Source organism: Vulpes lagopus, chromosome 20 (genome assembly GCF_018345385.1).
Source record: "Vulpes lagopus strain Blue_001 chromosome 20, ASM1834538v1, whole genome shotgun sequence".
Classification (NCBI taxonomy): domain Eukaryota; kingdom Metazoa; phylum Chordata; class Mammalia; order Carnivora; family Canidae; genus Vulpes; species Vulpes lagopus.
This window is the reverse complement of record NC_054843.1, coordinates 12,079,839-12,212,248: the sequence shown is the minus strand read 5'-3', so window position 1 is coordinate 12,212,248 and position 132,410 is coordinate 12,079,839. Positions and strand designations below refer to the sequence as shown.

General features: G+C 46.0%; 2 protein-coding genes across 3 annotated transcripts; one reads left to right on the top strand and one right to left on the bottom strand.

Annotated features, from left to right (window-relative positions):
- Nucleotides 1–19,626: 19,626 nt before the first annotated feature.
- Nucleotides 19,627–43,890, top strand: LOC121479591 (melanocortin 2 receptor accessory protein). Its single transcript, XM_041735304.1, has 3 exons — nucleotides 19,627–19,917; nucleotides 40,940–41,039; nucleotides 43,321–43,890. The coding sequence occupies exons 1-3, from the start codon at nucleotides 19,812–19,814 to the stop codon at nucleotides 43,448–43,450; spliced, it is 336 nt and encodes a 111-aa protein (XP_041591238.1). The 5' UTR covers nucleotides 19,627–19,811; the 3' UTR covers nucleotides 43,451–43,890.
- Nucleotides 43,891–45,391: 1,501 nt separating this feature from the next.
- Nucleotides 45,392–115,787, bottom strand: URB1 (URB1 ribosome biogenesis homolog). 2 transcript variants are annotated; one of them, XM_041735093.1, is made up of 39 exons: nucleotides 115,547–115,787; nucleotides 113,318–113,457; nucleotides 111,925–112,076; nucleotides 110,628–110,760; nucleotides 104,941–105,037; nucleotides 102,521–102,606; nucleotides 100,775–100,900; nucleotides 98,322–98,446; nucleotides 94,195–94,390; nucleotides 92,592–92,729; nucleotides 90,186–90,359; nucleotides 89,397–89,526; nucleotides 88,670–88,786; nucleotides 87,456–87,568; nucleotides 85,762–85,881; nucleotides 84,232–84,348; nucleotides 83,131–83,269; nucleotides 82,169–82,339; nucleotides 80,962–81,155; nucleotides 78,810–79,049; nucleotides 77,929–78,108; nucleotides 75,686–76,541; nucleotides 74,424–74,625; nucleotides 73,535–73,721; nucleotides 71,440–71,498; nucleotides 69,640–69,833; nucleotides 68,314–68,424; nucleotides 67,820–67,883; nucleotides 64,382–64,553; nucleotides 63,834–63,936; nucleotides 54,969–55,129; nucleotides 54,261–54,372; nucleotides 52,737–52,843; nucleotides 51,868–52,011; nucleotides 50,364–50,473; nucleotides 49,780–49,977; nucleotides 48,394–48,635; nucleotides 47,395–47,994; nucleotides 45,392–46,185 (listed from the first exon to the last, which is right to left on the bottom strand). In XM_041735093.1, the coding sequence occupies exons 1-39, from the start codon at nucleotides 115,686–115,688 to the stop codon at nucleotides 46,004–46,006; spliced, it is 6,834 nt and encodes a 2,277-aa protein (XP_041591027.1). In that variant the 5' UTR covers nucleotides 115,689–115,787; the 3' UTR covers nucleotides 45,392–46,003. The 2 variants fall into 2 exon arrangements, with proteins under 2 accessions (XP_041591027.1, XP_041591028.1); XM_041735094.1 differs by lacking the exon at nucleotides 115,547–115,787 and adding an exon at nucleotides 115,049–115,211.
- Nucleotides 115,788–132,410: the final 16,623 nt, after the last annotated feature.

Sequence of the window (132,410 nt, the reverse complement as noted above, 5' to 3'; positions counted from 1 at the left end):
ATTAAATAAATAAAATCTTAAAAAAAAAAATGAATAGGCCGCCCCATGCACCACCCAGAGAAGAGGATTTAGGAACACACCTGCTCTCTACAGCCTCCGGGCAACAGCTCCCCAATTGTGAGCGTGCCTAAGAGTCACCTGCAAGCTGGGTGAAACAGATTTCTGGGCCCTGTCTTCACAGATCTAGTTCAGTGGGTCGGGTGGGCTACGAAGCGGTAACCGTGAAGCAAACTGGAAAAGCTATTTGCCTTCCCTGAGTTAAATGGGTCAGTACTGAGCCCGGGTTGTCAGGAGGACCAAGTGGATAGGATGTGCTTGAAAATAGTTTAACTGCAATGTACCGTGTCCATGTTAATTAGTCTCCAATCCGAGGAAAATTGCCTTCCCTCCTACTTTTTTTTGGTGTTCAAGCAAGCCTGACCTTCCTGAAAAAAAAAAAAAAAAAAAAAAAAGCCTGACCTCCCTGGACTGTTGTTCTCAAGCACAAGAGTATCTCTATACAACATTGATAGAACCCACATCTGTTCTTTGAGCAGGTGGGCAGTAACCTCTGAATTCAAAGGGGTGATCTCCTTGCCTCAGACTGCAGGTTCTTATCATCAACACCTGAATTCCGTGGTGGGATATCACAGTAAAGAAGGAATGCAAAGGTGCTGCTTGATTAGTTTCTCACCCATGCACTTTTGCCTTGGTAGGTCCATTCCCCTATTAATAATAATTATTATTATACGAATTACATTTTACAACTGTAATGCTATAAAGATGAATATATAAATATTGCAGACTAAAACATTTTCTTGGGACACCTGGGTGGCTCAGTGAGCAGTTTAGCGCCACCTTCGGCCCAGGGCGTGATCCTAGAGACCAGGGATCGAGTCTCACGTCGGGCTCCCTGCATGGAGCCTGCTTCTCCCTGTGCCTGTGTCTCTGCCTCTCTCTCTCTCTCTCTCTCTCTCTCTCTGTCTCTCATGAACAAATAAAATATTTTTAAAAATATATTAAAAAAAACATTTTCGTTGACCTTGAAGTTCCTTTTTTTTCCTTCTGATTTTAAAAGAAATTAAAACATCCTCATGGGGCTGTAAAAATATCACAGGCCCCAGGCACTGTACCTAATGGAGAAGTCGGCCCCAATGCAAAATGAATCCCTCTGTAATCACAAGTATGTTTGTATTATGAATATGAAATATATAGATCCCCCACAAAACCATATTTTATGTGGGACAAATGCTTGAGTAAGATGACCTTGGACTCAGTGGTGGCAGGTGCTTCCTGAACAACCATTCCAACCCCTTCCTCTTAGTTATACAGCTGGGAGATTTGCACAAGGTTGAGTTCAACCCTCATGTCCGCTAACATCACTCTCAATTCCAGAAATGGATCCCCAGAAGCTTAACCCAATTAGGTAACCCATCTCTCTTCCACTGTCACTGTGCAGTGAAGGCCCCACCCAAGACTTGAGTCAATCAGCACACTGTGCTCTCTTGGTGATAAGAATTGGTCAGTTGAGGGCAGCCCCGGTGGCGCAGCAGTTTAGCGCCTGCCTTTGGCCCAGGGCATGATCCTGGAGACCCTGGATTGAGTCCCATGTCAGGCTCCCTGCATGGGGCCTGCTTCTCCCTGTGCCTGTGTCTCTGCCTCTCTCTCTCTCTCTCTGTGTCTCTGTGAATAAATAAATAAAATCTTAAAAAAAAAAAAAAAAGAATTGGTCGGTTGAACAACTGCACCTAAGTTGCCAGGTTTTGTCCAGTCAGAGCAAATCTCAGGACTCTTGTTCAGTGGTTGAAGGAAGAGATGTCCTCTTTGCTCCCTGGGTATGAACAAGGAAACACATGCCTAGATTGCTTCAAGCAGCCATCCTGAAAACCCGGGGAAAGGCTGAACGAAAGAATCACAGAGTAACTGAGCATCCAACCTCTGGACTCTTTCAGGTACATGAACCAACAAATCCTCTTTATTGTGAAAGAGAGTTTAGACTGCTTTGTATTATCTAGCAACTGAAAGTGTCTGTAATGATCTGATACAGTATGTTAAAATTGAGATTTTGACTGGGACTCCCGGGTGAAGCAAAAATGACATACCACAATGTGCATGAGACAGATGGCCGCCCTCCCCTGGGGAGATGTCCAGAGTGGATGTTGGAGAATTAATTCCCTCCTGTCCTTAAACCTCCTCCCACATTTTGGCAATGTGAAGGACTGGAGAAAATGGCAGCCAAGATGACTTCGTAACAGTCAGGTTGTTGAGCTGTTTTAGTAGCATAACAAAGATGAGCCAGATAGGAACTTTGCTGGTTCAACCTTCCCACCTAGAATCTTAAATTCTGCCCAAGGTAACCTGGAAGGGTGAAGACTCTCCAGCAGTGAGCATCCAAGTATGGAAAGGCCTCTGGAGAACCAACCCAAGGGGAGATCTCCCTGGGTCATGGGTGGGCAGCTGGCGGTGGGAGTGCAGGGAGTTTCTGAGGGGCCAGGGGAGAGTTGGCTCTAACCATGCCAGGCCAGAGAGTGCAAAACCAGATTATGATAGAACCAATTAAAGCAAAAACTGTTTAGTCCCCTTTGTTCCCCATTTCAGCCTAGGAATGGAAATAGCAAGGAACGGATAAGGTGAGAAAGAAAGTAGAGCCAGCCATACACCCTTCCCGCACTAGAGGAAGGTGTCCACCTATGTGTTCCACCTGGGGAAGGAGGATTATAATTTTTATCCTGGAGAGAAGACTGAAGTGGTGATTAATATCTTGGACTGGATACTATCATTCTGCAACTGAAGTAGCTTCATAACTATTTACTCCCTAGAGAAGACACTCAAATTGCAATAATATAAGGAGGGTTTCTTTACAAAGTGTCAAACAAGAAAGGTATAGCCAGCATGTGGGAGAGATCCTCAAGGGATCGGGAACCCATGTTAACAGCCTTGACCCACAAGGACATGGGGAAGGCATTTTCCCAAAGCAAAGAGAGCTGTGAAGAGCTTACCACCTTGGGAGGATCACCTTTCCTTCAAGGGATCATCCAGCTGAGTTGACCTCACAAGGAGAGTGGCTGGAGATTAAATTCCTTGACCTTGTTCTCACCCTTTCCTCCAGTCTCCTGCTGGCCCATTGCCCAAGTTCAACCAGAATCCATAGGGCACATAGCATATTGATGTGGTCCATTACAAGTCTAGTTGGTGAGTGGACCTGGAAGGACAAATGGAGGGAACCCCACACACAGACTGCCCTTGTCGTCACCCAGGAGCAAAAGGAAGGCTATGCTAACCAAATGAGTGTTAAAGTCATAGTAGGAAGCAACATTAAAAATAAGATTCCATTTTGATTCCATCCTTCTATCCTTCTTGCTCAACATATCCGTCACTCAGACTACCTGATTCAACTCTCATTTCTGGCTGGGTTCAAAAGACTTTGTATTATTAACAAACAAATTCTAGTCTAATAAATATCTATGGCTAGCACCAGTAGAAAGAGAGACAAAGCAAGAAAATGTAACTAGGGGAGAGAAGGAACAAAAAAAAAAAAAGGAGAAGAAACAAATGAGACCTTCATAATTTTGCTGAAGAATTTATGCCTTTTGAAAAGTACACTAGCAATTGAGGAAAATCAGAAATTAATGGCTGCTGATTACAATCATGGACTACATTTAAATTGCTAGACTTCCTTACCCCTACACAAGAATGACAATGAGGAGTGATTGCAAGTCCCTGGAGTCAGTCAGCTGGCCCGGTTAGTATGTAGAGAGCTGGCTGCAGCTGCATTTGAGAACCACTTGGTCCAACTCTTACTGGGAGAGATACTGGGAACCAAATGGCATCCATAGCTGCATTCTCTGACCAGCTGGCACCAAGAGAATGCCATGCTGGGCATTCAGCCCCCAGGGACCTTCTGGCACAATCAGAGCCCTCCTCAGGGATAAAATGTGCTTTGGGAAAAGTTTGGTTAGATATTTCTATGTGTGCTTCAGAGGTGAAGCTCCAGGAATATGTTTCACCTTCTTAAAAATCCTCACAGACAGGATGTTCTTTAAATAGTTCTGTTTCCCTCTCCCTATTTAATGTGTGGAATCATGCTTTTCTGGTCTTTAACAGAGATATTTAATTCTCATGCAAGTTAAAAAAGAATAAGGAGAAAAACATGATTTTCAGTAAATTCATAATATATTTGAGCTGGGAAAGAATCCCAGAGATGCTTAATCTACACGTCTCACTCCACGAATAGAAAGGCTGAGGTCCAGTGTGGTTCAGGAGTCATGGATCTAACTCACAGAGATTAGTGGACATCTGGGCTGTTATATGTGCAGTACCCTTCCTCTTCCTAGGAAAACCACTCCACTCCCTCCCTCATTCCAACAATGTGGCTGCAGTGGGGCTTCACATCGTGAAGGTCTTACCTAAGGTGGGCCCCATCCCAGACCACCACCTTCCTGGCCACAGAGATTGGTTCTAGGTGAGCAGGTGTCAGAACTAGAGCCAGTCTGAGTCCATCCCTGGAACTTTTCATGCCAAAGTTGGGAGGGAGAGTCTTCTGCTCACCCATTCCTCTTGAGTCATGATCCCAAAGTTGTCATCAACCATGCCTCCAGCTATGTGGAACATCCTGGCGTGACATGACCCTCAGCGAGAAACAAAATATGAGGTGCAGATTAAGAGTAACAGCAGCATCCCCATTCTCACCGGTCTCCATCCAGTTCTGTGGGTACCCCTCATAGCATGTTCCCATTAAGACCTGCTGGTGTTTAAGCTAGTTAGAGTCAAGTTTCTGTCACTTACTACCAAGAGTCCTGACTAATACACAGATTTCAGTCTAGAGCCTAGGTCTCTGGACCCCAAGTACAGTAGTCACACCACTACACCAAATTATTGAAATATAATACCATATATTTATGGGACTCCTAAGTGGCTCAGTGGTGGAGTGTTTGCCTTTAGCTCAAGGTGTGATCCCCAGTCCTGGGATTGAGTCCCACACTGGCCTCCCTACAGGGAGCCTGCTTCTCCCCCTGCCTATGTCGGCCTCTCTCCGTGTGTCTCTCATGAATAAAAAAGAAGAAATCTTAAAAAAAAAAAAAGAAATATAATACCATATATTTAATACTGCCTTGTAGTTTTCAAAATACAGTCTTTCAAGGGGCCTAATTCTGGAGAATTACAATATCATGTAAGAGAAGAATGCATTTCCAGTATAAAATTCTGAAGTCAGCCTTTCACATTCTTTCCAAGCATTCCTTTGTTTCCTCTGTTCTTTCCATTTTTAAAAATTATATAGCCAGAGGAAGGTCTCAGGGAATAAAAATCTTTAATGCCTATTCTAAACACCCATAAATCTATCTTTTAACTAAGAGGAAGTTCTCTAAACTCAACACAGACTGATCAAAAAGTAAAAACTGTAGCTCCTGATTCTGGAATAATACTAAAGAGACCCTAAGTATCAAAGATGCAAATAATGTATCTTTAGAGAGATTTGAGACAATATCACATCCACAGTAGAAGAAGTGGAAGAAAAAATTTAAGAAAATTCACAGAGAGTAGAATAGAATAATTTGAGAATAAATATAAAAGATGGGGAAAAGATCAAACACATAAGCAATCAGTCCAGGAGGTCCAACATCTGACTAATAGCCAGATCAAGTACACAGGGAAGACAAAATAAAGAACAAATAGTCGGGATGCCTGGGTGGCTCAGCGGTTGAGTGTCTGCCTTCGGCTCAGGGTGTGATCCTGGAGTTCCAGGATCGAGTCCCACATCGGGCTCTCTGAGAGGAGCCTGTCTCTCCCTCTGCCCATGTCTCTGCCTCTCTCTCTCTGTGTGTGTGTCTCTCATGAATAAATAAATAAAATCTTAAAAAAAAAGAAGAACAAATAATCAAACAAATAATATAATATCATTTATTAGAGTGAGGGCATTTGGGTGGCTCAGTCAGTTAAACATTTGACTCTATCTCAGCTCAGGTCTTGATTTCAGGGTCATGAGTTCAAGCCCCATGCTAGGGTGGAGCCTACTAAAATAAAATAAAATAAAATAAAATAAAATAAAATAAAATAGTAAAATAAAATAAAATAAAATAACCAACTGCTCAGCCCAAGAAATGAAAAAATCTCACACCAAGACTTATCATAGTGAAATAAGAGAACTCCAACTCTCCAGAGAAGATTCCAAAGTTTCAAAAAGAGAAAAAAATTGCAAGAATCAGAGTGACATTACATGTCTCATTAGAAACTCAACTTCAGAAGCTAGAAAGTTCACAATTTAGAGGGCAAATAAGTTTCAGTCAAGAATTACATACCCATTCAAATCATGATCCAGCGACAGTTGACATTTTCAGATATAACTGAATGTAGAAAATACATCTTCACCATATCCTTTCTTATTAAAAAATGTGCTGCAACAAGAAATGTGAGATGTGAAGCCTCACTAAAAGAAAAGCAAATATTTAACATATGAAAAGATTCTCTGCCACGTTTATTTTTAAACTACACTGAAAACCAATAGCTCCCTTACTGGTTTGATAAAATTTAGAAGTTTGACAACATAATTTCTGGTTTAGGACAGATAGTTTGATACATTGCTGGTAGAAATACAAGTTATTATAACCTCTATGGAAAGGAATTTGACCATATCTAACACAATTACATTAGTGTGTAGCCTTCAACAGTACTCACTTTCGGGAAGTATTCACTTTCGGGAATAGATTCCAAGAATATGATAAAAACATGAACACAAGGCATTGCAGCACTATTTGCAATAGAAAAACTGAAAACAACCCAAACATCCACCAACTGGGACCTGGATGAATAAGCTGTACTATATCCATACAATAGCAGCATTAGGTATTTGTGGAAAAAAAAAAATCTCTCCATGCCAGTGGGAGATCTCCAGAATAAGTTAAGTAAAAAAGCAAGATGTATTAAAAAAAAAAAAAAAAGAAGAAGAAGAAATGTGGTTATTTTACAACTAAAAATGGGGGAAGAGAAAGACTGAATACTTATATTTTAAAAATAGAAGGATAAACCAAAAACTTTTAGAAAGTGCTCACTTGGATGAAAGTCATAGGAAGGGAAGGCAGGAATAGAAGCTAGAATTCTACAAATATACCTTATTTTGTGTATTTGACTTTGGAATCATGTGAATATTTTACATAATTATGAAACTGAATTTTTAAAAAAGCAATCTCTAAAAATTGAAATATTCAATATATTTAGTGAATGGCAAACTGCATAGGGAAGAACTGTTTCAAATGAGTTTAAAACGTGATTTTGACTATACATATTTGATAGGAGATACTCAAATAATTAAAAAATTGCCCCCTTCATAAAATGTCTCAAATTGTTTTCAGTAATCATGTTGTTCCTATTGTTGATACTGAAATTATGATAACAATCATAATCCTATTTATGTGTATATCGCATATTGAATAATTATGTTAGTATTGTTGGAATAGGATTTTAAGTTTTGAAGAAAAGGGATACAGCTAAGAAAAATAAGGTTAAGTGAAACTCTACGGTTGTAATTTTGAATTAGATTTATTTGTATGAACTTATGATGTTTTATCTTAAAAAATAAATATATCCTAGCTCCCTACATTGAATAGGTCTGAACATGTAACCAACCCAACAATAATAAGCACCCTTAGTGCCCAGATTATGATAACTAAACACCATTTCCCATTAAAAGAAAGCAGGAGTCCTTGGGAGAAATAGCTGAATTCATGGTCTGGGGTAAGAAATGTACAAAATGAGCCTGGACCATCTTGTCATTCCAGAAACCAAGGAGGTTATAAAAATCAAGGCAAAGCAAACTACTAATGTTACCAACCTGAAGCAGCTCTCATTGTTCAAATATGTAATTTGTGCATCACTAATGGTAATAACTATATGGATTGGAACACATCAAAAAGATTTAATTGCATGAGCTCATAATGACTTTTAAAACAATCCTCTCACTGTTCACTGGGAGGAGCTAGAAAACCCAATCATTACTTTGAAAACTGGCAATTAAACAAACAAGTAAATCAAACATTTATCCCACCTTGGAACACCTGAGGGTTCAGTTGGTTAAGTATTGGACTCTTGATTTTGGCTCCAGTCATCATCTCAGGGTCATCATCTCAGGATTGTGAGATCGAGCCCCATGTGGGGCTCCACGTAGGGCATAGAGCCTGTGTAATATTCTCTCTCTCCCTTTGCCACTCCCCACCCTTCTAGTGGTCTCTTTCTCTTTCAAAAAACATACAATCAAACATTTATCCCACCTCGATATGAATTGTTCCTCAGACAACCAAATAGTTCATGAAGGAAGGTTTTCTTTTTTGTTTGTTTTTAAAGGACAGTAACTAATAATGAAGAAGGGATGATAGAAGAAGGGGATCACTATTTTTACAATGCTTAATGCATTAAAGAATTGCAGCAAGAATGATCACTGGCTGGTAGTATCACAAAAAAGAGACAACCAGACATTATGTGTCTCTTGAGGGAAGGACACCACACCACCTATGAGGTACTCTCGCCAAAAAAATCAAACCAAAGCCTCTAGATCTAATTTCACTTTCCAGGAAATACAGGGAATGAAGAACATGACTAACTCCACCATGGCATCCAACTGGCAAGGTCTTCAGGGCAAATAATCCATTTCCTCAACAAATAAATTGCAAGTTCAAAAAAAAGAGAGTGGGAGGAGGGAGAAAAAACTGTAAATTTAACTAGACTTCAGAGCCATAGCAACCAACTGCAACATATGCACCTTATTTATTTGCTCCTGATTTGGGCAAATTAAAGAAATTATGAGACAAACTGGGAAAATTTGAACGTCAACTGGATATTTGATGCACTTAGACAATTATTATTCAATTATAAGTTGGATAATAGTATTATGGTTTTATTTTTTTAAAGAATCCTCTTTGAGAGATACAGATCAAAATATTTACAGATGAAATGATATATTTAGAATTTGCTTTGCAGTAGCCCAGAATAGAGGGGAGTGGACGGGAGTACAGATAAAACTAAATTAGCTGCAACTTGATCATTGTTGAGGCTGAGTGACGGGTACATGAAGTTTCATTATGCTATTTTTGCTGCTTTTGCAAATGTTTGAAATTGCCTTTGATAAAAAAAAAAAATTCTAGTCATGCAAAGTTTGCGATTTCTGCTATAGCCCAATGCTTGTTTCATATTAAAATGTTAACTCTTGGAGCAGTCCGGGTGGTTCAGCGGTTTAGTGCCTGCCTTCAGCCTGGGGCATGACCCTGGAGTCCCAGGATTGAGTCCCACATCAGGCTCCCTGCATGGAGCTTGCTTCTCCCTCTGCCTGTGTCTCTGCTTCTCTCCCCCTTGCTCTTTCTGTGTCTCTCATGAATAAATAAATAAATAAAATATTTTTTAAAATAATAAATAAAATAAAATGTTAACTCTTTACCCAAAATCATTGTTATATTCCTATGCCTAAGTGTAACTGTTTACCAAAAATCTTTGAAGAAAATGGGCACTCTACAGAAAAATGCTGTGTTTACTTTAAGGCTTTGTATGCCTACAACATAACATTGTCTGCTTACATGTGGAAGGCTGAATAATAGCTCCCCAAGATATCCATATCTTAATTCTGAAACCTGTGAATATTAGTTTTCATGGCAGAGGGGACTCTACAGATGTGACTAAATTAAGGACTTTGAGATGTGGAGATTATCCTGGACTATCTGGGTGGGCCAAATGTAATCCTAAATATCTTTCTAAGAAAGTGGAAGAGAGGGGGCACCTGGGTGGCTCAGTGGTTCAACATCTGCCTTTGGCTCAGGTCATGATCCCAGGGTCATGGGATCGAGTCCTGTATTGGGTTCCCCATAGGGAGCCTGCTTCTCCCTCTGCTTATGTCTCTGCCTCTCTCTCTCTGTCTCTTATGAACAAATAAATAAAATCTTAAAAAAATAAAAAAAATAAATGTTAATCCTCCCTTTCTAGGCGTCTTCCTTTTACCTTCTCCTCTTCCCTTAACATGTAGTCACAATGACAGCTAATGAGCATGTACATTTCCTATAAAAGAAAACACCGTCAAAAAAACAACTTCACCTTCAAGCTTCAGGTTATAAATTAGAGCGAGAAGAAAAACAATGCCAACAGATAAGGTCTTTGAGGTATTTGCTAATAGAAATATGTTATTACTATGTCAGAGAGTGACCTTGATGGGAGTGTTAGTTCTTACTAATGTCAAAGGGGGAAAACATTGTTTTATTCTGGTTTTCTCCCAGGGTACTTTCATGAGTATTTTAAAGTCAAGATTAATGCCAGACCAAGAAATTCATTTTAATAATCAGTATTTTGTCAGGGAAAAGTGAAAAGTCCAAACTAATGGGATTAAATTATGTTCAATTTCAAGAGGGAGGAAGGAAGGAAGGAAGGAAGGAAGGAAGGAAGGAAGGAAGGAAGGAAGGAAGGAAGGGAGGGAGGGAGGGAGGGAGGGAGGGAGGAAGGAAAGAAAGAAAGAAAGAAAGAAAGAAAGAAAGAAAGAAAGAAAGAAAGAAAGAAAGAAAGAAGAAAAGAAGGGAGGAAGGAAGGAAAGAGGGAAGGAAGGGAGGGAGGAAGGAAGGAAAGAGGGAAGGAAGGGAGGAAGGAAGGTGCAAAGACTTATTTTATGTGTCTTCTTGACTGGATCACAGGAGGCCTAGATAACTGATTAAACACTATTTTTGGGTGTGTCTGTGTGCTTCCAGAAAAGATTAGCATTTGAATCAGTGGATTCAAATCCTACATAGGAGGATTGTATGTAGATGGTGGACGGTTTCAATCTACTGAGGGCCTGAGAGAACAAAAAGCTTGCATTCATTCATTCCCTATCCAGCCGGTGAACTGGGACATGGATCTCCTGCATGGCTCTCAGACCTTCAGTCTGACTCTAGAATCTATACCAGCAGCTCACTGGCTCTCAGGCTTTTGAACGACACCACTGGCTTTTCCAGACCTCCAGTTTGCACACGATGATATATATTATTGGGATCTATCTATATGGGATCCATCTATCTATCCACCTATCTATCTCTCCTAAATCTCCATATACATCTCCTATTAGCTCTGTTTCTGTAGAGAATCCTGAAGGAAATAAATAATCCAGAAAGAAAGAAAGAAAAGAAAAAGGTACATTTTTTCTTGATTTGATTTTCCTTGAATTGATTTTCCTAAAATCAATACCTTGATTTTTTTTTAATTAATTTATTTATGATAGTCACAGAGAGAGAGAGGCAGAGACACAGGCAGAGGGAGAAGCAGGCTCCATGCAGCGGGAGCCCGACGTGGGATTCGACCCCTGGTCTCCAGGATCGTGCCCTGGGCCAAAGGCAGGTGCCAAACCGCTGCACCACCCAGGTATCCCTCAATACCTTGATTTTAAAAAGGCTACATAAAGATGTGAAAATCCTCCCCTAAACCCCAACCAACCTCTTAATTTCAATCCATAGATATTCTTATACAAATCTGTTGACCTTTAGGAAAGTCTATAAACTTCTGAAGGCCTTGTCCCAGCCTCACTTCCCAGACGGTGGTGGACCCAGGGAAGAGACTAGGTTCCAGATCATCCAACAGGTGGGCTCAGCAGAGTTGTGGGGTACTGTCAAGCAGAACTCTGTAACACCTTACTGACAAACTGGACTCATGAAGAATTCCCTTAAAATGGAAGTGTAAATTCTGATAGTTTACGGATATAATTCTTCAGAAATAGGCAATTGAATTAAGTACTTTTTGGTCTTGTTTTGGAAACAGCTGTTTTAAAACAGCATTTATTTTGTTTACAGATCAGATAAAATTTACATACCATGAAAAGCACAAATCTTTTTGTTTGTTTTTGCCTTTTTTTTTTTAGAGAGAGAGAGCTGTGGGGGAGGAGCAGAAAGAGAAGGAGATAGAGAATCTTAAGCAGTGTCCATGCCCAGCACAGATCTGCATGCAAGGCTCCATCTCATGACCCCGAGATCATGACCTGACCCCAAACCAAGAGTTGGATGCTTAACTGACTGAGCCACCCAGCCACCCCTGGAAAGCACAAATCTTAAGTATACAATTCAATGAGTTTTGAAAAATGTACATACGTATGTAATTCACATCTGTGTTGAAAAAAAAAAAAAGAAAAAGAAAAAGAAAACACCATCAAAAAAAAAAAAAAAAAAGAAAACACCATCATCCCCAGAAAGTTCCCTTTGGTCTCTCCCCAGTCTCTCCACAACTGCCACACCCAGAGGCAACCAATTAAAAAAATGTTTTTTTGCATGGTTTTGCCCTTTCCAGCATCACACCTGTGGAATAGTACTCTATCAGGCTGTATGTGCCCGGTGTCTTCCTTTCAAAGTATTTGTACCATCTTGCATCCCCAGGAGCAATATTTGAGATTTCCAGTTGTTCTAACTTACCACTGTCAGTATTTTTTTTTTTAAGATTCATTCATTTATTTGATCAAGAGAAAGAGCGGGGACAGGCGAGGGAGAGAATCTCAAGCAGAGTCCTCGATGAGCACAGAGAGAGCCTGAGGGGGCTCAACCCTGAGATCATGACCTGAGCCGAAATCATGAGCTGGGCATCCAACCAACTGAGCCACCCAGGCACCCCAGCACTGTCATTTTTTTTTTTAATTTTACCATTCTGTTTTATAGAGAGATATCTCCTGGTTTTATTTGCATTTCCCTGATGACTAATGATGTTAAACATTTTTTTAAATGTGTATATTAGCTACTTTGTGTACCTTTCTTTGCGAAGTATCTGTTCAAGTCTATTACCATCTTTTAAATTGGGTTGGCTTGGGATCCCTGGGTGGCACAGCAGTTTGGGGCCTGCCTTTGGCCCAGGGTGTGATCCTGGAGACCCGGGATCGAATCCCACATCAGGCTCCCGGTGCATGGAGCCTGCTTCTCTCTCTTCCTATGTCTCTGCCCCTCTCTCTCTCTCTGTGTGTGTGACTATCATAAATAAATAAAAATTAAAAAAATAAATTGGGTTGGCTTTTTTATTATTGGGTTATATATTCTGTATAAAAATTCTTTATTGGGTCCATAATTTGTGTTTTCTTACAGTACCTGGCTTGCCAATTTGTTTTCTTAATGGTTTCTTCTGTTAAGCAGAATTTTAAGATTTTAGCAAAACACTATGTATCATTATGCCCATTTCTATTTTTTTTTTAAATTGCTGAGATTCTAATTGGGATTGCATCGAATCTATAAATCAATCTGGGATCAACTGATATCTTAATAATACTGAATTTGTATTGTTTCACCCATAAGCACGATTTTTCTCCCTAAGGTTTAGGTCTTATTTAATTTCTCTCAGTAATATTTTGCATTTTTTAGTCTTGCACAGCTTTTGCTAATTTTATCCCTATGTCTTTATGAGCCATTTTTTTTTACACTGGCAGTAAACATTTTTAATAGTATCTAAAAGTATAAATTATATTTGAAAGATGTGTATTCGGGGATCCCTGGGTGGCGCAGCAGTTTAGCGCCCTGCCTTTGGCCCAGGGCGCGATCCTGGAGACCCGGGATCGAATCCCACGTTGGGCTCCCGGTGCATGGAGCCTGCTTCTCCCTCTGCCTATGTCTCTGCCTCTCTCTCTCTCTCACTGTGTGCCTATCATAAATAAATAAAAAAAAAAAGAAAGATGTGTATTCTGCAGCTGTTGGGTGTAGTGTTCTATGCAGTTAGGTTGAGACGATTGATAATTATATTAGTTTGCTGGGGTTGTCATAACAAAATACCAAACCATGAGTAGGTTAAGGAAGGGAAATTAATTTTCTCCCAATGGTGGAGGCTTGAAGTCTGAGATCAAGATGTCAGCAGGGTTGGTTTCATTCTGAGCCCCCTCTCCTTGGCTTGCAGATAGCCACCTTTCACTGTATATTCACATGGCCTTCCCTCTGTGTGTGTCCATGTCCTAATCTCCTCTTTTCAGTAGAGCATGCCACTCCTGACCTTGGGGTTGTGAGTTCAAGTCCAACACTGGGGCAGAGCTTATTTAAAAAACAAAACAAAACGAAAAATGAATTTAAAATACTATTAAAAGAAGGTCCATGGCATGCAGCACCCAAATGTGGGCCTTCTGCCAAAGAAGCAAGTGGGAGAAATTTAGGAGTTGAGGAATGAAGATTAAAGAGTATGAGGAAGTACCTATCCCCCTACAAAATAAGGACACCAGCATATTGGATTAGGGCGTGCCCTCACAGCCTTATCTTAATTTAAGTACCACTTGAAAGACCCTTTCCCCCAATAGAGTCACATTCTGAGGTACTGGAGGTTAGGACCTCAACGTATAAACTGGGAGGGTACACAAATGAGCCCGTAACAATAGTGTTCTTTATGTATTCTACATCCTTTTGGGTTTTTTGTCTAGTTATTCTTTTTTTTTTAAGATTGTATTTATTTATTCATGAGAGACACAGAGAGAGAGGCAGAGACATAGGCAGGGGGAGAAGTAGGCTCCCTGCAGGGAGCCCGATCTGGGACCCGATCCTGGGATCATGAGCTGAGCCAAAGGCAGACATCAACCACTGAGCTACCCAGGCATCCCTTGTCTAATTATTCTATCAAAGATTGACCTCCCAGTGTTTAAAACCCAGCTTTGCAGATTTTCCTCTCTCCTGTTAATACCTTATGTTTTTGTCTCATGTATTTTGTGTTCTCTCATTAAACACATGCAGATTTTTCACTTTTATGCTGTCTTTGAGTTAAATTTTATCCCTGCCTAGTAGGATATGCTTAGATGTGATTTTCATTCTATTTATTTCCTTTGGGGTTTGCCAAGCATCTTAGATCCCCAAGTTTATGTTTTTCACCCAATTTAGGGAATGTTCAGCCATTATTCCTTAAAAAAAATTTTTTTCTACCCCATCCTCTCTTTCCTGCCCTTTGGAATATCACTTATACATATGCAAGGCTGCTTTATCTGTTCCATATATCACAGAATCTGTCCATTTTCTAAATCTTTCTCATGGTTTCTTAGATTGAATAAGTTCCTTTTTATTTTTTTTAAGATTTTCTTTCTTTCTTTCTTTCTTTCTTTCTTTCTTTCTTTCTTTCTTTCTTTCTTCTTTCTTTCTTTATTATTTATTTATTTATGAGAGATACGAGAGAGAGGCAGAGACACAGGCAGAGGGAGAAGCAGGCTCCCTGTGAGGAGCCCGATTTGGGTCTTGACCCCAGGACCCTGGGGGGATCAGGACCTGAGCCAAAGGTAGACACTCAACCACTGAGCCACCCAGGTGTCCCTGGATAAGTTCTAATTATTGCTCCTCATGTTCCCCAACCATACCTACTATCATCTTCATTACTGTGTTAAGCCCATCCCGTGAAGTTTTCATTATAGATTCTATACTTTTCGAGTCTGGATTTTCCTTTTTTTTTTTTTTTTTGATCATTGTTTTTAGGTTTCCTTTCTTTGCTCAGATTCCCCCATTTGTTCATTAACTTTGGTCATGTTTCCTGTTTAGGTCTTTGGTGGACGTATTTATAATAGTTGCTTTAAGGTCCTTGTCTGCTAATTCCAATATCTAGACGACCTTGGAGTTGGTTTCAATTGACTTCATTTTCTCCACACCAGAAGTCACAGCTTTCCTGTGTCTTTGTCATTCCAGAGGGTTGTTTTGTTTGTTTACGATATTCTGAACACTGTGGATGACGAATCTTTTCCAGATTTTGTCATTGTTATCTGTGGGCCAGTTAGTGTGATGCATGCCACTCCACAATTACTAAGAACCATTTGAATGGGCTCTGATTTCATAATTTTATAGGCCAAGGACCCAGATTCATTGGCAATTACATTATTCTTTGCAGCCTTAAGATTTCTGGTTTTTAGAAATAAGCTTGGTTTGTCTCACCTATTAGTATGATTGGTGCTGTCAACAAATACTGATATTACAGCTACTGTGTAAAGTGTGGTCTTCATCTTCAAAAACTTTTAAGAGTAGCAAGGGAAGTTAGGATGTGTACACAAGTGAATGTTAAAATGCGGTAGACATTACTAGAATAGCTAAGCATGACAGATTGACAATAACAAAGGTTGGTGAAGAGAGAGAGCAACTGAAACGTTCATATTTTATCAATGACACTTTTCTGTGGAACAAGTCACCCCAAAATTAGTGGTTTAGAGGAAAAATAATTCATGTGGCTCAAAAATCTCACAATTCTGAAAATCAGTTCAGTAAAGTGAAAATTAGATTTTTGCTATGCTCACTCATGGGTCTCCAGTTAGCAGCCAGCCAGCTAGGGTGCTCTGCTCTGAGGGGGGATAGTTGGCTGTTGACTGGGCAATAGGTCTCTGATTATCCAGCTTGCTCTGGGTACTCTTGCTTGCTCTTATTCACACAGGGACTGGGCAGGGGTACAGGAGCACAGACACATGGAAAGGTTTGGCTAGTACCTTTTTAATTTTTATTTATTTTTTATTCTTTATTTTTTTAAAGATTTTATTTATTTATTCATGAGAAACACAGAGAGAGAGAGAGACAGAGAGACAGAGAGACAGAGGCAGAAGCAGGCTCCATGCAGGGAGCCTGACATGGGACTTGATCCCGGGTCTCCAGGATCACTCCCTGGGCCAAAGGCAGGTGCTTAACTGCTGAGCCACCCAGGGATTCCCTATTTTTATTTATTTTATTTTTATTTATTTATGATAGTCACACACAGAGAGAGAGAGAGAGGGGCAGAGACACAGGCAGAGAGAGAAGCAGGCTCCATGCACCGGGAGCCCGACGTGGGATTCGATCCCGGGTCTCCAGGATCGCGCCCTGGGCCAAAGGCAGGCGCTAAACCGCTGCGCCACCCAGGGATCCCTATTTTTATTTTTTTTAAGTAGGTTCCATGCACAGTGTGGAGTCTAAAGCGGGGCTTGAACTCATGCCCCTGAGATCAAGACTGGTCTGCAGCACAACAGAGACATGTGCTTTTCCTGTGTATACACGGAAAAGAACTGTAGCCATTCTTGCAATATGCCATACATATAGTACTTTGTGGGAGTGTAAATTGGCACTGATGCTTTTGAAGACGATTTAGTTGTATCTAGTAAAGCTATCTATCAATTCTATTGCTGATATATACTCAAGAGAAATTAGTGCTTATGTCTACCAAATACATGGAAAAAAGTGTTCAGGAGCACCTGGGAGGCTCAGTCATTTGGGCAGCTGCCTTTGGCTTAGGTCATGATCCTGGAGTCCTGAGATCAAGCCCTGCATCAGGCTCCCTGCTTCTCCTTCTCCCTCTGCCTTCTGCTCTGCCTGCTTACTTTCTCTCTGTCAAATCAATAGATAAAATCTTTAATATAAAAAGGAAAGAAAGAAGAAAGAAAGAAAGAAAGAAAGAAAGAAAGAAAGAAAATGTCCATAACCCATTTATTCATAATTACCAAACCCAGAAAATAATGCAAATGTTCATCAATAGAAAAATGGAGAAATGCATTATGGAACATTTATATAATGGAACACCATATGGAAAATAAAAGAACAAAGACTGGTACATGCAGCAATCTGGTGAATAAAGAACCAGACACAAAAGGATACATATTGTGTTGTATGATTAGATTAGATTAGATTAGATTAGATTAGATTAGATTAGTTGAGGTTTGAAACTGGGCAAAACTGATCTGTGATGATAGAAGCCGGAATAGTGGTTTCCTTGCTGTGTGTGTTGGGGGGGAGGAGGGTGGAGGTAGTTACCTGGCAGGAAGGAATGTGAGAGAACCTTGACACTCGAGTGTTCTCTATCTTGATGTGAGTGATCATTGTGTGTATGTGTGTGAGGGTGTGTGTATGTGATAGTCATCAAGCTATATCTGTAAAATTTAGACATTTAATTTATTGTCAATTATACCTACATTTAAAAATACTTTTAAAAAAGATTTTATTTATTTTTTTTTAATTTTTTTTTTATTATTTATTATTTATTATAGTCACAGAGAGAGAGAGAGAGAGAGAGAGGCAGAGACACAGGCAGAGGGAGAAGCAGGCTCCATGCACCGGGAGCCCGACGTGGGATTCGATCCGGGGTCTCCGGGATCGCGCCCTGGGCCAAAGGCAGGCACCAAACCGCTGCGCCACCCAGGGATCCCAAAAGATTTTATTTTTTAAAAGCCATCTCTACACCCAATGTGGGGCTTAAACTCACGACCCTGAGATCAAGAGTCATGTGTTCCTCCTACTGAGCCAGTCAGGCGCCCTTAAAAGAATTTTTTTAAGGGGTGATGGTGATGACAAATACATGTAATTGGAGTAAAGAGGAGAGGAGGGCACTGGGGCCTGGCAGGACTAGAAGTTGTTTTGGGCCAACGGGAACTTCATCTTGAAGGAGCCAAGAAGGAGGAGGGTTTGGGGATTGGTAGAGTGAGAGGCAAGCTCTCCAACCTGACTCGACTACTCTCACACTCTGCATCCACTCCACCTGCCAGTCTTGCACATCCTCTTGACCCCAATGTTCCAAATTTCTAAGTTGAGAATGAGGAAAGGAAAAATTATAGTGACAGGAACAGATAATACATTAAATTGCTTAAAAGTATCAAAACACGGGGACACCTGGGTGGCTCAGTGGTTGAGCATCTGCCTTCGGCTCAGGTCATGATCCCGGGGTTCTGGGATCGAGTCCTGTATCGGGCTCCCTGCAGGGAGCCTGCTTCTCCCTCTGCCTATGTCTGTTTGTCTCTCATGAGTAAATAAAATATTTTTAAATAAAAGGCTCAAAACACGTACAGCCCAAATTAAGGAAGAGCTAGTAGAACAATTGTTTCTGTTCAACCCATTCTTCAAAGTCAGACACATCAAACCTAGTCCCAGCAAAAGCTTTAGTATCATGCTGGGGACACAGGAAGTCCTCAGCAAATGCGGATGGGGACATGCACCCTATCAATGCCCAGCTTTACTCTGCAGTGTAGACGTGAGTTAACATTACTAGTTGGTATATTGGAGGGAAAGGCCCCACCCTTCTGGGAATTTTGACTTCCTTACTGATGACTCTCAGAGGCTAACTCCTAGGGCTCCTCTCACATTGAGTCCTGCTCATTCCAAATATTTGGAATATTTCTCTCGATTGCACCCAAGGTTCTTAAAAAAAAATGAATGGATAACTTAGAGTCATTCCCTACTGAAACCTCAAAGAAGCCTTGTCACACGTGTCATCAGCCAAAGGCTGGGTGAACTCTCAGCCCTATTGCCTAAGAGCCGGATCTGTGTGGGATTCCGGCCCAGGCAAACAGTCTTTTCACTAGGGACAAAATGCAGCTGATTGCTTCGTTCCTGGGGGGCTTAGATAAAAGCCAGGAGGTGTTCTCAGTTGGGCCAAGTGGGTACTCTTGGTTTAATTAACTGGCTATGTGTACATGAGAGAGGCTAAGTTCAGGGCTGACATCACTCAATTTCTGCGCTCAGATATTAAATCTAAGGCAGTGATTCGCTGGTTGCTCAATAGCCCCAAGAACCGCCTTCATGTAAGTCAAGGGCACTGCCAGCCTTTTGCTGTGGTTTTATTAAATTTTTAAATCATAAAGCAAGCAGCGAGTGTCCTTCCAGTCCTATTAGGCATCTTGTTTTTCAAGGGGTCCAGGTACCCTTTTTCAGGGCAACCCAGAGCTTTTGCTGGTAACCTCAGTCTCCTGCCTTGTAGCTCTGTTTATTTTGGACTTCTATCAAGGAGGGACAGGGTGGAAAGTTCTACGCGGGGGCTGAGATGTCAGGCACAGCCCCCTGGCCTTTCTCCCAGCCAAACAGCTCGGAGAAGTGGGCAGGCCTTGAGCTCGGAGACCCACAGACACACTTGGATGACTTTACAGAAATCCTGTTGGCCAAGCTCTCCCAGGACTCCGACCAGCTCCGGATGCAGACATGGCCAACGAGACCAACGCCTCCACCCTGTACGACAGCTACGAGTACTACCTGGACTACTTGGACCTCATTCCCGTGGATGAGAGGAAGCTGAAAGCCAACAAATGTGAGTTCTGAACCGGGGAGGCCAGCCAGGCAGAGGCTGGGGGTTGGCCCAAAAGACTTTCTCCACTCACCTCCAACAGAGGTCAAAGAGGAGCTCAAACATGACCCTCTACTTGGAGATAGAAGACAACAACCCAGTGGTATCTGGTATTAGGCTTGAATTAGGCTTGAATCTAACCCCCTAAGACCCTCAGCCACTTTGGGGAGCAGAAATGCCTTTAAGGCCGATTTCTTTGATTGCATTTGATTTGTCTGGGGTTCCAATAAGCACGGTGAATTTCTTCGAATGGTCGATTTTGCATTCTCTCTTGCTCTGTGCAGATTCGGGAGAGGTCATCGTGTCCACCCCTAAGATAAATGACTTACTAATTTCTGTTAAAATACCAGCCTATTTAATTTTTTTTGTATTTTTTTGTTGGAGTTCGATTTGCCTACCTATAGTATAACACCCAATGCCCATCCCGTCAAATGCCCCCCTCAGTCACCCAGTCACCCCATCCCCCTGCCCACCTCCCCTTCCACTACCCCTTGTTCTTTTCCCAGAGTTAAGTGTCTCTCATGTTTTGTCACCCTGATTTTTCCCACTCATTTTCTCTCCTTTCTTCTATAATCCCTTTCACTATTTTTTATATTCCCCATATGAGTGAAACCATATAATGTTTGTCCTCTGATTGACTTACTTCACTCAGCATAATACCCTCCAATTCCGTCCACGATGAAGCAAATGGTGGGTATTCTTCGTTTCTAATGGCTGAGCAATATTCCATTGTATCCATAGACCACAGCTTCTTTATCCATTCATCTGTCAGTGGACACCGAGGCTCCTTCCACAGTTTGGCTATTGTGGACATTGCTGCTATAAACATCGGGGTGCAGGTGTTCCGCCGTTTCACTGCATCGTTATCTTTGGGGTAAATCCCCCGCAGTGCAATTGCCGGGTCGTAGGGTAGCTCTATTTTTAATTCTTTGAGGAGCCTCCACACCGTTTTCCAGAGTGGCTGCACCAGTTCACATTCCCACCAACAGTGCAAGAGGGTTCCCCTTTCTCCACATCCTCTCCAACATTTGTGGTTTCCTGCCTTGTTAATTTTCCCCATTCCCATTGGTGTGAGGTGGGATCTCATTGTGGTTTTGATTTGTATTTCCCTGATGGCCAGTGATGCGGAGCATTTTCTCATGTGCTTGTTGGCCATGTGTAGGTCTTCTTTTTTTTTTTAATTTTTTTATTTATGATAGTCACAGAGAGACAGAGAGAGAGAGAGAGGCAGAGACACAGGCAGAGAGAGAGAAGCAGGCTCCATGCACCGGGAGCCCGACGTGGGATTCGATCCCGGGTCTCCAGGATCACGCCCTGGGCCAAAGGCAGGCGCCAAACCGCTGCGCCACCCAGGGATCCCTGTGTAGGTCTTCTTTTGTGAAATTTGCTGTTCATATCTTTTGCCCATTTCATGATTGGATTGTTGGTTTCTTTGCTGTTGAGTTTAATAAGTTCTTTATAGATCTTGGATACTAGCCCTTTATCAGATAGGTCATTTGCAAATATCTTCTCCCATTCTGTAGGTTGTCTTTTAGTTTTGTTGACTGTTTCCTTTGCTGTATTGAAGCTTTTAATCTTGATGAAGTCCTAGTTCATTTTTGCTTTTGTTTTTCTTGTCTTCATAGATGTATCTTGTAAGAAGTTGCTTTGGCCAAGTTAAAAAAGGGTGTTGCCTGTGTTCTCCTCTAGGATTTTGATGGATTCTTGTCTCACATTTAGGTCTTTCATCCATTTTGTGTCTGGTGTAAGAGAATGGTCTAGTTCATTCTTCTGCACGTGGTTGTCCAATTTTCCTACCACCATTTATTGAAGAGACTGTCCTTTTTCCAGTGGATATTCTTTCCTGCTTTGTCAAATATTAGTTGACCATAGAGTTGAGGGCCCATTTCTAGGTTCTCTATTCTGTTCCATTGATCTATGTGCCTGTTTTTGTGCCAGTACCACACTGTCTTGATGACCACAGCTTTATAGTACAGCTTGAAATCCAGCATTGTGATGCCGCCGGCTTTGGTTTTCTTTTTCAGAGAAAGAGAACTCTGGCTCTTCCACCCCTGGCTATTCAGGGTCTTTTCTGATTCCACACAAATCTTAAGATGATTTGTTCCAACTCCCTGAAGAAAGTCCATGGTATTTTGATAAGGATTGCATTAAATGTGTAAATTGTCCTGGGTAGCACTGACATTTTCACAATATTAATTCTTCCCATCCATAAGCATGGAATGTTTTTCCATCTCTTTGTGTCTTCCTCAATTTCTTTTAGACGTGTTCTGTAGTTTTTAGGGTATAGATCCTTTACGTCTTTGGTTAGGTTTATTCCTAGGTATCTTATGCTTTTGGGTGCAATTATAAATGGGATTGACTCCTTAATTTCTTTTTCTTCAGTCTCATTGTTAGTGTATAGAAATGCCACTGATTTCTGGGCATTGGTTTTGTATCCTGCCTCACTGCCAAATTGCTCTATGAGTTCTAGCAATCTTGGGGTGGAATCTTTTGGGTTTTCTAAGTACAGTATCATGTCATCTGTGAAGAGGGAGAGTTTGACTTCTTCTTTGCCAATTTGAATGCTTTTTATTTCTTTTTTTAAAGATTTTATTTATTTATTCATGAGACACACACACATACACACAGAGAGAGAGCGAGAGAGAGAGAGAGGTAGAGAGACACAGGCAGAGGGAGAAGCAGGCTCCATGCAGGGAGCCAGATGTGGGACTCGATCCCAGGTCTCCAGGATCACACCCTGGACTGAAGGCAGTGCTAAACCGCTGAGCCACCCAGGCTGCCCGCCTTTATTTCTTTTTGTTGCCTGATTGCTGAGGCTATGACTTCCAGTACTATGTTGAATAGCAGTGGTGAGAGTGGACATCCCTGTCGTGTTCCTTATCTTAGGGGAAAGGCTCCCAGTGTTTCCCCATTGAGAATGATATTTGCTGTGAGCTTTTCATAGATGGCTTTTAAGATGCTGAGGAATGTTCCCTCTATCCCTACACTCTGAAGAGTTTTAATCAGGAATGGATGCTGCATTTTGTCAAATGCTTTCTCTGCATCTATAGATAGGATCATATGGTTCTTGTCTTTTCTCTTGTTGATGTGATCTATCATGTTGATTGTTTTACGAGTGTTGAACCAACCTTGCATCCCAGGGATAAATCCCACTTGATCATGGTGAATAATCTTCTTAATGTACTGCTGGATCCTATTGGCTAGTATCTGGTTGAGAATTTTTGCATCTGTGTTCATCACGGATATTGGTCAGTAATTCTCCTTTTTGGTGGGGTCTTTGTCTGGTTTTGGAATTAAGGCGATTCCAGCCTTGTAAAATGAGTTTGGAAGTATCCCATCCCTTTCTATCTTTCGGAACAGCTTTAGAAGAATAGGTATTGTTTCTTCTTTAAACGTTTCATAGAATTCCCCTGGGAAGCCATCAGTCCCTGAACTTTTTTTGTCTTGGGAGGTGTTTGATGACTGCTTCAATTTCCTCCCTGGTTATTGGCCTGTTCAGGTTTTCTATTTCTTCCCGTTCCAGTTTTGGTAATTTGTGGTTTTCCAGAAATGCATCCATTTCTTCTAGATTGCCTAAATTATTGGCATATAGATGCTCATAATACGTTTTTAAAATCGTTTGTATTCCTTGGTATTGGTTGTGATCTCTCCTTTTTCACTCGTGATTTTATTAATTTTAGTTTTTTCTCTTTTGTTTTTAATAAGGCTGGCCAATGGTTTATCTATCTTATTAATTCTTTCAAAGAACCAACTCCTGGTTGTGTTGATCTGTTCTACAGTTCTTCTGGCCTATATTTCATTGAGGTTGCTTGAATCTTTATTAACTCTCTTCTCCTGCTTGGTGTAGTTTTATTTGCTGTTCTTTCTCCAGTTCCTTTAGGTGCAAGGTTATCTTGTGTATTTAGGTTTTTTCCAATTTTTTGAGGGATGCTTGTATTGCGATGTATTTCCCTCTTAGGACAGCTTTTGCTGTATCCCAAAGATTTTGAATGGTTGTATCTTCATTAGTTTCCATGAATCTTTTTAATTCTTCTCTAATTTCCTAGTTGACCCTTTCATGTTTTAGCAGGATGTTCTTTAACCTCCATGTGTTTGAGTTTCTTCCAAATTTCTTCTTGCGATTGAGTTCAAGTTTCAAAGCATTATGATCTGGAAATATGCAGGGGACAATCCCAATCTTTTGGTATCAGTTGAGACCCGATTTGTGACCCAGTATGTGGTCTATTCTGGAGAAAGTTCCATGTGCACTTGAGAAGAACATGTATTCAGTTGTGTTCAGATGTAAAGTACGTATCTGTGAAATCCATCTGGTCCAGTGTATCATTTAAAGCTCTTGTTTCTTTGGAGATGTTGTGCTTAGAATATCTGTCATTTGCAGAAAGCGCCGTGTTGAAGTCTCCCAGTATTAGTGTATTATTATTTAAGTATGTCTTTACTTTGGTTATTAATTGATTGATATACTTGGCAGCTCCCACATTAGGGGCATAAATATTCATGATTGTTAGGTCCTCCTGTTCGATAGCTCCTTTAAGTATGATATACTGTCCCTCTTCATCTCTTACTACAGTCTTTGGGATAAACTTTAATTTATCTGATATGAGGATTGCTACCCCAGCTTTCTTTTGAGGATCATTTGAATGGTAAATCGTTCTCCAACCTTTCATTTTCAGGCTGCAGGTGTCCTTAGGTCTAAAATGAGTCTCTTGTAGACAGCAAATATATGGGTCTTGCTTTTTTATCCATTCTTTTAAGTTTTATACCTTTATTTTACTTTTTTTAAAAATTACCTTTAATCAGTGATTAGTTCTCATCCACATTAACAGTCTGTAGATTTTTTAAAGTGATGACAGGTACGTAGGTAACCAGTGTGTAGAGCTTGTTTGGTGAATCTTCATCCTCGTTACATTTTCTGGACTACCACACATGGATACAGTATGGAATATTCCTTATTCCTTTGGCCCAGAGCTTTGTTGAGCCTGTTGTCAATGCACACCTCTGGAGTTCCCATCTCCTTCTTGGAAAATTTCTGGATTTCTTTGAGTGCCCGAGGGGCACACTTCTTGAAACCCACTCCATGGATATGTTTGTGAATGTTGATGGTATATTCTCTGGTCACTACCTCATTGATTGCAGAATGGCCCTTCTTCTTGCCACCCTTCTTTGCCAGGCCCTAGTTGGAAAAGAAGGGCGTGAGGTATTGTGGGAGAGGGAAAGCGGCATCCTACCAGCCTATTTTAATCTTCCTGGTCCCAGGAAGGACCAGCAGAACAAACCAACATCTTGGTTTCTCTGAGTCTTTCATCTCTCTCTCTGAGTCTTTCTCTCTCTGGTTAAGTTGGTGCTCTGTGAACAATCTTCTCTGATTATACCAGCTCCTCCATCAGGATGACAAGTTAGCTGAGGAAATGAGTATGAAAAACAAAACAGAAGAAAAACAAAGTCCCCAGTACAGGGGATGCATCCTCTGCCAGCCCCACGTCTCCTTGGGGATTTCATGCCCTCCAATCACAAAATCTGTCAAAAAGTAATTGTAGTCATGAAAAGAAAAAGGATGCTTTTTATAGGAAAAGCAAGAGAACCTGTTTACACACCAGCTCAAAACTGAAATCTAGGGACACCTGGATGGTTTAGTGGTTGAGTGTCTGCCTTCAGCTCAGGTCATGATCCTGGGGTCCTGGGATTGAATTCCGTATTGGGCTTCCTGCGGGGAGCCTGCTTCTCCCTCTGCCTGTGTCTCTGCCTCTCTCAGTGTGTCCCTCATGAATAAATAAATAAAATCTTAAAAAGGAAAAAATGAGAAATCTGAAATCTATTTGGATGTTATTGCTAATAAAAGGCTGATCCCTGGCAGAGCCTTGGAGGAAGTCATCTAGAATGTCTTGTGAAAAAGTGTTCCTATTTCCAGTTTCCCTTACAACCTCCAGAAGCCTAGGTACCCATCCATGTTTGCTGAGGGCTTACTGTGTCCCCAGCATAACCCTGAAGCTTTTGGGGGGAATGATAGATTTGGTGTGTGTTTTCCAATGCAAGGTATATACTCATGAAATTAAAATGCAGATTTTGGCACATACAGCTCACAATAAGGAGGACATACAGTGATAGGGAGAAAGTGGCAGGGCTGAAATAAAAGCCCACTCATATGTATCAACAGAAGTTCAGAACTTCAGGATACATTTTCATCTGGAAAAAAATATAGATTTGGTTTTTTCCTTTTTTTCCCATTGTTTTGTTTTCAAAATGTAGATTTGTATTCAGGAAAATCTTTTTTTTTTTTGTAAAGATTTTGTTTATTTATTCATGAGGCCAAATATTTATTTGATTTTATTTATGTATTTGACAAATGAGGTTAAATAAGAAACTCCTCCTCAAACTCCCAAATGCAATATAGACCATCTCCATGAGGAAACGGTTTCAGGGGAAGCCCAGTTGCTGGATTTCCCCTGCCACCCTAGATGTTAGGAGTCTTTGACACCCACAAAGAGAGGTACTCCTTCTGGCTTTCTTTATTCCTGTTCTATCTCAGTCTTTATGTGTTATCTGAATTTAATTTCCATTTTTTTCTAAAAAAGAAGTTTGGGGCCAGACAAAAATGCTCTCCCAGGATGTTTATGTCCTGGATGGGTCGTTGCCTAGCTTGTTCTAGGCGATCAGCTGGGAGGCAGTGGCACACAGATGGAAGGAGCCTTCCAAGCAACAGAACACCAAGGACAAAGGCTCTGAGGCAGGGGAATGAATGCCCACTGTATCCCAGGGATGAAAAGAGAGTGCAGTGACTAGTTCCTTGCATTTTGGAAACTACCTTGGAAACATCTTTTATCCCCCTTGAAATGGAAACCACTTCATAATTTCATAAGTCAGTGCAATCCCTCAACCAACAAGAAAAATGATCAGTAGAAATATGAACAAATGATACAAAAAGACAGTCACAGAAAAAGAAACTCAAATAGCCAATGAATAGGAGAAAATGCTCAACTCCACAAGTACTCAGGGAAGTGCACTGGGGAAGGACACGGAGATACCATTTCACACTCATTCGATCGGCAGATACTAGAACATTGATATTCAGAGTGTCCAGGTAGGAAGCAGAGAAATTAGTATTGCCTTATGCTGCTGAAGGAAAGCATCCAAGGAAGATGCCATGAAAGCTTATGTCAACAAAGTAGAAGATCTAAAGAAAAAATATGGAATATAACGGCTGGATTTGGCTGCCAGCAGTGCATTTCGTCTAAACTAATCTAATGCCTTGTTTTTCTAATACTGTGGATGACATGAAATCATGCAAATAGCCCGTTAACCTAGGTCCTGAAGACCATGCAGGACATGGCTCCAACAGAGTAGGGGTTGCCATGGTTACTGACCTGCACTGAGTAGTTTTTATCCAGAAATCAATTAAAGTTGCATTTGTTACTTTAAAAAAAAATGAATAAAAACCCAATGAAAATTGGGTTCACCATTTTGGAGATGGAATTGCCAAGGACCAGAAAAGTCAAAGATAGGGGCATCTGGGTGATTCAGTGGTTGAGTATTTGCCTTCAGCTAAGGTCGTGATCCCAGGGTCCCAGGATTGAGTCCCACATTGGGCTCCCTGCATGGAACCTGCTTCTCCCTCTGCCTATGTCTCTGCCTCTCTCTCTGTGTGTCTCTCATGAATAAAAGACTTAAATCTTAAAAAGAAAAGAAAAGTTGAAGATGCTCACAAGGCATAAACCAGGCATAAACCAGGTATCCCTGTCCCAGGCGCCCCGAGGGAACACTTGTATGCAGCCACAAGGATACATGTATTTCCGTGTTCACTGCAGCACTGTTTGTGATAGTCAGAAATTGGAAATGACATCGTATCCATCAACAGGGGGAGGGATAAATAAGTTATGATCACATTACTATCACCGGCAATATAGAAGTGGTTATAATGCATGAGCCAGATTTGCATGTGCCAATATGAGCAGATTGCTTAAGTATCATGAAGGTAAAAAGCCATGGGCAAAATGATACATCCTACAGAATTAACTTATGTTAATTATTAATGATCCTATTGATTATAATGACATCTCCTTAAATTAAAATGACTTTGTTATAATTAATCGTGTAATTAATTTATATTAGTTTGTAAACACAAAACACACATGTTCTTTGCTATGGGGGTGCATACTCCTAGGAAGACGTAATTGCATTACATCAATTTTAGGATTGTGGTTTCCCCTGAAGGGGAAGGGCAGTGGCCTGGGGGGGAGGGGGGTTCCAACCTTATCTGTAATCATTTAATATCCTTTTTTATTTTTTAAAAGATTTTATTTATTTATTCATGAGAGACACAGAGTGAGAAGTAGAGACACAGGCAGAGAGAGAAGCAGGTTCCATGCAGGGAGCCCAACGTGGGACTCGATCCTGGGTCTCCAGGATCACACCCTAGGCTAAAGGCAGCACTAAACCACTGAGCCATCCAGGGATCCCTAATATCCTTTTTTTAAAAAAGGATCTAAAGCAAGTATTTGGTGCATAAATACTCTGTATTTTTCTATATATTTGGAGCACTTTATACTTCAAATTTAAAACACATATGTATTTATTTTAGAGATACAGCACATGTGTGAGTTGAGAGAGGGGCAGAGGGAGAGGAGAGAGAGAGAGAGAACCTCAAGCAGACTCCCCCCTCCCCTCCCCAGCACAGAACCCAACAAGGGGCTCAATCCCAGGACCCTGAGATCATGACCTGAGCCAAAGCCAAGAGTCAGCCACTTAACCGACTGAACCACCCAGGCGCCCCTAAAAAATATATTTTTAAAGGTTAACATGCTTTTAGTAAAAGATTCAGACAGTAAATTACTTCACTCTACTGTTCAGAAAAAAAATCAGTGTTAGCATTTTGATGCCTGGCTCACCAGGGTTTCTCTGTGTCTTACACCCCTATGTACACGGGCACACACCGCTGTGCACGTATACACAAATGGACTCCTACTCTTCACGCTGTCTGTAATAACTCCTGAGGGGAAACCGAGAACTCCCTTGAGTTACCTCCCTCCTCTTTGGCCCCGTCTGTGACTGCGTCAGGCAGGGCCCAGCTGGTGGCAAAGTGGCCATTCTCTCTAGTGGATGGACGAGCTCAGCTTGAGGGTGGGGGTGAGGATCCTGAGCCTGCTGGAGGTTGATGACAATAACTCCATGCTCTGGACAGTCTGGCAGGATTGTAAACAGTTACTTCATTTTGACAAGGACCTTTTTTTTTTTCTAATTGTGAGAAATGTATATATTTTGTTACATCAGCCTGAACTAAGACAGCACCTCACATAAGTGGAATCATACGGTATTTGTCCTCTTGTGACTAACTTATTTCACTTAGTCTTCAATGCGACAAGGATTTGATTTTCATTCGTCTCAACAAGGCCCACTTCCGCACCATTCCAGAAACACACCAGACCTGTCTTACCTTCTTGCTTTTTGCTCATGATTCATTCAACAATCAAAATTTTGTAACTATCCATGATAGGCCAGGCAGCTAGAAGGAGGCACCAATGCAAAAAGGCTAAATCCCTGCCCCTGACTTTTCTCAAGAATGATTTTATTACCATTATTACCTATTTTATGATGGCGTGTTTCCAAGTGGGTTACAGACATCAGGACATCCCTCCACCAAACTTAGGAAAATAGTATCAAGTAAGAACACGCCACTATATCTAAACATTTCAATAATGATGTCTCGGTGTCATCTAATATTCAGTCTATATCAGACTTTCCTCATTTCCCTAAAAGATGCTTACGAGCCACTTTGTCTGCTCTGTGTTGATGTGCTACATCGGGTGACATCCCTGCAGCTGGCTTTTGTCTAGAACGGGCCCTTTTTGCAGGAGACACGGACTCAAGGAAGAGAGAGAGAGAGAGAGAGAGCGGGCCACTCTTTTTGTCCTCAACTGTCCAGCCAGATGGCAGATGTGGATCATGAATAAGCTGCTCGGCAATCAAGGGTGTTGTGCTGGACATTTGCAGAAGTTGCCAGCAGAGCACAGAGAGGGAAGTCGTAAGGAAGGCTCCACGGGAAAGGTGGGCTAGGCTGAGTCAGCTGACCCACAGGGTCTGTGGCAGGCCCACAGAGGACCGGCTCTCGGTGGGGAGAACAGTCACCCGGTGCTTCCAGGAAGCATGACAAGGAGGGTGTTTTGGGGAAGAGTGACACGGGGCGGGGGGTGGGCAGACCCTTCCAGATCAGCCACAGAAGATTCACAGAAGCTGCGGGGAGTCATTTAAAGTTATAAGTGGAGAAGAGACAAGGTCCAATTTGCTTGCTAAAAATATCCCCCTGGCGAATATAGGAATTTGAGGTTTCGGTGGGTGGTGGGTGACACTTAGGCAGGAAACAGCCACACACTGGGCCTGGAAGCATAAAGTGCAAAAGATCTCTACCCTCAGGAGTCGGCAGTCTAGGAAGGGGTGTTATGGTGTTGCAGCCACGGGGAATGAAAGTGGTGGGGGGTATCCTGGGGCCCCGAGAAGCCAAGGGACTTCCTCAAGGTCACCCAGCAAAATATTTGCAGAGCTGGGACTTCAGTTCTAGGCTCCGATCCCTTAGGACTGTTCCCAGGACACTTGACATGATTAGTGGGCAGCCTCTCTCTCACCAGATGGTAGGAAGCAGGAGAGCAGGGGCCCGTCCGGGTCTTGACCGCTCTATCCCCAGCCCCTGACTGCGCCTGGCACGCGTCGGGCACAGGCTCTGCAGAATGAAGAAATAAGCTAAAGCGAAGGAAGCAGCTCTTGTGCGCGCTAATTTTCATGATGGATATCTGTCGTCAGTTATCAGTGTGTTGCCCTCTAAATACGCTCTGTGATCAACGATGGAATTCCTTGAAAGTGAGCCGGGAGTTAAGGGGCCCTGGTTGGGGGGTGCCTCCTGTGGCAGGAGGGCTGGGGGTTGGCGGTGGGGGTGTGAGGACATGTGGTGTAATCAGCCCCAGTCACTGGCCCAGACACAGTCCCTTCCCGTGGCAATAACCTCCCTGCAGCCATCTCGACCTGGAAACCGAGGCCTCTGGGCAATCCGTGGCCGGTGGGGGCAGGAGTCCCAAGGCTGACAGGGGGACTCCACTACCCGTTGTGGGTCATTTGTACCCCACCGGAACTCTGGAGGGCTGTCTGTGGTTTGTCCAGCAGCTCCAGACCAGCTCAGGCCTGGCTGATCCAGCCAACATCTCCCCCATCCAGTGGCCAAACCACCTCTCCATTGAAGTCTGAACCTCTCCCAACTGTGTCCTTCCTTGGTGTTATGCGCTGGGCTGTGGCCCCCACCCAATTCCTATGGTGAAGTGTTCACCTCCCACTCTTAAGAGTGTGACAATATTTGGAGAAGGAGTGGGGGTATCTTCAAAGAGGTGATGAAGTTCTATTGTCTAAGGGTGAGTCCTAATCCAATATGACCAGCGTCCTTATAAGATGAAATCAGGGCCCAGACACCCACACAGGGAAGGCCACGTGAGGACACGGGGAGAAGACGGCCATCCACCAGCTGAGGAGAGAAGCCTCAGGAAGAGTCAACCCTGTGGACACTTTGGTCTTGGACTTCAGAATTGTGAGAAAATCCATTTCTGTTCCTTGAGCCGCCATCTTAGTCTGTTCAGGCTGATATAACAAAACGCTGTAGGCTGGGTGGCTTCTAAACAACAAAACAGGTACTTCTCACAGTTCTGCAGGCCGGGGAGTCCCACGTGAAGGCCCCAGCAATGGTTGTGTTTGACTGAGGGACCTTTTTCCCTGGCCCCCCGCTGGCGTCCTCTGGCTGAGTCCTCTCAGGATGGAGGGGGTGAGGCAATCTCTCTGGAACCTCTTGTAGAAAGGCACTAATCTCACTCATGGGGGCTCCACCCTTATGACATAAGCACCCCCAGAGCCCCCACTGCCAGTGGGCATGAGGACCTGACATAAGAATTTAAGGGAATGGGGGCGGCTGGGTGGCTCAGTTGGTTAGGCCGCCGGCTCAGGTCGCCATCCCAGGGTCCTGGGCTCAAGCCCCACATTGGGCTTTGTGCTCTGGGAGGGGGAGCCTGCTCCCTCTGCTGCTCCCCCTGCTTGTCCTCTTCCTCTCTGTCAAATAAATAAATAAAATCTTTAAAAAAAAAATTAAGGGAATGCAATGTTCTGGCCTTAATACAACCTGAGCAAAGGAACACACCTGGGGCCCCTCCCTCAGCCCCAGGGGCACCTTGGAGACTTACTTATATCTTATAGATACTCTTTTATCCCAGTTAATAATGTTTTATATCAGACTTCCCATTTGTCCTTCTGTGGGGTTTCTACCCCCTGCTGGGGCCTAAGCTGCCTCCGTGTCCCCTCCAGTCTTCATCTGCATAATTGCAGGGAACTGCTGCATTGAAAGCAGGCTCCTGGAGCGCAGTCAGGAAGCTGCTTTAATTTTTTTCTGGGCCGCAAACCTACTTAGTGGTGCCGGCTCTTCCCCTGCCCCTGGGGACAATCTGGAGCAGACCTCATGCTCACTCTTAAATTAAAAAAAAAAAAAAAAAAAAATCTACCAATCAGTCTAGTTAGCAAAGCGAATGTCTAATCCTATAAAATAAATTTCAAAAGAGTTTAAAAACGAGCCACCTTCAAACTTCATTCAAAGTGAGAACTTCCTGGGGCTCCTGCGTGGCTCAGTGGTTGAGCGTCTGCCTTCAGTTCAGGGTGTGATCCCGGGGTCCTGGGATCGAGTCCCACATCCGGCTCCTTGCAGGGAGCCTGCTTCCCCCTCTGCCTGTGTCTCTGCCTCTCTCTCTGTGTCTCTCATGAGTAAAGAAATAAAATCTTAAAAGAGAGAGAGAGAGAGAGAGAGAAAACCCAAAGGAGAACTTCCTCTTTCCCTGGCTCAGGGCAGGGGTGCCTCTTCCTTTTTTGCTCTGCTGGCAACTTTCTCCTGGCCACCTGCCCCATCCTGGTTTGTGACACATCTTCGCTGGGGCACAAGGGATGGAATGAAGTGAAGGGCAGAAAGGACAGCGGGGTTTGGCAGTGAGGCAGCTCAGATTTTTTTTTTTTTTTTAAGATTTTATTTATTCATGAGAGACACACAGAGAGAGGCAGAGACACAGGCAGAGGAGGAAGAAGGCTCCCTGCAGGGAGCCCCACCGGGACTTGATCCAGGGTCTCTAGGATCAGGCCCTGGGCTGAAGGCAGCACCAAACCCCTGAGCCACCGGGGCTGCCCCAGCAGCTGAAGACCCCAGCACTGTGAGCCCGCGGTGTCCCCCCAAGGGGCCTGCTCTGCTACCCTGTTCCTGTCAGCTTTGCTTCCCTTCCTCACATCAGCACGGTGCAGGGGGGTGGGGTGGTCCTCTGCATGTTCCCTGGGACGACAGTCACCAGCTCTGGTGACCGGTGTGGGGAAGGTGACTTTCCTCCGCAGCTGTTATTACTTCTTGGTTAAACTCTTGCACTGGCCTCTTCTTGGCTCCCCTGCCCCCCAGTCACGCTGGGGACTGGCCCTGGTCTGGGGGGTGTGGTGTCCCCTGCCTGGAGCAGCAAGTCAGCCTGGCTCCTCCTCTCCTGGCGGGAGCTTTGTGAGATCCCCCACCAGGGGCCATGCTCTCTCTTGCTGGCCTTGTGACCATTTGATCCTCAGGATTCTGTGCTCTGAGGCCAACCTCTACCTGGACTGTTTGGCTAGAGGCCCACCTCCCCTCCAGGCCGTGCTCAAGCATGCGTCCCTTTAGGCCAGCTCCAGGCCGGCTCTGAGCCCACACCCTCCAGGGACACAGCTCTGTCCCTTGTCATCTCAGCAGAAGGGTGGTTCCTTCTACTCTCCTGATTGCTGAATCTTTCACTTCCCAGATTTTCTCAAGCACACATCACATTCCAGTCCACCATGTCCCATTAAGTGCAAAGGACACCTGCAGAGTGCCCTGGAGTGGCACTACTGCTCCTACAGGGTGCGGGGCCATGGGGGAACTCTCTGCTGTCTCTAAAGAAAATCCCTTTGAGGTAAGGATCCCAAAACTAGATTTTAAGCAGCCAACACCTATGCTAGTCTATTCGGGCTGCTGTAACAAAATATTATAGACTGGGAGCTTTGACAACGGCCATTCATTTCTCACAGTTCTAGAGGCTGGAAGTCCAAGATCAAGGTGGCAGCAGATTTGCTGTCTGGTGAGGACTTGCTTCCTGGCTTGTAGACAGCTAGTTTCTTACTGTGGGCTCACATGGCCTTTCTTCCATGCCTGTGAATGGAGAGAGCCTGGGGGGAGATGCAGCAGAGAGGTTGGGGGGGTGGGATGGGGGAGAGGGAGAAAGTCTTCCTTTCCTTCTAAGGACACTAATCTCATCATGGGGCCCCACCCTCATGATCCCTTCTAAACCTAATGACCTCTCACAGGCCCCACTTCCAAATACCATCAGTCTGGAGATTAGGGCTTCCACACTGGGAGGTGGGGGGGCATAGTCAATCCACAGCCCCGCCTTTCTACAGAGCCCACTATGACCACACTGTCTCCCCTAAATATTGCAAACAAGAGCTGGCTGCCTATGCTGTTTTGTACTTTGCTCTTATCGACTCAACAATGTTTTGTATCCTAGTGGGGTTAAATATTCTTTCACAAAGATTTTGCAAACAACTGCATGGTGTCCTAGAAATTTGTATTTTTGAACACAGAGAATGATTGTCGGATTTTGCCAGTACCAGCAGTGGACTTGGGGAGAAGAACAACTTCTGTTGTGTGTCAAGTAAAGATGATCTGGCCTACTTTTGTCCGCAGTATTTGAACCCAAAGAAGTTTACTAAATAATCAACAACAGCAAACCGCCCCAACATGCAGAAACAGAAATCTCCATCATCCACACTCTGGGCTACTGTTATCACTGTGTCATTTTTGTTTTCTGTAATGATCAGCCAAAGGCAGTGTCAGGCGGTCTCAGGGAAGCTCTGTTGTTACTTGGCTTTGAAGGTCGGTAAGGTAAGCATGAGGCCAGGTGAGGATGGACAGAGGTCACATGCAGAAAAGCAGGGGAGCTTCATTGCTGACAAATGTACCTCTCTCTCCTCACCAGTTCCTCTGAATTGGATCTCCGACTCGGTCAAACAGATCAGAGAGCTTCACCTCTCAGTTCTGTGCAGAGGTACATACCAAAGGCAGAGTGATGCTGGGCATGGAGCCATGAGCCAGGGATGCTTTACGGTGAGACAAAGTCAAAGCTTCTGGAAGGTCACCTGGGGCGGCTGGTTGAAACGTGGAAGACCAGGCTGGGTTTGACTTTCTGTGCCAAGTAGAGAAGGAAACAAAACAGAAGGAAAGATATCCAGATTCATGCATTAATCTAACAGGCAGGAAGGATTTTAAGATTTTTGTGTTCATGCCCATACACTGGAATTTATTCCATCATGATGGGCAGATCATTGGAAACATCTATCATCTATCTATCTATCTATCTATCTATCTATCTATCTATCTATCATCTATTTTTTTTCCCCATGGAGCATTCAGCGCTGACTTGAAGGCTCTGGGCTGCTCTTTCCCAGGGTGGGCTTGAAATCGGGTGTGATTTTGTTACAGGGACTTCACAAGGATTTTTATCCTTGTGATTTTCAGATGTTTTCAGGGAAAGGTTAAGAATATCCTCAATACTGTCAAAAAGGGGGAAATGCAACTCTGTTTCTTGAGGATTTGCCTGAGCTAATTATATGTTTGCTTTTCTATCTGTCTCCTTTTCAGAGGCAAAGCTTAGGGGAAGACAGTCCCAGATACCAATGTCACCCCAGCAATATATATTATTCTAATGCGATGAATCTCCAGATACTGCTCTGATGCTCCCTTGGAGGGAGCAGCAAGATGGCTTGATTTCCCTTGGGTAGTGCCTGGCTTTCATGCTGTATTATTTACTTCTCAGGTCAAGAGGTCTTCTTCCTTTAATTATGGCTTAGGAAAAATTTGTCAGAGCCTACATCGACTTCCCCTGATGTACTACTGGTTCTGGCAGATTCAATAATAAGGTGGTCTGTACATCGGCTGCTCTCATGGAAACAGGTCACTAACTCATCTCTTCTGAACACAAGGCAGAGAACTCATGATACATAATTCTTTTCTTGCGTCGGAGCAATTAATTTCATGTTACGACTTTAACGGAGACTTCTGACTCTTCAGCAAATGGTCAACCCTGTGGGTAGGACATAAGTAGTGAAAGTGATTTTTAAACAAGATTTGAGCCTGTTTACCTCAGAATGACTTTCCCTTGGAGGTAGCCCCAACTAGAGGAGCTACACATGAATGATTCCATTATTGTTCAAAAACTTATTGGGACTCTTCTTTTGGAACTGACTTTGGTAGTGACAGCATATTCTATGGGACATCTGCAGTGCTAAACTACGTACATCTCTCCAGGGTGGATTTGCTTTTGGGAAATAGTTAAGAATCACCCATAAACCAATCAGGTGAATGGGAGGGATGATGGAGCTGATTGGTACCACCTGGGGGTTGAAAATAAGATGTGATTTTACAAAGTAGCAAAACTGGTGTGTGTGTGTGTGTGTGTGTGTGTGTGTATGTCCTTGATGGTAATTCCAAAAGAATAATTGAAAAGTACTTTGAGGGACCCCTGGGTGGCTCAGAGGTTGAGCATCCGCCTTTGGTCCAGGGTGTGATCCTGGGATCCTGGGATCAAGTCCTGCAGGGAGCCTGCTTCTTCCTCTGCTCGTGTCTCTGCCTCTCTCCGTGTGTCTGTCGTGAATAAATAAATAAAATATTAAAAAAAAAATAAAAGTACTTATGAATCTTTGGCAAATGTTTGTAAATGTTTAATCAAGATACGTATTTCAGGAAAATTTATATGACTATGATAGAGGATGATTACTGTGAAAGTCAGCATCCATTTGGGTTTGTAAGTCTTGGTGTGCTCATTGAAAAAGTCAGCTTGGGGATCCCTGGGTGGCGCAGCGGTTTGGCGCCTGCCTTTGGCCCAGGGCACGATCCTGGAGACCCGGGATCGAATCCCACATCAGGCTCCCGGTGAATGGAGCCTGCTTCTCCCTCTGCCTGTGTCTCTGCCTCTCTCTCTTTCTCTCTGTATGACTATCATAAAAAAAAAAAAAAAAATTAAAAAAAAAGAAAAAGTCAGCTTGTTTACTGATTCAATGAAGAAGACTGGTTATGAGTAAGAGGACCAGACGAAACAGAAGTAGGTTTCTCTCTCAACGTAAAAGTCTGCAGGACCAGGCGCTGGGTCTGTTCCATGGAAGCCTCAGAAGCCAGCTTCCTTCCAGCTCCTTGCTCTGCCTGCCCTGGACCTGTCCCTCAGGTCCGAGCCTCCCGCCAGCAAAGTAGAGTAGGGACCCATGAAGGGATCCATAGTTACTAGAAATCTAGCAGTCAAAAAAAAAAAAAGAAGAAGAAGAAGAAATCTAGCAGTCTCTGTAGGACATGTAGGACATCCAGGAACAGCCCCCCTCACATCTCATTGGTCAGAACCTTGTCACATGACCATATCCAGCCAAAAGGAGCCTGGGAAATGTAGTCTTTATCTCAGGCCTCAAGAGGCAGGGCCTCTGTTACTGTGAAAGCACTTGTGAGCAAACATTAGGATGGAGAGCCACCTGTCTACACCACAATCACCTTTGCTCATATACTATATTACGGCGGAGCCTGAAGGACACAGTGACATCGCCTGCCACAATACCCTCTTAACAGAAATAATAATTTTAGTTCTTTTTATCATTTCACAACCATTAACTAGGAATGGTGCCATGTGCATTCTGTATGCATATCATTTTATTTAATCCACCCAGCAGTCTATATAATACACACCATCACCCCCATTTAACAGGGTTAGAGATGTAAAAATCCCAGATTGCCCAAGATCCCGTGCCTAGAAAATGGCCAAGACAGAGTTTGAATCCAAAGCCACCCACTTGCAGAACCTAGGTTCTTCCCCCCAGTGTTGTTCCCCAAGAAGGGAAAAAAAATCTTGGAGTTAGTCTCCTACCAGGATGCTGGGACCCAAATGCTAATTAGCAGCATTTGGAGGAATGCTAAAACAGGTTTAGCAGTTAACAAAATTTAACAAAACTGGGGTGCCTGCCGTTCGAGTAGGGAGTATATGGGTCAGATTACTGACCCATAGCTCCGAGGTAGGATGAGAAATCCCCCATGTGATGCCGCACCATGCCTTCTTGTCAATGGATTGTGGATGCCTAATCTTCTCATTCTGCCAGGGGGGGAGGGGAAGAGAAGTGAGGGGGAGGGGTGAAGTGGAGGAGGAGGAGAAGGGGGGGAAGAGGCGGGAAGGGAGGAAGTTTTCTGTGACTGGGCCAGTTTCCTTGTCAAGCCAGCCTGGTGCTCCCCATTGCAAAAACAAGCTCAGGGATGTTTAAACATTTCCATCACCAGGGCAGCTCTTCCCCTGGAACAGAATGTTCTCTCCAAGCACTTAGACTGAATCTTCAGTGGGAAGAGGAAAAAGACCCGTATTTTTTTGGCCATCTTTTTCAATAGAGCATAAGGAAAGAGAATTTAGTACAGGAAATGGCTACTGATAGCCTTTCTGGTCTGAGAAAAAACTCAACTCACGCTTCTCTGAAGACATCATGTTCTGTGCAAGGTGTCGCGTCATTTCCTGCCCAGTTAGGTGGGGATAGTGACGGAGGGCCAGGTGGACCAGTGTGAGCCCAGGGGAAGGGGAGGGGCTGTCTCAGCTCGGAAACTTTTGACTCTGTTTTCTTAGAGGCCCGGACAGAACTTAACTAGGTGCTGAAGACCTCAAAGCCTGTATTATTATGAAGGAGAGAGAGCAGTGGTGTCTGCCTAAATCTAAAACACCCTTACAGAGGAAACCCAAAACTTCTGAAAGCATTTATCCCGTCACACTTTGGGGGTTGTAAAATCAATTGTGACCAGAGCAGGTGTTCCAGCATCGTGCGTGGTGAGCAGAGAATGCTAAGAACTTCAGAGGCTACGGGATCCCTGGGTGGCGCAGCAGTTTGGCGCCTGCCTTTGGCCCAGGGTGTGATCCTGGAGACCCGGGATTGAATCCCATGTCGGGCTCCAGGGGCATGGAGCCTGCTTCTCCCCCTGCCTGTGTCTCTGCCTCTCTCTCTCTCTGTGACTATCATAAATAAATAAAAATTAAAAAAAAAAAAAAAAAAAAAAAAGAACTTCAGAGGCTCCTTTCAAAAGTCCTTCAGTTTAGGACAGACAGTAACGACCCCATTCCCTGTTTCCTGGGAGCCCACAGGCCCCCCTTAAACTGGTCAGTGCTCTGGGGCGCCACCATCTGTTTTGAGAGAGGGTGTGGGGAAGCCAGCCTGGGGGCTTTTGTTGTCCTTGTCTCTCCGGAGCAGGAAGGCCAAGTGGCTGACGCATTGTTACAAGGTGGCGGTGGGAGGGTGGGGGTGGGGGTGGGGTGGGGTGGTGGTGGTGGTGGTGGTGGTGGGCTCTGATTCCTTTGGCAAGAACTGCATCTATTTATTATCTCTTCCTTGTAACTGGTTCTGATGCTGTTAAGGCCTAAGATCAACTTTTAACAGGATTTCACTTTCTCTGGCTTGGGTCACGGAGAGTAGAGGCGACACTCTTTACTCCAGTACCATTATTTACCCCTAGGGCCTTCACTTCCGGCCCTATGTGAAGGACACATTGATCTCTAACACTCCACCCATCCATCCATCCACCTACCCATCCATCCATCCATCCATCCATCCATCCATCCATCCATCCACCACCCATCCACGCACTCATTCATTCATTCATTCATTCATTCATTCATTCATTCAGTTTGTTCCTTTCCTCATTTGTGTACCCATTCATAAACAGAACACAACACAGGCAGGGCTGGCTTACCCCCAAAGTACTGTGGGGGTTCAGGGGAGGATGCTGGGGGAGGACCGACCAGGAGAGAGGTGTCGGCCATTTCTGCTGCACTCGTTTGGCCCCCTCTGAATCCTTCACAGCCCCTGGCCTGAGTGGGTGCTTAATAAATTCCTGTGGGGTGATCACCCTTCAGTAGCCTCCTTTGCTCACACATGTAGGTGCCATAGCAGGTCCAGTTGGGGGCATCTGGGCCTGGGGGCATGAGCGTGTCTGGGCTAAGATACTTGCACATGCCAATTATGAGCCCGGTGCCCTGTGCCTGCCCCTAGAGGAACCACTGAGAAACATTATCGTATTGCAACAGTACCTAGTGACTTGTAGAACATTCCTGATCTGGAGCCCAGGAGAACAGCACCTCCTGGCCTGCCAGGCTCTGCCTAGGGCCCCAAAGAGGCCAACGGTGTTTCCTAGTTTCCCTGCCCCTCCAGCCTCTGGCCCCAAATACAGGCACATTGCTATTGCTGCCTGCCCAGGTCTTCTTCCCTCCTGATCCTACTCGCCAACTCCCCCCAGCCCTCCCTCCCACCCGCACCCGCCCCTGCCCCCTGCTGTTCGGATGCCCCTGACAGAAAGGGGCCAGTGAGGCCTGGGTTAAAAATTCTGCCTTGCCCGCCTCGGGAGCATTGCAGTACCCTAGTCTAGCTCATCTCCTCCTAATCTCTTGCTCCCGGGGGCTCTGAGGCTGCCCCCAGTGGAGCAGTCGCCAAAGGCCCCTGCAGCCCTCACGGTGAAGGGGAGGTTGGCTGTCACACGAGCTGAGCTGCCCTGCTCATAGCCCTTTCTTTGCTCTCTGAAGAGGAAGGGGAATGAGGGAAGCAGCACCACCAGCAAACCCATGGGGTGCCACCCAATTCAGCAATCTCCCTAACTCACCCTGCCCTAGTTCTGGAAGAAGTCACTTCCTTGCTGCCCTGTTCCTTCCCAAGATTGTTGTTAATGGAAAGTCTTCCCAATGGTCACTGCTGAAAGGCTGGAAGAGAGAACACCTCTGCTCAGGGCCCTACACCCCAGTGCTCGGGGGGCCCTCAGTTCCCCTGGTCCAGTGCTTGGGGGGCCCTCAGCTCCCCTGGCCCCAGTGCTTGGGGGGGGACCCTCATTTCCCCCGGCTGTGGGCTTCTGTGGCCATCACGCTGAGATGCACCAACCCTCCTCCTGCAGATCTGATTGTCATCGCCTTCTGGGTGAGCCTGGCACTTTTCGTCATGCTTCTCTTCCTCATCCTGCTCTACATGTCCTGGTCAGGCTCCTCACAGGTGAGGTGAGTAAGGAGGGTGCCGATGCAGGTAAGTCACCGGGCTAAACAGTGAGTGACCGCAGGTCCACGCCATGGACTATTATTCAGTTGCAAAAAGGTACGAATCACCGATTCATTCACTCCGACGCGGATGCACTTCAAAGACACTGTGCTCAGTGAAAGAAGCTAGACACAAAAGGCTCCATATTGCAGGATTCCATTGATCTGAAACACCTAGAATGAGTAAAATCCTAGAGACGGAAAGCAGATTAGGGCTTGCTCATGGGGCCAGGGCTGCTTTTTAGGATGACAAGAATATCTTAAAGCAGAGTGTGTTGATGGTTGCACCATTTTGTGAATATACTGAAGATCTTTGAATTTTTACATTTTAAGAGGGTGAACTTTGCTGTATATAAACTCTATCTCAATGAAGCGGTTAAAGAAAATAAAGCCAAAGTGACCCCAGGTGCCATTAGGTCTTGTCAAATGACTCACTAGGAAAAGAGGACCCAAACTTAGGCATCTATGGCCACCATCTGTTATTGAATCCCTACTGTGTGCCTCAGCAGCACAACCGGAGGTAAAATCTTGGAGCTCCAAGCAGTAATTAGCTAATAATTAACTTATCTCATTGTAGGTTAATTCTCCTGTGCTAGACAATTGGCCCACCACATCCAATTTCCCCTTCTAGCTTAATCTGCACCCACCCCCCCAACAGCTACTGCTGTCCTTAATGATGGTTCTAGCTAGGGACCTTGTAGTGCCTTTCCCTCTGCCTCAGCTGAGGGGATCAGGGGTGGGCAACTGACCCAACAGAGCCTGCCCAGGGCTGGTCAAAGCCCCTCGAATCATGGCCTGGCAGGAGAGCTGGGGCCAGGGAACACTGAGTGGTCTGGGGGGAAGACTGGGGCTGGCCACCATCATGGACCAAGCTATCTTGGGGAGTGGAAACCATGAGCCAGCACAGGAAGCTGGCAGCAGAGAGATGAGCAAAGCTGGTCTGGGAGAGGAGGGGATGAGGAATGCAAAGCCCCTGAGAGAAAAGAGGGGAGCCTTGCTACCTGGTGGGGTCCCATGGCCAGTTCAGGGGGGACCTGCCCATCTGTGAATGTCCAGGTCTACCTCAGGGGGCCCTGTCTCCCTGCCTCCACCCCTCCCTGCCCACAGTGGCTCACCAAGTCACTTCTGGTTCATCTTGGTTACCAGGGGAGGCCGGGGCCGGCTCCTGAGCAATAAGAAATCTATTCTTTTCTTCTTGTCTTAAGAACTCACGTTGAATTTAAGCAGATTGATACCCCAAGAAGTACCTGGGGTGGGGCGGCAGGGGGGGCGGTGGAATGAATGCACTCTTCTAAGGGGGCTTGTCGCCAGCCCTGTGCTAGGGACAGTTTGCAAGAATGGTCGCCTATCCTCCCAGTGGAAAGATCCCCAGTCCGGAGGGCACACAGGCCGCCGTGGGTGAGGAGTCCTGCAGGTCTTTAGGGCTACAATTTTATGGGGCAAATGGATGATGCTGTTCACCTTGGCACCAAAGAAAGCACTCTCCAGGCACTTTGAAACAGCCAAGTGGGTCTTCAGTAAGCCTTGGGAAAGACAGGCTGAGTTGCTCCTTGAGGAGTTGCTCTTTCTATGCTTAAAAAAATAAATACATAAATTGTGCTAGCGTCGTCTGAAAGGAGGGCTCTGCTCCATCAGGCCCCCTTCCTGACCGTCTTCACTCATGTGGGAATTATAACTAGTTGAAACTAGTTCTCTGGCATAGACTAGTTCTCTACCAATGTTATCACCTCAGGTTGCCCTGATGATAGCTAGGAGGTGATTACGGTCCCATTTCATTGATGAAACTGAAGGCAGGTGAGATGTGGTGAGCTGGCTCACGCTGGGCAGCTGTGCCCACTGCCCCCAGCACCCCACGTTCAGGAGAGGCATCCAGAGTATGGATTTCTAGCTAAGATACAAGTTGGCTGGAGGCAGAGATATCTGAGCTATATATTCAAACATGGACGGATGGAAGGTCAACCTGCCTGCTCCCCATCGTAACTGGACAAGAGGGAGAAGTGACCTCAGAGGGAATGACCTAGGGTCAAGGTCACCATCAAGCACTACCTGTTAATTTCTCCACAGTGGTGACCTTTGTGAGCTGGGCTGACCCTCTCCCAGGGTCTGGTTCCCTAGAGGAGGTGCTTCAGCCCTGTGCTGCCTTCTTTACGGGCTTTGGGCAGGCAGGACAGTGCCACAGGAAAGCATCCAGTAAGTTCTCTCCCCAGCTTTGATTCCTGTCTCCTCCCACCTGCTCTGTCCACAGGAACAACGCCCAGCACCACCCAATATGCCCCTGGAGTCACAGCCTCCACCTCCCGCTCTGCATCCGGAGACACCCCACAGGATCCATGGAGCTCGGGCGAGGAACCAGGGAGCGGAGTATCCAGCCCTGAGCAGTGGTTGTGGCCAGGAGCCCCTCCGACTTGCCCCACTCTGCCCTGCAAGACCCACCCTCCTCTCCTCCAGGACTGACCTTCGATGGGGACCCCCACAGCATCAGCTGACATCCAGAACAAGTGGGGCGAGCCTCCGCCTGGAGACAGAACCTCTCAATCATAGAATTGACATCAGCAAATCGGTGAACTCAAACCAACCAGGACACCGAAGTGCCTTCGCAAAGCCTGCTTGCATGTAGCAGGAAGGGCAACTAGGCCAGATGTACTCTCCAAGGGAACACAAATATGCATTATCCGGGGCCTGCAGGACCCATCCTAGCACAGGGAAGTAGCCCTAGATATTGCTGATTTTTAGTGCCTTTTACCTGCATACTTACTCTTTGTGTTCACTTTGGGAAGGGTCGAAAATAAAACATACACGAATTAACTCTAAAAAATATTTGCTTGCTTATCTTTACTGGGACATTTTTTAGCTTCAACTCCTACTGCTGTAATATAGTCTTTCTAAAATATTTATTTGGGCAGGAGGAAGAGCACATGCATGTGTGTGTGCATGTGTGCGTGCCAGGGGAAGGGCAGAGAGAGGGAGACAGGCAGATGCCCTGCTGAGCAGGGAGCCCAACATGGGGCTCCAACCCAGGATCCTGAGATCATGACTGGAGCTGAAACCAACAGTCTGATGCTTAACCAACTGAGCCACCCAGGAGCCCCATCTTGCTGTAATATTTGTCAACCCTTGAGTTCTAGGTGGATCTGAACAGTCTTTAGGACACCCAGGGAGGGCTGTGAAGTTCCTACCCATCCCCCACTGACAGCAGTACAGGCCCTGCCAGGCTAGTTGACCGTGGTCAAGGGACCCAAGTTACACTCCCAACCTCCTCAAAGCCTCTAAAAGACAGATTCCAAGAGGAGAGGGTCTGCATCAGAATGTTGTTGCGGGACCTCTTTGAGCTGCTAGGATGGGTCCCGTCTGGGTGACGTTATGGGACCTCTGGTCTGAGCTCTCCGAAGGATCAGTCCTCTAGTGCTCAACGGTCTGGCTCCAGCAGAGACAGCACCGAAGTACAGAGCCCACAGAACCACCCCACCCCCGCCCCAAGGCAGACTGACAGTTTCTCCAGAGGAAGGTCCGCTTGGCCTCACCTGACTCGGGGCTGTGGGTTAGAGGGGAGATGAGGGAGGGAAGACTGATGAGCTCTGGAGACACTGCAGTGGGGGAATGGGGGGTGTGGGGGGGCTGTGGGGAGTGAGAAAGAGCATGCAGCCCTTCTTACTTGAATCTAAACACAGGATTCTGACTTAGGGATGGTCTCCAAAAACATGGTTGTGGGTGTTTGGGGGAAGATGGGGAGACGAGGCAGCTGCTCCCTGTTTTCTAGATAATGAGCCCATATGTGGTGAGGGGACTGGAGGCAGAGAAGCATTACTCGTAACCTGGTTAAAAATCCTAAATTGTTGGAACGCCTGGATGGCTCAGTGGTTGAGCATCTGCCTTTGCTCAGGTCATGATCCTGGGGTCCTGGGATTGAGTCCCTCATTGGACTCCCTGCAGGGAGCCTACTTCTCCCTTTGCGTATGTCTCTGCCTCTCTGTCTCTCATCAATTAAAAAAAAAAAAATCCTAAATCGTGAGAAACAACTAGAAATGAGCCTAAGGAAGATTGGAGGAATATGAAAGTGTAAATGCTTGAGCTGAGCCGATGGACAGGGAACACTATTGTGCTGACCTGTGACCTGTGACCAGCCCCTGGCGGCCAAGCTGCTCAGGAGGGGAGTGGGCACTCGGAGCTCTAAGTCCCCAGGCCAGAGCTCTCCTGAGGTTTGTCAGCTGCTGCTCCAATTAATACAGGAACCTGAAAAGCCAAATCTTGACCTCTAAAACAAAGGTTTCTGTGAAACAAAATGACCTATTAATATCAATCAAGAAAAACACAAAAGCCTAACAAAAATAGACATTTATTAACAAGTTATAAAATCCCAAATCCCTCTTTTGAGACAGTTTAAAAAAAATACAGGCTCTCCTCCCAAAGCAGAGGTCAAATCAATTTTATACTCTAAGGATCTACATAACACCCTTTTACTTACTAAAATAATTACGGGCAGGAGCTCATTCACTCAAAAAGTTATACAAAGCTTTGCAAGACTTCTCATGGAAAGAAAAGCTGAAACATTTCACACTCTTTTATCTGACATATCATATTCTTGGACATTTTAGCTTAAATATCTACAAATTCCTTAGGTGCTCAGAAATGTTACTTCAATTTGAGGTCTTTTCTTTCAAGAGCAACAAAGCCGAGAGGAAGGGTCTTACCTTTTGGAACACCGAACAGGCTTGAGGCCCAGATGGACCCATGCCCATCACAGCTTTGACCACGTTGTATGCACAGTCCCTTGAGCTTAATACTTATTGGTGACTTAAATAAGTCAGCTTCACTTGTCAGGAAACTGAGTTAATATGGACAGAACTTGTCATTATATAAGCCTTGCTTGGAAATCCTGACTCAATGAAACTTCTAGAACCTGGTGCCAGGAGGTGTCAGGTGGCAGGGCGTCAAGCATCGGGGACTGAGGCGGCGATGTCCTTGCAGAGGATGAGGATGGCCTCCTCATCACCACCTGGCGTGTCCTCTGCGGCGTCACAGATCATTTGGACATGACTTAAGAGGGTGTCTGGCCGCTGAGCCCCCAGCCAGATGTCCTTAATGTAGAGAGACACCAGGAATGCTGCAGCAGCTGAGGAAGAGGCGGACAAGATCATGAGAATGCAAACCTACTCCGCTGGAAAGTCAGTCATCCCCCAACCCCCACCCCACACACACGCATGGGACCCAGGGGCTTTATCAGGAGGTGAGGTGAGCGTTTGTTTAAGACAAACTTAAGACCCGTGCCTTTGCTTCACTTTGGGGTTAATCTTTGTTACTTTAAAGTTTATCTTTTTAGGTGCAGCTGGGGGGCTCAGTGGTTGAGTGTCTGCCTTCGGCTCAGGTCGTGATCCTGGGGTCCTGGGATCAAGCCCTGCATCAGGGGCTCTCCCACTCTCCCTGCTTGTGCTCCCTCTCCCTCTGTGTGTGTGTGTAAAATAGGTAAAATCTTTTTTAAGAAGTTAAAAATTAAATTAAAAAAATTACCTTTTAATTTGATCATGTGTGGAATGTAAAAAAAAGTTACTACAAGCCAACTTTCTTCCTGGTTCTGACCACTTGTGCAGAGAACCAGAATCGAGGTTTGAGAAAAGGTTCCAAGGCTCAGTTCATTTCCTCAACGGAATAGGTGAGGAAAAAGGGTTTCCTGGGCCCAGACTCAACTCCCCAGCAGCATCCAGATGAAAGAAGAGGTCGCTCCCCAGGGGAGTTCATCTGCGCAGACTCTGGCCTACCCGCCTTCCCTGTCCCCTCCCATCCCTGGTGAAAGGAACAATCTTCTCAGATGGAGGCGGCCACACACACGTGGTCACAGCCTCCGTCTTCTTCCTTACAGTCTTTTAAAGCCTTTGGTCTTCGGTCATTCATTCTTTGCTGCATTTAAGCCTTTACTAAGCACCGGCTAAATGCTGAGCACATAAACTGTGGGCATATACGTACAAGTCTACACATACACACACGTCTGCAGCCATGTGTATGTCTGAACAGGCTGTGACAGGTAATTCTTCCCTTGAGTAACAGCTGAAAGGCAGGAAAGCCGCCACTCTGCACTGGTTCTGGGCACCTCTTTCCACTGTAAATACTGTTGTCACTGGGCTCTGACCTGAGAGCAAAGGCAAAGGCCTCTTCTCCCTTCACGTCCAGGGCCTGATGGCAAACTATCTGTGATCCTAAGAACTCTGGCTGGGCCACACAAATACTTCATCGAAAGTACCTGATGGGTTCTAAGAACTGGGGGTTGCTCCCCAGCCCGCACCCATTCATGCATCCCTTCAGCCTTGGACCAAAGACCTGGCCTCACCTCGAGTGGCTTCATCCTCCTCCTGCAGACATGAGAGGCAGAGGCTCTCCATCACCGGGTGGAAGGGGCTCTGCTCGGGGTCCTGGGCCGCCACCAACTGCAGCATGACCGTGTTGAACAGGCAGGCAACACTCTGCGTGGGCCCCACCAGCTCCTCGGCACTACAGAACCGGCTGTACAGCTTGAATATGTTACTCCTCACGGCGCTGTCCCTGAGAAGGTCAGCCACGACCACTGGCTGGGGCAAAATGTGGCTCTTGAGCCAGCGGAGGAGTCCTGAAGTCTCCACCCTGCTCAGTGGGTGCTCAGCCACTGACCACAGCACCCACCTGACCACCAGGGGAGCGGTGGCATACGCGAGGCCTGGCGTATCGCTCTTGGGGGTGGCCTGGTCCACAGGCTCCTGGGTCCGTGCAGGGCTGGGGAATGCTGGCCCCCAGTGGGTCAGTATGGATCTCAGGAGGCCCCTGCATATCTCCAAGGTAGACGCCTGTTGCTCAGGGTCAGCAGTCTCCTCTGCCTCCCCAGGCCTCCTTTTCCGGCCCCGTGGGCCTTTGGCTCGGGTTGGCACGATAGGCTTGTTCCTATCCTTGAGCATCTCTGTTACACACAGAGAGAGGAAGGCAGTGAGACTGATGCCTGTCTTCCCCACACTGATGCAGGAGGCAGGCAGGCAGGTAATACAGGGGGGAGGAGGGAAAGGCAGAGGAGGGGCAGCTTACAGGTCCCAAGTGCTGCCCCTGCTTGGCTCCCACAGGACTGTGATGGTCACCACTACTCTTATGACGAACCCATCCGATCCTCAGCACAACCAGAACCACCCGCTATCGCTCAGAGTGAGCGCCGACAGTGCCAGAGCTGGGACTCAAAGCCAGGGTTCCCCAAGGAGGGAGGACGCACCCTGTTCCTAAGCCTTGTTGGCTATGACTATGCTGCTCAGAGAGGGACAGTGCCGGCTGCACTGTGGGGAAAGCCAGACAGCCGGGGCCTGACACTCACTCAGTAACTCCTTGACTTGGTATTTCTCAATGGCTGCTCTCAGGTCCTCCTGGAGCTTCATGTCTCTCTCGAGGAGGCTCCATTTGTGCAGGAGGACAAGGACATCTTTGGTGGACAGCACTGTCTCGTTCATGGTGAAGCGGTTCATGTCGCTGAAGGCCTGCATGACGGTGGCCCGGTACCTGAGCACAGACTCGAGTGCCCCGAAGAAGTGGGTCAGCTGGGCGGAGGCCAAGGTCGGCCTATGGGGAGCCAATGTCACAGACTGAGCAAAAGCTGCGGCCTCGTCTCGTAGCCCAGGACCGCGGTGGCTGGGTGGTGCCACAGGCCCAAGGGCGCCAGCGGTCCACCCACTACTTGAATGTACCTTCAAAGAGATGTGGAAGTGGAGGACCCAGCACAAAGAACAGGAAACGCCAGGTGCACCCGGGGGGACCCGAGTCTCACCTTCATGCCAGAGGCACAGAGATTTCTTGGAAACCCTGGCGACCCGGAAGAGTGTGAGGGTCTGGGCACCAGGCACCTAACCAAACACTGCAGGACTGCTGACCCCGCTGCGCCTCAAGGCAGCTCAGACTCAGCCCCACCCGAGGCCAACCTGCTTATGGGCACTGCAGGAAATCCACTCTGAACTCGAGGGAATTTAAAATTCACTACCATCTGCTGCACACAATTTTAACATTATTTCAAATAGCAATCAGTTCTCAAACACCAAATGTGTCTTTTGACAACCCTGGAATAAAAAAATGGGTCTATTGGCACTGATTTAACAATTTAATTCATAAAGACGAAAGGCCAAATGCCCTGTGCTTTATCAAGAAAGCTCTCACTCTGAGATTATAATCCATTTGAGATCAATCTTCTGGTTCTGATCAGCATACTTCTGTTCCCAAGTCAGAACTCCATGAGTGCACAGGCTCTATTTTCTCTACGACAGTACAATCTGAGGAGGATTTAGCTCTCTGAGGAAGTGAAGAGCATTATTCCAAGGGGCCGGATGAAAATACTGAAATGTTCTAGAAGATTCTCGGGTACATGAGTCTGTGTGGGCTCGTGAAGGCAAGTCTCAGGACACCCTGACTTTCTTAGGTTTAAGGTCATGGAAAATATGTTCTTTCTACAGAACATCACTTCGAGTGCTTGAATCAAACCATCAAGTCATCTGCCTACTAAAGATGACCCAGTAGGACATGTTTAGGTTTCTATAATATCGAGTTCTCAGGGTCTTGGAAGGAGCGCCCTAAAGTTGAAGCAGAAAAGCAGCAGCAGATAAAATAGGTTTTCTGATGCTACCTGCAACCAGCAGCGGCTGTGGAGCCGTGACCAAGGGGACTGCTGAGAGGCGATGCCCACAAGTGACCCATGCCCAGCGGGGCCGGGGCTTACCTCAGGTGCTTCATGAGCACAATGAGGACATAAAGGAACTCGTTGACCACGTGCAGGGCGAGCAGCTTCGGGGGCTCCTGGGACCCCAGCCTGCAGGAAGGCTGGCCTTCCAAGTCCACTCCCTTGTCTCCCAGGTTGGTCATCCAGAGTGTGTGCAGCAGGGAGATTATGTTGGACAGCAGCTGGGTCTCCAGAAACCTGAAACCAAGTGCAGAACGCTCAGCGCCCCATCCTCTCCCTTCGGTGACCTCGGCTGGAGCAGGGGTGGGTGGGAGCATGGGCCACACTATGCCCATGGGCAGCACCTGGCGGTGGGTGGCAGGCTGGCCCCTCTCCCAGCAATTCCATCCGCTCACCCCCACCGCAGCCCCCAAGGCCCAGCATCGAAGTCAAAACAGGGAGCCTGCCACACAAATGCAGCTTCAGAGTCCGCCTTCTAGCTGGACGACCAGCTGAAATCCCAAGCGGAGAGTATGGGTTCTCCTGCACATTTCCAGTCACCCCTAAAGCCAGCAGTAGACACCATGGTCTCTACCCAACTCTCTTCCCATCCAACACACCTCTCACACACACAAGGTACTTACTTGCTCTCAAGGATGTGTAAGATCCACGTTAAAAGGCTATAGTCCCGTAGGATCTCATACGCACACTGGGCGTCCCGGGCAGCATTCTGCAGAATTTCCAGGATCCAATTCTGAAAACCCAAAATGAAGAGTTACCTCTCGGTATGAAAATCAAATTTCCTCGAGCAAATGAACAAGTTGAACAACATGATGGTATGTTATGCTTCCAGGGGGCGGCTGCACACGGAGCTTGCTTTGCTAAGTCTGGAAGAGGGGTGGCCGTGCCGGCCAGAGAACACGGGCCTTCACAGCAATTGCCAGGCCCTGGGGGTGCCCACTCCTGCTGGTCCATCGTAAGGAAACCAACCCACGGGCACGAAGTTGCAGCTCAGAAACCACGTGGTCCAGATAGGAGGCTGGGAGAGAACGTGGAGTCCTGCTGCGCCCAAAAAGCTAGCAGCTCATTTTGCCCTCATGGGGAAACTGGGCAACTGAGGCAGCAAAAGTACCTTGAGTTTTAGTTTTAGCATCTGGAAAGGAAGACATAAAAAAAATGGGACTGCCCCCTAAATGGTTAATTGGGTGTTTCAGAATTCTCACATGTCATAAAACATAAAAACTACCATATCCAAATTCCGTTTATTCCAGTGAGTATTTTACTCCTGACTTGCTCTCATTTACCCACATTTTATATATCACCAGATGCAAAAGCTGATGGGGCGAGCAATTAGTTCAAATACCAAAGGCTTTGCCCAGTGACTCTTTCCAACCACCCATGGCATTGAGCACACTCTCACACGAGCTGTTGGTCAAGGAGATTCTGTTGTTGGCTCTGACACAGTTGGTTTTAACTCCTGATGCTAGTTTCTTAGCTGAGTTTTCAGAATCTACAGCTTCTGTTCATTTAGTGACATTCTGGTGGCTCAAAACTGTCTCAGTGAAAGCACTTAGTCATTTAAGGAGGTTGTTTGTCCCTAGACTTTGTAAGCCAGCTCCAAGGCTCACGACTTTCGGTCAGTTCCTCCCTCTGCACAGGCCTTACTCTCAGGCCAGGACATAGCCAAGAGGCCATGACAAGCAGCATTTCACCAGAGGACAGACGGTGGTGGGTGCCAGCCCCACACGGCAATATGAAAGGCACTCATGGGATCTCACTTTCCCTCGTCAAAGTCAGTTTAATGGCAAATCAGTAGGTTGGTCATGTCCTGGCTGGGATGAGAACTCACCTGGGTGTGACTTCCAAAGAAAACCTTCAGGGAAAATGGGGCGCACTGGGTGGCTCAGTGCCTGACTCCTGGTTTTGTTCAGGTCATGATCTCAAGGTCATGAGACTGAGTCCTGCATCGGGCTCCACCTTGAGCAGAGTCTGCTTGAGACTGTCTCTCTCTCTCTCTCTCTCTCTCTGCTCCTCCCCTGCTCATTCTTTCTCTCTCCCCACCCCCAAACCACCAAATAAATAAACACCCCCCCCCCCCAAAAAAAGTACAGACTTTTTATTTTCAAACAGATTGTGGGACCTGCCTACCTGTGCCTCCTCGTCACACAGAGGGCTGCTGAAGAAGGAAAGGATGATGTGGAAGATTCCTCGTCTGGCATAGAGATTGTAGCAGTGCTTGTCCCGCATCCCCTGCCGTAGGATCCCGAACACCCATTCCCGTTCTGTCTTTTGCTATGAGCCAGGCAAACAGAGACTACTGTTAATAAGTTAAAGCCCTTTTAACTGACGGCTCTTCAACCCCACTCTTTCCAAGTGGTGGCAACACGGCAGCAAAAAAATTTCCATTTCTGAGTATGTCATCTAAAGTCCTCAATAGTGGGGGCACCTGGGTGGCTCAGTTGGTGAAGCGTCTGCCTCTGGCTCAGGTCATGATCTCAGGGTCCTGGAATTAGCCCTGCGTCAGGCTCCCTGCTCAGCACAGAGTCTCTCTCCTGTCCCTCCTCTCCACTTGTGCTCTCTCTCTCTCCTCTCTCAAATAAATAAAATCTTAAAACAAAAAAAAAAACTTGATATTTGATTCAGTTTCTTCAGGTCAGAAGTAAAGGAGCAAGTCAAGTTTAAACTCTGCATTGTGTTGACTCACACATGTGTCCTACAAAAGCATGTTTAATACTTAACCCAGGCATCCACCAAGAAAATATTAACGAGAATGCCATAAAACTTAGGCCTCTGAAGTAGAGTTTTTAAGGTGTGAGAAGCCACCTAAAAACGAATACATGGAATGAAAAGCATTTCTGTAAGAGAGCCTACGTGATCTTTCCCCTTCCTGACCTTGTTCCAACAATTATGCTGCTGTACCGTCAACAGTACCTGGGGGAACATGTCAGAATGACAGCAGGGGCTAATAATCCAATGGAGGAGTCTTTTGGGGATCTCAGGGACTTCAGAAGCATTACCTCAAAGTCCGAGCTGTAGAAGAATTGGTAGAAGCCAGGCACTTTGTTCATATTTAAGTACTCATGTGACAGCAGGAACTTGTTGATCTTCAAGTACATGTGCTCCTCTGAGAACAAAGGCAGACAGTGGCTTACCGCAGGCACCATGCGCCACCCCCATGCTCTGTTGGAGGTGGGGAGCAGGGGTTAAGGGGGTCAGGCATAAATCTCTGCGCTGTGGAGCTTTTGTATCCTTATCCAGATCCTCAGTTCTCGAGAATCAGACTGCAGTAAGACTGCCCTACTCTATGCCGCATACAGGCTTTCTCCCCCGGTTCGGAAACCACTATGAGATGTTGCCCACCCCCCCCAACAGCAGCCTCCTACTAAGTCCCGATCAGCAGGTATGCAGAGGGAGACTCGATCAGGTCACACGGAGAGCTGGGGGCTGACACCCACCCTCATCAGCCTCTCACTGAAGGGCACTGTCACAGCACAGGAGGCTCACACACCCACAGGGTCACTTTGCTCTGGAACGCAATGACACCAATGTGGACAGACACCTCCTCCACTCTGTGTTGCTTCCCACTCTGGGATGGATCACCGCTTCCATCCTGTACAGACTGCAGGGATCCTCGGAGGCCACCCCATGACCACTGCTGCCCAGGCCCCTGACCCTGACATGAGGTCTGAGGCAGCAGAGGCTGGCTCAGTCACCGAAGCCTCTGCTAAGACATTTTCTTAAAAAGTGTCTTTTTTTCTTTAGAGTCTACAAATGACTGTCTTCCCTCCTATAATTTCTAAGGGGAAGAAAAATCATAAAAACTATACAGGAATTGGTGGATACCAGATCTGAATTCTAATTGCAACCTGGCTGGAGATGAACTGTGGGGCCTTGGACACGCTATCTGATCTGGGGGGGCCTCAGATGGGTGGACACTGCCTCACTGAATGTGACCATGTGAAGACTCTAAGAACCCATGGCCTGTAATGGTGCCAACATGTGTATTCATGCCACCTCAGCAGTGGTAGTTTGGGGTGAGTCACAGAAGGAGCTGGTTCTCGGGCCCTAGCCAGCACCTACGCAGTGACACATGGACCAGATACCTTCTGGCTAAGGACCCACAAGCCACACAGACTCTTACTTCCAAGTACGGATCCGCAGCTGCTGATGGACAGACTTCCCATGTTAGGCGCCCTCCTGTGCAAGATCCACATCCCCCCCAACCCAAGTGCTGTGATATGCGTGTACCTCAGGTTTACACATCTATCAGCAAATGCAAATACGTACTCCGTGCCTATCTTGTATACACTGGTCTACACTGGGCTTTCTCACTGTTTTTTTTTCTTTTTTTTTTTTTTTCTGATTTCACTCACAGGGGCCCATACAGAGCTTCCTCACAGTCATGCTTTGTTCCCTGGCCACTTCTGTGGACATCCATGTGGCTCACTGTTACATGCATGGGATGACCCAGACAGGTCCTTTCTCACACGTGTGATGGATAACGCCTGCAGGATTAACACTGACAAATGGACCAGTGGTACCTGGTTTCAAAATCTGCTGGGCTGCCTTGGCAATGAAGAGAGTCAAGGTGAAGGTGAGTCTCATGTTCTGCGTTCGGATCCCATTCCGGACTACATCCAACAGGTAAAGTAGCTTAAAGCCAAGAAAAAAGAAGGAAACAAAAAAAAAAAGGACAAGAATTTTCAGAACTGTGACCAGCCTTGTCTTACGCTGCTTCCACTATAGTTTTGCTGGGTTGCCTACTCTTCACATCCCAGAGGCCACTGAAGATGATGCTCATGATGGCAATGCCCCTGCTCACTGCCATCTCAGAAACACTTCTGCTTTTCCTTGAGAACCAGGCATGTGCACAAGGGCATAGAGAACCCCTGGCCCCACGTCTCGACAATCCAGTCTGTTCCCCTTCCCTGCCACCTTGGAGCATGGACTTCTGGGGCTCTGTGTGTTCTGGATAACAGCTGCCTTAACCACGGAGTTCAGACCAGAGAAACTGAACTGCTTTGCCCACCTACAGCCAAGAAGTATTTGAAAGGGGAGAGCTTTCTCAATCTCCCCAAAGGTTGAGAACTAGAAGCAATCTCCAGCATTAATCCCTAAAAGTGAACGGACCTGGCTCTTTATCAGAAGTCTCCTGCCAACACGCCTATGTTTTCCCCAGAAATCCTTCTACCAGACCTAGTGGAAAGCCAGCTCTCTGAGGTCTGCCCAGGACCCTCAGCCCCACTCACCTGGGACTGCTCTCGGAACCGTGCCCCCTCTAGGTGCGAGTAGTAGGCTGCGAGGACGTAGTAGGCTGCAGCTCGCATCTGGGGGTCATAGCTGCTGAGGGCTGCGACAGTTAGGCCCAGAGAATTGGAATCCAAAAATTTTCGACAATCCACCACAAATTCTATGAAAGTAAAATACAGCATTTAACACACACACACACACACACACACACACACACACACGGGATGATCACGATGCTTGTGTAACATGTAGAATTAAATTTCCTTTTGCATTTTGCCAACATCAGCTATGAGTGAGCGATACAAGAAATGAAGTCTCTCCAGCTCCCCTTAACTTCCACTTAGGTTGGATAAAAGCATATCTTCTCTTGCATGGCAATAATCCATACTTGCAGCTTCTAAAATGCTTGTCGATCCCAATCAGGATTATTTCATTACTTCGCACAAGCATTCAACAAGCCAGAGAAGAATGGAGGTGCCATTCAGATCTGAGATACAAGATCCCAGCATGCCGGAGGCCTGGGAAACACGACTGGGAAGCTGGCAGAGAAAAGCAGCTCCCTGTCTCTATCTTGTTCAGCCCGCAGCATCTGGATTCCTAGCCACAAACATCAATCTTAAAAATACAAGAGGCAGGGAGGCTAGAAAATTCAGTCAGTGCAAACCTGTCTGATCTTTCAATTTCCTTATTTTTAAAGATTTTATTTATTTGAGAGAGAGAGAGAGAGAGAGAGAGAGAGAGAGGGCACAAGCAAAGGAGAAGGAGCCCAATGCGGGGCTTGATCCCAGAACTCTGAGATCATGATGAGCTGAAGGCACTGAACCACCCAGGGCCCCTGGCCCATCAATTTTATGAAGGATTAACTTATACCCATTATCCAACCCTACTTCTTTCTTCAAACAAACAAAAATGTCACAGAAGAGCGGCTTACCAAGCTGGAGCAAAAGTTACAGTCTAAAGAGCTTGCTCGCTGATGTCCGTCTGTCACCCGTGAGGCCTTGTGAAAACTCACAACCACTTCAGGAAATGACATGACCAAGAGAGAAGGCCAGATATAAAAGGGAACTCACCGGACCACAACTTGAAGGATGTGATTACCAATAACAAAATTCAGAACACTTTAAATCCTCTTTAATAAAGATCTAGGCCTTTTTACAATAAAAACACGTAAATGCAAATAAAATGCTTTTACAACATAAACACATCACAAATTATGTGATAAAAACTGTGAAAGGGGATCCCTGGGAGGCTCAGTGGTTTAGCGCCTGCCTTCGGCCCAAGGCGTGATCCTGGAGTCCCGGGATCAAGTCCCACATCGGGCTCTCTGCATGGAGCCTGCTTCTCCCTCTGCCCGTGTCTCTGCCTCTCTCTTTCTCTGTGTCTTTCGTGAATAAATAAATAAAATCTTAAAAAAAACAAAACTGTGAAGAAAAGCCTTAGAACAAGGATAGGTCACTGTGTTTAAAAATGATTAAGCAGCAGGTCTGGTCATGATAATCACCCACACAGACGTTCTTTAGACTGCCTGGTGACCTGGTTAAATTAGGAACCAAACACAAACCAAATGACATGACGACCCCAAATGTGTAATCTTGGAATATACTATTGATACAAGAAATACCACCAATAATGTTTTTAAAAGGTCAAACACTTTTTCCTTAAAGTTAGACTTAAAAGGATAGCTTTGGCAATTAAAAAAAACCTGAGAATAAATAAGAAAAAGAAAAATTGTAATCATCAGCTACTTCTCTGTAATCCAAACAGCTCCATAGGCATATAATTGTCTCCAAATGCGTGGCTGCCCAAAAGCATAGAAATTCCTTTAAACCATCAAGTTTGGGATCCCTGGGTGGCGCAGCGGTTTGGCGCCTGCCTTTGGCCCAGGGCGCGATCCTGGAGACCCGGGATCGAATCCCACGTCGGGCTCCCGGTGCATGGAGCCTGCTTCTCCCTCTGCCTGTGTCTCTGCCTCTCTCTCTCTCTCTCTGTGACTATCATAAATAAATAAAAATTAAAAAAAAAAAAAAAACCATCAAGTTTCCTTCTCCCTCAGGAGTAGCAGAGCTCCTTGGACCTTCCACCAGCATCTCCCCTGAGGGGTGACCAATGGTGATGCAGACACATACATACTGTTTCCTTCCTCTGTCTCAATGTTTATATCATAACAAAGAATAACCAGGCTTTCCACTTCCAGCCACGAGAGTGGCAGAAACCTGATTTACCTGTCCACCAGAAGCAACTAAAAAACTAGAAATGAAACAAGGATTTTCAAGACATTGGACACGAGGCAACAATTGACAACAATCTCTGAGAGAAAAAACAAACAGAATGAAACTTCTCACTGTCCCAGCTCGAAGCCTGGAGATTTCTAGGCTAAAATACAGGGAGGGCAAACCTAGGCAGAGTTGTGCAGACAGAGCACACAACTGGGAGGCCAAGGTGGCCAAAGTGCACAAGGGAGAGGCCCAGAGAAGAGCTCCAATCAGAGCACCAGAGTCTTCAGCTGAGTTCCACTCGGCAAGAGTGCATAAGGAAGCTACCAGAGCCTGAGGAACAAGGGGAACACGGGGAACACCAGGCTTGTACCTGCCTGGATGTAGGTCCTGTCCTCACCAGCCAGGGAAAAATCCTCACAGTTCATAGGGAGAGGGCAGACTGCTCAGAAGGATTTAAAGTCAGCTATGGGGCAAAACACTGCTGTAGTGCCACCTCACAGAGATTCAAAGCAAGACTGGAAGGATCAAACCATCTCTAAGTAGCTCAAAGGTGTCCTAGAACAAGCTCAAGAACATTCACAGGAATATAAAAATATCCAGCACCAAACAAGGTAAAACTCATAATGTCTGGTTTACAACAAAAAATTACCAGACGTTAAAGCAGGAATAAAGCCCATTAGAAGAGAAAAATCCGTATGAAAATGACTCAGATACAACAAAGGTAACAGGAACTAGGATTCTGTTGTAACTACTACAACTGTATTCTAGATGTTCAAGAAGCTAGAGAAAACACTGAGTATGTTAAATGGACACACAGAAGTTATAAAAACTCAAACTGAGGTTCCAGACATGAATATTAAAATGTCTGAGATGAAAAATGCACTGGAGGGGATTACTGGCAGATCAGACATTATAGACAAAGAGATCAGTGAACTCTAAGGCAGCAACAGAAATGATCCAAATTGAAACACAGAGGAAAAAAAAAATTAAAACCTGGAACAGAACATCAGTGAGCTGTGGGACAATTTTCAAGCAGGTTAATAATATTTGTGCAGTTGGAGTCCCTGAAAAGTTTGAAGAAATAATGGCCAAAACTTTCCAAAAATTGACAAGAACTTCATAAATGTAGACAAGAAGCTCAGCGAATACCCCCAAATACAAGAAACAAATCACACTAAAGCACACTCTACTTACATTGCTTGAAACCAATGAGTAAACAAACAAAAAATCTTCAAAGCAATCACACAACAGAGAAACAAAATAAAAATGACAGTAGATTTCTTTTTTTAAGTACGCTCTGTGCTGAGCATGGAGCCCAACGCAAGGCTTGAACTCATGACTTTGAGATCAAGAGTCAGATGCTCAACCAACTGAGCCCCCCAGGCATCCTGATAGTAGGTTTCTTGTTAGAAACAATGTAACCCAAAATCAGGTGGCAGCATCTTTTAAGTATAGCAAGAAAAAAACAAACTTGTCAGCCTAGAATTTTATACCCTATGAAAACCTTTCAAAAGTTCTTTTTTTTTTTCCTATAAAGAAGCTGAAGAATTGATCAACAGATGTGAACTACAAGTTCTTCAAGGAAGTGTTTGAGGCAGAAGGAAAATGAAAGAAGATGGAAATCTGGGTCTACACAGAGGAGTTAAGAGAACCAGAAATGGTAACTGTAAGATGGTGAATATAAGACACTTAAATCTCCTTAAAAGGTAACTAACAATTTGAAGCAAAAATAAAAACATATTGTGAGGCTTATAGCATACAGCAGTAAAATGTCTGGTAAGAATAGCATGGAAAGTGAGGTGGGGCACAAGTGGATTGATTCTACTGTAAGGTGCTTCTACGTATCCATGAGGTAGTATAATCTCACTTGAAGGTAAACTGAAATAAATTGAAGGTGAGTTCTATTAACCCTCAAGCTACATACACATATGCACTGTAGCTAAAAACCAACAAAGAAAACAAAACAGAATCAGATCAATAATCACATTAAATATGAATGGTGTACACATCTTAATTAAAAGGGAGAGATGGTCAGATTGGGCTTCAAAAAGGCAAAACCCAAGTACATCTGTCAACAGAAAACCACTTCCAATATCAAGACACAGATTAAAAGGATGAAAAAAGAAAAAATGGGAGACTTTTGGGCTCTAAGAGCATACAGACTAAATCTCATTTGTAACAAATGACAGTGACTGGTTTTGATGAAAAGCGGCTCAGCAGCTTAGTGCCTGCATTTGCCCCAGGGCATGATCCTGGGGTCCCAGGATCGAGTCCCGTGTCGGGCTCCCTGCACGGAGCTTGCTTCTCCCTCTGCCTATGTCTCTGCTCTCTCTCTCTGTTGGTCTCTCATGAATAAATAGAATCTTAAAAAAGAAAAAAAGAAAAAAAGGCAGGGAAAAAACCCCCAAAGCTTTAAAAAAGCAACCAACTAGGATAACTTTGTTTAGGAGAAGAGATGTGTTAAGGTACACCTACATAACCTATACACCAAACACATGTAAAGGGAATATATTTGGGAAAGAGAACAGTCTAAACATTCAATATTACACTGGCTAAAAACAGCTAGTACTCAGCTGGCTAGGGTATTTTTAGTAATCACTGACGTTCTGGAAGACAAATGGATTTTCCACGCATCCCTGAGGAAAAGTCAATTTCATGTTTGTGGTCACCTGCTGTTCTATGAAGTCTTGGCTTTGTTAACACTTCAGGAGGAGAGCTGCCCTGGGGTGCTCAAAGTATAGCAGGCTATCAAAACATAGTTATAAACGCCACTCTCTGTTTCAGGAAGCTTGCACATAGCAATTTGGCCTTCTGATAACAGATCTTTGGATTGAAATGGTTTAACCAGCACAATTAGCAAGGATTAAGAGAAAAAGCCCCCCAGGTTGTTTGGGCTTTGGCGGTGTACAGCCATGCTGCCAGAGTACCAGGAGCTATCCTCACGTCTCTTCCTCGAGGGTGGCCTGGTAGGTGAGCGAGGAGTCCACAAGGACCTGTGTCCCCAAGGTCTGGTGACGAGGCTCAGAGAACTGCACACTGGCCTGCCTCTCTGCTCTGTGATGTACGTGAGTTATGAGCTGAAGCTATCAGCCCAGTTCTGTTGAGGACAAGAATTCACTGTGGAAAAAGCATTTGTCACTGCTGCTGCTGTGAACAGCCCTGGCTGACCCTGTTTCTCAGCCAAGGACTCAACGCCGGGAAGCAGGAAGGTTAAGAAAATAGGTTCCCATTTGCAGGAAAGGCTGAAATGGAGCCGCGAGGCTATGGTTTCTCTGACGTCTGGCAGCCACGCTTAAAAACTGATCATCTGCCCAATTTAGGATCTCAAAATGTCAGGAACACTGGGACCCGGGGGCCAGTGCGGGAAGTGAGCACGCTGTTGAGAGCTTCTGCTCCGTACCCAATGTGAAGGAATCTCACAAACACAATGCATGGTGCATAGAGCTGAGACAAAAGAACACATCACGAAGAGCACCATTCCCATAAAGTTCAAATACAGGGCCCTGGCTCCTGTTGGGGAGGAAGGGGGTACTGCCTAGGAAGGGGGCCTGAGGAGCTGCCCGGTACATTCTGCTCCTTGATCCAGCTGGGTGTTTTCAACAAAACTCCCACTACACACACAGGATTTGTGGTCGTTCCCATATACCACGCTTCAATAAAAGCACACTTAAAACATTCTTTATGCTTACTTCTCTGCCAAGGGCAGAAGTGAAAAGAAAAATACATGTTAAAAATAATTCGAGAAATAAATTCATGATTTAATTCAACAACAATAAACCTAGCCTACACTGCCCACATGCTGTTCAGAGATTTCTGTTCTGTTCAACTTACCATTTTACTGCTAGAAATTTCCCTTTCCCTACAAACTGGTGTGCTTCCCTTTATCAGACAACAAAATTTGTTTAAAACATATTTCTGCCTTTGGTTCTGGATGATAAGTATTCCTGAGCAAAATTTAATGATCTAGTTTGTCTCGTCTGTTCTTTTTAATTTTTGTATTTTTAGATCTTTATCCACCTCTTTGCTTTTAAAGATTTTCTACTTTGTTGTGAAAGATTTTAGTGTAATTGGTATCTTAAGCTATCACAAATCTTCTTTAGGGTAGACATGTTTAGCAAATTTTCCTATCCGTATTATCCCTATAAAACTCAAAATAGGCTGTATTTGGAGATTTTCTTAATTTAAAAGACCATTTAATACTTCTCTCAACAAAGGCTTCCCAGACACTGTCCACCCATCCAAGGGTGGCATTTGAGATTCTGAGAACAACACTGTGTCCTAATCTTAGGATTTTTTTTATTAGTGTTTTCCAAGGTTTTTTTTTTGCCTTCTGTCTCTCTTAAAATCTCTGAAGGGAGGGAGCAACAGACTAAGTGATTTGCTGTAATCCACTTGAGTTATCTCCTATTTTCAGACTACGGAAAATCTATTTTTGTGTTTGATAAGAAACAGATCTCATGGGGGCTGAAGGCGGGGGAAGCAGGAGAGCATCCGGGCTGCACACTGGTCCCTGTGGCTCTGTTAAGCTCCCAGAAAGATCTCTGCTTGCTCAGCATGGTGATCGGACACTGGCAGGAAAGGTCCCCACTGCCCCTGCTCTCTGGCAAACAAAATCTGGCTAAGCCACAGAATGTCATGTTCACTGAGGCTGGGGGGCCACGGCAACCCCAGGGGTCACCAGTGAGAAGACCCAGCTCCGTCATCTTGTTGTTAGGAAAGGCAACGGTGCAGGATCAGCAAATCTGTTCACATGTACGAGCACCAGAGCATAAAGGACAACTGTAAGTTGAAACAGGGGCAAAAGAGCATGAATAAGGAGCTGTGGTCTTCTGCTGCACCAAAACCCAGGCGGCCCGGGTGTCCCTGCAGGCCTCACGCTGCCATGCCAAAGAGCAGAGACAGAACACACGTCTGCACCCGCCCACCACGCCTGCCCCTGGGTGCCCTCCATGGGGGCCTGACTGGAGTCACGACAGGCCGCGAGGAAGCAAGCGAGGCCCAGGAGCACATGTGAGGAACAGCTAACACGTGTCCCTGCTTGGAGGAAACAACGGAAACAACGGCTGGAGCTCAGGTGGGAAGACAGTGTCACCACACACCCTTTGGTACCACCTGAATTTTGAACTCTGACTATATCATCCAAAGTTCAAAATTACTTAAGTTACATGTAGAATTCTGGGAAGATGGAGCTGACGTTATTTTCTCTGTTTTTACGAGTTAAGTACAACTGAAAAATCCTGGATTGATGGAAGATGACTATAAAAGGTGGAAAGGAAGCTGACCAGCTAGGGGTCTTCAGGTGAATTCCCTAAGTTTTCTTTCTGCTTCTGGTGTCCTAGACTCTGAGCTGAAGAAGCCAGTGACCAGAAAACCAACTGGCACAACAGAGCCTGAAAACAAGCCTGCTCTCTCTAGTCTCTAGATAAAAGACTAGAAAAGGAGCAGCCTAGCAAGACAAGAAATCTGGACAACTGCTCTGCTCTGGCCAAACATCTCAGAGAAAGCCCTGGCCCCGCTCTCACCCACGCCAGCAAAGGCGGAGTGTGGGGCCTGTCAGGTTGTGGGACAGGACCCCAAGTCCCCTGTTGGAGTGGTGTTTGTCAGAAAAGGCCCAGAGAGAGGTGGGAGGCAATAAACAGAGGCCCCTCCTGCTCCCCGCTGGGCATCAGAGGAGGCTTCCTCATCAGGAGAGGCCCAGTGAGGAGCAGCCACAGGTCCCTCCTGCCTCTCCCAGCCAGGAGTATCAGTGCAGGTGTGATCCGTAAAAAGAAAAATTGATCAACTGAACTTGCTCAAAATGAAGAACTTAAGCTCTGTGAAAGACGTTGTCAAGAGGATGACAAGATAAGCTATAGACTGGGAGGAAATATCTGTAAGTCACATATCCAACAAAGGACAAGTATCTAGAATATATAAAGAACCCTCAAAACTCAACAGTAAAAAAAAAAAAAAAAAATCCCATTAGAAAATGGGCAAAAGACACGACCAAACATTTCACTGAAGAGGACATACAGATGGCAGATGAACCAGAAGACACTTGTCGTCATTAGCCATTGGGAAAACGCAAATGAAAACCACAATGAGATAACATTACATGCCTATCGGTGATGAAATACCACAAACCAACAGACCTGCCGCGCACCTGGGAATCAGACACTGGTCCTCACCAGTAGGTGCACGTGCATGCATGTCATCTGTCTCCTCCCTACGTTCACTCAACAAAGACTCCTACCGTCTGGCTACTAGACACAAAATGCAGTTTCACTTTCTTAAACCAAGAAAAAGCCAACCTTGGCAGGTTCTCGCTTGATCTCAAGGATAAAGTCTGATGCTATTCGATCATTATCTAGTGAGAATTCAGAAAAGGCCCTTGCCATTGAGAATTAGGAAAACATCAAGAATGAAGGGACGTTCCCAGATTTTAAAATTACAATTTTTTTAAAAAAATCACTGTATATTCAAAACATTCACTGTTACTTCTGAAAATCACTGAAATGAAAAGGTGAGAAGGTAGATGAAAGCCCTTTAGGATTAACAATGAGCCTTCAATTACATGGTGGTAATTCCCATGGACACCTGATTGCGGTCACAGCCCTGGCCACGCACAGCAGGTGCTGCTTCTCCCCCCCTGCCAAGGGCCATGGTTACCTGGCCTGGTCAGTTCACTGAAGAGATGTAGGAGAAAGCAGGGATCGTAAAGACCATCGAGATCCATTGTGCTCCGGTCCTTAAATATCAGTTCCTGTGTGTCCTGAAATAGCCCGAAACGAACAAAAATGTGTGGTTTGGCCCCATGAATGTAATAACATGTAAATGCTTATCCTTCTACACCTAGAGTTCAAGTTATTTTGAATATTCAAAAGCATAAGAAAAACCCCACCAGTGCTTCTGCATGAAATGGTTATCTTTGGGATCTGCTTTAAAAATTAGTCTTTCTGACAGGGAATCATGAATGGAACAAGCATGGCCAGTGTTGATATTGGCTGAAGCTGAGTGACAGGTCCACAGGGGTCCTGTCTTGGTACCTGCGTACACAGTTGGAATTTTACTCAAATGATGTTAATGATCCATAAAAGAAATAGCGCTTGTATCTTACGGTATGCTAAAGCTGAGGGTGCACACAGAACCCCCAAAGGGGCGAGCAGAACAACACCCTCTGCCACTGGGAGTGCTCCCTGATGACCCCACCCCCGCACCTCGGGGGGCAGCAGCCTCCGGTTCTGGGGGAAGTGGAGGATGGTCTTCATCATCCGGTCCCGATCCAGCAGGCGGAGGATGTCCCCGACGCTCGGCTGCTGCCACAGCGACTTGCCCAGGCTCCGGCAGGTCTTGTGATGCTCCACCGCTGCCGGGCCCCACAGCAACACTCTGGAGCCGGGGAGGGGAGAAGAGACAGAAAAGAATTCATGATGATGACGAGGACCATCACAATCACAGGTAGCTTAGCCGAGCAGCAAGCACATGCCAGGCATTGTCCGGGGCATGCGACATGTGTTCTATCGTTTAATCCCCGTTGTAACAAAGGAGGTGGTGGGGGTGGTGGAGGCAATGATGAGGGTGGGGGGACAGGGTGGGGGATGATGACAGCTGCATGGAGCTTATGATGTGTCACTTACTCCAAGCCCTTCACCTGTGTGACAACCCCTCCCTAAGGTAGGTACTCTTATGATCCCCATTTTGCAGATGAGGGAAGATGCACAGAGAGGGTCAGGAAAGTTGCTCAGCTGGTCACTTAGCCCAGCTGGTTAGTGGCAGAGCGGGAATGCAAAACTGAGAAGTCTGGCTCCAGAATCCAGTGGCTGGGCCACAGCAGCTCTGCCCCCACAGCCTTTTAGCTGTCCGTGCCTCGAGTCTACCATATGAACGCCTCTACCTGGTATGCCACCAGCACCCGCTGCAGCTGCCCCAAGAGACTACCTTCCCTTCCTTCTACTTCTCTCCCCACTATCTCCCACCCACCTCCCCACCGGTGGAGGATGCTCCCTGAAAGCCCCCCACGGGGGCCACTTCTCTGCCCCACAATATCTATCAGCTGTCTCTCCTGGATGGAAATGATAGTATTTCCATCTGATACTTAAGATCCTTACTAACCAGCCTGTCCGGCCTTCCCACCACCTTTTCCCTACACGTATCTTGTGATGTACATAAGTGGACCCGCTCACCATTCCCAGAAATGTACTGACTTTCCCGACTCCCAGTGGTGGTGACATTGTTCCCTCCGAGTGGCACCCCAGGCTCCTTCAACCAACCCTCACCACCATCAAATCCCTCCAGTGCCAACCGGGTCATGAAGCATTCCCTGACTCCCCTAAGGAGAGAGTGCTCCCCTAACAGCTTAGTTACATCACCAAAGGCCAATTAAAAAGTTACATTTACAATAATCTGATCCCCTTAACAGACAGCAAGGCTGTGTCTCACTCTGGGTATTCCCAGTGACACTGGTCCCAGCACCCTGTAAAACAGCCAACGTTCAAAGAACATCTATTTAGTTAAATATTTCTAAACTGGGGGTGCCTGGATGACTCAGTGGTTAAGGGTCTGCCTTCAGCTCAGGTTGTGATCCCAGGGTCCTGGGATCGAGCCCCGCATCAGGCTCCCTCTCCCGCTGCCCCTGCCCTGCTCATGCTCTCTCTCATGTGCTGTATCTCAAATGAACAAATACAAATCTTAAAACAAACAAACAAACAAAACCTTCTAAACCAAATTCTAAATATAGACTTCTGGGGATCCCTGATGGCTCAGTGGTTTAGTGCCTGCCTTCAGCCTGGGGCATGATCCTGGAGGCCCGGGATCAAGTCCCACGTCGGGCTCCCTGCATGGAGCCTGCTTCTCTCTCTGCCTGTGTCTCTGCCTCCCTCTATCTCTCTGTGCCTCTCATGAATAAAAAAATAAACTCTTTAAAAAATAAAAATAAAAAAAATAAATAAGTACAGACTTCTTTCTGTGCAGGTCAATAAGAGTCACTCAAGTCAAAATATAAATCAGCCTCTTCAGGAGGCTGTTCCCCAGTGGGGAAGCAGGCAAGCAGCTGACAGACTGGAGACACCCGTCGATGGGGCACTGTCCGCTGGTGGCAGATCCTTCCACCGGCCGTCCACAGAGTTTCCATGTGCTGGAAAGCAGAGTTTCCGCTGCTCCAGGGGTGGAAATGGATGTGACGTGCAGGCTGGCTGACTGAGGAGACTCTTCTGTTCTCGGCTGTACGGAGTCCTGTGGGCACCACCTCCCCTCTCCCGCTCCTCCCACAACCAATTCTGACCCATCTGGGCAGCCCAGTTCAACTGTCTTCAACTCTCTCAGAGACAGCGGCTGAAATGGCTCTTTCTTCACTGAGAGACTGTTTCCGTTTTGTTCTCCTTTACGGACACATGGTCTGTTTACTCCAGAAAGGATACAGCTGACACAGCACCAATGTCAAAGCAGTAGGGGGAGGCCAGCTCATAAGGGGAAGGGAAAGAACGGCTATTCATAATCTGCACATCCTCAAGAGATAGAAAATGTTCTTTTTCTTTGCAGGGGGCGGGTGGTTCTTTGGCTAATACAGCTTTTATCTTTATTTTTATTTATTTATTTATTTATTTATTTATTTATTTATTTATTTATTTTAATAATTTCTTTTATTTTTTTTTTATTTATGATAGGCACACAGTGAGAGAGAGAGAGAGGCAGAGACACAGGCAGAGGGAGAAGCAGGCTCCATGCACCGGGAGCCCGACGTGGGATTCGATCCCGGGTCTCCAGGATCGCGCCCTGGGCCAAAGGCAGGCGCCAAACCGCTGCGCCACCCAGGGATCCCAGCTTTTATCTTTAAAAAGAAGTATTCCGCCATGAGAATTATTTTTTCTCCTCCCTGCAGAGTCCTCCTGAACTATTTATGTTGGCCCAGTTCACTCACTTTCTGCCTTAACGCACCAAACTCTTCTTCATGAACGTACTGGGTAGGTGTTGGGGGCTGGCCCTAATGACAAGGAGAAAAGGCGACACTAGGGTAGCCCAGAGCATCTAAGCTGCTTTCCATGAATAGCACATCGGACAAAAGTCCCCTGTTAGGCCAGACCCTGGTGGGGGGCGGGGGGGCGCAGGGCCCATAGGGGAAGGCACCCATCTCAGCCCCTCAGGCCCAGGCTGTGCTGAGAACCCAGGAGGGACGGACAGAGAGGCAGACAAGAAAGACACATTCGGACAGAAACAGGTCCAGAGACAGACACAGCGTGTGCGTGCCCGGAGAGGCAGAGAGAACATCCCTTAAAATCCAGTCTGCCCCTCCCTCCTCTCCCCAGCAGCACCCCGTCCAAGTCACTCCTGTCCAAAGTAAATAGTGAGAAAAAGGACTTTCAGAAAAATCAACTAAACTAGACACTCCAGCTGGAAATGAGGGTGGGCAGTTCTATGACAACCAGGAGGGCCACCCTGACAACGCAGCCCCCTGCCAAAGGACCATCCTGAGACCGCGAGGCCAAGCTTTCCATGGGAGCTGGTGTGTGAGCTAGGGGAGCTCCATCCATGCCACTCTCTCCTCAAGAATCAAAAACGTATGAGGGAAAATTTGGGGAGTTTGCTGTGCGGAACACACTCCCTCAGTCCGGGGTAACAGCTTCAAAGCCTGCTGCTCACACCTCCAAGCCCAACCTCACCTGAAGTTCACGAGGCTGAGGTTGTTCTGTTCATAGGCCCGGAGAAGAAGTAAAATCTTCTGGTCTACAAGTCAAATCAAGTCCATTTAGAAAGCTGAACCCCTCATAGCCTCCTTCCATCCTGTCACACCACCTGGGCTCATACTTCCTGGTCACACTGCCCAGTCCCCTCACACCCCTTGGTTATACCACTTGCCTTGTCTCTTCACACTTCGTGGCATATAGCCTGGTCCTCTTACACTCCCCAGTCACGCTCCTTCCTGCCTGGTCTCTTCACACCCCCAGTCACACTGTCTGCCTGGTCCCCTCACACCCCCCGGTCACATTGTCTACCTGGTCCCCTCACACTCCCTGGCCACACTGCCCGCCTGGCCCCCTCACACTCCCTGCCAGACTCACACTGCCTGCTGGTCCCCTCAGACTCCCTGGTCACACTGTCCGCCTGGTCCCCTCACACTCCCCAGGCATATACCACTCAGTCCTCACACCCTTACCCAGCACGCTGAGAGTGGCACCATAGGCCCCCAGAAGCACCGCAAAATGGCTGCTTTCACAGACAGAAGGACACAACTTCACCACCACCGACATCAGATCCACCAGCGCTTCTGGAAGGAAAAGAACACTGAAACACACGGCAGTGCAGGGGGATATGCACACGGAGAGAACAGAAGTAGAGGAGGAAGCACTTTGGGAACTTTTAAATGCTTAAATATTCTTCTCTGAACAATACCAGTATTTAGACTGTGCCTTGTCCCTCTTTTTCCTTTTTTTATTTTTACTTATTTTTTTTTTGTATTGGAGTTCAATTTGCCAACATACAGCATAGCACCCAGTGCTCATCCCATCAAGTGCCCCCCTCAGTGCCCGTCACCCAGTCACCCCCACCCCCTGCCCACCTCCCTTTCCACCACCCCTTGTTCGTTTCCCAGAGTTATCTTTTTCCTTTTTTAAAAGATGCCCATGTTCATAGTCATCTCCCTCCCCAGGTCTTCAGCCAGGCTGTCATCACTCTTTTCACTCCCCCTCCCAAGTCTTAGGCCACCACAGATTTCAAAACCTAAGCGTCTTCCCCATGACTGTGTCAGCCAAGAGTCTAATCTCCCTCTGCTCCTGCCTAAATACAGGGCGGGCCCTTCTGGTCTTCCTACCACCCACACCAGGAACTTGGGGGATAGTTCTCTTCAGTCAAGCAATCCATTACACACCGACCCCATGGGGATTTCTACCGGGTCTGAGCATGTTAATCCTGTTCCTAAACAGAGCATGGCTTCAAGACGACTGGACCCTACAGACCATCTCCTCTGAACTCTCCCGCAGCCTATACCAAGCTCAAGAGCATGGTGCTGAAACAAACCCCACAGAACCAACTAGGGGCAGAGCTTTCAGAACCTGGGCTTTCAGAGAGCTTCCTGGCAGGGAACTACCAGCGGGGACATTTGAACTCTTCACCCTTGACAAAGGCTTCGATCTTCTCATTAAAGCATTTCACACAACTAAACAACTTTTCTCAGGGCAGCCGAACTTCCCCTAATTCCCAGATTTTAGCACTTTACCACAATAGGGCAGTTAAGACCTCATACACAACTTCTGGAAGCCAGAACAGACTCTGAAAAGAGGTCTGTATTTGCTCCTTGGCCCCAGGTCAGAGGAAACACTTTTTGAGCTTTGATTTAATAGAAACAAAATATCCTAATGCCATTTTGGTAAAGCTTCCTTAGCTCTGAAAACAGAGGTGTGAAACCTCAGTGTATAGCTAGCTCCACAAGTCAGGACATAAAATCTGCCCCTGAAATGGGAGGCTGGGGAGGAGAGGGGGTCACCTTTCACTTGATTGTCTGGGCCTTCCTCTTCTTCAGACTTCAGGAGAGTTGGCAAAAACAGAGAATGTTGTGTGAGCATCATGTGGACCAGTGGAAGCTGGATAAGCTGTGAGCACATGGAGTTTTCGGGAAGATATAGGCGCTGTATGGCAGCATGGAGGGCCTTTAAAAATGCGTGGTCCTGATACCGAAATCTAGGAGGCAAGAATCGAAGGGGGAAAGATCTTCATACGGGGAAGTTTTATTTTGCAGGAGACGATAAAAAAACCTTTTTCTTGGCATTTTATTAAGAAAAACTTCGAACACGCCACAAAGATGAGAATATTACAGTGCGTTTCTGTCTACCTGTTTCGATTTTGCTATGGGACCCTTGCTTTATCACGCACCTAGCCACCCACCTGTCACAGGGGGGCATTTCTGAAAACAGGGAGGGGACACATTTCCCTGCAGGATGAACACCAAACAAACTTCCTGTTTCGTTAAAGTGCCAGGAGGCAGCAGAACAGCCGAGCCTGAATCAAGATGACCCTCACTGCTCAGCATACCTTGCCAGGTCAGCCTCCCTCCTTCCTTATTTCCAGCTACTCAGAACTCAGAACTCCCACCCAGTGGTTCGGAGGCCTTCTGTTTTAAGCCCCTCATAAACCCACCGAAGGAATGAAAGCATCATCAGGCTCTTGAACGAAGCAGCTTTCCAGTCATATGTGAATAATGTTGAGAATCACTTAGCATATAGTGGGCATTCTAGAAATACAAACCAAAGCCTGAAAGAAATGTCACCATCACAAAATGGTTTGTGATGGTGATCACTGGTGGTCATTTATCTGTGACCCTCCTTCACACCTTTCTCTCCTCTTAGGCGAGGTATTTTTCTCTGTTTCAAGGTGGTGCCTGACCAGGAAAATGAAAATGATAGGCACAATGAAACCCCGTTTTGTGACTACCTGGTTGCTGAACACCGAAGAGTCTGACTCTAAACAGCCAGGGAGGTCTGAGGAAAAGATGTGCTAGGTTAGCTCAGAAACTTTGGAGAGAAAATTAAAAATCTAGCCAGACTGAAGCTCTGCCCACACTTAGTGCCAGTGAATGGCCCTCCCTGAGAAAACCTGGCACGGGGCACTGAGAGCCAAGCAGCCCTCACTGCGGGCATGGGAGGGAGGGAGGCAGATGTCCACCAGCAGGGGGCTGGCTGTATAAACCGCGGTGTAGTCAGGAAACAGGCTTGCCCCCCACCCCCCACTGGCCCTGCAGCAAAAACAAATGGGCTGAGATCTGTGTGTATTAGCCTGAGTCAAAAACACCTCAGTGCAAAAAAAAAGGGGGGCGGGGCACATAATGTGATACATTTGTACGGAATGTGAAGCCGACTGAAATAACGTCACTGCTGTTTAGAGACACGCTGTTTAGGGCTGGCATGCAACCAAAGTAGGCAAAGGCCCACAGCCGTGACAAAGCCTGACCTCAGGAAAGTGATGCTTGAAGGGGAGGAAGGAGAATGAACCAGGCAAACACAGGAAGCTGTCAGTGCTTATTAAATCTGGGCGCTGCTGCAGGATTCTCTGTGTGCATCTGGTTTCTAAAACGTATTTCATTTTTTAAAGGCCCTGAGATCCAGAAGCAGACCCCATGTTAATAGGCAAATCATCCAGCTCTCTGGCCTTCTGCAGCTTGTCATCCCCAACACAGGAGCAGCAGAGGCCCACCCCCACCCCCAACGCCGTGCTCATGAGCTAAGTCTGGCTCTGCATCGGACACGTACATCCCTTACCCAGTCACAGCGAGAGGATGAAACGGACTTACTTGAGTCCAGTCTTCACAAATTTCTGCCAATCGCCAGGATCAACTTCATTAAGGGAACTCTGTGAATAAAATAAGCAAGAAATAGTCACAGGACCTCTTCAATGCATTTAAAACAGAGAATACAGAACTTGAATTACAGCTATTCAGGAAACACGAATATAGTTACCTAAGCGACCCACGAAAGCAAGTGGTTGTTTCTTTCTTCAATTTTTAAAAGTGTTTTATTATTTCTGCTAGCAGCTCTGTCATTTCATTAGCATGTCTACGACCACCAAAGGAGCAGGAGAAAACTCCCTGAAGTCCTGTTCTTTCCCTTGCCCACCATTTCAGAGGGCACCAGCGGCCTGCAGCACGCACAGGGCCAGCCACATATGGCTTCAACACAGGACAGCGCATCCCTGGGGGATGACCTCTGCACCACCAGCAGAGACAATGCTGATCCCATCACTGACGCAGAGAAAATCTCCAAATATGGTGCTAAGTTATATCAGAGGGGTGGGTGCTCTGGAGGGAAGGGGATCTTCTGGGATGATGACAATCTCTGATGGGAGTGTGGGCACAAGGGTCTATGCACTTGTCAACACTAAACTGTACACTTAGGAGCTTGTATGTCACACACACACACACACACACACACACACACACACACACACTGGATTTCACGTGAAAATGAGTCCTCAGTTAAAAGGGTTGGTGAGGTGGGCCGAGAGTAGGGGGCTGTGTGTGCCTGGGGACGGGGGGCACAGGGGATCTCTGTACTGTCTGCTCAGCTCTGCTGCGAACCTAAAACCACCCTGGAAACATGACATCTATGAGAGACGGGAAAAAGGAGAGAGAGAAAAGGAGCTGGGGAAGGCAAGGCAGACGGCGTGCCCGGAGCACAAATCCCTGAAGGGCACAGCCCGCCATCAGCCAGCAAGTCAGCCTGCTGGGTGAGGGGCCACACGGGAAGGCCCAGCACCCTCCTCTACACTCTGCTCTCTCTAGATCTCGGGGGTGTTCCTTGCACCCCCCACTTCTGCCACGTTTGGGCTCCTAGGAGCCTTGAATGCACAAACCTGTGACACAAGGAATTAAAGCTGAGATAGAGATTATAAAGTCTCTTAATACATCGTAAGCACGCTGCTTGATCTCTAACCTACCAATCTATTTATCACACAACTGTCACCTGGGGTTGTTCTCTTCAGGATTACTTTTTAAATTTTGGGTCCAGAGTTTAAACACAAGTCACAGACTCTGATTTTTACTGCAACTTTACATCATGCACTAAGGAGTAATTCATATGCTTCAGGATGTTATTTTTGTGAAGAATTAAAAAAAAAAAAGACACTTCAATAAAAGGGAATAATGACCAAAAATAAGAGCTGAATATTTCCAAATTTTATGACAGCTCTAGGCTAATAGCGGCAAGAAGTTCCGTGAACCCCAAACGTAAGAATCTTAAAGAAAACTATTCTAAGGCACATCATGATCACGTTGTTTTAAACAATATAAGGAAAAAAGATCCTAAGGTAGGAAAATAAAGAATGACAGATTTTTATCAAGACCAAGGCGTGCCAGAAGACACTAAAGCAACACTTTAAAATGCTACAGGAAATACAAAACCTGGATTGAAACGCTTCTCAACTCACTCTGAGTTGATCCTAAACCAGGCAAAGAAAGACTGCTAGAAAATAAAATCACAAAGAAAACAAATATCCCACCTGCACATAGATGGAAAGATTCATAATATGAAATATTAGCACATCAAATCCAACACTATGAGAAGACTAATCAAGCAGGTACATCCCAGGAACGTAAAGTTACTTTTAACGATCAAAAATTAATGAATGTAAGTCATATTAACAGACTTAAAAAAACAAAACCATAAACCATCTCGGTAGAAGTACAAAAAGCACTTGACAAAATCCAATATCCATCCTTGGAAGACGGCGGCACATGGTTTCAGGACCTGCCCCCCGCCTGCCACTTTGCCTCCCAGACACAGCCCCGCTCATCTCCCACTAGTTCTTGGAGCACATCTGTGAATTCTGGTCTGCCTAGTCTACGCTTTCCCTTAAGAGTGTAATCAGGCTCTCCACGAAAAGACACCTACCAACAGATCATTAAATCTCAGCAGCATCTGCCTCTCTTCATCCTGGGCACTGTTGTGGTCCGGCTGGCCACTACTGAAAGACACGATCAGCCATTTCACACAGGAGTCCAGCAGAGTCCTTCTCCAGGCACGCAGCTCTTGTGCCGACCCTTCCAGGACTGCAGAGACAGAGTCGGCCACACTCCAACTGTAGCAGAAGACAAGAGGCACAGAGTCAGGGCGATGGCCTAAATCCCTCCAGCTTTAGAGTAGCTCACATTACAGTGGGCCATCGGGGCAGATGCCCTGGTCCTGCCCCTCTTCAGCACCCAAGCACGGAGTCCCAGGCTGCCCTGGCTTCCCTGGCTCCAGCAGATATACCAGCATTTTTACAATTACAGGAAACAATTATTATTTAACCAGGAAACAATTATTATTTAACCAGAAACAAAAATTTGTTATCCAGACTTTGCCTAAATTAGACTGTCTCAGGGTCAGTATTACTGACACGCTGGGCCAGATTATTCTTTCAGGGGGAGGGGAGGGCAGTCCTATGCATAATAAGATATTTAGCAGCACTCCTGGCCTTTACCCTCTAGATGCCAGAAACCCCCCACCCCCCGCCACCCCATCGTGACAATATAAAACGTCAGATGTTGCCAACTGTGCCCGGGAAGGTGCAAAGCCACCCCTGGTTGAGAACTGCTGCTCTCAGGGAATCTGACCCAACCATCCACTCTTGGAGACGTGCTTGGGCTCCAGGCAGGATGGCTGGAAGACTTCTTGTAGGAAGTGCTTTCTCACCGACTGTCACCACAGCAGCACAGCAAATTCTCACCATTTTATAAAAACTAGAGGGAAAAGTGAAGTGGAAAGGGGAACGGCCACCCAGCGATCTAAGCCTTCATACCTCTTGTGCCTGCCTAGAGTCTGAAGCAAGCCGGGCAGATGGGCCATGAGGGCAGCAAGGTCCTTGGCTCTTGCAAAGGGGACCAGCTGGGCCAGGACCTCCTGATGCAGCCCAGACTCTGGGGGCCCATCCGTGCTGAGCAGCCTGGTCTGCAGCTGTCTCCAAAGGGCCTTCCTCAACACAGGAATGACAGCAGAGGACACTAGGTAGAGACGAGGAGGAGAGACAGTCACACACTGCTGTGCCGGGCCCAGCATGCACTAGCTTACAGAGCCCCTGGCTAACTTGGAGGAATCCTGACTGGCTGAGGTCACACTTGTAGCTCCTGGCCTGGGCAGGAGCACGACGGATGTCATGGAGACTGACCGAGGCAAGGCCAGTTTGTTAACCACTGACCAGCATGCCACTGGTCACCTCTTGTCAGTCAATCCTCCTGAGCCTAACGCCTTGCTCAAAGCTGGTAATGGGACTGTGAGTACCAAAACTCTGGACTCACTCGGGATTTGTGCCCCAAAGGCACAGGAACCAGGGGGGCCCGTCAGAAGATGTGCACCAGGAATCACTAGAGGGGGCGCCTGGGCGGCTCAGTGGGTGAAGTGGCCAACCACTAGTTTCGGCTCGGGTCACGATCTCAGGGTTGTGAGATAGAGCCCCACATCGGGCTCCCTACTCGGTGGGGAGTCTGCTTGAGATTCTCTATCTCTCTAAAAGAAATAAATAAAAAAATTTTTAAGACTTTTTAAAGTATCTATTGTCATTGGTGTGAAGTCATGACACACCAAGGCAAAGCGGTAAGTGAACCACCATTCACACACACGATAAAGGGGATTAAAGTAGACTTCAGGTGGTCACAAAGTGCCTCAGACCTGAAACCCTACAGGTAGAGGAAGAGGGCTGGGCCCAAGCTGCCCTGCCTCAGCGTCAATGCACCGACCCTCTTTCTGGAGGGGACAATGGGACAAGACGAAGGGCAGTCACCTCAATGCCTCCCCTGCCCCAGAGCTGACCCTTTGTCGGCCCACCCCTCCCCAGCTTCCGGTGGGGGGCTCAGGGTAGACAGGAGCATCAGGGCAGCATCTCAAACCACAGGCTGAATCCCTCCTCTTTCTCCATCTCCCGAGCTGGGTCCGTGGCTGGAGGAGAGACAGAACCTCACCACGTCGCAAACGTGGAAGGTACAGGTGTAGAAAGGGACCTGCAGATCCCACCTCCTCCGCCCCAGACTCACATGCCCAGCTGCCCAAAGCCTCCAATTTCTGTACCTCCTGCCAGGCGTGCAAAGCGGCCCTGGGTCCTGCCCTGGAGGTACACGTGGACGACGGGGAGGAAGTCATCGAGGTGCTCCTGGAGGCAGACCCCCACGCCGGGCCGCCCGCACCACAGCTCGAACCGCAGCAGGTGGGTGCAGCTCAGCCGCACGAGCAGGGTGGCCACGCTGAGCGCAGGCTGCGACCGCCGGGCCAGGCAGTCGTCGAGCAGGTCCGCCCGGACCGCGGGGGCCAGCGCGGGCTCTCTCTGCAGAGCATGGAGGAATACGGCATCCAGCTCGTCCACGGCCAACGTGGGGAGCAGAGCCCCCAGGCCTTTCACAAACTCGGAAGCCCACAGGAGCTCGTTGCTCTGCAGCTGGTCCTGGGTGCTGCCAGTCAACAGCTGGACCAGGGTCTTGCCAAGAGCGTTCAGATGTCTCTCCTTCTGGGGAGACTTTGTGGGTCGCTGGGTCACCAGCTGGGCCTCAGGCAGCCTCAGCAGGGCCAGGATGACCTCATGGAGCTGGGCGCCCTCCATGTAGGGATGCAGTCCCTGCAGGGCTTCCAGCTGCGGGAGGGTCTTTGGTGGTGACGTGGCCGGGGCCGCCCTCCTGTTTCTCAGCTCTTTCAACACGCTCTGGGTGATGGCCTCCAAGTACCTGGCCAGGAGGCCCCGCTGACCAATGCTCTGGAGGACCGGGGCGCTTGCCATCAGTAGCTGCAGGACCCCTGCGCTGAGGTGGGCTGCCAGAAGTTTCACAAGGATGGGGCTGAGGGTATGTGGAGGAAGGGCCTGTTGCTCCAGGGCCAGGTACCAGCCCTCCAGTGTGGGGTGTCTAAGGATGGCCACTAGCACCTCCTCCAGCGTCTGAAATACAGTGACAAGGCACAGAGCTCACACATGGCCCAGGGCGAGGAGGGAGTAGGATGGAGGGCAGAAAATAGCATTCCTAAGCCACTCCATCCTCAAGCCTGAGTTCTGACACCCCTCTCAGGGGTGCCCCACAGAATCCCAACCCAAGCCCAGGCCAAGCTATGACCTGACTGTAGTGCATCGCCTCCCCAGGTGACTGTGACAGCTGGATCTTGGCTTGACCAGTGCCCCACCCAGACTGACAGGTGTCGGACGAATTCAGCCTGAATGAATTTACTATACAACAAAACTGCTCTCCACCAGGGGATGGGCTACGCAGAAACATCAAAACGTGTTGAAGATCAATCATCTGGTTTCTGCTTAGCAGCCCTGCCCTCCAACATCAATCCCATTGAGGAACGTGGGTTTCTCCTGAGAACGGAGCAGCGTGATCAGTGTGGGAGAGACCCTGTGTCTGGGAATCAAGCTGCTGTGTGAGCCCACGAGCCGGAACTGAAGGTAGCACGCGGGCGGAGGCTAAGCCTTGAGCAACCCTGGGGAACTAGCTCTGCCCCAGCACCGTGTTTAAGCCATGGAGCAGAAAGCGGCCGAGCGCCCTTGCTGGATTAGAGACTAATCTGATCCAGCCGTTCTAAGCAGCTGTGCAGAACACAATTCCTAGCCAATGAAGTGACACCAGTCCCCAGGGACGGGAATACATTCTCTTCATTTACTTGTCAGGTAAGGAAAGAGGAGCCCGTCACACCTTCCAACAGAGAAGCACAATTTCCTGTCACCACCTACCAAACAGCTAACAGGTGGTCCTGCACCCATAGACACCTCCCAGAAAGTCAAGCCCGAGATCAAAGGAAGGAGGATGTCCATTAGGAGTGAGACATGAACGTGGCTGCTTCCCGAGCCCAGGAAACCAGGGAAAGTGGCAGACGGTGAGCAATGCACCCTGGCCCAAATCTACAGTGGCTTGGTGGTTCACAGCAGGGGAGGGGCTTCCGCCCAGAGCCACAAGTTCTCGGGGTGAACTGACTGGCCACCATACCCGCTGCCCAGCCTTCGTCCAACACAGACTGCAACTGCCCAAAAGGAAAGCGTCCCCGTTGTCTCTCCAGGTGCTCACATGTCCCCCGGTGTAAGAGAAACTGCTCACAGGGAGGGCAAGTGGGAGCAGAGAAACAGGTGAAGAGCTACACACCCAAATGATACCAAGCTTTTCTGTGGGTGCAGGGGTCGGGGGTGTTTCCAGTGTCTCCTCCACAGGGTTCTATGTTTATTTGCCTACAACGCACACGTCATCTTGGACCAGAAGCAGAGGGAAAGCCAGGGTCTGAGAGTGTACAGGAAAAGGCTAACAGGAAGGAGACCCATGGAAAAAGGGCAGCAGTACCTTGTCACTGGCCAGCTCCAGCGAGGCCATGGACTCCATGTCCAAAAAGAGGTCAGCCTCAGCCTGGGCAGCCTGGCATTTCTGCTGGTTCTCTGCATCCAGCTGCACACAGTGGACGACCAGGCACCTGAGGAGATCCAGGAGGAGCTGCAGGAGGGCAGGCCCTGTACTTCGGCCCAGCTGTGAGGACAAGAGGCCAGGGAAGGGCTCACAGTCACAACGGTCACCACCGACTCCCTCTGTGCCCAAAAGCTGCCATGTTACCAGAAATAAGGACTGAGGAGGCACGCTAGAGTGGCAACTCCTTATAAAACACCAATAACCTCAAAATCCTTTCTCCGTATGGTGTGTGCCCTAAATCTTGATGAAGTGTGGTTTACCTTGACCAAGATGAGGGAAACCCAAACTAACATGCTATAAACCACACCGGGAATGGAAAGCCCACCAAGGAACTCTACTAAATTCAAACTTAGGAAAGACAGTGGGTCTGGCAGTGCACTGATCCAGTCTGCTGTTGGAAGGGCCCTGCCTGATAGCTGCCCCAGCAACACGGTTGGCCATGCTGCCTCCAAGCGAGGCCCGCAGGAAATGAGTGCTAAAGTCACCTGCGCACATCTGTTCCAGGGAGGAGAAGCAGCCCGGCAGAGTGGGGCAGGGAGTGAACTAGCAGCCTGGGCTCCCTGTGTGTGTGTTGGGGGGAGGGCGGGCAGAGTGGGTGCCCTGCAGGTGTTACATCACCAAGTCCCTTCATGTGCAACAGGGTGACGAGACTCCAGGATTCTATCATCATGCAGTCTGGGCCCGACTCAGAGGGGGCCACCCTGGGGGCAGAGTGGTGAAAACATGTGGGGGCGGCAGGGTGAGTCAGGAGTGGTACGGACCTGGCCAAAGCTCTCCACAGTGCTCCTGACATAGAGCAGCAGGTGTTTCGCCGAGCGCAGGACCTGGTGCATCGGGATGTGCTGGAGGGCCGCCCGCAGCTGTGTTTGAACCTGCTCGTCCAGGAGTGAGCCTTCGCTCTCGTAGGCTGTCTGCAGCAGGGTGGCGAAGGAGGTGGCGGGAGGGCCCTGGGGACCAAGGTTGCCTGGTGTCTGAAGGGGCTTGGGGAGGCCGAGAAAGCCCTGAGAGGAGGAAAGACAAACAACCACAGGTGAGAACCACAGTCTGCAAAGACAGGTACAGGGGGATATTCATGACAAAGGAACAGTTCACTGTCTCATTCTATTACTAAAAAATATGTGACCACATGGCGGTTTACTTAAATAAATTAAGCCCTAATGTTTTCAGTTACACGGACATTCCTAGAGGCCATCAGCACAGCAGTGGACCAGGGAGATGTCCACACACGCTGGGGAACAGACGCTGCGACTGGAGCTGCGTGGGACAGACACTTCACTCAGAAGAGTCGCTGGGCAGCCAAGCATCTGACTTTCGATTTTGGCTCAGGTCACGGTCTCAGGGTCTGGGGATTGAGCCCTACAGCAGGCTCTATGCTCAGCCGGGGGTCTGCTTCTCCCTCCACTCCTCCCCCCACTTGTGCTTGTTCTCTCTCTCTTTCAAATAAATAGAATCTTTGAAAAAAAAAAAAAAAGAGGATTCATCACTGGAAACTGGGAGATTGCAGCCGGGACAGAGCCAGCTTGCTAAGCTGCATGGCCTCCAAAGGCCTCCCCCGGGAGCCTCGCTCAGAGAACCTTGTTGGGAGGCTAACAAGACAGTGGACAGAATGAAGACAAATTTCTGGAATTCCACCTCAAACCGAAGTTGCTTACTTCTACAACAATCTCCATGCTGCCTTCTCTAATGACCCCACATGCCTTTCATTACTTTAACTCCAAACACTCCCAAGGCCAAGGAAACGAGGCTGCACGTGTCTGGAAAGGCAGCAGGGCTCTGGGTGGGGTCCCTGGACCAGCAGCAGCGCTGCATGGGCACCGCCCGGAGAGGCCAAACCCCAGAGCCTGGGGTAGAGGTACTGAACCGAACCCACTGAGCGTGGGGCCCAGAGACTGTGGGTGGTACTCCTTGGAGGGTGAGAAGCACTGCTGGGACCTACTCAACAAAGTGGATACCTGCCTTCCAGCACCCATGCGGTGCAGCCCTGAACTGTGACGCTTCCTCTGGGCTCTGAAAGACCACCACCAAGTCTGAACCACAGGCTAGCCAGCAGAGGAAGGTGGCAGTGGCCGGGAAGGGTGTGGATGCTGGAGCCCACAGCCTAGGTGGGATCCAGACCCCCCACTTCCACTGCTGCCTAGTGCTGGAACCACGCTGTGCCTCAGTTTCCTCATGTGTGTAATGAACCCAGAAAGTCCTGACCACCTTCTCGGAGTTGCTGTGAGGACTGACTTAAAATACACATAGTATCCTCAGCACCACCGTAAGCAACAGCTACAGGTATCACAAGACAGAGGCCCCGAGCCACCTGCTTTTTCAAGAACAGCTAAAATCCAATGCATACACAAAACACACACCACAAAGTTAATTTCTTCGCCCCTGCCCCCTAACATTTGTAAATTCTCTGCACTGGGGCCAGACCTGCAGCACCCCATTAGAAGGATATAGTCCCCACCTAAAGAGAATTCTTTGTTTCACTTTCCCAGTCTTCCTAGAATGGAGACTGCTTAGGCCCAGTAGGGCCTGGTCTGACAGCTGAGCCGTATTGCCAGGTGCAAGCTAAGGCCCGCTGAAGAAGGCCAGAACTGGGTATGCCAGATGATCTGACAAGGAGAAGAGGCAACTTCCTCCCTCCCTGAAGCTGGCACCTGATGAGGCAACCATCCTGTCAGCAGGAAATTCAATTCCACTGCATCACCGAACCATCCACGCTCCATCCTATCAGCTGAGCAGCAGTGACACCACTAAGCTCCTTCTCTTGTGCAGGGAAATCAGAAGGTTAACACGTTTCTTCCTGGAAACCGAGGAGCTGTAAAGCTACAGAGCTGGGGCACAGGCAGAGTGACCCACTGAAGACACCTCGGGATTTTCTAGGGAAAGGCCTGGTTTCCCAGGAGCAGTGATGCCGCAGCTCACCGAGGCCTCTCGGGCTGGCTCTGGGATCCAGCGGCTGTAGTATCTGTGGAACCGGGCCAGCTGGTGGCAGCAAGGTGGGAATGGAGGCTCCAACTTGTCGTAAGCCTGAAGCAGCAGACACAGAGCCAGAGGGTCTCTCTGGGTATGGAGGAGATCTGTCAGCACGGCTGTCAGATAGACCACGATGTTCTCTCCTGCAAGGGAATGAGATGCACGAGGGCAGCCTGCTGGGACCACCCATCAATAACACGAACTCCCATACACATTCCACACTCAGCAAAATGCATGCCAATTCCACAAGGGGTTAGGTAAACACACTGGAAGGCAGGTGTGATCACTGCAGAGCTCACCCAGGTTCTGTTTCATTAAATGTGTGACACACAGTCAGGCTTCAGGTCTTGATGCCAGGAAGTGGGGATCCAGGCACAGAAGAAGTGATACAAAAACTACCTGGGGCTGAGACTTGCTTGGTGTCCACCAAACCATCTCTTGTTCCTAGCCCATGGGCCGCCCCTGTGGTTAGCCTGGGACCAAGTGACTGATTTTTTAGCCACATCTAGGCAAGGCTAGAACAGCCTCTGCTCAACTATCTGCTCTCTCTTCCTCTTCCAGAGTGACCCTGGAAGGCATACATTGAAATGGCACAGCTACAAGGTGCCAGGATCCCTGAGCTGCCTCCTGGCAGGCAATCACCCAAGACAGCAACGTGACCTGCACTGGACTACAACAGAGTCTAGAAAGACACCTTTACTCATTAAACCACTACAAGTTGGGGCTTACTTGTTATTGCAGCAAAGCCTAAGCAAACCTGACTAATCACACCATTGTCATCTATGAGTACTTGCTTGGTTCTAGGTTCTGGCAACTCCCAGGAAGTATGAAGGACTCACACTTTAGCACTGTGATAGCAAGAATAAACATCGAGGACAAACCATCAATGTTCTAGCAGGGGTCTGCACAGCCACACAAATGCGTTACTATGGACTTATCCCTCAAAGGACCAATTTCCCCGAAGTCCAGCTAACGTCTAGATTCTTATCTGTACATGCTTAACTCTAAAGGCCAGGTAGCTATCAAGGTGGTGGGTCTGAACCTTGTTGCCTTGGATTTTCAACAATTATTTTCAGAGGCCCTGGAATCACACCTCCTACCCCACGGAGACCCAGCTGGATGGTGCACCCAGAAGATCTTGACGACAGATGGGTACCTGTTTCACTTTCCGTCCCAAGGAGCAACTTATTTCTGGCTTCTAGGGCTGCAGGAACCACTGCACTGAATGGGAACGTGAGCAGGATCATGTCTTCATTCAGGAGGAATCCAATTTCCTCATCCAAGCCTTCGCTGCCCTCCACCAGGACATCCACCATGTCAAGAACATCTGAAGACAGAAAGGGGACAGTCAACCTGAGGCAAGAGCCACCAAAGGACCCTAGTGCAAAGAGCTCCACAGGAAGGCATAAGAGAATGTTTGGTAAAAGAGAAAACATAAAAGCTAAACCTCTCTGGGGAAAAAGACTTAATATGAAGCTTGTTCTCAACAGATGAGGACATCAGCTATCACATCTTAAGATCCTTGCCAAAATGCAGGATATCCAGCTTAGGTGATAAGAGATTGAAGTTTCCTCAAGTGACACCAAGAAGTCTGAAAATCTCAACCTGGATATCAAGGCAAGTGAGTCGGAATCTGAGAGGCAAGAAAGCATAAGGGTTTTGAAGCACAGACCAGAGCCAGTGTCTGGATTCAAATCCTGACTTTCCTATGGACTAGCTATGTAAATTTGCTCTAATTACCTAAACTTTCTGTGCCTCAGCTGCCTTATCACTGTATAATATGACGATGAGGACTCCTGCCACAAGGGTGGTTCACAAGGTTGCAGGAGATAGATTTAGGAAGAGTTGCCATCAGCACCTGGCACAGAAGAAACACTGCACAAATAAAAATAGCTCAGCACATAGATTCTGTACATACTCCCTGTTATTATGAGCAAGTAAGGCAATTTTCACTTCCAGAGTAGGCTGATCTTTTGACTAAAAGGAACAGACGTCTGAACTCTGCATAAGACATTAATTCTCATTTTCAGTGTTCATTTTTCTCATTTTCATCACTGATACACCACGGTGGCTCCATCCTCAGGAGCCTGAGGAGCACAAAGAGGCAATGACACCTACCGTCAATGTGAGAGATGGGAATGCTGACATCATCAGCATCCTGCTTCGTCCCAGTGGCCTGCAGTGTGCTGGCTTCCTGGACAAAGTCGGATGCTTTGTCTGTGTATAAATAGGGATTCGCCACCAACGTCAGTAAAACCTGGGCATTTAGATGGTCATAACGTCAGTAAAACATTTGATGGTCACAAATGAAATGAAAATATGCCCAAAAATGTCACTGGTAACATTAAGGGAAGAGCTGGGGCACCTGGATGGTATAGTCAGTTAAACATCTGCCTTTGGTTTCAACTCAGGTCATGATCTCAGAGTCCTGAGATTAAGTCCTGTGTTAGGCTCTGCACTCAGCGTGGAGTGTGCTTCAGATTTTTTCTCCCTCTCCCCCCGCATCTACACACACACACACACACACACACACACACACACACAGACATGCACGCACATGCATGCGCGCATACTCTCTCAATTAAATAAATCTTTAAAAAAAAGTAAAAAGGGAAGAGCTAAAATGTTAGCAGTCTTCAGTAAGAACAATAATTCTTCTACAGTTTTTTTTAAACTTTTGTTACAGAATATACGTATTTATCTATTTGAAGATCTTATTTATTTATTTATTTATTTACTTACTTATTTATTTATTTGAGAGACCTAGTATGAGCAGGAGGTGGGGGGAGCAGAGGGAGAGGGAAAAAGCAGACTCCCTGCTGAGCAAGGAGCCTGTTGCAGGGCTCGAGCCAGGGACTCCAAGATTGTGACCTGAACCGAAGGCAGACGCTTATCTGACTGAACCACCCAGGTGTCCCTTATAGAATTAAAAAAAAAAATTTCCTTTAAGTATAAACCATTGCTTTTAATATTGCTCTAAGCATATCACTATCTTCATTATGCAAAAACAAATCCCCAAAAGGAAATTAGTCAACGGTAATATATTCCCATTTTACAGATTCTCAAACTAAATAGATTCTGACATCTCAGCAGGAATTAGAAAGTAAATCAGAAAACAGTGGGCTTTTGGCACTGGTGCTTCAAAAATGTCTTCATTTAACTGAAGGCCACTTGGCATATTTAGGAATATGCTCCTTTATGCTGAAAATACATGCTTACGCGTTCCAAAAACTGAATCACAGTTTCTTGTTTCTCTTCCACAGTGTCATCTAAGTGCTCCAGCCACAGCTCCAGCTCCTTCCATGTGTGTTCGAACACACCCGTGTCCCGCAGAATCTGTCAGGAAGCAGACGCGGAGGGGCAGGGGTAGGGTGGGGTCAGAGCCTCATCTGCAGTTCTATTCCAAAAGCCACTCTTTCAAAACAACACTCCCAAGGTTGACGGAAACAAGGAAAAGTGATCATTCTGCGCTCCACCAAAGATCACATGATGCCTGGCTTTGCTACTTCCTATTCCTTTCTTTCAACTCCTAAATGATAAATAGAAAAAAAAAAAACAAAACCCCAGCTGCTACTCAGGAGTCTGGTTTTTATATCTGGATCTTTCCAAAGACCCCAGGTAAACATGTATGACCCGGCCCCTCACAGCAACCAGCCATCAGCTTGCGTGAAATTCTCCAAGATGACACACCACTGTCATGTCGTGTCACGTCCGTGCGGCCCCTCAAGCCTCAAACCCAGGACCAGCATTCCAAAGAGAAAAGAATGTGTTAACAGACAGGACCTTGGACCACAGTGATTAAATGACGTCCCCAGATGGCCTGATGCCATGGACTCAGAGTCTGAGCAGCCCCACTGCATGAGCCCTGCGGCAGAGTGCACCAAAAGGAGACCCAGCTGTGCCAACACCACCCACGTGCAGTCAGCGATCACGAAATTAGGCCAGGGTCAAGTACAGGCCTATAGGGAAACGGCAACTTGTTGAGATCAAGACCCCGATGTTCACATTCGTCAAACAGTTCAGGCAAGAAGGTTGTAGGGTAGCAAGATTATTAGCCCCTCAAAGAAAGGTAAAATCTCTGCACCCTAAAAACAATGCACGTGAATTCTGTAGCACCCCTGAGACATTTGCTGTGTGACAGAAATGAGGAATTAGATTTCCTCTGGCTACATCAACTAAGTACCGAGTGTAAGAAAGAGAGGTTCATGGTACAACTCCCCTTCTCCGCCACTGACTTTGACACCTTACTGTGGGTGATGGAGGAGGTCAGGAAGGCTGAGGTCCAGAGAAGGCTGAGTCTGGACACATGGGAAGAGGGATGGTCTATGCAAATAGTTCCCTGAAGGGCCGGAAATACATTTATTGAGCCTACAATGTACGAGGAGTGACTACTATGTGATCACAAGTACTCTCCTCTGCAATCCTTTCGGTTTATCATTCCCATTCACCATGGGAAAATGAAGTTCAGAGAGCTTGAGTAATTTGCCCCATGCCACCCAGGAAGGAGTAGAACCAGGACTCAAATCTGGAAACAGGACCTCAAAGCCCATGTTTTCACTTCACTGTGCTGCCTCTCAGGAATGTGGCTGAGTTTAGATGTCACAAATTAAAGCTGCCATAAAACCTCCTACTTTTAGGTTTACAGAAGTCTTGATACACCTTTAATTCTTAACAACTGTTTACTAAGCACCTACTGTAACAAAGAGTAAAAAAGCTTCTCTGAATCAGGAACCAGCAGAAAATGCTCACCTTTATGATCAGCAGCTTGGTCGATGACTTGAGCTGTAGATGGTTACTGGTCACAAACATTTTCATTAGTAAGTAAAATACAGATCGTTCTCCTCCAATAATTTCTGCATCTGGGCCTTCCTGGAATTTGAAGAGCAGCACGTTATAAACATTACAGAGGCCACTATATGCTGAGCAAACAGGTACCGCACGCCCAGTATGCTTCCAGGCCTCTTATCTCTTCTCATTTTACCTGTGACCTGGCAAGACTGCTGGGATTTTAGACATGAGGAGCTTCAGAATCTCAACCAAACCCCAAACAGCAGTTGGGGAACTAAGCTGGCTGCATTTCAGCAAGATGCTGGTCCTGATAGAATCGACCCCTTATGAGTAATTTAGCCTCTCACAAAGGCCTCTGAGTTTCAAATGCACATCTCAGAGAAGTACATGGAGCTCCAGATCGTCGGTCCAAATGCCAATAAGACTGTGTTTGGCTGGAGTGTCCCTGCAGCCCCTGGCAATGACGATGACCCTGAACATAAGAGCTGGTGTTCATGAAGCCCAGCAGACTTTACGTTAAAGCAGAAGGTGGGGCACAGAATATAAATTAATATTTGAATACTGGTTCTTGCAAAGAGGCCTCTCCCTCTGTTCACTTTTTCAATCATCAGGATCCCACTGGCCCTATTCAGCTGGGGTGAAAAACTCAATGATGCCCCTGGCTGGTCATCCCTCTGGAGTCGGCTGTGACCTCACGGTGGGATGAAGAGGTTGAGAGCAGGCTGTGGCCACACTGTCCGTGGCCAATTCTGGATCCTCCAGCTAGGGCTGGCACCTTGCACAGGTGTCCTAACCACTCTGTGCCCCGGCTGCCTCATCAGTAAGTAGCAGTAAAGGTGCAGATGCATGGAGCACGCATGTCAATCCTCAATTGTGATGCAGGTGAGGATCCAGCAACCCCCCCCAACCCCACCGCATTGGCATGCCTTTCCGGAACTACGACATGTGAAAACGCCCACAAACGTTTCCACACGATTGGTTCTGTAAGATTTTAAATAAGATCCAAGTCACTAAAAAAACAGTCATCTGAGCTACTGAGAAACACACTTTGACAATGCTTAATTTTGCCTGGTCACTTTTTCTTTGAATAGAAGTGACACGGCATCCCATGCTTAAGTACACAAGTGAGGATGTGCTACATCTGGAGTTCCCTTTGATTCAACATCATATTCTCCAGAATGTTCTAGAAGATGCTATTAAAGGCAGAAAAAAATGCCAGCAAGTTTTACAGATTTTTCCACCAGCCAGTATCCTCTCCGGCTTGGTATCTACTCCGATCTGTCTTAAGTTCTTCTAGAATAAAGGACAAAGGAAAAATAACGTATTTTATTTCCAGAAAGGTTTTAAAATGACAAGCAAGATGTAAAATGTCGAGATAAAAAAAAGAAACAACCCAAAACTCCCAGCACCCAGCAATGATATCGTTTCAGTTAAGGACACATGAAAACATCTTATTTTGCAAAAGCGGAGAGACTCACAGCCCTCCTGGTTCATGACGCAGGCCCTGGCCTCAGCCCTAGAAGCATCTGAAAGGGGAACTGCAAATGTCTTCTCTGTAACTATCAGGTTCTGATCCACTTACAAATTTCCAGGCCAAAAAACCAACATGCCCAAGAGTGAGTTACCAGAACGCGGGAGAGCTCTTTGCTTCCTACCTGTGCTTTTAACCACAAAAACTTGCTGGCGGGCAGCTCCAGGGCCACCTTGAGAATGTGGTGCTGCAGAATGGGAGGCACCTCCTCGCGGAGGCCCTGCTCTGAGATGACGCCTGTGGGCAGGAAAAGAGGGAAAGAGACAGAAGTCAGGTGGATGAAGGTGCCCAGCAACTGCAGCCCCTGGCCGAGGGGACCTCCCATTTGCAGAAGAAGGGGGAATATGGGGCTCTGTCCTGCCCTATCCTGGGCCCACTCTTCTGCCTAGACACAACTCCCCTGACACATCATCCCACCCTGTGGTCTGTCCCAAATCTTCAGTAAAAAGCCCCAACCGTACCCACCCAAAGCAGCCCCTTGGCCCACACCGACCTCTCCCTACAGCCTGAAGCCTGGCAACTCATGCTGCCCCCCTGGGTGTGGTCTCTCACTGATGTTATCCCGGGTGGGAGGCATTAGCCTTACTCCCCATACTGCAGGCATTTCGTGAGTACACTGTGGCCACCGGAGCCCAGGACTAGGTCCTCATCCTCTGGCCTGAGTTCGGATTTCTCTTTGCTTGAGAACAACATGGTATTAAATGGTAAATGGCCACATTCTGGTAAATTTTGTATTCTTACAGCAAAGAGGACCTTTCACCTTCCAACAATTAAAAAAATAATTATAGGTTTTCATTAGGGTTATTCCAATAGCTTATATAAATCCCAGGAATGGCATTTCTGCAAGTTTTCTTCTGTAGGCCCATTTATAAAGCAGATTTTATTAGACAAAGTTTCCACCAAAGAAACGTGACCAGACAGGCATAATGTTACCTTTACAAGATATGGTTTGAACCTGTCTCACTGGGTAAAATATGAGTAAACTTTGTCAGAAGTATCTGCATGAATGGGACATCCCTTCGAAGTGGCTCTAACTTCTGCATCCCTGCGCCTCTGAAAAGAGGCTTTCATGTCACATGATCTGTCACTCATCCCCAGGAGACAACTCAGGCTGCCTGGCTTCTCTTCTCTGTCTGTGGCTGCTAAGGGTTCCCTGATCTTTACTTTAAAAAGCCTGGCTATTTAAAAAACTATGAGTCCAAATGCAAATAACCAGGCCGATGGATCACACTTGCCAGTGAAATGGCCCGCCAGCCCTCCCAGCCCCCAGCTCCAGGGGCTCTTTCATCCCTGCTGGCAGAAACAGCAGAGGGCCACCTGCAGGCTCCTGAGACGCACCTTTCAGGAGCTTGCTGAAGTCAAAGTTGTACTGCGTGACCACGTGTGGGACCACCTTTTGGTATAGGCATATGACCTGGAGCAGAACGGCTTTCAGAAGAATGGTTTCAGCATCATCTGAACCAAGAAAAAACACCTTAAATTAGAAAGCACACTCGTTCTTTGCCTTTAATCAGCAGTCAGGAAGCAGCCAAGCCGTCTGTGACCCACTACAGTCAGCAACACGCTGAACACAGAGGCTACAGATAGATCCCTATGACATCAACGTGGTAAAGGTCAAGACTGTCCAAACGGATTGGGTTTAAATCCCCATTTGTTGCTGTGACCTGAGACATGTTAAAGTTACCCTGTCTACTTGAGCATCCTCATCTGAACAATGAGGACATAGCACTGCCCACCCCCGCAGGACCACCATATGGATTAAATAGCACCCAGGCAGAAGGTACAAGGCCCACTGCCTGGCAGGCCAACAGCAAGGTCTGAGTCAATGTATCTCATTACTGGGGGGACTGGTTACCCCACCTCTACCCACACAGCAAAAGAGAGGGCCATGGAAAGTCCAGAGCACATGGTACCCATCATTCAAGTCTTTAGAGGGGTCATAGTACTTGCATAAAGCCTGCACACATTTCCAACAGATACTCTGAAAGCCCCTCTAGACAGGAGGTGTCCCCAGCTGCCTTTGCCCCCTCTGTCCACACACAACAGAGCCCCGCGCAGCCCTCACCTCGTTCGGGAGCCGCACAGGTGGCAGGAGTCCAGTGGTCCCTCTTCTTTCCTTTCTCATCATCCTGTTTTGTGTCCTGCTTTCGAAGGGACTGCCAGACCCACACAATGGTGTTGAGGTCTGGCAAAATCTAAAAGGGAAAACAAACAAAAACCCCAGTCACACTAAACAAGGGAGAGAAACAAATGAAATGAACCTACGAAGAAGAAACAACAATGAAGAGAAGATAATGAGCACATGTGGGTGTGTGTTAAGTGTGTGTAAGACACGGGATGTGGAGGGACAAGAGGCCCATGCCCCTCCCCGCCCCCCACGACTTCTGCTCTGTGCTGATTCTCACAATTGCAGACAGCATGGACTTGGTGACCAAACAAGCCCTGAAAATTACAACAAATTGCCTGATGACTCATTCCCCTGCAAGACACTGGGAACAAAGAAAGCTGACCCCTGAGTGGCTGGAGGTCTTGCCCAGCATGACCCCATCTACGATGATTGCCCTTCCCTACTTATCAGAAGGGTCCACAGGGAAGAGAGTGCAGGAGGGACCTCCCAAGTCACCCCCTCACTCTGCCCCCCCCTACAGTGTGGATGCGGTGACTGGGGAGGGAGAAACGATGAGCTCCCGAAGGGACTGAGGTCCCATGGAGCATCCCAACCCCTCCACAGCACTTCATTCTGCACCCAGCCTGTCCTGGGACTGCCTCTCATCTCGGTGTACTGGCCTGTGACAGCTGGGAGGAATGCCCCAGAACCTCATCTGGAATGGCCAAAGCTGGTTCCCATGCCTACCTTGCTCAGAGCTTCTCTGAAGAGCTGCACAAACTCTCCCATCACTGTGGCCGTGTACACGCCTGATCCTTGCCACATCTCTTTATTCAGGCAGTGGTCAATAGTTTTCAATGCTCTTTTCAAAATGACAGAAATAAGGGATAAAGCTGTGTGTTTCACTGACTTGCTGTCCAACTGGAAAGAAAAAGAGGTAAATCCACAAGTCTGTAGGCTGCACGGTGGACACAGACCTCCCAAGTCCTGGGTCTGGCTGGCTCTTGCCTCTCTTGGGGGGAAGCAGCAGCCTGGGGACCCTAACCTCTTGACCTCCTGCAGAGCTGACCTCAGCAGTGGCAATACAAAGAAGAGTCTAATAGTTATTTTTAATTGTTTCATTGTCTGTGTTTGGTCAGTCTTTCTCTGACAGCCACTGAGCTCCTATGGATTATCCCCATCAAGAACAGCCACGATCTCACCAGAACCCCACCCTGGAAAAGCATGTAATGTCGTCGAGTGCACAGGTGACAAAAAAAGGCACCACACACTGAGTATGAAAAACCACCTCCAGGCTTGGTAAGCGTGCAGCCCCTCAGTACAGGCCTCCAACAACCAGACTCTACCTGGGTTCAGAATGACAGCCAGGAGAGTGTTCCAAATCCTCAGTTGCTGCAGAGATGGAATAAATAGCTCAAGAACCTGAGCTATGACCAAAATGAGGGTACATCCTGGGAGACCCGGGCTCAGGCCTAGCCCTCACCAAGTCCATCGGGCCCAGGTGCATTCAAGGTATGGTGCAGCCCCGGGCTAACTGGATGGGCCATGAAGACTGGCAGGCAGGCAGGCACACACAAAGTGGCTTTCTGATGGGCTTCCAGTTTAGCAAGCATGACACCACATTTTCCTAGCATTCCAATTAGCTAGGGGTTCATTTCGTACGGATGCTGGACATGAAAGTAGCGCTACATGAAATGCCCTAAGCCAGCAGTGACTCCCTCTCCATAATCGTTTCAAAGGCAGGGCCCGAACAAGTGTTCGTGGGCACACACTGCCTCCCAACACCTCATTTCCAGTTTCTAAAATGGGCTCTTTTGTGATTCTAAAATCAGAAATTAGACTAGTAAAAACTTTCAGATGACACTGTAAAGAAAAGAAAAACGTAAAACATACACACATGTGCACAGAGAGTCCACAGCCTTAGCAGCCACCCCCAGACACACTCCCGAGTCGCCGGTCTCACTGTCACAGTCAGGAAGGGCCCACTCAGGATGAGGCCCACCCAGGGGACACCCCCTCCCATCAAGGGCACTACCCCCTGTCCTGAAACGACACTGGGAGAGGGAAGGGGTGGCTTTCCATCCCAGATCACCTGCCAGAACTGCTCCCTGGGGGCACCAACACAGCCGCTGTGGACATGGTCTTCCACCCACAAACGGCAGCTCCGACATAGGCCTTTCAGTTCTGTTTCCTCAAAAGCCCCTTGAGATAAAACAGTCTGTGCCTCTCATCAGACTAATGAGCAAGCGAGCTGGGTCCTAATTTTGGTTATTGTGATTTGGCAACCTGAACAAATGGCCTTTCTGCCCAGCCCCACACCGGCTTCCCCCTGCTCCTTGCCCACTGCCCACTCTTGGCACAGAACCTGGACAGGTACCAGAGATGTGAAGCCCCACTGCACAACCAAAGGACTCCTCAACCACTCTGTGCTGACTGCCCCATCATCGCTGGGACCACCTCATGCCCATGCCACTCAACACGGCAGATCCGAGTCCTGCTGTATCCACGACCCAGCCTCTCCCGGCTAAGCCTCAAGGCCACCTGGGTTTTAGGAGGGCCTGGCAGGGTCCACAGCCATTCACTCAAGGCCTCGGTACTATGCACGTGCCCCTCAAAACACAGCTTTTGGAAGGACTTGGGGACCTTCATAACAATGAAATTTAATTTTTCTGCAAATGTGTCACATTTTTTTCCATGAACATGTCCTCTCAAAACACCTGAAACAGCTGATCCTCAAAGTAAATGTTCTCCACTATTCACTTAAACCACAAAAGACAATATTTGCTAAATTGTAGTCCTACTCCATCCACGAATCCTCAACTGATACTGAGCTGAGGGGCTGAGCACACTGCCCTTCCTAAATCCAACAGACTCCCACCCTCTGGCCAGTGCAGAGAGCAATGCAGTGCAGAGAGCCATGCAGGGGTCTGTGGTCCTGCTCTGTGCTGGAGCAGTAACATCAGCAGCTGCATCCCCTGGCAGGAATGCTCCTTGGGCTCCAGGGTCCCTTGCCCAGGTAAGTGGACTCACGGAAAGCCTGAGGCTCATTGACAAAACACCATCCAATAAATCCAAGCAGGCATTCTCAGAACGATCCCCAAAAAGGCCAATGTGGTGAACTGAGAAAGCTCTAGAAGAAAGGCAACCACTTACATTTAATGCTTGGGTGAACATGATCTTATTGCACACCAGAGGTGCGGTGGTCACCATCACCATTGCCAGGAGCCGAGGCAAGGGGATGAACTCTCTGGTCTGAAAAGCCCGGGAAATGTCTGGCTGGGCCTCATAGATCTACGAAAAAGAGAAAAGAGCATGAGCTGGTTACGTTTCAAGCCTGAGCCTCACTGTAGGCACCCCACAGTGAAGCCATTCCAACGAAATGATTATAAGTGATAAAGGTCCAAGGCCTGCCACGGAACAGGGTCCAGGAGATTAACCTCTGAATCTACTTGTTAGAGAAAAGTCAGATCACGAGACTGTTACCAGGGCAGTGACCTGCAAAGCAGAGCTCAGCTTGCAGCCTGGGGAGCCCCCTTAAAACTTCTGATGGCAAATAAGTCACTGCTAGAATTAACAAACGTATTACTCTCAAGTTACTGCACTTGACGGGCACCTGACGAATCATGTCATCTTTTGAATACTTCATGACTACACTTTGGGGTAGGGATATTTTATATTAAAATAAAAAAACATTCATGGATGACAAAATTGGACCTCAATGAGGTTAAGTAATTTCCCCAGGGGCACAGAGCTAGAAATCAGTGAAGCAAGGACTTGCACCCAGGCCTGCAAAGGTCATGCATTTGCCCCCTACCCTTCCCTGGGCAGAGCAGCTCCCAAGGGGGGTGATGGCCACAGGACTACCTTCCCCCAAATGAGGAGGCAAGATGCCTCCTTCTTGTCCCAAGATACACATGGGTACTGCATACACACACACCCAGGAAAAATGAAAGAATATTTGAATAAAAGCTTGTTTTACAGATAATCCCATGCTCAGATCGAGGCACAAGAAAACAATCCTAGATATTTCACCTTAGGCAGGCCACAGATCAGAGAGAGCATAACTGAGCCAGGCAGTACGGCCAAAGAATGTACAATTGGTACCTCCATTGTGGTGGATGAAGGAAGGCTGTTGCCTGTGATCAGAAGATGTTAACAGTGGTGCCTGAGTGGCTTAGTCAGTTAAACAGCCGACTCTTGGTTTTGGCTTATGGGATCAAGTCCCACGCCTGGCTCCATGCTCAGCAGGTAGTCGGCTTGAGATTTTTCTCTCTCCCTCCACCCCTCCCCCTGCTCATCTGCATGCTCTTTCTCTCAAATAAATAGATCTTAAAAAAAAAAAAGATATTAATGCATAGTCACTTAGATTATTTCATAGCTTACTTCAAGCTGTTCTAAGTACTTAAAACAGTAGTCTTTAGACGATCCTACATTTCAGACATTTCACTAATTCCAGCCTAAATGTGCTAAAATTCATTAAGATCTCACTCTAAGCAAAATCTGGATGAAGGCGATGAATTTGGCTTAACAGACTTGAAAGGCATCCACCTCAAAATTCAGCTCAATGAAAAGCTGAATGTCTTCAGAGGACCAGATGCCAGCCTGACACATTCTAAAGTATCCCCGAAGAATGCCTGAAAGGTTCTCCATCCTGACGTTCACGGGCACGTCACTGTCTCTCTCCCTAGGCACCATGTTCCTGCTCCTGACATTCTGCCCACCACCTGACACACTCCGGAATGTCCAGGTTTGTTACCTTGTTCAGTAGTTTGATGTTATTTGACCAAGTGGACTTCACTCTTGGGAGAAAGGAAAATGTGACTTCCTTGAAGTATTTGTTCAGTAAGTCTGGGCACACTTTGAGGATGTTCACCACAAGCTCACCCACCAGCTCGTCGTCAGTGGCGGTTTTCAAACCCAACAGGAAGTGCAAGAGGGTCAGGTTCCCACCTCTGCCAGAGATAGGAGAGAAGGGTCTGCAGCATTTTCACAACACACCGTGAACACAGTTACAACACAAGGGGCTGGCAAACTGCACCTCTGAATCTCCCTCATGACACAAAGTGGGGTGTTCCCATGGCCTGTGGGGTTCCAGCTCTCCAACAAAGGGCTTCAATTTCCCCCTGTATTTCCGAGTGGCTGAAAGTCTCCACTTTGTCCTGTTCTCCCATTTCTCTTTGCCTCCCTTGAGTTCCATTTGATTTTTACGCAGAGGAAGAAACCCAGTCTCTGTCTCCACCCCATCCACCTGCCAGTCTGCCCAGAAGTCAAGGCTACTATAAAGAAAGGACCAAACCCACAGGGAGGAAGGAATCTACTCCCAGAATTTCACTGTGAGATTTTCCTGACCTCTTTTCTCTAAATGCACATGAAAAAGCACATGTGTAAAGAAATATGCATGTTGAGCATTAAGTATAAAAGAGAGGATATGTTTTTCCTTTGAAAAGATTTTTACACGAAGTGCTTGCCTTGTGGTCCATAGTGCCACAAATTTCTGAAATGCGACAAAATGACACAGGCTCCACGGGTTTTCCACCTCCTCTGTTTCTAACTTATTTCTAATTCCTGTGCCTTCACTTAGCAGCCACAAGCAGCTCATCTAGGGGGAAAAAAAATCTACTGTATGAAAATATTCAAAACTTGTCCCAATGTGGGCAGTTTTCAAAAGTGTAAGATCAGGGCAGCCCCGGTGGCGCAGTTTAGCGCCGCCTGCAGCCCACGGCGTGATCCTGGAGACCCTGGATCGAGTCCCACATCGGGCTCTCTGCATGGAGCCTGCTTCTCCCTCTGCCTATGTCTCTGCCTCTCATTCTCTCTCTGTGTTTCTATGAATAAATAAATAAAATCTTTTAAAAAAAAGTGTAAGATCATAAAAATAATAATCAAGAAAACCTGTGGACATTAAAACTTGCAGAAAGTAAGCAACTAGCCCAGGATCTACACAGGCAAACCCACAGGACTCTATGTTTACCCCCAGATCCTTCTAAGGAAGGATGATTCTTCATTTCTGCCTGTCCCTGGGAAGTTATAATTCCAGAAAATCTCAGAATTTACCACTAGCATGCCACGTTGATAGCTTCTAGGATCCTCACGGTTCCATATCCCCTTATAAAACTGACTAAAACTAAGATGCAATATGCAGTTTTACATATAATTTTTCAAAAACTGCATTAGAGGGTAATTTGATCAGAAACCTATGCTCTATAAGCCTAAAAAGCTTACATTCTTTTTTTTTTTTTAATTTTTATTTATTTATGATAGTCACACAGAGAGAGAGAGAGAGAGAGAGAGGCAGAGACACAGGCAGAGGGAGAAGCAGGCTCCATGCACCGGGAGCCCAACGTGGGATTCGATCCCGGGTCTCCAGGATCGCGCCCTGGGCCAAAGGCAGGCGCCAAACCGCTGCGCCACCCAGGGATCCCAAAAGCTTACATTCTTAATATGAAAATTTCACGAGCAAAAGTTAGTGCTATCAAACGAACACAATGCTGAATCTACAAAGTATGCTAGAAATTCGACACATCCACATGATTTCAAGCAGTATTGTAATAAAATAGATGACATTTATATTTACAGTGTGCAACATGTGCCAGCCACTGCTCCAGGCAGTTTCCACACGCTACTTTTCTCTAAGGTGGATACTAATTTTGATTCCATTTTACAGATGTGGCAACAGAGGCAGAGAGAAGCAAGTATTTGTCGAGGTCTCACAGCTGACTCTAAATTCTGTTCTCTTAACTTTCACACCAGGGGTTGACAAACTACAGCCCACCATCTGTCTTTGTAAATAAAGCTTTAATTGGAACAGTCACACCCATTATGTCCATGGCTGCTCCACTACGACAATGGTAGAGTTGAGTGGTCACAATACAGACTGTATGGCACACCAAGCCTAAAATATTACCTCTCCCTTAGAGAAGTTTACCAACCCCGGCCTACGCTATAGTGCCTCGCTTTCAAACATTCATGATGTGCCAGGCACTGTCCTAGACCCCGGGGATCCCAAAAAGACCAGCCTACGTTCTCATCAATTCTTGTCTATCAGGTAACAAACAAGTAAATAAACAAATGTGCATGGTGGTACTAAGTCATGGTCAAAAGCAAGAGCCAGGCAGAAGGGCAGTGACAGAAGATGGGCTATTTCAGAAAAGGGTTGCCAGGGAAGGCCTCTCAGATGTAGTGACACGAGCCCTGAATGGAGCCGCAAGAGCCTTATAACTACTGCCAGACAACACATTTAATTTTCTCAAAGTTTTACATCAATATCCCCACAAACAAAATTCCCTTCCTCTCCTAAGTGCAAACATCTGCATTTGCCCTGGCTTCAAAAAACTGATATAAGCCACAGCTTATTTGAACAAAACCATACCTACAAGTTGATTCAAATATGTTCATCAAATGATGATCTATTTTATGGGTCTTACAGAGGAAAACACGTGTTTTAGGCATGATGTTATATACTACAAATCTTACATATTACACGTTATTATATATAGCATACGTTAATGTTAATATATGCTATATAATATGTATATTAGATTATAAAAATCTGCTGTTATCTTTAGCAGGCAAGTGAGCTGATTTTTTTGCTGATGAGGGAAAAGCTACACTATCATGAAATAAAGTTAAAAGAAAAAGAAATGAGGTGGGGCAAGTTAATTCACAATAACCTCAGAATCAAAACAAGTCACAAGCAGGAGAAAAATTTCCACCGTGTTACCTCATTCTGAAGGAATCGGTCATCTGCCTGGGTACGTGAAACTAAATCAGACCACCTGTATCTTTATAAAAATAAAATGCCACAGAGGGAGGGAGGGAGGGAGGGAGGGACATAGATACATACATACATACATAAATAAATAAATTCATGATGACCAGAAAATATTCCTAATATTTTTATAATCGAGAGGGGAAAAAAAGCAGGTTAATAAATCCAACAGTATGCTATTTTGGTTATTAAAAACTAGTAACATGGATATGTATTACAGCTAGACTAAAACAGACGGATAATTCTGGGGCACCTGGGTAGCTCAGACAGTTAAGTGCCTGCCTTCAGCTCAGGTCATGATTTCAGGCCGGAGATCAAGCCCCGCATGTTGAGAGTCTGCGTCTCCCTCTCCCTCTGCCCCTCCCCACCCACTTTCCACACATGCTTACCCTCTCTCTCAAATAAATGAAACCTTTTTAAAAAGATTTTTATTAATTAAGTTTAAAATAAATACACAAGCTTAAATTATATAAATAAATAAATGAAAGAACATAATCTAAACTATCAGCTCTGGGCTTTGCTTCCTCACTGATGAAATGGCACCATAACCGTGCAACATAAAATGAAATACAAAAAAACCAAACCGTGAAAACCTAGCTCATTAGCGGCTGTCTTTGAGGAGAGGAAGGACTATTGTGCCTGGTACGAGGATGGGCATGGAACCAGACTCCCTGGGTTTCAATCTGAACTCTGCCACTTACGGGCTGAATGACCCAACCTCTGAATGGCTCACCTCCCTTATCGGTTAAACTGGGATCACAGTGGCTCCCACCTCAGGAGAGCATCGAGGCCCGCAAAGGGGCTCACACTCTCTGGGGAGGCAGAGGTAAAACTTACCCTCAGACCCAGCCAATGCCACATCCGGAGTGAAACCCACGGCACCTCACTGGGTGAGACATCGACTGGGCTACCCCAAGCCCTTTGCCCTGAGGGCCTGTAATGAGCAGCCACTCTCTGGGTCACCAAATGTTCATCGCTGAGATGAGTTAGGTAATGTCTAGAATCCTAGTTGTAACCCAGCACGATCCCATCATTCCATGGGTCTTCCCAGCAAGTCACGTACGTGAGGAGTACTGAGGAGTGCACACTCGGGGTTCCCAGGGGTGCTATCTTACCTGCCGAGGGTGCCGAGCGATGCGTCGTAAAAATTAATCCCATGCTTGAGTGAACAGCACAGATCCATCAGGAAGGTGTGGACAAGCTCCCTCACCATGGTTTTCCCTGCATCCTCAGCAGAAGCCTACAAGGTTTTTAAAAAATTCAATGAAAATCTCAAGTTTATAAGCCTCGGTAAGAGCTGTGGAGTAAAACTGGATAATACCAGGCATCTGATGACCTCTTAGAAAACATCTTGAATGCTTCGTATCATTCAAAAAAAACAAAGAACAGAAACACCAATCAAGATTTAAAAAACCCACAGCTTATGCATGTAATTGAAAAAGAAATTAATAAGTTAAATAAAAAACAACAACAAACAAGCTCATGGACACAGAGAAAGACTGGTGATTGCCAGAGGTGGGAGTGGCAGGTTGGTGAAGGAAATGGATGAACTGTTTTTGTTTTAGTTCAAATAAACTGAGTTAAAAAAGAAAATATTTCTTTTTGAAGTTGAATGGAGTTGCTAGAACAAGAAACTACAGATAACTCAACATTTTTATGTTATTTTGTATTATTTCCAAGTACTTGACAATAAGGGTTCTCATTTAACTTTTACAGCAGCCCCATGTGTCTGGCAGAGCAAACCAATGGTACAGCTGAAGTCCCCACTGGGCTAGCGAGTGGCGAGCAGGCCAGTATCAGAGCCCCCATGATTAAAAAGTTTCTCTTTATGAGGCACCTGGGTGGCTCAGCAGTTGAGCATCTATCTGCCTTTGGCTCAGGGTGTGGTCCCGGGGTCCTGGGATCGAGTCCCGCATCGGGCTCCCTGCATGGAACCTGCTTCTCCCTCTGCCTATGTCTCTGCCTCTCATGAATACATAACATCCTAAAAAAAAAAAAAAAAAAAAAAAAAGCCTCTCTTTACAGCATATACTTCAGTTACAGAATCATTTCTTTAAGCTTCTCTTTGCTTTTGTGCTGATACTGTGATAGAAGAAATACAGCTGACCTTTGAACAACACGGGTTTGAACTGCACAGTTCTGCTTATGCGGATTGCTTTCCATACAGTGCAGTACTATAAATGTATTTTCTCCTATGACTTAATTACTAACATTTACTTTCCTCCAGCTTACTCCACTGTAACAGCACGGTATATAATACACATAACATACAAAACATGTGCTCATCGACTGTTTATGTTATGGGTAAGTCTGCCAATCAATAGTAGGTTATTAGTAGTTAGGTTAAGTTTTTCAGGAAGTCAAAAACTGTATACAGATTTTTGACTGCATGGGGGTCAGTGCCCCTAGCCCCTGCCTAGTTCAGGGGTAAAGTGAATTTGGTCTGCAACCCCAGTTCCTGGAGGAGGGCTTCTAAAACCGCTGTACATTCCTGAGTGATGGGGTGAGACTAATGTCCATATGGAGTTCTAAAATCCCCTAGACTGTCCTGAGTGATAGGAGCATTTTTTATTCTAATGAGGCCAAACTCTTAATGGGCTCCTGGATAGCTTCTGGCTGGACACCAGAACATAACCAGTGATGAGAGCATTACCTAACTCTGAATTTGAACATCCTCACCTATAAGGTAGAACCATTAAAAAAAGAAAAAAAAATACTCTTAAGAGGGACAAGTTTAAACCTGTATTTTTAAACAAGCTTAAGAATGACTTAATTTCTCTTGCTCTTTTGAATAAAATTCCACGTTTGGGAGTGTTTTTATTAAGCCCCCAAGGCTTCCTGGTAATAAAGCATACAAAACATGTTGAAAACAAGAGGACAGAGGCAAGTCACCAAGATAAAAGGAGGTAAAACACAGGGCTCTTGAGAGGTAAATTACTATAAAGTTCACAGGAAGTCTGAGCCTTCACTACTCTGGCCAACTCCACGTTCAGAAACACCCTGAGGAAAATCAAAATTAGGAGAATTAAAAGGTACTCCGGGCTTGGGTCAACTCAAGAGCAACTGGTCTAACTCAACACTTGAGTGACTATTACAAAATAAATCACACATGTCAGGAGTTGAGGAAATTGGGGTTTTCCTAAGGCACTTGGGATCCTGAAGTGAAAGCAATAGGCCTTGAAATTCTAAAGGCTCATATGGAAAGAACAGAAAGATGGAAAAGAAGAGGTCAATGAGAAAAGGAAGAGAGCCTGGATCAACACCATGTGTCTACAGGGCAAGCCCTGTAGGGAAACCAGCATGTCACTCAGCTAAAGGAGTAAGAGTTTTCTCTTTAATGGGAGGGGAAAAAAAAAGTCTAATACCAGAATACAGCAGAGATTAAAAAAAAAAAAAATTTGAAAGACCATATTACATCTAGGTAGAGAATTAATATAATCATAAGCCGAGACCCAGATCAAATGGGGGATCTTTTTTTTTTTTTTTAAAGGCAGGTGGATTCCTCAGCCTCCAGCAGTGAGGACCACACGCTAACAGTAAGGTCAATTCAGAGCCAACAGGACTGTACCTCAACATTTTCCAGGTTTACATCAACAATCCCATTCCAGCTGTAGAGAGCTGCTATGTGGTTCAGTAACTGCCCGGTAAAGAAACGCACCTTCTGGGTTTTGGTGATATTTTTATTGTGAACTACCTAAAAACAATAGAACAAATTAATTTCAAGGAATTTGATTTTTAGAAGTGTTTCTTATACTTCGTCATTACAAAAACCATGTAGGCCTATGGCAAAATGCTTGACTGAAAAAAGGAAAAACATGAAGAGAAAAACAACAAAAGTCAACAACCTCCGAACCATCCTAGGATATGCACAGTTAGCATCATGGTACATTCCCTTTTAGCTCTCTGCTCCACAACACATAATATATACGTACATACCATTTGTTTATTTACCTCTTTGATATTATACTTAGAGTTTTCTGCCTACTTATATAGCATGAGCTTTTTCCACATTATTAAAAACTCCTTTAGGGATCCCTGGGTGGCTCAGCGGTTTAGAGCCTGCCTTCCACCTAAGGTGTGATCCTGGAGTCCCGGGATCAAGTCCCACATTGGGCTCCCTGCATGGGGTCTGCTTCTCTCTCTCTCTGTGTCTCTCATGGATAAATAAATAAAATTAAAAAAATAAAAATAAAAACTCCTTTAGAACCTCATTTTGGAGGGCTCGATATCACTCTAGCCTGAGTAACCATAATTTATTTCACCTTTCCCATGGTGTGTACAATTAGGCTGTTTCCACTCTGGCTGTCATCAGCATCCCTGTACAGAGTCTGTATCCCTGATTATAGAGCTAGAAATGGGGCACTGGTTCTCAGCTCCCCATAAACCCACTCCCAGAACCTCTAGGGATGTGGCCCAGATGTATGTGTTTCAAATTTGCTTCCTGGGTGAATCTGAGAACCTCCCAACACCCCCAAGGCTAGGAACATCTTTAAGACCTTTGACACATACTGCCAGACCCGCTCTAACACTTCCTCCACAAAAGTACCTGATTCAAAGCATCTCTGCTAGCACTGAATATCATTGTTTTAAAAGATGAATGCTAATTTGATAGGTGAAAAAAAACCTGTTATCTCCTGACTTATATTACTTTTAGTCAGGGTTTCTTAACCCCAGCACAATTGACATTTTGGGCCAAATAATGGTTGTAACGGACTGTCTTGTGCAATGCAGGATGCTGAGCACCATCCCTGGCCTCTGCCCACTTGTACTTGTACCAGTTGTACTTCTCCAGTCATGACAACCAAAAATGTTTCCAGGTGCTTTCAAATGTCCCACAGTGGGGAGGAGGGGCACAAAATCACTCCCAGCTGAGAACCACAGTTTGAAATATTATGCTAACTAGCTATTTTTATAGGGACTACCAATTCATGGTTTTCACTTTTTCTACTGGGAGGATCATAGTTTTTCTAACTGATCATTTAAGTTGCTTCTGTATTAAAGACAGCGATTCCTTCAGCCAGTTCTAAAATTTCTACCAGATGCTTGTAAAAGGCGGAATATGTAAGGTAATTCAAAATAATGTTTTGCTAGGTGTGTAATAAATGAAAAACAGCTGTAATTTACAGCTTTCAATTAATCCAATGGCTTCCCGTGAAATAGTGAGCAACTCCTGGTGTGATAATATGGAAGCCTTAAGAAAGTTTTCCATTTCACCTATAAGTCAACCCTAATGTGTGCCCTACACCATTACAGCTCTAGGGTCCTGTCAAACACTGGAAAAGACAAATGACAGGAACACTGAATAAGCACGTACCTTGGTTTTCAGCGTGGATAACAAAATATTGATGGTAGAAATCCTGTCTTCCTTTATGCCTGAGCTAAAGATGCAAGGAATAAATTCTGAAAGTAAAAGGTTCAAAGCATTAAACTCAGAAATATTTTGAACATGAGAACAGATGAGAGAACATTACTTCTTAAAATGGCACAGCACACAATGCCATTTTTTTTAGGTTTTGTCTTTCTTAAAAATGCACGTTTACAGTAGGAATAACTACTTCACAGGAAATCAGTATCTAAAGGTAAAACAACAGAACCATTAAAGTTCATTAGTTCTGTTATTTCACTTTCCTTTTCTCACATTAATTTAAATAAAATTATAAATAAATAAATAAATAAATAAATAAATAAATAAATAAATAAAATTAATTCTGAAAAAAATTAATTCTGTATTGACCGTTTGTACGGTATGATTACGATTTTGCTAAATGTCTCTCTTTGCCTAGAATTGCTCAGAGTTACATTTTAAATGATGGTCATCAGGGGGACCCCTGGGTGGCTCAGCAGTTTGGCACCTGCCTTCGGCCCAAGGCATAATCCTGGAGACCCAGGATTGAGTCCCACGTCAGGCTCCCTGCATGGAGCCTGCTTCTCCCTCTGCCTGTGTCTCTGCCTCTCTCTCTCTCTCTCTCTCTGCTTCTCCCTCTGCCTGTGTCTCTGCCTCTCTCTCTGCGTCTCTCATGAATAAATAAAATCTTTAAAAAACTAAATAAATAAATGATGGTCATCATTTTATTGACTGGTGGTAGAATTCAGAATGATTGCTTTCTTTTCAAACTTCTGGATCCCCAAGGAATCAGCCACCACAGCTTGATGCCATACCATTGCTAATGTACTGGTGATACGGGGCAGAAACTTCAGAGCAATTATAATTTCACCTGCTCCAGAGGTGCTCCACGGACACACATTCTACAAAAGCAAATTCATTCCCCAAAAAAGAAAAATTAGAAAATACCACTGTTACTAAATAACAGTGTTAACCTCTAGATTACTAGCTGTGAGCCTTCTGATATTCTGATCCATATTCTGTTCTATTTATCTTTTAGTAAAATGGGGTACTTGACAGCTTTACACAGAGTTTATACCTAATTGCATACTGTTTAAAAGGCTGATGTCAGGAAGCATATGTCAACATCATTTTTAATAGCTGCATTCCATCTTACGATTAGCCCTCAGTTTGCACAATCAATGCCTTGCTGGTGGACAGTTAGGAGTTCAATTTTCAGCTAATATGAAAAAATATCCCCTAAGAAAACCTCTACTCACATCCTTAATTCTTCCCTTAGGATAAATGACTAGACATGGAAAGGCCGGATCAAACGTGTTTAAAGTTCTGATGCATATTGGCCTAAATGCCTTGCAAAACACCAATTGAAGTGCAGCCCTGTCTGTTAGCAGTGTAGGTGAATAACCCCAAATCACAGTCCTTTAATGAAAGTCAGACAGCTGAGATGAGCCAGGGGAATTCTGCAGAACTCCTAGCCCTGGCAGCAGCAGCAGTTCCCACAGGAGCTGGCCCCAAGCAGGAAAGGCACACAATGAAGGTATCTCCACGGTGCTTCCTCCCTAGTGCAAGGTGGCTATGCGCACGGACCAGGGCTGATATACAGGGTGACCAGCACCTACACCTTGTTGTTAAATGGTGCCTGGCAATCATCTGGAGAGAGCTTAGGTCTTCCACCCTGGGGGAGGTGAGAGACAGGCTGGAGACCCAACCACATGGGACCACAGGCACCGTGTCATTCCTCCAACAACTCCCAGAGCTCCAGCAAGGGCGTGGAACCTCACCCCACCTGCAGACAGGGCTGGATTCTAGGGGGGGGATCATACAGAGCAATTGCCATGTGCTAAGTGTGGTCTGGCACTACTATTCCCTGTCTTACTGAATCTCTTGATAATATGCAAGTGTCCTCAACTAACTCAACTAAGTCCAGCCTGGCTCTAGGGTGACAGCCACCAGAAGGTGGTCCAGTTGGAATTCCTTGAAGCTCTATAAGTGATATTCTGGTTAACATTTGGTAAAGCTATCGAAGTAACTAAACTTTATTTTTTCCTTAAGTACAAAGGAAAACCAGGTAGCCAGGGTACATATCTACCCATGTTCTGAAACCATAAAGCCCCCTTTGTTCATACGAGTCTCTGAAGTTTGCATCCATTCTTTGTTGGGACATCACTCAGCATTCCAGGGAACATAGCAAGAATACCTCTGTTCATGCTGACTAGCCACCTCCCAACCGCACTGACCTGACTGGAAGCTTCACCACATACGCATCCTTCATTCTAGCGTGCAGCAGCAGCTGTAAAAGCTGCAGACCTTTTTTATCCTGGGAAAACTGCTTTGCAGGAGACTGCAATCAGCTGCAATCAGGCTTTGCTATGAGACAGAGGCACACCTACCTTTCAACTCCAGCACTTGCATGATCGTGCTGTCATCGCCGGCAATCAGAAAGGAAAGGGCAAACTGAATGTAGGCCAGCCGGACATCATGCACACCCTAGGGGGAAGGAGACCATGTGTCATGTGTGTATCCATACCCCTTGCCCAGCGCCAAAGCAAGAACGCAGCAACGGAAGTCTCTGGTCTTATGCTGTCAGGAGGCTCAAAGTCTAAAACCAGCAGTCATCTCTCTGTGGGAACACAGGGTTTTTTCTTTGCTCTTTTCCCTCCATCTTCTGCTCTATTTTTCTTTCCTTCAAGCTGTTTCTACATACAAAAGTATGGAGGTCCTGGGTGGCTCAGTCAGGTAAGTATCTGACTTGGTTTTGGCTCAGGTCATGATCTCAGGGTCAGACATCAGATCGAATCCTGTGCTGGGCTCCACATTAGGTGTGGAGCCTGCTAAAGAGTCTCTCTCAGGATGGGCTCCACATTGGGTGTGGAGCCTGCTAAAGAGTCTCTCTCGGGATGCCTGGGTGGCTCAGCAGTTGGGCACCTGCCTTCAGCTCAGATGGTGATCCTAGGATCCGGGATCAAGTCCCGTATCAGGCTCCCTGCTAGGAGCCTGCTTCTCACTTTGCCTGTGTCTCTGCCCCTCTGTGTCTCTCATGAATAAATAAATTAAAAAAAAAATTCTCTCTCTCCACCCCCCTTCCCGTCCCCCTTCTCTTAAAAAAAAAAAAAAAAGTCAAGAAACAAGCCAAAAATAAAAATTATCAAGATGTCTATCTGCATTACATCTTTTCATCCACTGTGCTTAAAAGCCATAGCATAATGGCTCACTGCTACATAAACATAAAAGTATGGATAAAGTATAGTTGTGTCCCCTTCCCCCATCATACTTAAACATTTGTGGTTCATGGACCACTGCAGCATAGAGCAGAAGATTCTCAGCCCATCTAGATACCATCTATTTCACTTCCCAGTGAAATCATATACACTTTTTTGAAAATCCAGAGCCAATGGAAAGACCGGTTCTACTTCAGCTGACACCAATGAGGTGATGTCTGGGTTATACAGGTACTATAAATTAGGTACTATAAATGCACTCTGGACATCAAAGCACAGATGCTGTCACATTACAAACCAGTGTGGCCTTTCCAGGAGAGTGGACATCCTCAAGGAGGGCCCACAGGCCATGGCCAGTCGTCAACACTTCAGGGGAAGTGATGGGGACCATCTGATCAACTATCCCTCCCAGTAATTTTAAGACACACATCGTGTCTTCTCGTCTGTTTCAAACCCTGGTGGCTGATCATGTGCATCGCTCATTGGCTGTACTAGCACTAGCTCATACACTGGGATCCTCCGGTGCTTCAACTGTACTCTCCCCCTACTTCAGTTATTCCAAAGATATCTTAATTCGCTGCAAAGAAGCTAATACCATGGAGAATTATTGCCCTTGAATGCCTGGAAAAATTAAGAAGTCTGTCTTCCAGATAGTTCCATTACTATTAGAAATGGCAGGGTGGTGGTAATGATGGTGGAATGGTGAAGAGGAGGACATCATTGTCATTTATTGAGCACTTACTATACACCAGACACTAAGTCAAAGGCTGCATATGTGTGATTTCATTTACTCCTTATGACAACTTGAGGTGGAGATGCCTTCTATACCCATTTTACAGATGAGGAAATGGAAATTTAAAAAACTCATTCCAGGTCCCATAGCTACTAAGCAAATATGTCCTAGAATTAGACATTGTTCAAACATACCGCTTCCTGCTCAACTTCATGTCTGACTACAGAGAAGTGCTTTCTTCTCAGAACTTCCAGAGCATTTTCATTTTGCTTTTCCTCAAGATGAAAGGACCACACTTGGAACCATGTAGGTCTCTATGTGAGTATTTCATTACTTCTGTCTCGTCTTGCCGGGTGTATGTTTCTCAGGGAGAGAAGAAAGGCCATCTGACTCATACTCTGCAACATCTGAATGGGGATCTTACACGTTGACTGTATTCCTGGGTCTACACCTCCACCCATGCCCCACAGCATTCCAGCAAGACCTTATCAGACCTTACTCCAACTCCACTATGAGCTTAAAACCATCCTCCTTATTCCAGGGACTACTCTAGAGACCTCCTCACAATGTGGAGTTTGGATACCATGTGAAAATGAGCTGCATTTCCTCAGAGTACAGCAACGTTTTGGTGCCTTCAAAACTCACCAATTCAATGTTGTTCAAACACCAATTGTATTCAAGATTCCATGATTTCAGGCCGAGAGAGGACATGGCAATGACTAAGATATTGTCCCTGTCCTCAGGAAGCTTAACGTAAACACTGCTCCCAAGCTACCTAGATGCCTAGTCGTTGAAAGAAACCTGTCAACTAATCCAAGCACAGTTAACTTGTTAGCCTTATCTGTGTATGCCTCGTGTTTCAAAAGAATGCTGGTATGATGCTGAAACTTGCCTGGTAAGATTAAATTAGGTTCTGTGCTCTGCTAGCTAGTTGGGAAGGTTCTACACGTTCTGGGGTTTTGGTTGTTAGGGTTTTTGTTTTGTTTTGTTTTGTTTTTTGTCCACTAAGTCCTGGAAGCAAGAGTCCTAGAACGTAGATCTCAGTTATCTACTATTCTAGATCTTTCCATCCTACTTGTACACAGCAACTGGGACAAGATCCCCTCCAGGGTACCAGCCCGCCCCCACCGCCTGCCCCAGCAACGAGTTTTGAGCTGACACGGAATGTCTTCACCTCCTGGTATCCATCTTGTATATTCCAGCCAACCCCAAATTTCAGGTTCCTGACATTGTGGACAAGCCAAGATGCCCAAGAGAAAGCATCTGCACCCCACTCCAAGCAGTCACGGCCATGCCTTCTGCTCAACCTCGACTAGACAGCCCCTCACCATCCCCTGGGCCTCCACCTCCATCCCCAGCAAGCCCCATCAAAGGCAAGAGGGTCACATGCTTACTCCTCATTCCTACTCTGTGACTTCACAATGCTATTCATCCTAGGAAGAAAACATCCTGAACTCCTTATGGCTTGTTCTGCAAAACACTGTCTAAAATAGACCAAAACACATTTGGTAAAACTGCTTTTTGGCAAACGACATGAACAGTGCTTTCTTTGGCTGGATGAAAAAGAACCATAATCCTCTCTCCTCATGAGGCTTTAATAATTCCCCTCAAAATGTTAAAATGCACTTATTTAAAAAAAAAAAAGATCTAGATAACCATCAGCTTCTTCAATAACTAAATGACATGAGAAAAAAAAAAAAAAGTCGGGGAGAGGGGATCCCTGGGTGCAATCCTGGAGTCCCGGGATCGAGTCCCACGTTGGGCTCCCGGCGTGGAGCCTGCTTCTCCCTCCTCCTGTGTCTCTGCCTCTCTCTCTCTCTCCTTCTCTATCATGATTAAATAAATAAATATTTAAAAAAAAAAAAAAAGATTGGAGAGGAGTAGGGATCGAAAACTCAACATTAAGAAATTTAAGAAACATACCCACCAAACACAATACGTAGCCCTGGTCTGGATCCTGATTTGAAACATAAAGTGTAAGGACATTTCAGAAATGGTGGGGAAAAACTGAGACCAAACTGGGCATTTGGTGATATTAAAAGTTATTTACGGTAACACGTACAAGAATAGTACTGTGGTTTTGTGTTTTGTTTTTTAAAGATTTTATTTATTTATTTAGCAGAGAAAGCACAAGGAGAGGGAGTGGAACAGGGAGAAGCAGATACCATGCTGAGCAGGGAGCCTAATGCAGGGCTCGATCCCAGGACCCCAGGACCCCAGGACCATGACCTGAACCCAAGGCAGATGCTTAACCAACTGAGCCCCCCCCCCCCCCCCGATCGCCTCTGGTTTTGTTTCAAAAGGTTGCTTTCTATTAGAGATACACACTGAAATATGCATGAGGGAATATGGTTCACATGTGGGATCAGCTATACCTGATTGCCCCAAAACAAACCAAAAACACGGCAGAGGTAACCGTCTGCAGCTGAAGGATGGGTACATGGGGGGTTCTCTGTGCTGCTCTCTATTTTTTAACGTCCTCATTCAATATCCATGAGACTCATTCCTATGTGGAACATAAAAATTTAATGTCTAAAAACCATTTCCCATGAAAAAATAGTTAAGGTACACCATAAACTAAAAAAACACTTCCATCTTGAGAATAATTCCCATTTTACAGATCAAGGACATGTAAAAACACTTGTCAAGAGGACCCTGAGGTGAGGCAGCACATGCACAGCCTATAGCTGGCATCCATTCAGGCAGAGGAGCCCTACTTCTAGGGCTTTCTCTCGTGTCTTGGTGGGTGGTCGGGGTACTGATGTATTTTACTTACAGGGCTGAACTGGTTGAGATCAGAGAGACAGGGTGGAAGAGGGAAGGGAACTTGCATCATTACTGACAGGCCGACTGCCAAGCTAAGACCAAAGAACCGTGACATTTGCCCTAGTGTGCAAACAGCACGCAAATTCTTTTTATTAGAAATGCATTTAAATGTCAGTAACCATTATTCAATGAATGGAATCTGTTGACACATTCAGGGTATGTAAATAACTCACAGTAATAAAAAAGAATATCCATGAGACACCAAGACCTGGAATCTTCTCCTCAGAGCACACCTTATTTGTCATGCCAGGACCACCCTTAACACTGAGCTGACCTCACAGAGCCAGAAAAGTTATCGGAAGTTACTATGATTAACCTTCAGCCTATTACCTGGCAGTGTGGAAACTCTTACTAATTTCCCCGAAGAGTGAGATGACAGGGTGCAGAAGTAAATCAGGCTAACGTGGCTCTCTGCTTTGGCAGACACGTGGGTAACTGTCGGTCTGCTGTCTGTGCAGGGGACAGGGGTGTGGAGTGGGGAGCCCCAGCTGTCCTCGGGGCCAGCTGGGAGCACTGAGACAACTACGGCTGGCGCGTAACAACTTTCCCGCTTCTGAGTCCTCCCACTTGTGTTTCCTCCTCAAGACTCTAAACCCAAAGGAACCTTCTAGAGTCACCAGGGAACTTTTTTTATAAAAGCTCTCCTGAAAACCAGTCACACTTCCATTCCCTTTGGCATAGTCCGACAGCTACTTGTTGTAAGACTCACTGACGGATAGGGACACCTGGATGGCTCAGCGGTTGAGTGTCTGCCTTCGGCTCGGGCCCTGATCCCGGGGTCTGGGATCAAGTCCCGCAATGGGTTCCTTGTGGGGAGCCTGCTTCTCCCTCTACTTATGTCTCTGCCTCTCTGTGTGTGTCTTTCATGAATAAATAAATAAAATCTTATATATAAAACAAAAAGATTCACTGACAGGAAACACAAGGAACATTAAAAAGCCATATGTGTCCTCCATGATGATGTCACTGGTTTAAACCTCCAAGGGTTTTCTCCAAAGTGGACAGAATAGAAACGGGACTGGGATGCCCCAAGGTCCATGCTGCAAGGCACACGGAGATCATTTCCTTTGCTCTGTGAAGATGCTCACAAACTGTGTCATCCTCACAGGCCTGAGCCCCCAGAGAAGCTGTCCTCAGATGTCCCTGTTGTTCAGGCTCTGCCACATGTTTCTCTACACACAAGCCTTCCTCTCCTCCCATGTGAGGACCAAGGCCAGAGAAAGGACGACAAACAAATCAAGACGGCCCTCCAAAGGGAAAGGGAATACACAGGAGGGACAAGACGCTCAGAGCTCCTCACCTTTGAATCCCTCTTGGTGGCCAGGGTGTACAAGTTCTTTTTATTCAAATCAAAATGACTGCAGACATCCCTGGCGGCCTCAGGGCCCTGGGTCACCATGGCAGCCAACAGGTTCAGGCAGGCTCGAGCCATCCTGCACAGGGACAAGAAAATCAGGCATGTCGGGAACAGCAGAAGCACCGAGCCAGCTGTGCTCCTGGTTGTAGGGTCTGCTCTCCCCAAACCAGAAAGAGGAAGCAAAGAGACACCAGACAGGCTCTAGAAAAGAACATACAACTTGACAAAATCTTCAAACAAAGCTTAACTACTGAGTCTGAAGAGGATCCAAGGATATAAAATGTGAGATACAAAGAAGATGGCAATTTCTCTCTCTGGGAAATCATTCTGTAACTGGGAGACCCACAGCTCCCCTGCCACTGCAGGGCACAGGGGGAGACTTGTTCAGAGCAGGCTCTCAGCAGCCTTCCCGTCCCACGGCCACCCGGGATCTGTGGTTTACTGCACACCCGCCACACTCCAGGCATCGTCCTAGATGGTGGAAGACCAAATCTTATAAAAGCACTCAAGGACTCCACCTGCATGCACCTTGCATTCTAGCAGAGGGAAACAGACAGTCAAGAGTATTAAATCAAACATCTAACTGTGCAAACAGACCTACAAACAGATACTTCTGTCCACAAGCAAACGGACACAAAGTGACAGCAGATGGGCAGTGGTGAAACAAGGCCTCCCTGAGATGCCACTTCTGCACTACAACATCCTGAACTGAAGAGGCAGGGAGTGTGTGACCAGCATGAAGAGCCACTGGGGCAGAAGGATGGGCAATGGCAAGAATGACTACAAGGGGGATCCCTGGGTGGTGCAGCGGTTTGGCGCCTGCTTTGGTCCAGGGCGCAATCCTGGAGACCCGGGATCGAGTCCCACGTCGGGCTCCCGGTGCGTGGAGCCTGCTTCTCCCTCTGCCTGTGTCTCTGCCTCTCTCTCTCTGTGTGTGTGTGTGTGTGTGTGACTATCATAAATAAATAAAATAAAATTTAAAAAAATTAAAAAAAAAAGAATGCCTACAAGGTTCCCACAACAACAAGAAGAATAGCAGGGCAGGAGTGAGATGGACACACAGAGGAGTCAGCGACAGTGAGGGGCTGGTCAGCAGGAAATGAAGGGGCAGAGCCACAGCCGTGATGGCCTCAGAGCCTGCTCAGCTCCACTCTATGAGTGGAAGGAAGGTCAAGTGCACTCAGGGAGAGATGAATGTAGACCACGTCATGAGTAGTCTTGCCACATATGGGCAACTTACCTGTAGCCCGAGGCATACAGGGACTCACAGATGAGCTTCATGTGGTTATTTATTAGCTTTTTCATGATGTTGGTCCCTACAACATGAAAATGGGAAAGATCGCTCGCAGTCCGCAATAGTATGGCCTCTAAAACTTGAAATATTAACAGCATCTGCAAAGAAACGAAATGCCTATGCATCAGCTCATTTGGGTTTTTCTTTTCCCCCCTCCATACATATGCTTCTCATTTTAGCCAGTTACTTTAAAACCTCCAACCAGGACGCCTGATGGCTCCATGGTTGAGCATCTTGCCTTTGACTCAAGGCGTGATCCCAGAGTCCTGGGATCAAGTCCCTTATCAGGCTCCTTGCATGGATCCTGCTTCTCCCTCTGCCCGTGTCTCTCATGAATGAAAAAGAAATCTTTAAAAAACAAAACTTCCAACAGATCCTGGGCCAAAGGCAGGAAGGTGACAGCCTAGCAGGTAGCTCTGCAGATCCCAGGCTCTAGAATTAGTCTCACTTTCATAGTCCAGCCAAAGAGAGAACTGCTTGCTTACAGTTCCACAAAATGAGATGAAGAGAGAAATCTTGACCAGGCCTCACTGCTTTGCGGATATTTGGGTCTTATAGCAATAACCCTGAGCTTTCAACAGGTTCATAAATATTCCAAATTTTGAATCTGTTTGCAACCAGAAAACCAGGGAACTCAGTATCTGTCTGCAACCATGACATGTGGTTTTTACCTACTTCCTTTCTGTTAAAACAAACCATGTTAAGGCAGTACCTGGCAAGCTCAGTCAGTAGATCATGTGACTCTTGATCTTGGGATTGTAAGTTTGTGCCTCACGCTGGGTGCAGAGATTACTTAAAAACAAACCATATCATAACCAAGTATATTTAGATTAAGAATCTATGACCCTTCCTTCTGGTATCATTCACTAATATGAGGTTAGCACTTTCCACTAAAATGCTTTGATAAAAAAAAAATAAAAAAAAATAAAAAATAAAAAAAAATAAAATAAAATAAAATGCTTTGATAAGTCATGATGCAAAACTGAATGTATTCCTACAGCAAAAAAAAATAAAAATAAAAATAAAAAGTATCTTCTACAGAAAGCTGGTAGTGTCCTAGAAATTTTTTTTTTAAGATTTTATTTATTTATTCATGAGAAACAGAGAGAAAAGAGGGAGGCTGAAGGAGAAGCCAGGTTCCTGTGGAGCAAGGAACCCAATGTGGGACTCGATTCTAGGACCCTGGAATCACCTGAGCCGGAGGCAGACACTTAACCAGCTAAGCGACTCAGGAATCCCGTCTTGGAAATTTCTATCATATTTTCGCTCCATCAAGCTTAACACAATAGTGGCATGAACTTTTTCTCCTCTTCAGCAAGCCAGGTAAGGAATAACGTACTTCACTTTCAGGTCGCTTCTCCCCATTCAGGAGCTGGAAGATCTCTGCACACTCAACAGAAATTTTTATGTACCCTTCCACAACATCATACACGTCTTCTCGAGGTAACTTCTTGGCAGCAGAGACAAACGCTTCTAAGGCTGAAATATAGTAATGTTCAAAGGTTAACAGGGGCCACCTCTTAGCAACAATCACAAGCCACCACTGTGACAAGAGGCAGATTTCTGGCATCCAGGGGACCGGAACCACCACTTACTGAGAACAAGAACACAACAGCAATGTAGACACAGGGATATCGAGGATTCTGACACGGCCTTTTCTCTATCTCCAGGGAGGGTATGGGCAACAGCATGCAAAGGACCTGCTTTAAAGCCCAACCCATCTTGGTGCGTTGATCTACCTGATGCTGCCATCGATCTACCCTTGGGCACCCTCTGGGTCCTGACCAATCTAACCCTGAAGCCCTACCCCTGCCCCACAAACGGGGTAAAATCAGACAATGGATAAAGAGAAGGTGGTATATCTGTATCTGTGAATAGGTCTGTATACAATGGAATATTATTTGGCCTGAAAAGAAAGGGAAATCCTGCCTTTAACAACATCCTTTGAGGGCAATGAGCAAGGTAAGTCAGAGAAAGACAAATACTGTTATGTTCTACTTATGTGAGGAAACTAAAGAGCCACACTCATAGAGAAAGAGAGCAGAATGGTGTTTGCCATGGGATAGGGGGTGGGGGAAATGGGGAGATGTTGGTCAAAGTGTATAAACTTCCAGCTATAAGATGAGGAAGTTCTGGGTGCCTGGCTGGCTCAGTAGGAAGGGTATGTGACTTTTCATCTGGGGATCGTGAATTTGGGGCCCACGTTGGGAGTAGAGTTTCCTTAAAAAATAGTAAGATGAGTAAGTTCTGGGGATCAAATGAAAAGCCACTTATGCTGGGGAGACTTCTCTGATCTTCCAGATTAGGTCTGAGGCCTGGGGACATCAGGTACCTCTCCTTTGGAGGACTGGTACGTAGAACTCTCCGTATGTGATTTTATTGATTGTTATCTGCCTTCCCCACTTCACTATTTGTATGTTTCTTAATGAGCAGCGCCCATGTCGGTTTTACTTGCCATTTTTTCCCTAGCAAATAACAGCCACTAGTAAATAATGAACAAGTGAATGAATGAATGAATGCATTCATGTATAATTGTATAATGTATAATTCTATGCTAAAGCACCTATCATCTTTATAACACTGGCTGGCAGCTGCAGGGATCAAATGTTTACAAACAAAATTTAGGGACACCTGGGTGGCTCAGTGGTTGAGCATCTGCCTTCAGCCCAGGGCGTGATCCTGGAGACCTGGGATAGAGTCCCACATCGGGCTCCCTGCATGGAGCCTGCTTCTCCCTCTGCCTCTCTCTCTCTTTCTGTGTCTCTCATGAATAAATAAAATCTTAAAAAAAAAAAAAAAGATTGTTTAAAAAAAAAACAACTTACAGAAAAAAAAGATTAATTGGGAGATATTCTGGCCGTCAACTTTATAATCCCTTTAGCCCAGGGACACTGTTTTGAGACAGCACCAGTGTCTCCGCATAGCAGTGGATTCAATTGCGGTTTTTTTTTTCCCCCATCACCTACATACTTCCTCATGGATTACAAGCAGCTGTGAAGAAGGGTGATCGATCACGCTTTTCAGAAAGTGAAATTACAGAATCTGCTCCATCTTAGTCACTAGTCCAAACCTGGCCAAACCCGGTCCTTGTGGGGCTTCAGGAGGTGGCTTAGGACATGTCATCGGATCAGCCTGAGTGTTTGGAGGCTCAAAGCTCCTGAAAACAGCGCTGACAGCCACAGAGAAGCAGCAAACCTTCTCACTGAGCAGCCCCCGAGCGGGCTCACAGCTGGGACTCGGCAAGTAGGTAAGTGTCGTCTGCTGCGTGAAGCGGTCGAGCCCGTATCTGCCTCCCTGACCTTTGCAACCAAGAGGCTTTGGAGCGTGCGGAGGGATGCCGCCCGGCCAAGGGAGGCGTGCAGTCGCGTGGGACGGTCACCACCCAGCAAGGGGGCCCTCCGCCGTCGAGCAGCCGGGCCTCAGTTTCCCGTCCGCACACCGGAAGGCCCGGCTCGGTGGCTCAGACGGGGAACGGCTGCACGGAGGAGAGCCGGGCCCGGCGCAGGGCCGCGGCCGGACCCCACCCCGCTGGCACGTGCTCTCCGTCCCCGGCGGGCCCCGCACTCACCCGGCTCCGCGCCCTGCGGCTCCCGCAGCTGAGCCTTGAAGCGCACGCCCGTGAGCTCTTCGGAGCGGGCCCGCTTGGCTGCGCCCGCGCGGGGAGCCGCGCCGTCCTGGCCGCCCGGGGCCTTCCTCTTGGGGACTCCCATGATCGAGAGCGCGGGGGCGCGCGGGGACCCTCCGACCCGGGGTCGCCACAAAAGGATGCCCGGAAAGCGGCGGAGCACTCCGGCTCGCCCCGGTGCCACACGTGCGCCGGAAGGGGCGGGGCCGGCGGAAGGGGCGGGGCCGGCGGAAGGGGCGGGGCCTCCGGGAAAAGGCCGACGTCAGGGGCCGAAGCAGACGTAAGGGGCGTGGCCTAGAGGCGGGGCGGGGCTTCTTAGGGGGCGTGGCATTTGAGGGGCGGGGCCTGAGGGAGGGCGGGAGACCGGGGAGGTGGTCCAGGGAAGAAGGCGAGGCTGCATCCGTGCGCACCCCCGAGTTTTTCCCAGTCTCCCGCGTCCTCGCTGGCTCGCCCGCTTCTTAGGAGGAGCGGACACCTCCCGGCAATCCCCACCCGGCCGCGGTGAGGAGGAGCCCACGGGGCCCCGCCTCCCGCCCCCGGCGGCCCTCCGGAGGCTTCCCGGCAGGTGCATTCCCCGAGGGCGCGAGTTTCGGGGTGTGGCGGCTGCACACTCACAGTTCTTGACCTGAGGGCTCCCTGACGCTGCCGATAACAGAACTTGCTGGACAAGCACTGGGATTCGATGCTTTCTTGGCTTTTTTGTGGCCCTGCAGGTTGGCGGGGCTGGGGGGCAGCCCCCGGCTAAATGCCAGGTGGCCTTGGGCGGGAGGTCTTACCCCACCCCACCCCCGCGCACCTGGGCCGAGGGTCGTGCGGGCGCCCCTAACGCTGGCTCCAGTTTCTGTCACAGCCCACACCAGACGGCGTGTCGCCCCGCACTGGCCTCCGTCCGTCCCATTCTTCCCCAAACTGATGGGAGGACGTGAACCCTTCTGGCCAAGCAGGTGCAAAGAGACGTTAACTTCTGCAAAACCCTTCATTCGTGGGCAGAGCAGCAACTTCCACGTCTAAGTTCCCGTTCTTGAAATCGAGTTGGCAGAGCCAGCCCTACGCAGTCTGGGGGCTGCCCTGAGCTGAGAAAGGATGCATTGCTTGGGCTCAGGGCGTGATCCTGGAGTCCTGGGATGGAGTCCCACATCAGGCTCCCTGCATGGAGCCTGCTTCTCCCTCTGCCTGTGTCTTTAACTCTCTCTCTCTCTCTCTGTGTCTCTCCTGAGTAAATAAAATCTTTAAAAAGAGAAAGAAAAACTACTCTGATGGGGGAGGGGACAAGGGCAGGGAGTACTGTGTTTTGTAAGATGTCAGTGACTTGAAAGCAGCATTAAATGCTTTGCAATAAGATAGAGGTTTAAATAAGTAAAAACAGACCGTCCCATTTCTTAATACGACTTCATCAATACTTGGTTATAATTGGTATGTGTTCAAATAAATGATGAGCCAGCTCATTAAATGGGTAATTCCGTGATTCCTGGAATTCTCTGTGAGGTTGTCTCCTACTCTGAGATAATACTGCCCTGTGTTCCATAAACAGATGTGTGATGAGCATCCATGGTTGTGACCTTCTGTGGCCTGTTGGGATTTAGAGTCTCTAACAGAAAAAGCCCAGGGTGTTGACCCTGAACTGACTCAGACCTGGCAAGACTATGGTACTGGTGGAAATGCTTATGTTAGAGGCAGACTCCCTCTGTCTTAAGAGATTTGAACTGATGCAGCAGTATTCAGAGATAAGGATATACCCAAAATTCAAGCTGTAAAGGACAACGTTCCCATTAGTAAAGACAGAGACTTAATTCTGACTCATTGTCCACACTGGTTCTCTCCTATAGTTAATTGCCAACCACCAACTTTGTTTGCAACCAGGGTGGACCAAAGGGCAGCAGGGAAAGGTAGGAAACAATCAAAATCCCTGTATCCAGTTGCTGCCTTTTTGACCTTGGACAAACTATCATCTCTCTTTACAAAGACTTAGGGAGGATGAGGGAACTTGCCAGTATTACCCAGCTAATAAGTGTTGGAGCCACTCATCCAATTTATCCTAACCCCAGTTACTATCTTCAGTTTAAAAACAAAACAGGTTATCCCAGCCTTATCCAGAGACATACCTGTTGAGGCATGGCTCAGAAGCATGGATGAATGCTTCAGACTCAGCCTGATCCCACAAATCATTGATGCCAGTAGGCTAACCCCACTTGTTCAGTTATCAGGCTTACCAAACAACTTCCAGGTAGTGACATGGCTTTCGATATTAAAGGCCTGCATGGAGAGAAAGGGCTATATTTGCTCCAGAGAACATTCTATATTGACGATAAATACAACTCTATTCTCATGGCATCCTAAACTGGTATCCATTTGGGGGTCTTTGCAATTGCTGTTTCCTCTGAAACTCTACCAGGATTTCACATGACTCATACTTTGATTTCATGTGGGCTCTTCCTATCCATCTTTCCCCTTCTCCTCCTCCTCTATTTTCCTTTATTGCCTTTAATATCTACTGGTGATATTAGATATTCATCTTGTTTGTCAAACTTCTTTATTAAAATGTTCACTCTGTAATGGCACAGGACAAAGTTCCATGCTTCATTCTTACTACCTAGAACAGATTTGGTACATCACAAGGCTCAATAAATAGTTGTTGAATAGGTAAATGTCTTAGTTAATGTCAGTCTATTATAAAAGGTTGTCTTTTGGATCAAAATGCCTCAGGATACAGGTTTTTGAGTCTATAAGCCTGTGAACTGGCTTCTGGACTGTGGCAGAATTAGCCAAGGGAAATGTTCAAACTCTAATAGCCAACCAATTCATCCCTAGTCACCACACTTTTTATTCACCCCTGTTAAGTGTGTGTGTTTAAATAGAGGTTTAAATGAATATGTCTATTCATTTAAGACTTATTTAAGAGTCTTAAGACTCATACAGACAGCAACTGGATACAGACTCATTTAAGACCCCTATTTCAGTCTTATAAGTTTAAAGATTTTATTTATGTATTCATGAGAGACACACAGAGAGAGGTAGAGCATCCCAGGATCCCGGGATCACGACCTGAGGCAAAGGCAGATGCTCAACCACTGAGCCACCCAGGTGCCCCTCAATCTTATGTTTAATTTCAAGTTCTGGAAAGGGGTAAAAAGAGAAACTGAATCAGAGCCCATATAAAGTTAGTATTAAAGCATGTTTATTGCAGTCACTCAGAAGGCAAGAGGTATACATTGCAGTAGAGAAGAAAAAGTTATCAAAATGGTTTACCCTGTGTTATTTCATCTGTATAAAAACTTGTTAATGCAGTCACATAGAGAGGAGAGATATGGAATTTCTTCATTCTGATACAAGTGTTTATCTCTTTGGTGATGGATGTTTTAGTGTGGCCTTTACCAAGATCAAGACAGTTCCATCATTGGTTTGTTTAGCAGTGAGCAAAATGAAGTATTCTTTCAAAGTCATTATGAATTCAGGTGAAAGACATGGTGTCCGTAAGCTAGAAAAGATAAGTAAACCTACAGTTTCTCAATTCAAGTCAACAAAGCACCAATAGCCACCAATATTTGCTATATGCATTGCATTATACAACTGGCTATAATAGATTCAAAAACGTGTAGCGCAGTATACCTACCCACAAGGGACTTACAGTAATCACTGAGAATATGACACACCTGACAGGTTCAACAGCAATAAAGAATTTAGCCAAGAACCCAAGGTGATATGTTATAGGGCCTTGTGATAAGTACAAATGAATGATTTGACAAATAGTCACATCACATTAGCATGATCCAAGTTAGAGCACTGTGAGCTTCTTACAAAAATGACAGTAAAGCAGAGAAGAAAACAGAAGCATGAAACTTGCCTTCTTTTCCTCTCTGAGGCAAAATTGAAGAAAAGTAGAAAACGTTGCCCTCTTGTCCAATATGGAATAAGTGAGCTGTAAGCGTGAAGACAGTCTTTATAAGAGTTCTGACATAGATGAAGTTTGTGTTTTGAATCTCTCAAGTCCAGTCTCTGCTCACTCATCACCCTCCACACCTGCATGCACACATCCTTGCCGCCCCTATCTTCCCAAAGCCCCAGCTGGAGCAGCTCTCCCAGAGCTCATCTCCCTGCAAAACGCCCCTCCAGAAGGATTCATTTTTGTGGTTCCCTCCCTTTGTTAGTTCTCCTTCTTCCCCATCCTTCCTCCATAACTTGTTCCCTTACAAAAGTATTTTTAGCCAGCCACCAGAAAATAGAGAACTCTGATCAATTCACCATTAGATATTGGAGAATAATAGCAGTTTGTAGCCAACCTGTGAAAATATTTTTATACTTTAAAAGAGGACACTTGGAGATCACCACCCCTAAAATGAATTTCTAGTAATTGTGACATTGCATGGGAATGGGAATGGGGCTGGTGGAAAACAAAGAGGTCATGGATTGGGACAAGAGGAGTCTTTGAACATTGTGCGTGAATCTGCCTGTGAATTCCAGCCATTATCCCATGTCACATTTTATAAATGGGGAGCATGAATCAATTTTAAAAAATATACCTCCAAGTCCATTCAGGAAGTATGCACTGATCCTGCTAGGACAATGCATACAAGAGCCATGTCCTCCATAAATATGTGTTATGTTGGTGACTAGGATCTTAGGCCAGACCACTCAAAGCACTAGGTTATTGAATTGACAACCCTATTTTTTGAACAGCAAAAGGTAGCAAAATCCATACCCAGTTTTGATAGTAAAATATCAAATGATACATTTCAAAGATATAATAGAGACCAGTCTATCATCTTATCATTGTGCAGAAATGGGAGAAAATTTAGAAAATTTGAGTAACAATGCATTCAAATTGATAGCAATAGAACTTTACATCTAGAGAGAATACATATTCTTTTGAAATAATAGGAAAGTCATAAAAATTGACCACATTTAGGCCAAAAAAGGAGGCCCCAATAAATTTTTAAAAATCAACATTTGCAGACCATGTTCTCTGACCACCAAACTATAAAATTGAATCTTAATAGTAAGAGGATAGGTTTTAGGGGCACCTGGGTGGCTCAGTGGTTGAGTGTCTGCCCTTGGCTGAGGGCATGATCCCAGGGTCCTGGGATCGAGTCTTATATTGGGTTCCCTGTGGGGAGCCTGCTTCTCCCTCTGCCTATGTCTCTACCTCTCTCTGTGTGTCTCTCATGAATAAATAAACAAAATCTTTAAAAAAATAGGAGGGTAAGTTTTTTAAAATTCCATACGGCTGGGGGTTGGGGGGAATCTTCTACTAAATTAATCTTTGGAAAGCATACAGGAAATTATGAATGATTTGGAATGCAGCAAAAGGAACACTTTATATAGCAAAATCTATGGGGCAACACTAGGAGGAAAATTTAGAGCTTAAAATACTTTTATCAGAAATCAAGAAAGGTTGAAAACAAATGAGCTAATAGTACATGTTCCAAATCAAGAAACTGGAAAAAAGTACAACAGAAATAACCCAAAGAAGTAAGAAGGGAAAAGAAGCAAAGACAAGGAAGGAAATTGACTACAAAGAGAATGAGGAAACAACAGTAATGACAACTAAAGACCATCAGAAACCAAAAGCTGTTTGTTCTTGTTTTTTAGATTAAGTAAACGAATCTGTGGCAGGATTTTAAATAATAAAGAATATTATGAACAACTATTCTCAAAAACTTTCAAAACTAAAATAAACATATATATTTCTGGAAAAGGGCAAAAAGACCAAAATTGGCACAAAGGGCATCAGAAAATTGGAATAGAACAGTGATCATTATATAAAATGACGTGTTAATCAAACTTTTCCTAAGATACAGATTATTTTTCATGGTGAAGGCTAGTAATCTTTTAGGAAACAGATAATCTCTATCTTACTCAGTTTATTCCATGAAAGATGTAGGAAAGAAAACATCCTAATATCTTGTATGAGGCTAATAGAACTTAAATACAAAACTAGCTAGGTATAATATAAAGTAAGAAAGTGATGGGCTTATTTCACTTATGGACATAAATATGTGTAAATTAAATATTAGCTAACCTGAACCAACACTGTACTTAAAAAACAAGAAATACAAGGCTTAATATCATATCTATGTCACTCACCACAGTAATGGATTAAAGCAGAAAAACAAATTATTATCTCAATAGATGGAAAAAGACATTTGAGGGGGGTGCGTGGGTGCCTCAGTTGGTTAGGTGCTTGCCTTCAAGCTCAGGTCATGAACCCGGGGTCCGGGGATCCAGTCCTGCATGGAGCCCTTTGCTCAGTGAGGAGTCTGCTTCTCCCTCTCCCTCTGTTCCGCAACCCCCCAACTTGTGTTCTCTCTCTCTCTCTCTCTCTCAAATAAATAAACAAATAAAATCTTTAGAAAGGCATTTGAAAAAATCTTTACGATTTTTAAAACTCACGTAAAACTAGGAATAGAAAAAAATTCCTTAACTTGATAAAGACTGTATGTACCTGCATCAGCCACCATATGTAATGGAAAAACTGTAGATGCATTTGAATTGTGAATGAGAACAATTGAAAAGACAGGGATGCTCACTATCTGTGCTACTATCTATTCATACAGGTCTTGAGTAATGAGATGAGTCAAGACAAAAAAAATATGAAAGAATTAAAAGAGATAAAACTGTCATCTACTTAGAAAATTCAACAGAAACACAAACTAGAGTTGCACAAGATTGTCAGATGTGAGATCAAATCACCAAGTCAGTGTCATCACCTCTACTTTAGCAAGAGCTAATTTAAAAATATAGTAGATAAATCACTAAACTCTACCTATGAAACTAATAATACACTATATGATAATTGATTGAACTTAAATGAAAAATAAATTAAGATACATAAAAATGCCCCTTTATCAAAGAAAGATAGTAGAAAACAAGACACCATTCACAAAGAGGGAGAAAACCAGGACTAAAAAATATTGCACAATATGGTTAAGGAGAACATTTTTAAAGAGATCTGACTTAATAAAGGGACATATTATGTTTGTAGAAGAATGTCTTCATGTTGTCATTCTGTTAACTCTTCCTAAATCAACCTATATCACCACTGCCATTTCAATCAAAATTAAGACACTCAAAAAAATCATGATAACTTTGTAGGAAAAAAAAAAAGGTCTATGAATGATTCAGTCAACAAGAATAATGGGGTCTTCCTTATCATGCATGAAGACATAGACAAGGTTTTAATAATCAAATTATACTGGTAATGGTAAAAGACTAGATAAATAGCCCAGTGAAACAGAATACAAACTCAAAATCAGACCCATGTTATGGAAGTATGGGTTAAAGACTCCAAAATTGTTTTTCATGTATCCTGGGTTGAACAAAATCCAATCGATGGATTGGGGATGATGCGGACCAGGCTTCTCACTGTTGGAGAGGAAAGTTACATAAAACCAAGACAGTTGGGGTAGAGTGAACCCTGTGGGACTGGATTAGCATTAGAGAAGCCAGTATGGTCTCATGTTTAGCTTAATATAAACTTAATATAAAGTAGCTTAATATAAACTAAGATGGGTAGATACAGACATTAGTGTGCACATGTTTTCTACCTGGGTTAGTACATATGCATTCATTTTTTAGTTCTGTTCACTGATGGGGCTTAAAAGTAGTGACACTCCAGTAGTAATTAGCACACCCAGTGCCCAGATCTTGTTTTTTAATATCATTATCGAGTAAAAGGAACCACAGCTCCTTGCAAAAGTGGCTGATTCTAAGGCTGGGACAGAGCACACATAAAATGAGCCTGGAGCATCTTGTAGTACCATAAAGCACAAAACTCTGGAGAAAAAAAAATAGGGAGGAGGAATATGTCAAAGGGGTATAGGGGACCAACCTGAAATAATTCTTGATGTAACAGTCTGAAGGACAAAATAATGAACATTGTATTCAATGATCATCTACCGTACAAAATAAATATATAAGTAAGTCTATACTGATATAAAAAATGATTGCACAAATAAATAAACAGGAGAAAATCTTCCTTACAAAGTAAGTTTCCTTACAAATCTTTCTTACAAAAGTAATCCAAATAATATATGTAGATATTCCCTGCTCCAAGAAATGGAGCTTAATTCACACACACACACACACACACACACACACACACACACACACACACCAGTGTAGACTTAGTAACTTCCAAAGATTAGATTAGGAAAGAAGAAAACTGGTGAGTTATAGTGAAGAAATATGGCCAACACTACCTTAGCTGAATGGTCAAGGTTAACATCAGTGGTGATAAGTTCCACTGTTATCATGTACCTTTGATGTGATAGGACGAGAAGGACATCACCTCTGTAGTATCCTTCCCCAAATCCATAACCCCAGCCCAGTCACATGAGAGATGCCAGACAAACCTAAATCGAAGGACAGTAAAAAATACATCAAGTATACCCTTTAAAACTGTCAAGGTCATGAAAAACAAGGAAAGACTTGGAAACTGTCACAGATCAAATGAGCCCAGGGAGACAGGACAACACAATGCTCTGTGATACCCTGGACTGGATCCTGGAACAGAAAAAGGACCCCAGGGGAAAACCTGGTGAACTACAAATAAAATCTGGGCTTTACTTAATAGCAGTGAACCAATGAAGTTTCTTAGTTTTAATAAATTACCATGTAAGCATGAAAGGTACAGAAATTAGAGGAAACTGGGTGAGGGTGTACAGAATCCCTCACTTTTTTACTTTTCTGTAAATCTGGAATATTCCAACATAAAAGTTTATTTGATACAAAGATCTATGCATATATAGCAACTTGATGTACAGTAAACATGGCACCCCCTTTTTTTTTGATGGATTTGCCATCAGAGCAGGTGTCATGAAAACCACTGCTACATCTAGGTCAAATGGGAAAGGAAAGATTCACATCAACATTGTTGTCACTGGACATGTAGATTCAGGCAAGTGCGCCACTACTGGCCATCTGATCTACATGTGAGGTAGGATGGACAAAAGAATCACTGAAGAGGGGGGATCCCTGGGTGGCTCAGCGGTTTGGCGCCTGCCTTTGGCCCAGGGCGCGATCCTGGAGTCCCGGGATCGAGTCCCGCGTCGGGCTCCCGGCATGGAGCCTGCTTCTCCCTCCTCCTGTGTCTCTGCCTCTCTCTCTCTCTCTGTCTATCATAAATAAATAAATCTTAAAAAAAAAAAAAAGAATCAGTGAAGAATTAAAGAGGAGGCTACTGAGATGGGGAAGGGGCCCTTCAAGGATGCCTGGGGTTTGGATACTCTGAAATCTGAACATAAGTTAGTGTCACCATCGATATCTCCCCATGAAAACTGGACACCAGCAAGTATTATACAACCAGCATTGATACCCCAGGACACAGAAACTTTATCAAAAACATGATCACAGCACATCTCAATCTGACTGTACTATCTTGATTGTTGCAGCTGGTGTTGGTGAATTGGAAGCAGCTATCTCCAAGAATGGGCAGACCCATGAGCATACCCTCTGGCTTACATGCTGGGCATGAAACAACTAATTATCGATATTAACCAGATGAATTTCTTCAGCCAGAAAAGGTTTGTGGAAATCATTAAGGAAGTCAACACCCAAGTTTTAAAAAGTTGGCTACAACCCTGACACAGTAGCATCTGTGCCAATTACTGGAATGGTGACAACGTGCTGGAGCCAAGTGCTAACATGCCTTGGTTCAAGGGATGGAAAGTCCCCCATAAAGATGGCAATACCAGTGGAACCGTGCTACCCGAGATTCTGCATGGCATCTGCCACAACTCATCGAACTGGCAAGCCCTTTCATCTGCCCCTCCAGGATGTCTACCATATTAGAGGTATTGGTACCTTTCCTGTGGACCCAGGGGAGTCTGGTGTTCTCAAACGTGGCATGGTGGCAACTTTGCTCCAGCCAACATTATAATTGAAGTCAAGTGTGTTGAAATGCACTATGAAACTGAGAGAATCTCTTCCTGGGGACAATGTGGACTTAATGCCAAGAACGTGTCTATCAAAAATGTTCATCATGGTAACCTGTCTGGTGACAGCAAAAATGACCCACTAATGGAAGCAGGTGATTACATGGCTCCAGTGATTATCTCAAACCACCTAGGCCTCATGAGTGCTGGCTATGCACCTGTGCATATTGTCACATAGCTCACACTGCTTACTGAGCTGAAGGAGATTGATTGTTGTTCAAGGAAGAAGCTTGAGGATGGCTCCAAATTCTTGAAATCTGGTGATACAGTGATGCAGCCATTGCTGATATGGTCGCTGACAAACCCATGTGTGTAGACAGCTTCTCTGACTATCCTCCTCTGGGTTATTTTGGTGTTCCTGACATGAGACAGAGTTGATGTGGGTGTCATCAAAGCAGTGGCCAAGAAAGCTACTGGAGCTGGTAAGGTCATCAAGTCTGCCCAGAACACACAGAAGGCTAAATGAATATTATCCTGAATACCTGCTACCCCTGTCTTCATCAGTGGTGGAAGACTGGTTTCCAAACTGTTTGTCTCAATTAGCCATTTAGATTTCTTTAAAGATTTTATTTATTTGAGAGAGAGAAAGCACAAGCAGGGGAGGGGCAGAAGGACTCCCCACTGAGCAGGGAGCCCAATACAGGGCTTGATCCCAGGACCCTGAGATCATGACCTGAGCTGAAGACAGATCCCCAACCAACTGAGCCACCCAGGCACCCTTAGCCACTTATATTTAATAGTAAAAGGCCCCTTAGTGATAATAATATGTCATAAAATCTCCAAAAGGAAGCGAGAATGTTTTATAGAACATTTGTATGGGGGGGAGGCAGGGGGAGAAGTAGAGGGAGAGAGTTTTAAGTAGTTTTTATTTTTATTTTTTTAAGTAGTTTTTAGAACCAGTACTTTTTAATGGAAACAACTGTACCAAAAATCTGTCTCAGAATTGTCCTTAACACCACTACACTTAAAAATGGTTAAAATGGTAAATTTTATGTTACGGATATTTGACAATAAAAAATTATTTTAGAAATTTGTGGGCTCCTGTCACCATTACGAAGACATAAATTGAGATTCTCACCTACAGAGGGTGCCACTGACAGTTCCTAGTGGCATTTCCTTGCCTGGTGTGCAGGAGTTGGACCTTCTGAAACTCCAGGTATCTCCCTTCCCCAAAGCCTGTGCAATAGTCCTGGGCCTCTCAGTCAATCTCTCACCTTCCTGAGGCTTTGGCTGAAGGGTGTTTACTGTTGTTGACCAATGGGAAGCCAACTGGGCATATACATGACCATCCTCTTTTCTTCTTTAGAGGAGAGACGAAGTCACTAGAAGGGGTAGTGCCATGCATACATACAATGGAATGTTATTCAGCCTTGAACAAGAAGGTCTTTCTCTTGGGAATGAACTTAAAAAAAAAAAAGGCAGCCCGGATGGCTCAGTGGCTTAGCGCCGTGTTCGGCCCAGAGCCTGATGGTGGGGACCTGGGATCTAGTCCCACATCAGGTTCCCTGCATGGAGCCTGCTTCTCCCTCTACCTGGATCTTTGCCTCTCTCTCTCTCTCATGAACAAATAAATAAAATCTTAAAAAAACAAAATTTTAAAAAATTTGGTACATATTCATAACAGCATTATTCACAATATCCAAGAGGTGGAAGCAACCAAGTGTCCAGTGACAGGTGACCGGGCAAACAAAATGTGATCTAGCCATACAACGGAATATTATTCAACATCAGAAAGGAGGGACATTCTGACACTTGCTACAACATGGATGAATCTTAAGGACGTTATGCTACATGAGATAAGCCAGTCCCAAAAGGACAGATACTGTATGATTCCACTTATATGAGCATCTAAAGTAGTTAAACTCATAAAAGCAGAAAGTAGAATAGTGGTTGTCAGGCCCTGGGAAGAGAGAGGAGAATGGGAAGCTAGTGTTCAGTGGGTACAGAGTTTTGGTTTTGCAAAATGAAAAAGGTCTGGAGGTGTCTAGTGGTGATGCTTGCACAGCAAAGTGAATGTACTTAATGCCACTGAACTATCCACTTAAAAATGGTCAAGATGTTAAATTTTATGTTATGTGCATCTTACGACAACAAAAGTAATTTATATCTGTATGTACCTACGCATATTTCTATATCTGGAGCATCAGGCCTTTGAGGATTTGAAGAGCTGGCATCAGATTTGGCTGCTGCCATTTTGGAAGAAAGTTCTTTCGGGTCCCAAGAACTCAGGTATATCACACAGGATTGGGGGGCCAGGGACGTTTCTGGGCGGAGGAAGAGGGTGATGGGATGAGCCAGGCCCGAGGAGACTGACAGTGGACCAGAGGTGGGGAGAGAAAGGGGATATTCAAAAACCAGGACTGGAGAGAGTGTCCTAACCAGTTCACAGGAAAAGGAAAACAAAATTCCACCAGGGGGCCAGGACCACTGTCCTTGACATGAATACTTTGGAAACTACTTTCTTCGCTACCTAAGGAGGGAAAGTGTATTTAATCACAAAGACATTCCCAAGGGGACATCTGGGTGGCTCAGTGGTTGAGCATCTGCCTTCAGCTCAGGTCCTGATCCCAGGATCCAGGATCGAGTCCCACATTGGACTCCCTGTGAGGAGCCTGCTTCTCTCTCTGCCTATGTCTCTGCCTCTCTGTCTCTGTGTCTCTCATGAATAAATAAATAAATCTTTAAAAAAAAGACATTCCCAGGGGTTCAGATGGAAGTCAAACACTGTCTTATGCTCAGTAAATAATAATATTAATATGCTCAATAATAATAATATTGGGTATATTCATTAATATAAATAAAATATGGTTATATTTATTATCATTGCTACCATCTATGAGGATTCTACTCTAATCTTTCAGTTATATTAGCTCTAAACAGCACCACCATCCACACACAAGTGTCCACAGCGGCCAAGCTGAGATTCGAACCTCTGTGCCTGAGCTCTGACCACAGAACCCATACAATTAACCATTGCCTACACTGTGCCGGCCTGCAGGACAAGCTTGGTTTTCAGAGCTACGTGTGCTTCTTTCCCACATACTACATCCATCAGCTTCCTTCCATCAGCACACATTCCTTTCTGATGGCAGAGAGCTGGGTAAGAAGGGTGCCTGGCCCCCAACAGGGAAGGGAAGCAAGGACAAGAGGGTGGAGAGGAAGTTAGGGGTCCTCTGGAGTAGACGAGGGTGTCTCTCGGGCCGACTCGGTTTTCTGCAGTATCTGCAGAAGGCAGTAGGGAGCAACCTTAGAGCTTCCATGGGAACTCAACACCTTCTAGTCTTGAGAGGGACTCGTCTACTCTCTCTCAGAAACTGAGTTCTGAAAACCGCTTTGAATACTTGGGAATTTTTACACTGAAATCTCCCATGGATCAGAACTTACTCATTCGCAGCGCTCTAAGAACTCCCAGGAGTTTGCTTGCATTGCATTCTTCTTTTAGAAAGGGAAAAATATGATTGACATAGAAACAAACTGATAGCATTTACAAAAATGAATGAAATTATGAATTTAAGGGAACATCAGGGAATGTCAAGGAATCACATAGATTTAGCCCAATTTCCTGAAACCTTATGTTTAATTTAAATAGGTTATGGGCTTTTAGAGCCAAAATAGACTGTAAAGCCCAAACTTTTCATTTTGCAGATGTGGAAAATGGGGGCAGAGAGGTCAAATGCCCTTGTGTGACAGAGTAGACACTATTGTGCCTGATGCCTTTGACCTTGGATGGACTGCCATAGACACGTCAGTTGGCATATCCTTAAAGGCCACCTTCTGTAGGCTTCTGGGCCAAACATACCCACACAACCCTCCTAGTGCCCCCCCCCCCAAACCTCCAGTCCTCAGCGAGCAGGCTCTTTGCTATTGATGTGCCTCTTTGGTGCCAGCTCTATAAACAAACCACCATTTGTTGCTTTCTAAAAATAAGCCTTTTTAGCTCTGGACAACATTCGGCCTCAGTCTCCTGAGCTGAAAGGTTGGTTTCTTTGAGGCTGACAAATGGTGGCTTCTGTCTTCTGAGAACGGCTGTAGCCTGTCTTTGTTGAAAGTGCAGAGCTTTACCTTTGGTGGCACAGAAGAAAGGGGTGAGGTGCAGCGCTGGGGTCTGAGCACGCAACAGACTCCAATGTAGGCAGGCTTCCGTGGGGAAGGAAGTAGCCAGGGTGTCAGACAAGGAGGAAAAGAGGAATGTCACTTAGAGCTGAAAGAAGGGACAGGATTGCTTCCAAAGAAGAAAAAAGGCATGGAATTTATAATATCCTGCAAAGGATGCCTCTGACACACAGCGAATGTGGCAGGTACAGGGGCACTTCTCACACTCGTGTGCAAAGAGGGCCAAGAGCACCCAATGGTGCCATCACCTAAGAAGGGACACTTTTACTCCGTATCGGCCTCCATCCCCAATTTCTGTCTTTGCCATTTAAGAAAGCTTCAGATGTTGCCACAGATGATCTGTGTGAGTTTGTGTCATAGGTTTCCACATCTGAGACAAAGAGTTAGCGGTAGCACCACGGCCAGCTTCACGGGCATGTGACCTGTGCAGTCGCTCAGGGCCACATGCTCAAAGAGCCCACGCTTGGTTTAAATGCTTTGCTGCTGTTATCTCGAAATTCTTAATTATTATTATTTTTTAAAAGATTTTATTTGTTTATTCATAAGAGACACACAGAGAGAGGCAGAGACATAGGCGGAGGGAGAAGCAGGCTCCCCAAAGAGAGTCCGATTGTGGGACTCGATCCCGGGACTCCGGGATCACGCCCTGAATCAAAGTCAGATGCTCAACCACTGAGCCACCCAGGTGCCCCAATTCTTAATTATTTTTGAACAAGAACCCCAAGTTTTCATTTTGCACTAGGCCAGTGAATTGTGCGGCTGGTGCTGGTTAGCCCCTATCTCAAAGGGCTGCTGAGAGTGGTGACACTTTAGGAGCTGTAGTGTTTGGCTCATCCTCACCAGACTGTACCTGCTTCAATTCCATTCCCTGCAGTCGTGCCGAGTAACCAAGTGGCTATAACGGGTTGTGATTTTTAAAATTCCATCACAGGAGAAAGAGTTCGGGGGGGGGGGGGGACTGTCTTGGTGGGAAAGGTCATTTCTCTTCATGCCCCACGTTGATTTTACAAGAGTTTCCCTCTCTTTGGAGTGTGTGCTTTCCTCTTAGTTCCCCACCCTAAGAGTTTTTATGGTGGCTCAAAGTTGAGGCATTCAACTATATAATATTTAGAGAGAGGGAAATGGGGGCTAGGCAGTAACTGCTTTCCATTTGGTTGGGGCACAAAGGGACTTGGAAGTGTGGAATCCAGAGAGGAAGATAAATGGAATTCTTTAATTTTCTTGCAAGATGCCAAATATTTTTAAAAGATTTTATTTATTTATTCATGAGACACACAGAGAGAGGCAGAGACATAGGCAGAGAGAGAAGCAGGCTCCTCACAGGGAGTCCGATGTGGGTCTTGATCCCGGGTCCTGGGATCACCACCTGAGACAAAGGCAGATAGATGCTCAACCACTGAGCCATCCAGGTGTCCCAAGATGCAAAAATTCTTTTTTTTTAAATAATTTTTTAAAAATTTTTATTTATTTATGATAGTCACACACAGAGAGAGAGAGAGAGGGGCAGAGACACAGGCAGAGGGAGAAGCAGGCTCCATGCACTGGGAGACCGACGTGGGATTCGATCCAGGGTCTCCAGGATCGCGCCCTGGGCCAAAGGCAGGCGCCAAACCGCTGCGCCACCCAGGGATCCCCCAAGATGCAAAAATTCTTAAAGAGATCGGATTAGGACTAAAATGTGGTTTCACAGCAAGTAGTGGAGGGGCAAAGAAGAGGGCAGCTGAGAGTTGTCCTTTGGGTTCCTCTCCCCTGTGTCCCACAACAGCCTGGCCACCCAGCACCGTCCATCCTCCCTAGTGCCCATCCAGTTTGACCACTTGCCCCTTCTCTCTGGACCAGCAAAGCCCCAGCTCAAAGCACAGCCATAGCCTCCTGGCTACGCTCCCCCCCCCACCCCCGTCATCTTCTTGGACCTACTCAGATGTTGTTATTGTTTGATTAAGAAAAAATCAGCTTTATAGAGATATAATTCACCTACCACACAACCGACCCACTTAAAGTATACAGTTTGATGGGTTTTGGAATACTACGTTATTAATTTTGTGAAGTTGTAAAAACCTATAGCATTTCCCATTTTAAGTGTACAATTCAGTGGTGTTAATTAGATTCATGATGCCGTGCAACCCTCACCACTATTTCCAGAACTTTTTCGTTACCCCAAACAACAGCTCTGTACCCATTAAGCAAGATCCTTCATTCCCTTGGGACACCTGGGTGGCTCAGTGGTTGAGCATCTGCCTTTGACTCGGGTCGTGATCCCAGGTTCCTGGGATCGAGTCCTGAATCGGGCTCCCTCCAGGGATCCTGCTTCTCCCTCTGCCTATGTCTCTGCCTCTCTCTGTGTCTCTCATGAATAAACAAATTTAAAAAAAATCCTTCATTCTCTCTTCCTCTAGCTCCTAGTAACCTCTAATCCACTTTTTGTCTCTATGTGCCTTTTCTAGATACTTCATATGAGTGGAATCATACAATGTTTATCATCTTGTGCCTGGCTTATTTCACCCAGCATAATGTTTTCAAGACTCATCCATGTTGTAGCATGTATCAGAAATCATTCCTTTTTATGAGTGAATACAAGTCCGCATTTAGTTCATCCACTCATCTGAGGATGACTACTTGGACTGTTTCCACCTTGGGGCTATTGTGAATAATGCTTCAGTGAATATTGGCTTCCAAGGACCAGTTTGAGTCTCTGCCTTCACTTCTTTTGGGTATAAAAAATCCTTGGACTCACCTTTGACCCCTCCAGTCCAGTGACACTCAGC

Excerpts from the sequence above, each read along its gene's own strand:
- LOC121479591 (XM_041735304.1), top strand. The coding sequence starts at position 19,812 with ATGGCCAACGAGACCAACGCCTCCACCCTGTACGACAGCTACGAGTAC. Across the intron at positions 19,918-40,939 it reads GAAGCTGAAAGCCAACAAAT|ATCTGATTGTCATCGCCTTC; the intron begins GTGAGTTCTGAA and ends CTCCTCCTGCAG. Across the intron at positions 41,040-43,320 it reads TCAGGCTCCTCACAGGTGAG|GAACAACGCCCAGCACCACC; the intron begins GTGAGTAAGGAG and ends CTCTGTCCACAG.
- URB1 (XM_041735093.1), bottom strand. The coding sequence starts at position 115,688 with ATGGGAGTCCCCAAGAGGAAGGCCCCGGGCGGCCAGGACGGCGCGGCT. Across the intron at positions 76,542-77,928 it reads TGGAGCTGGCCAGTGACAAG|ACGCTGGAGGAGGTGCTAGT; the intron begins GTACTGCTGCCC and ends ACTGTATTTCAG. Across the intron at positions 73,722-74,423 it reads ACTCTAGGCAGGCACAAGAG|TTGGAGTGTGGCCGACTCTG; the intron begins GTATGAAGGCTT and ends CTTCTGCTACAG.